Raw genomic sequence first — 144,179 nt, 5'->3', positions numbered from 1 at the left:
TCAAGTTAGGAGAGATGAAGCCACTTGCCCAAGATCACACAGCTATGGCAGTGCCCACACATGAATCCAGGCATTCTAACTCCATATCCAGGATTTTTTACATTGTCCAATGCTACTTTGCATAAGTTTGAAAGACAGTCCTTTGCTTCTTTCAAAACAGGGCTCTTAAACCCAATTTATAAATCTTTTGATGAACTATCTATTAATCAACTATGGGACTAGGTCTTCAGGCTAAAAATGATGTGCAGCACCAAGGCCATAATCTATACAAAATTGGTTGGTAAATCTCAGAATTTTTAGATGTAACTAACCAGTTAATTGCTTTAACTCTGTACTTTCTTTTAAATGTGAGTCACATCTTCCTTATGTTAAAACTTAAAGGCAGTGGCTTTCCCAGCTAGGTATTGAAACATCAAAATGAGATCACATCTGGCATGAATTTTCATCTCTATCCAAGTGATAGTATAAACTTTAGAGGCCCACGTGAAACATGGCTCAAACTGCTACAACTTTTGAAAGCTCTAGTCTCCACTTAGACATTTATAGGAGTCCAATACCTTATCTTATGGGAGAAAAAAATGGAGACCCAAAAAAGGGAAATGACTTGCCCAGTAAGCAGTGAGCAGGACTTAAGCCTGCATCCTCAGATTCCAGAATTGGTATTTGTTCTTCTATGCAAGTTAGGAAGGCCACATATTGCTTGGCATATGATTATTATTTGTTCATATCTAACAACCTATTCCCAATTATTTTCAAGATAAAACTTTGTTTTTGATTGGCATTTCTTGACTTATCCTTTTGTCATTTTTATTTACAATTGACCTAGATCTTGTGTCCCAGGTGTGTACAGAAAATAAAAGTAATGAATATCTTTGAGGTAAATCTACCATGCAAGTCAGCCAATTTTTATTATGTCAGACTATTTGGCTTCTGCGCCTATATTTTCTTCAACACTTCTATAACCTTTGGAGTATAGTTTACTATGCTGATTACTATGTCCAAAAATACTCAAAGTAAATAATACCTTTCAAGTTACTGGACAAATACCCAATTGCCCTTAATACACACCCATCCACTCTGATGAGACAGAACATAGAGGGCCTCCCAGGCTGTGAATCACTGTGGAACCTGGGCCCAATGATTTAATGACAAGTAAAAACTCTTTTTTCCTATAGAAAGTATACTAGCTTAGAAGTCATAAGGTGTTCATCCAAATCCTGGGTCTATTTGGGGAAACCATTTAACCACAGTAGGCTTTAGTTTCCTCATTTGTAAAATGAGAAAAATATTATTTGTCCTACTACCATCAAAAGATTACTGTAAGGACAGCGCCTTGAAAAACTCAAAACACCCTACAAACATGAGTTGGCATTATACCTTTGAACTTATGGGGAAGACTGAGATGGATTTGTTAGAACAGTTTTAGGAAAGAAAGGCAGCGGTTAGAGAACTAGACTCCCAATTGGAAAAACCTGGGTGAACCTACCTATGACACAAACTAGTAAATCATTTAACCTCTCAATGCCCCACTCTACTATCTAAGATTATAAATTACAAAGAAGACACAAATCTACATAAATTTCCTCACTGGGAGTTCCCTCCACAGAGGAAATCACAGGTTCTGTCCTATATATAAATGTATATGTATATATATATATATTATATGTATGTATATGTATATATGCATATACACATATATACACACATGTTGTGTGTGTGTATATATATATATATAAGTACATATTTATGTATTTATATACATATATGTGTGTGTATACATGGTGTGGTGTGTGTTCATCCTTCATTGCCAAAGAAGACCATGCCATCAGAGAAATAATGACATGACTTGCACTTGATTTTGTTTTGAGTGAGGGAGGGCTGTGTGTATGTATACATATATATGTTGTTCAGTTATTTCAGTCATGTCCAATTCTTGGTGACCCCATTTGGGGTTTTCTTAACGAGTTTTTTCTCCAGTTCATTTTATACATAAGGAATTGAGGCAAACAGGGTTAAGTGACTTGCTCAGGGTCACACAGGTACCAAATGTGTCTGAGACCAGATTTGAACTCAGGAAGAAGAGTCTTCTCCTGACTCCAGGCTCAGTGCTGTATCCACTGAGCCACCTAGTTGCCACCTATCAAATATATAGATAGATATCTTTTTATAGAAATAAAGCTCTATGACTTTCAAGTATGAAAAGGAACTACTAGTAGTTTAATACAAGGTTAGTTAATATAGGCTCTTCAGGAAGTAGTTTTAATAATTACACCAAAAGCATGTGTAATTCGCCAATTAGCCATTAATGGATACTTCTAAAATATTTATTGATATTTGAAACCAGCTTATTCTCTTTGGTGTTTTTTACGTATTCCCTGGAATTTTGTCTACAGTATTAGTGTGGTTCAAGGTAACTCAACAAACATTTATTGAGTATTTATTATGTATAAAGTAAGAATCATCTTCTTGTAGTGGATAGAAAACTGGCCTTGAAACAAGAACTGCTGGTTTGAATTCCCACCCCTGACACATATTTTCTGTGTGACCCTGGGAAAGTGACTTAACCTTTCTGTGCTTTAGGTAATTCTTTAAGACTTACCCTCCTAATCAGTACAATATTCATCTCCATGGACCTTTGCCTTCTGACTCCGCAATAAATCTTCAAGAGCCATACAGTTTAAAAAGAAATCTTTGGATTGTGGTGAAAAAATAGAAGAGAAAGTTCTCCAACCCATATGCAATCCCCTCTATAGATTTAAGACTACATGACCTTTGACTCACAAGTGGAAAATGATGGATCATTATTAAGTGTCAGCAAACAATTCAGCATATGAGGAAAGAAGCAAGATTTTAAGCACTCTCATTGGATTTCCAAACACCCCCACCATCAGATGGACCTTAAAACTCTTACAAGATGTTTGAGGGTTTTTTTTAACTTCTTTATTTTTGTTCCTGTTTTTTTCTTTCATCTGGAAGTTTTAAAAGTGAAAAGGTTATGAGAAGAAAGAGATTCTAAGAAAAATACCACAGGCATGTGAAGTAGATCCATTCCTTAAACACCCTTTGGGAGAAAATATAATGTTATGGACATGGGAAAGCAAATGCAAATCTGTCTCTTATCCAACTGCAGGCCATTTATCTTGGGGGGGAACATATTATTCAAAAGCCAGACATTCATCTGGGTATTACATGAGTGGCCCATCTTTTATTCCACTTCCATAAAATGCAACTGATTGGGCATTTCTCTTACTCAGCAACCACATCTTGCATGATCTTTTGAACATTTCCACATTCTGACTAGTCCAGACACACTTCATTTTTCATTGAGTGGGCTCTAGTAGCACATCCCACTAGGGAAAGTTCCCCCAAAGCTCTCTCTCTGCTTAATTTCAAATTGATAAACATAAATCATGCTACAATCAGAAAGTTCAATCTGTTCCCCTCTTCCCCACGGAAAATCTACAGTTTTTAAAGTCTTAAAAGGAGGACGCCACTGGATAAGTTAAAAGGCCAAATAAGATGTTCAGCTCCATGGAAAATTATTACCCATCATCCTTTCCAAGTGTAAAGCCAACATCACATTCTAGCAACTTGATTGAAGGGTAAGTCTACCTTATCTTCAATCAATCCATCAAAAGGCATTTATTAAGTATGAGCACATTATGTGGTAGGCACTATGCTAGGCACCAAGGATACCAACACAAATAGTCAAGAAACATGCCCTACTCTCAGGGAATTTATATTCTATCAGGGAAAACAATGCATTTGTATGTATTTGTGTGTACACATGCATATATATATATATGTATATGTGTGTGCAAATACATACAACATAATATAAAATAAACACCAGGTATTTAAACCTAAGGTAGTTAGGAGGGTACTAGCAATTGGGGCATGAGGGAGATCAGGGAAGGCTTCTTGTGGAAGGTGGTAATTGAGCTGCATCTTGGAAGAAGTTAGAGATTATATCAGCTAGGAAGGGAATGCACTTCAGGCCTGGGGAAAGAGCAAAGGCACAGATACAAGAGATGGAGCACCATGTATGATGAACAGACAAGACCAACTTTCCAGGACTATAGATTACAGGAAGGACAGTAATGTATAAAAGGCTAGAAAATAGAATAATTTTATGTGTATGTGTGTGTGTATGTGTGTGTGTGTGTGTGTGTGTGAGAGAGAGAGAGAGAGAGAGAGAGAGAGAGAGAGAGAGAGAGAGAGAGAGAGAGAGAGAAATGATAGACATCTCTGGGGGGAGAAAAAAACAAAAGAAGAAAATTTACAAGATAATTTTGTTGTGCATTTGAAAGGAATAACTAGTTGTGCACAGTAAATTTTTTGTTCTATGTACAATCCTTTTATTGTACTGTTATAAAAATGCTTGTTTTTATTCCACAAATTAACAGTAAATAATAACATCCTCTAAAAAAGGACTGGAAAAACATGTAGAGGCCATATTGTAAAGAGCTTTCTATACCAAACAGAATTAATATTTTATCCTGCAGGCAATAAGGAGACCCTATAATTTACTGAGAACAGGAATGGTATAATTAGATCTATACGTAAGGACAATTGCTTTGGTTGCTGTGTGGAAGATAGATTGGAGTGGAGAGACACTTGAATCAGGAAGACCAATTAAGAAGCTACTGCAATAGTCCAGGTGAGAAGTGATCAGGGCCTGAGTCAAGGTGGGGGCTGTGTGAGTAGGGAGAAGGAGACAGGTGTGAAAATGTTGTGGAGGTAGAAACAGCAAGATTTGGAAAACAATTGTGCCAGTGGGTAAGGGAGTGAGGAGTCAAGGATTTTGCCAAGGTTACAAAGTGGAGAGACCAGAAAAATAGTGAGAAGTCCAGAAGAGAAAGGTTGGGTTTGTTTGGGATTTTTTGGTGAGGAAAGGGGAAAAGATAATGAGATCTGTTTTCTAGATATAGAGCTTGAAATGTATCTAGGACATTCAATATGAAATATCTGGTAGATAATTAGTCATGCTGAACTGGAAATCAGGTGAGAGATTGGTTCTGGATGTATAGATCTGTGAATCATCTGCTTAGAGATACAAATAATAATTAAACCAGATAGAGTCTTAGGGTACACCTATAGTCAAGGAGTGAAATATGAATAATGAGTCAGCAAAAAATTGAACCAGGGTGGTCCGATAGGTAGGAGAAGAACCAAAAGAAAGCAATGTCACTAAAACCTCAAAAGGAGAGAGGATCCAGGAGTATTCAATAATGTCAGATGCAACAGGGAGGTAAATAAAAAGTGAGAGCAGATTAAAGACCTCCCATGGACCACCAAGCCCTTATCCCAAAATCCTTAAACCTGTAAGGTGAGCAAAAGACCTCACTTGGAATTTTCAAGGGAAGAGAGAGTTGAGGGGAAGGCAAAGGGTATGGGACAGACAGACTTACTGAAATGAGAAAAGCAGTATCTTCACATCACTGGAATACTGAGTCTCTCTCTCTCTCTCTCTCTCTCCTTCTCTCTCCTTCTCTCTCCTTCTCTCTCTCTCTCTCTCTCTCTCTCTCTCTCTCTCTCTCTCTCTCTCTCTCTCTCTCTCTCTCTCCCCTCCCCCTCTCTCCCTCTCCCCACTTCCAGCAGACAGGTCTGGAACTGAACTTTGGAATTTGGTTTCCCCACTTAACAGGGCAGTTGAGGACAACCAGTGAAATTGGTAAGGGAGAGCCCACCATAAGAATGTCAATCCAAAGTTAGAAATTTCCTTTAAAGCCCTTGACCTGAGTTGGTCTTACTTTGTTTGCTTTAGTATTTAGGGACAGTTTATGAGAAGAGGAGCAGGCTGGCTCCACAGGCCCAGAACCATAATAGAACCCCCAAATCTATGAGTTGTAAACTCAGTTCTGCCTGACACAAATATTTTTCCATCATATCAGGGTTTGGGAAGGGGCCAAGAAGATTAAGGGGAAGGGAAAGTTGTGATCTTGGCAATATGTTTTGTTCAGTTAAGAACTTCAACAGTAAATTCAGCTTGGTTGGGGAAGCAGGGAAGCCAAAAATATCAGATTCATTGTTTTGGTACCTAGTGCTTTGCATAGAATTGGTTGAGTTGTCCTGGACGAAGGATGTATTACTAAGTTATTATCCTAATAGTAACAAACATCACTGTACTTATTTAAACTGATCCTTGGAAAACAGGTGTTGGGAGCATACATTAAAGCCTCTTCAGCCTAGTTAGATGTGCCAGGATTTGCTCTGCTGCTACAGCCATCAGGAACCTAGAGTCAGGAGGAGCCAAGATGGCAGAGTAGAAAGATACACATATGCTAGCTCTTATCCCACAACCCATAAAATACCTGTAAAGAAGAACTCTCAACAAATTCTAGAGTAGCAGAAGCCACAGAACAACAGAGTGGAGGAGATTTCTGTTCCAGAGAGACCTGAAAAACCAACGGGAAAGGTCTATTGAGCACTGGACGCAGAGCAGAGCCTAGCCATGCCTTGGCCACGTGTCTCTGAGAGGAGCAGATCCGAGCAGGCTTCAGAGACAGAATCTCCAGCAGCAGCGCAGATCCCTCAACCCACAGGTGCCAAAAGTCAGTGAGAGGGTCTTTTCAGCTGGCCAAGAAGCAAGTAGAGTGTCCCCATAACTCAGGCCCCCTCAGGAGGCAGCAATAGAGGCAGCAGCGACAGGGGCTACCAAAGCAGGCAGTGGCCCATGTCCATTATTGAAGGTCTCTGAGTAAACCCCCTGAGGGAACTGAGCCCCACATGGCAGCCCTGCCCCCACCTGAGCAGCTGAACTTAATCTCACACTGAATAGCAGCCCTGCCTCCACAAAAAGCCCCTAAGGTTTGGGAGCAGCATTTGAATCTCAGCCCCCAAGCACTGGCTGGGTGGAACTGGATGTGAGGTGGGTGTGGAGAGGAAACTCAGAAGTCAAGTAACTGGCTGGGAAAATGCCCAAAAAAGGGAAAAAAAATAAGACCATAGAAGGTTACTTTTTTGGGAAACAGGTGTCTCCCTCCCCCTCCCCCCCTCCTTTGAGGAAGAACAAGGCATAGTGTCAGAGGAAGTCAAGGCCTCTGCCTCCAAAGGGGACTTAAACTTAGCTCAGGCAGTAGAAGACCTTTAAAAACAAGTTAGCAACTTACTAAAGGAAAATGAAAAAAATGCTGAGGAAAATAACAGCTTTAAAAAGAGGCTACCTCAACTGGAAAAAGAGGTCCAAAAAGCCAACAAGGAGAAGGAAGTTTTAAAAAGCAGAATTAGCCAAATGGAGGAGAAGGTTCAAAAGCTCACTGAACAAAATAATTCGTTGAAAGAGAGAATTGAGTTCAGGGAAACAAATGACTATGAGTTAAACCAAGCAGTTAGTAAACAAAACCAAAAATTTGAAAAAATAGAAGATAATGTGAAACAACTCATTGGAAAAACAACTGACCTGGAAAATAGATCCAGGAGAAATCATTTAAAAATTATTGGACTACCTGAAAGTCATGGTCAAAAAAAGAGCCTAGACATTATCTTCCATGATAATGGAAGGAAAACTGCCCTGATGTTATAGAATCAGAGGGCAAATGGATATTGAAAGAATTCATCAGCCACCCCCTAAAAGAAGCCCAAACAAAGAAACTCCTAGAAATATTGTGACCAAATTTCAGAGTTCCCAGATCAAGGAGAAAATACTGCAAGCAGCTGGAAAGAAACAATTTGAGTACTGTGGAAATACAGTCAGAATAACACAGGATCTGGCAGCTTCAGCATTAAGGGATCAAAGGGCTTGTAGTGGGATATTTCAGAAGTCAAAGGAACTGGGATTGAAGCCAAGAATCACCTACCCAGCAAATCTGAATATAATACTTCAAGGGAAAAAATGGTCATTCAGTGAGATAGACAAGTTTCAAAATTTCATGTTGAGGAAAAGACCAGATCTGTATTTAAAAATTTGACTTCCAAAGACACAAATCAAGAGAAGCATGGAAAGGTAAACAGAAAAAGAAAAATCATAAAAGACTCTCTAAAGCTGAACTGTTTACATTACTACATGGAAAGAAACTATTTTTAACTCTTGAATCTTTTCTCGGTATTTGGGTAATTGGAGAGATTGTACATACACACACACACACGCACACACACACATAGAGAGTACAGGGTGTGTTATATCAGAAGAGATGATATCCACACACACACACACACACACACACACACACAAATAAAATAAAATAAAAATTAAGGGATAAAGGAGGAAAATTCTGAGAAGAGAAAGGGAGTAATGGAATGGGGCAGGCTATAACTCATAAAAGATATAAGAAAAATCTTATTCAATGGAGGAGATAAGGGAGAAGGGGAGAGGAATAAAGCTACTGTCCCCACATGTGGCTGAAGGAGGGAATAACTTGCTCACTAAATTTGATATGAAAATTTATATACACCACAGGAAAGTAGGAGAGGAGGCAACAAGTAGAGCAAGGGGAATGTTAGAAGAGAGGGCAAATGGGAGAAGGGAGTCACTAGAAATAAACACTTTCGAGAAGGGACAAGGTCAATTGTAGGGGGGAAAATAGGGGGGTTATATGGTAGGTCAGAGGGCAATATAATTAGTATTACACAACATGATTACTATGGAAGTCTTTTGCAAAACAACACATATTTAGTCTGTATTGAATTGCTTCCCTTCTCAGTGGGGCTGGGGAAGGAGGGGGTGAGGGAGAAAAGCTAGAATTCAAAGTATTAGAAATGAATGTTGAGAATTTTTATTGCATGTAATTGGAAAATAAGAACTACAGGGATAGGGGTATGGAAATTCATCTTGCCCTGCAAGAAAAGAGAGAAGATGGGGATAGGAGAGGGGTGGAGTGTGTTGGAGGGGAGGGTACATTGAGGGAAGGAGTAATCAGAATGCAAGGTATTAGGAAACGGGTGCGGGGGGGTAGGGGAGTGATGGCGAAATGTGTTGGACATGTTACATAGTGAGGTAAAAGCAATTAGTATTAACAAAATAGACTGAATTAATTACTGAGAATAAATCAATGACATCTTTAGTTTGGAGAAAAGAATTTCAGTCTAAATTTCCTAGAGGCAGGTAACCTCAGGTAAAATTTGGCATTGATGGAAAAGTCACGGTTTTAATGGTAAATTTGATTTCTGATTGCCATTTAACCAGGAACTAGAACGTGTATAGAAAGGCATGTAAGCCACTTAAGACTTGCCTCAAAAGATGTTCCTTAGCCAAAGTGAAACTATAATCATATTTGAAACCTGGTTATTGGAACTTGCCATTTTTAGATGCTATGGGACTATTAAGTAAATGTTCTTCTGAGTCTAACTCCAGGTATGGGTAGCAAGAAAGGCGATCTGAGCCTCCAGTACATGATGCCAGTAAGCTGATGAGATGGTGGTATGAACTGCATAGGTGATCTCAAGGGAAGGGTGGAAGAGCAGCTGTTCAGCATGGGCTGAGGTGGGATTCTCCTGACTCAGTTTCCCCACTGACACCTGGTAGACTTCAAGCCTGACAATGCAAGTGGACAATCTATACCTGCCTGGAATTGACATGAAGTTGGTGAGATATTGGTTCCCTGCAACGTCATCACTCTTGGTGGCAATTTCCTATAGTCAAAAGGTTTGTAAGCTTAATACCAGATCTATTCAATTACAGATTATGGATAGGGGAACATCCAAGGTTATCTAAAATTAAGCTATTAGGCATAGGACTTTAGACCAACAACATTAAGTTACAGTCCTTTAATCCTTAGTAATACTGTGTAGACAATTAGGTCAAGAACTTGTGAAGTTAGCAACATAAACATTATTTGTGTCTCAGTTGGTTAATGTTTTTTAAAAAAAAATTCTTTTGTGGTCCATATTGTAAATGCTTTAAAAAGATGTCTCACTTGACCAAAAGTCTGAATTGCTTTATCTGTTATAAATTGTGTTAAAAATAAAATAAATAAATAAAAAGAACCTAGAGTCACCTCCACAACACAGAGAGGCACTGGAAATCAAGAAACACTGGTGAGAAATCAGGTAACAGTAGTTGGAAAAAACAACAAATTTCTATGCCTTGGCTTCCTTGATGGAAAGAAACAAGGCTAGTTCAACTCAAAATAATGCTAAATTTTATGGTAATGAACATGCCTAGAAATCTTTAGGGAGAGTACTTAGATGCATAAGTATAGTTATAGGTGTAGATATGGGTATCTACAAAGCAATAGAGAATAGAGATAAAGGTAGCAAGGGTTAGAAAGACATAGAGGTAAATATCGACTCAATATGGATCTATAGGTGTGAGTATCTGTATAAAGGGAAGGGGGATGGGGAAAGCGGAAGAGGAAAGGGGGAAGGGAAGGGAAAAGCAAGAAGACAGAGAGGAGAAAGAAAGAGAGAAAGCTCATGGTGAAAGATGGTTGCATCTAATCAAATTCTTGCTCAAGGAGACACTCAAGAAAATTATTTCCTCAACTTGTCTTTGCTCAAGTTTCATTGAGGTTATAATGTAAATCTCTTCCCAGCAACCAAATCCTCCTCAGATCAGACAGTCACCTCACTTCTGACAGGTGTAGTGTCACTTCCTCAGAACTGATCCACTCATGGCCAGAGTACCCCCAGAGGGTACATGAGCAGTCATAGGGATTACTCAGGGCATTTTTGTTAGCCTTCATCTCTTTCTTGAGGGCAGCCTGGCTTAAGTAAGCAGGAGCACACCTGGCACACTAGACTAGCTGATGATCACTTATTTAGGTGATGCCATCTCTTTTCAATCCTATAGTACTAGCCATGGGGAAAGAAGGGGAATTCATTCAACTCACTGTTCAATTCTGCAGCACTGGCCAGAGTTCTTCAGACCTGGTCAAGTGACTGTGTAACCTCCTTTAAGCTAGGCACCACTTTTCCCTACTCTTTCTTTCCCACTTAGTTTCTCTTTTCTATCACCAGCCCTTGGCTGTTTCTGACATCATCTGGCTTCAAAACTTTTTTGTATACAGGTCCCATGGAAAACACTTCCTGACCAAGTAAATTAATTTTACCTGACCAGGTAAAGTAATATAGTACTGAGACTCCCAAACAGCTGCCTGCTTGATGTTCAGTGTAATCAGGTCAATTGTCATCCAGCCAACCCCTGGCTTTAATAGCCAAGTTCACACATTTACTCTGCTTAAGGGAACTTTCCAAGGATAGTTAGATCTGAACTTCTCCCCAAATAACCAACACTCTCCAGAAACCACTGACAAAAGAGAATGGTCATTCATCCTCTCCTTGTATATCCCCAACCTCACTCCAATATCACCATCATGGGGGATGGGGGGAGTGAAGAGGAATGTCCTTGTCTTATGAAAGGCAATATCATTGTGACTCTCAAGGATATAATTGCCATGAAATTCTGGAATCCTCTAGGGTTTGGCAAACTCCAGGTCTAAAAAGAGGAATAAGAAACTAACCTTCAAGAAACTTAAAGTCTAGTAGGATTGTGTTCGTCCTTCGTTGCCGAAGAAGACCATGCCATCAGAGAAATGACATGACTTGCACTTGACTTTGTGTTGAGTGAGGGAGGGCTGTGCAGGTCACCAGCCTCACTTCTCCTCCAGAGCCATATAAATTCAGTGATATTCATCAGGATGACTGGAGATGATCCATGATGCACTGGGAGACATTGGACCCTTTAGGTCAAAGTCTTTGCAGGTATTCACTTAGGGTGAGGCAAAGCCCATTCATTGAATAGGCCTATTTAAGAAGTAGCCAGGGCGTGGCCCCTTTAATGAGGCCAAGGAAAAGAAAGACATCAGGGTGGGAGGGAAACAGCAACAGTTACTATTGATGATCAATGTAAAGCAAGGAGGGAAGGGAAGGGGAGGGGAGGGAAGGGATTAAGGGAGGGTTAACACTTCTGATATGAGGGCTCACTGATCCCCTTTCAGGGCTGTTTATCCCTCCTTGGTGTTTTCCTTTCTACTCAACTCTCACCTATGATGCCAAGAAGCTATAGCATGTGCATTGGCCATACTCTGGCCAAACCATCTTGGCAGATGGGCTGAATCATGGGGAGAATAACTGGCAGGCTTCAAATCCATCAGTGCATTTGGGGTATGTCTACCCTATGAAGGTGAAGAATGGGTAGATGAGAACAATCTGCTCCAGTGACCACGAATGCAGTCAAAGCAAGTACTATGGAGTTTGATTAGACATCAAAGATGCCAAGGTTACCCAATGCATCTGGGCCATCACCAGTTATCTTGACTTTTGTCGTGCCACTGGACTTCAATGACTCTGGAAGAGAGAGCAAAGCTGATGACTTTGTACAACTCTGTCTCACTGAAATCCAATTCACATGCAAGTCAATACATTACCCTATGATGTCATTGGTCTGCTTTGAAAATAAAGGATGAACAGTGGTAATAATAGTCTTTGAACACCTTTAGTGAGAGGGAACCCACTACCTCTGGAGGTAACCTAATTGGATAATTGTGATCATTATGAATTTCTTCCTTATATCAAGCCTAAATTTTCTTCTTTGTAATTTCTACCCATTACTTCTATCTCTGCTTTCTGGGATCAAGCAGAACAAGATGAATCCCTCTTCCATGTACGGGTTTGTCAAATATTTAAAGACAGTTATCATACCGCACTTAAGCCACTCCTAGTCCTGCTCCTGGCTTTCTGACTTCAAACCCATGTCTCATTCTGGAATATCATATGTAACAGAGAATCTGGGTACATGCCAGTAGATAGTTTTATCTCCTCTACTAAATCAGAGGGTACGTGCTAATTCCATCTAAGAGTAAAGAGGAAAAATTAATTAGCTCCTAGTTGCTTACCCATCAGCAAATTAACAAACTTGCAGCTTCTCTAATACAATTTTGCTTTCTGGTAGAAGAAATGTTCATTAATTAATATTCCATAAATTGGAAGGTTTTGACACAGATAATTCTAACAAAAATCAGAATGAAGAAAATCTCTTTGTGCTTCCATTTGCATTTTGTTTTGGGGAGGCAGGGTGGAGAAAATGAATAATGTAAACAAGGATGCCTGGGTGGAGGGTGGTGTACATGAATTATGAGAACTAATTGTTCTCTCTTAAATCACATACTTAAACTTTACCTACTAACAACTGGGATGCTAAATATAAATAACTGTTCATGGTACATTAGCATAACCATTGTCCAATAAACAAATAAGTAAACGTACTGCCAGAGTTGCTGAATGATATCTCTCTTGATTTTCTTGCTATAAATTTAACTATCCAAAAATAAAATCAGAAAATAAGAAGAAAGTTGTGGCTAAAAGGAAGGATGGTTCAGAGGTACTGCTTGGAGAGGCCAAAAAAGGAATTGGAAGAATTGATTTTATTTCATCCAAAGGCAACAAGAAATACCATTGCATGGAGCATCTTGTCATCTTATGTGTCCATAATGATGATAGATATTTGCAAAGAGGCCATCATAAAAATAATTTTAGCTTTCAGACACTTTACTTTAGACCAATGCTGATTGCTGGAAAGGAAAAGAATGAGAAATTCTACTTAGAACTCAGTAAAGCTCTTCAAATTAAATCAATCTACACTCTTATGCTCGGTGACTTTAATGTAAAGGGGATGAAATGTTAATTTTTTTAAATATGGAAAAGTATGATTCAAGAGAAAAAGAATGAAAGAGGTCAAAGACATGTGGACCATTCATTATTTCATATTATGAAGAATTTCTTGAGAAGGAAAGTGGCAGTCACTGGAAATGGTGAATACTAAATAGTATTGGAAAGAAAAGCAATCAATGGTATTCTAACAGACAGAAAAATACCTGTAACTGATGTTGGAGTTTACCATGCACTGGCACACTGGCAATCTGTATATAGTAAAACCACCAATTTATCAAGGTAAATAATAGCAAAAAAGAAGAAGAAATAATCATGAGAAAAGGATAAAACATAAAATGGAATTAATTTAATCGTGAGGTAGCTAGGTAAACATCAATTTAAAATCGGAAATGGACATCAGAAATAACATCCACATTATGATAACTTTATACAGACATTTATTAATTATTATTTTATTTATTTATTTATTGTCACAAAAAAAGTGTCCAGAAAGCACCTTAGTCAACAAAAATATGCCAAGCAAAAAGAGATGAAAAAGACAAAAGTGGTTTAGAAATTAAACTCGTACAAAATCCTACAAAGAGGGGTAAGGGATGTTTTTAAATACTATAGTCCAGGGGTAGGGAACCTGTGGCCTCAAGACCACATATGACTCTCTAGGTCCTCAAGTGCAGCCCTTTAACTGAATCCAAACTTCACAGAACAAATCCCCTGAAGAAAAGGATTTGTTCTGTAAAACTTGGACTCAGTCAAAAAGGCACACCCAAGGACCTAGAAGGCCACATGTGGCCTCAAGAACACCCCTAGTATAGTTTCATAAAACAGAAAGAAGTGGCAGAAAGTAAAAAGAATACAAATACAATTTGGAAATGCATCCAAATATGTAATATTATTCCAAGGACAAAAAGGAAAGGAAAGCAAAACTAGAAGGAAAATGGAAAAAATCTATAATGATCACTTTTTTCATATGACAGGTCTCTAAATACTTGAAGATAGTCATAAGGAAAATGGAACCACTATACTCAAACCCTAACATCGCAGTCCCAGATGAATTTATAGTAAAGGTGAAAGTAGCATTGAAGAAAACAGAGATGGGAAAAGCAGAGGGACTGGGCCACGTGTATATAAAGTAGGTCTACACTTAGGAGACATCATTGTCAGAGTAAAGAGGGATTATCGCACAAGGAGAAGATCAAAAGGTTTAGGAAATAAATTCAGATATCATTCATTATAAAAAAAGTCATGATATTCTTACTTTCCACCTGTACAAAATGTGTATGTGTCACCTATATATAGCCAAGGGGATACTCGGGGAAAGTATTCTTACCTTCAGTGGGGATCAATCAGGGTTTTATATATGATATCCAATGATGAGCCATTTTTTTCTCATTATGAAATTGACTGAAAGATATGGAGTGTGTGAGATCCCTCTGTACCTAGTGTTTTTCAGTTATTAAATAGACTGACTAGTAGAGCAAAATGCTGCCTTAAAGATACAGGTTGTCTCTCATCCCTACGTAAATATCATACAAGATTCCTATAAAGACATAAGAATAGAAATAACTGTTCAATAACCATTAATATCAGATGAAGTATACAACAAGGAGACATGTACATTTGTCAAAATTATTCATTACTGTGATGGAGGAAAACCAGCACAGTCCCAATTGATGAGAGTTTTTTGTGCAGATGGTAAAATATTCCAAATGCTCCTGTTTGCAGACAACATTTTACTCTTGCATCAAGTCCTGGAAAAGAGGCATCAAAAACAAGGCCCATGAGCTGCATGTGGCCAACAACACTTTGGAGTATAGCCCAAACCATGAGAAAAGGATAAATATTAATTGGGAAATTTTAAGAAAAATAAATAAAAACAATAAAGCAAAGATAATGTTAATATGTTGTTTTCTAAGTCAATATATGTCCCACAGGGATCCTTATGTGAGGTTTCACGGCCCCCATTTCTATTTAAGTTTGCTACAATTGCCCTAGAGTGCTTCAGAGCCTACTGATAGAGATCTAAAGCCACTCAAAAGAGTTTGGCCTGACCATCCACACAAGAAGGATTAAGTGGATGAACACAATTACCCAGATTATGATGTGCATTTAGATGAAAAATCTATAGTTTCTCGATCAGTAAGTATCTGACAAGGGCAGCTAGATTACTCGGTGGATAAAGCACTGGGCCTGGAGTAAGGGAAGACTTGAATTCAAATATGGCCTCAGACACTCACTAGCTGTGTGACCCTGGGCAAGTCCCTTAATCTCTGTTTGCCTTAATCCACTGGAGAAGGGAATAAATCAATATAGTATCTTTGCCAGGAAAATCCCATGGATAATATGGTCCACAGAGTTGTGAAGAGTCAGACATGAATGAGCAGCAATAACCATAAGAAATATATCTGAGACAGCTAGTACAAATAGATGAGTTAGGCCCAAAGTTGAAAAGGAAAAAGAGAGTAGGCTAGATTACCTCAGGGAATTGCTGAGATTATTTAATGAACTTGAGCTTCTCAAAGAAATAAAGACTCATCTTTCAACATTAGTGTTTTACAAGCAAGCAATGTGATAGCCAGACATGGCGTATAACAGTCTCAGAATATTTAAAGATGAATATCATTCAGAAGACAGTGGGAAAGCATGTGGTGACTACCATTGTGCTGCAACATAGAATCAATGAAGAATTTTGAAGAAAAAGAATAACAAATGTTGTCAAGGAAGCGTAGGATGGAAAGAGTAGTCGAACTCATCAAGGCAAGGGAAGGATAATGAGAGTTGGATTGAGGGTTCCACTGATCCCCTAGCAATATCAAGAGAAATGGGGAAATATTCTTCAGCACTTAGGTAGACCTCCTGTGCTGAATGTGTGGGAGGATATAGTTGCGCAGGAGTAAATGGGTCACAAACCACATCATGGAAAAGACCTCCCAAACTTATGAGATCACAGATCTATATATATGGAAGATGAGATGCTAAATAGAAATAACTGTTAATGATTCATTACAGTCAGCCTGGAAGGGTGAGTAGGGAGCCGACCCTCAGGTCAAGAAGCCTGGGCTCCAGACACAGAATTCATTTCTTACCCAGCTACGCTCCTTTGGACTTAATCATCATGACCCCACTCCTCTGCCTTCCCTCTGCCCCTCCTTTTCAGCTTCAGATTGTGTGTTGTCTTTCCCGGTTATGATATAAGCTCCTTGAGAGGACTGACTGGTTTTTGACTTTCTTTGTATCACCAGTGTTTGACACAGGGCCTGGCACATAGTAGATGCTTAATAAATGCATGTTGACTGACTTGTATTACATGACTTGGACAAGTCATGTAACCTATTGGTACCTCAGTTAGTTCTCTTAAGAGTAAGAGTTACAAAAAAGTTGTCAGTCTACATTTAGCAGAGTTTCCTCATCAGGAATTAGCTACAGCAATGAAATCACAAATCTGGCAAAAAAAAAAAAAAGTTCATTACAGTAGCCTCCCAAGAATCACATCAGTTTGACCAGGACCAGCATTAGACTACGTCCCTGTATGGGGAAAAAATGAAATTTAAAATCAAAGGACTTTCCCCTCTGTTCTTTGCTCCTGGATTTGGCAAAAGGGTCAGACTTTCTACCTTTACTCAGTGGTTGGTCATCCTGGAGAAAGTATGTTATTTCAAATGGAGAGTATTGTCAGGTAAGTGGCAAGGAGAAGAGTCAAAGACCCTGTGAGCAGCTCCTTCACTGACCCTGCAGAGACTCAGAAGCTATGCTCTTTGATAGCAAAGAGGACATAAAATATTCTAATGGAAGTCCAGAATCAACTTCGGACAGTGCTTTTTAAGAAATAGTTTTAAACTATACTAACTGTCAGATTCTGCTTCCACCAGGGATGGAGCTGACACATCCTAGTGATTGGGGTGATTAACAGTGCCCAAGGGAGATCATTTTCCTGGGTGGAAGAGCACTATGCTTCAAATTATGATCTGAGAGGGCAGACAGAATACTGTGCCAGATCAAGCCAGAGTTCACTGGGAAAGGAAGTTCAGAGAGCTCAGCAGGAGATATGAAGATTGTTGCAGCAGTCTGAAGCCAGAGAAGGTCAACACGAAATAGGTCAGTGTGAAGGAAACAGCACAAGATGCTGATGAGACCATGATTTGTTTCAAGACTACCGCTGGCCAAGACAGTATCCGCCCAAGGCAGCAATAGGCTAGCCATACTGCTACCTTCTCTGACTTTCCACTAGTCCTGAACATCTGTCCATAAGTACAGATCATCTTAGGTCATGTCTTTTGTGTCTCCTTTCCAATTTCTCTTAATGTCTAAGAGAGAGTTGTCCTAATAGAAAGGCTAATACAGCAAAAAATAAAACAAATAAAATACCAAAAGAAAGACATTTTTGGTATGGTAGAATTATTGTTAAAATGTTTTCTCCTCTTCTTTTATTGGCTATTGGAAAGAGTGTATGAGTATAAATGAGTATAAACTTAAAAAAATCAAGGATTTTTTTTCTACTCTTTGAGATAGCCAAGTCCTTTGGGACATGGCAAGAAACACTGATGATTTCACCTCAAAGCATGGCAGTAAAACAAGCAAGTTCAAACCTTGCAAATAGACATATAGCCACCATGATTTTTCACACCCAGGTTTTAAACATCGGTTATTCTCAACTCTTCCTCTCTTCCCACACTCAGTCCATTGCCAAGACTTGTCAATTCTCCCTTCACAATGTCACTCACATCTATCCTCTCTACTAACATAGGCACCAGCTCCCACTCTGAGGCCCTGCCTCGATGATGATGAGGGTTCTCTGTAACTGACCTAAATCAGACCCACCACATTGATATTCGCACCCATGTACGCTTTCTCCAAGATCCATACTTCTTTCTTCCTCTTCCTGACAGTACCAAATCAATACTATTATTCCTGGACACGGTACTCCACGCATAATCCAAAATACTCCTCGTTGGCCAATATCTTCCTATCTGTTATCGTCTCTTATTAGAAAGAAACAGGGCAGCTAGGTGGTACAGTAGATAGAACACTGGCCCTAAAGTCAGGACCTGAGGAGGACCTGAGTTCAAATCCAGCCTCAGTAGCTGTGTAACTCTGGGCAAGTCACTTAACCCCAATTGCCTCCCAAAATAAATGTAAGCTCCTTGAGGACAGGGACTATCTTTCTTTTTGTATTCCTAGTGTCTTTCCTTTTGTATCAACAGTACCTGGTACATAGCAAGGATTTGATAAATGATTTTTCCCATTAATTTATCCATTGACCCTTTTATAATAGGCTTCTTATTAGTCATCTTCTTTTGTTCTCTCCTCTTTTCAATCCATCCTCTTCATTGCTGCCAAATTTGTAGTCTCAAGGTACAGATCTAACCATGTCAAATCCTTGCTCTAAAAGCTTCAATGGCTCCCTAATACCTCTTGAATGAAAGAAAACAATCCTTTGTTTGTCATTTAAAGTCCTTCACAATACAAGTCTAACTAACTTTTCAGACATTTCTCACTACTCTTTCAAAATCATTTTTAAGAAAAAGCTAGATTATTAACTATAATTATCATTAATCACTTACTATGTACCCAGCACATCACAGCCAAAATGGCCCACTTGCTGTCCTCTGTTCTGGATTTTCCAACTCCTAAGTGCCTTTGCATGGACTATTTCTCATGCCCAGAGTATTCTCCTTCCTCATCTCTGCTTCTTAAAATACATACTTCCATTTAAGGCTCAATCAGGAACCATCTCTCCTATGAGGTCTTTCCAGATCCTCCCACTTATTAAAACACTCTAAAAATGTAACTTGGTATTTATCTACAGATACACCATATTTCTTCAATAGAAAGTAAGGTCTTCAAAGACAGGGGCTCTTTAATGTTGTCTATGTAGCATCAGAGTCCAAAACAATCCTAACATGTGTCTTGCACATAGTAGGAACTTAAAGGTATTCTAAATAGAACTGAATGATAATTCTGCCCTAGAGCAAAAGGGTTTAAATTGAGACTTGATGTCTAATTAGAGGTTTGGTATGAAGGAAAAGAAGTCAGAAATGACTTGAAAATGAAGAACAGGAGTGATTGGTTGAATGAAAATGCCACTGAACAAGATAGGTGAGCCAGAAGGAGGACCAGGATTCAGGGGAAAGGGCATGAAATCTATCTTATAATACTGAGTCTGGGTTACTGATGAACATCCAGGTGAAATGACTCAGTTGTACCTTTGAAATATTAGTTTGAAATTCAGAAGAGAGGTCAAGACATGAGATTTGCATTTGGGATCCATCTACATCAACAATCAATAAGCATTTATTAAGGACCTACTATGCACTAGACACTATACTAAGCACTGATTAGGGTGGTAGTTTCAGCTCTAGACAGAGATTTGAGATCATTAAAGGACAGGATGTAAACAAGTAAAAGAATAAAATCAAGGGTAAAAATTTCTGGAATACTTACACTAATGGCATGGGTAAAAGAATGTCAGTGAAGGAGACAATAACGTCCTCATCATCCATCAAAGACTGAAGCAAAGATTGTGCTGTGATGAAAGGTTTTGATGTCAAAAGGAGAGGAAGTACAGGATAGATGACTTTTATATTCTCAGCAAAGTATAATATAAAGTCCTCTACTGCAAGTTGGGAGCAGGGAAGGATGGAAGAAGAAGGTAATATAGGAGACCCAAGAAGAGAAAAGAGGATTTCGAATTGCTGACTATTGGGATAGAAAGTCAATCAGCAAAGAATGAAAAGATTGCCATGCAACAATGAAAGCCCAGCTGAGGTTACACTAATAATGATAGTAATATCTAGTATTTACATAGTCCTTTAAGGTTTACAAAGTGATTTATAAATATTATCTAATTTGATCCTCACAGCAACCCTGAGAAGCAAGTGCTATTATTATCCCTATTTTACTGATGTGGAAACTGAGGCAGGCAGAGGTCAAGCGATTTGCCCAGAATCACACAGCCAATAAGTAATTGAGACTGAATTTGAACTCCAGTGAATGCTGACTGCAGACTCAGTGTTCCATCCACTGTACAAACTAGTGAGCCCAGTTGGCATGGTTACAAGACTTTCTCCAGGAGCATTCAACATTAATAGAAATAGACACATCAGTTGTTGGTGACTAACCCAGGCTTGGGATTTGGCAAAGCAAGACTGGTGACAGGACAAAAGTACAAATAATTGGCTTATTAGGGCTAAGCAGAAGACACATTTTCAATGTGATAGTCCTTCAAACCCTTAAAGAGTGGCACTATTCCCCTGCCACAGACCTTTCTCTAGTTTAAACATCCCTAGTTCCTTTAGTTGATGCTCATATGGCATAATATTAAGCTTCTTCACCAATAAAGTTACCCTCCTCTTAATGCTTGCCATCTTATCAATGACCTTCCTAAAATGTGTAGCCCAGAACTGAATAGAGCACTCAAAATGTGATCTGACCCAAAGCACAATGGTATTGTGACATTCCTAATCCTGGACACCACATCTCTATTAATGTACCCTAAGATAGTATTTGCTTTGGGGGCTACCATATCATACTGTTGACTTATATTGAACTTGAAATTCAATAAAACCCCTATATCTTTTTCAAACTGTTGTTCAACCACACTTCCTCCATCTTGTACTTGTCAAGTTGATTTTTACTTCATATTTATCCCTATTAAATTTCATCTTGTTTTATTTGACCCAATATTTCAGCCTGACAAAATCCATTGGATACTGACTCATTCATTGTGTTAGCTATCCCTCCCAAATTTGTCATCTGCAAGAAAAATATGTCTTCTATTCCTTTATCCAAGTCATTGATAAGAATGTCAAACAGCACAAGGACAAACACAAATCCTTAAGGGACTCCAAATCCTTCAGAACTAACATTGACAACACTCCATACTCCAAGAAAACAGTAAGAGGATGAATTTAGACCTATCCTCCAAAAATGCACAGAGTCCAGCCATGAACCCTGAAATCAAAGAGTAGGCTGGAAGAATGAGCAAACACAAAAGAATCCCACCACAAGAAGCTATTTTGGTGACAGGGGTGCTCAAAACACAAATACAAAATATGAAAAAGATTTTGAAACAACTACAAGCAATGTCTCAAAGAAAAACACAGCTTGGAGTAATTAGGGAAAGTTGTATATCTTTAAATGTTTACATCAATAAAATAGAGAAAGCACAGATCAACAAAATGGTTATGCAACTAAAAAGCTAGAAAAAGGACAAGTTAAGAATCCCCGGGGGTGAAGCCAAGATGGCGGAGTAGAAAGACACACATACACATAGTTCCAAACCCACAACCCATAGAACATCTGTAAAAAGGAACTCATGGTGAATTCTGGAGCAGTAGAGGCCACAGAACAGTGGAGCGAAGGAGATTTCTGTTCCAGAGGGACCTACAAACTTCTCGCAAAAGGTCCTTCGCTCCACAGACTGGGCGCCGCAGACTGGGAGCCAAGCACAGCCCTGTCGCGGCTGTGACACCAAGAGGAGCAGATCCGAGCGGGCTTCAGGGACGGGATCTCCAGCGGCCACGCGGGTCCCTCCACCCACAGGTGACGGGGGTCGGTGAGAGGGTCTCTTTGGTGGGTCGAGAGGGGAGTGGGGTGCCCCCATAACTCAGGCCCCCTCGGGAGGCAGCAGCTGAGGCAGCAGCAGACCAGGGCTCCCCAAGCAGGCAGGAGCCCGGATCCATTGTTGAAGGTCTCTGCATAAACCCCCGGAGGGAACTGAGCCCCGTGTGGTGGCTCTGCCCCCACCTGAGCACCTGAACTTAATCTCACACTGAATAGAAGCCCCGCCACCACCCAAAGCCCTGAGTCTGGGAAGCAGCATTTGAATCTCAGACCCCAAGCACTGGCTGGGAGGATCCGGAGGCAAAGTGGGTGTGAAGAGCATATTCAGAGGTCAAGTCACTGGCTGGGAAAATGCCCAGAAAAGGGAAAAGAAATAAGACTATAGAAAGTTACTTTCTTGGTGAACAGGCATTTCCTCCCTTCCTTTCTGATGAGGAAGAACAATGCTTACCATCAGGCAAAGACACAGAAGTCAAGGCTTCTGTATCCCAGCCCACTCAATGGGTTCAGGCCATGGAAGAGCTCAAAAAGAATTTTGAAAATCAACTTAGAGAGGTGGAGGAAAAGCTGGGAAGAGAAATGAGAGACATGCAGTCAAAGCATGAACAGCAGGTCAGCACCCTGCTAAAGGAGACCCAAAAAAATGCTGAAGAAAATAACACCTTGAAAAATAGGCTAACTCAATTGGCAAAAGAGGTTCAAAAAGCCAATGAGGAGAAGAATGCTTTCAAAAGCAGAATTAGCCAAATGGAAAAGGAGATTCAAAAGCTCACTGAAGAAAATAGTTCTTTCAAAATTAGAATGGAACAGATGGAGGCTAATGCCTTTATGAGAAACCAAGAAATCACAAAACAAAACCAAAAGAATGAAAAAATGGAAGATAATGTGAAATATCTCATTGGAAAAACAACTGACCTGGAAAATAGATCCGGGAGAGACAATTTAAAAATTATGGGACTATCTGAAAGCCATGATCAAAAAAAGAGCCTAGACATCATCTTTCATGAAATTATCAAGGAAAACTGCCCTGAAATTCTAGAACCAGAGGGCAAAATAAATATTCAAGGAATCCACAGAACACCACCTGAAAGAGATCCAAAAAGAGAAACTCCTAGGAACATTGTGGCCAAATTCCAGAGTTCCCAGGTCAAGGAGAAAATATTGCAAGCAGCCAGAAAGAAACAATTCAAGTACTGTGGAAATACAATCAGGATAACACAAGATCTAGCAGCTTCTACATTAAGGGATCGAAGGGCATGGAATAGGATATTCCAGAAGTCAAAGGAACTAGGACTAAAACCAAGAATCACTTACCCAGCAAAACTGAGTATAATACTTCAGGGGGAAAAATGGTCTTTCAATGAAATAGAGGACTTTCAAGCATTCTTGATGAAAAGACCAGAGCTGAAAAGAAAAGTTGACTTTCAAACACAAGAATGAAGAGAACCATGAAAAGGTGAACAGCAAAGAGAAGTCATAAGGGACTTACTAAAGTTGAACTGTTTACATTCCTACATGGAAAGTTACATTTGTAACTCTTGAAACTTTTCAGTATCTGGGTAGTTGGTAGGATTACACACACACACATGCACACACGCACACACACATAGAGACAGAGTGCACAGAGTGAATTGAAGAGGATGGGATCATATCTTAAAAAAATGAAATCAAGCAGTGAGAGAGAAATATATTGGGAGGAGAAAGGGAGAAATGGAATGGGGCAAATTATCTCTCATAAAAGAGGCAAGCAAAAGACTTATTACTGGAGGGATAAAGAGGGGAGGTGAGAGAAAAACATGAAGTTTACTCTCATCACATTCCACTAAAGGAAAGAATAAAATGCACACTCATTTTGGTATGAAAACTTATCTTAGAATACAGGAAAGTGGGGGAGAAGGGGATAAGCGGGGGTGGGGGGGATGATGGAAGGGAGGGCATGGGGAGGAGGGAGCAATTTGAGGTCGACACTCATGGGGAGGGACAGGATCAAAAGAGAATAGAAGTAATGGGGGACAGGATAGGATGGAAGGAAATATAGTTAGTCTTATACAACACAACTATTATGGAAGTCATTTGCAAAACTACACAGATTTGGCCTATATTGAATTGCTTGCCTTCCAAAGGAAAGGGGTGGGGAGGGAGGGAGGTAAAGAAGTTGGAACTCAAAGTGTTAGAAACAACTGTCGAGTAATGTTCTTGCCACTAGGAAATAAGAAATACAGGTAAAGAGGTACAGAAAGTTATCTGGCCCTACAGGACAAAAGAGAAGATGGAGACAAGTGCAGAGAGAGATGATAGAAGAGAGAGCAGATTGGTGATAGGGGCAATTAGAATGCTTGGTGTTTGGGAGGGGAGGGGATAAAAGGGGAGAAAATTTGGAACCCAAAATTTTGTTAAAATGAATGTCAAAAAAATAAATAAAGAATCCCCAATTAAATACTAAATTAAAAGTCCTGAAAAATCAAAGGAGAGATTAATAAAATTGAAAGAAAAAAACTATTGAACTAATAAATAAAACTAAAAGCTAGTTTTATGGAAATATCAATAACACATAAATTATGGTCAATTTGACTTTCTAAAAAATGATGAAGAAAACCAAATTACCAGCATCAGAAATGAAAAGGTGAATTCACCACCAATAAAGAGGAAATTAAAGTAATCATTAGGAGTTATTTTGCCCAAATGTATGCTAACAAATCTGGTATTCTAAGTAAAATGGTAAAATATAAATTGACCAGATTAACAGAAGAGGAAAGAAAAACTTAAGTAATTCCATTTTAGAACAATAAATTGAACAAGTCATCAATGAACTCCCTAAGAAAAAAAATTCTGAGGCAGAAGGATTTACAAGTGAATTCTACCAAATATTTAAAGAACAGTACTATATAAACTTTTGGAGAAATAGGTGAAAAAAAGAGTCCTAGCAAATTCCTTTCATAATATAAATATGGTGCTGATACCTAAACCAAGAAGAGCTCAAAAAGAAAAAGAAAATTATAGACAAATTAACCTAATGAATATTGGGGGAGGAGTAAAATATTAGGAAAGAAATTACAGTAATTTATCACCAGAATAATACACTATGACCAGATAAGATTTATACCAGGAAGGTAGAACTAGATCAGTATTAGGAAAACTATCAGCATAATTGATCATATCAATAACAAAACCAATAGAATCATATGATTATCTTGATAGATGCAGAAAAATCTTTGAAGAAAATATAGCATCCATTCATATTAAAAACACTAGTGAACATAGAAATAAATGGAGCTTTCCTTAAAATGGTAAGTAGTACCTGTCTGAAATCATCAGCAAACATCTGTAATGGTGATAAGCTAGAAGCTTTCCCAACAAGAACAGGGGTGAAACAAGGATGCCCATTATCACTATATTGTAATATTCAATATTGTGCTTAAAATGTTAGTTTAATAATTGGAGAAGAAAAGCACAGCTTAGGTACAGATTCAACTAGAATTCCTAAAAGAGACACAGCAAGAGGTTCAAAAAATTGTTTTTACGAATGAAATGAGAATACTAGAGGAAAAATGGAAAAGAAATGAAAACTATGAGAGAAGTGATTAGAAAGGAAATTAATGACTTGACACACAGGTACAAAACCTTGCCCTAGCAATACCTTGAAAATTAGAATGGACTAAAGAGGAACCAGAAACTTCATGAGATAATACAAAATTTTAAAACAAAGTAAAAAAAAACAGAAAACATAGAAGAAACTGTAAAATATTTCATCACAAAAAGAACTGAACTAAAAAACAGATTGAGGAGGAAAAAATTAAGAATCACTGAACTACCTGAAAATCTAAAAAAAAACAAAACAAAACAACCCAGATCTCTCAGAACCTGATGGCAAAGTAAAAATAAAAACCACTGGTTACTCCTAAAAAAATCCTAAAATGTTTCATCTCTGTGTGTGTGTATACATATGACATGGCTAATACACAAATTAAATTTACTTATGTGTATATGTTTATAATGACTATTTTGTTTTTCTTTCCTCTTCAGAGGAGTAAAAGAGAGAAAGGTGGATTTCTGGTGATTGAAAAAATAGAAGAAAATAAAGATAGTCTGACTTGACATGTTCTTAATGAAGCCCTGATGGCTTTTTATGATCCCTCTTTCCTTTTCTATTTGTTTCCTCACCATTTCTTTAAAAATGCCTTCTAAAATTTCTTCAGGAATTAAAGCCAAGCTCACTAGACTGTAATTTGTAGATCTTTTCTTTTTTGAAAATGTGGACATCTGTCCTTCTTTAATCATCAGAAGTGATTTTTCTCAATTGAGTAGCTCAGACTAATTCCAAGTTTTCCTCTTTCTACCACCAAATAAAGTTCCTTCCAAGGCCTCCTCATTATCCAAGGAACACAAATACAAGATATGACTTGCTGGACTGACAATCAAATTTGCGTGTCTTAAGAGAAACATCCAGAATATGGGCCATCTGTAAGATAATATTGGTCTAATTCTAAATGACCTCTAAAGTCCCTTTTATCACCACAATTTTAGAAATCTATGAATAAATCAGCACTAGAAGAGTGCCATACAAGTGGCAATGCCCTTTTAGATATTGCCACTGTGTGATAACTTGAATAAGTTCATTCTGGGTATTTAAATAACTTGAATAAGTTCATTCTGGGTATTTAAAAAAACTAGCTACATGGTGGTTTTTAATATTTGGAGTACTTCCACATAAAGTAATTGATTCAGTTGCTTCTTCTTTATGTATTTATGTGATGAGTATGGGCTAATGGATCAGGGTTCTAAGATTACCAGTGTTTCATCCCATGGTCCACCCTGTCAATAAGATCATAGACAAGCTAGAAAAGAAGTTAAGTTAGCCTCATGATCAGTTCACCCACATTGCATAGATAGTGCCCAAATCTACATCTCCTGGCCATTTTTCTTTAGAACCAGAGTAAATCAGAAGCATTATCAACATATCCCCTTAACCTAGATTCCTAGAATTCATCCTAGCACAGGAGAACCATTTTAGTGACTTCCTGACCTGTGGTTCTGCCAACCAGAAGAATAAAAATTCACCAATCTGTTTGGTTCAGAGTCTAGATTGGTTTTACCCACAGAACAAGGGCGTGGCCACAGGGTTATCCAAACTCTTCTTGAGAATAACTGAGATTCTAGAAGATTTTAAAGGGTTGCAGCCAAAAGATAAATAACCTCTACCAATCCCATAGCTGAGTTGATTAGCTGAAGGGATATAATTATGAAGACTTGACTCCAGACAACACTGAGATGTACCTAGTGGGCATAGCACTTAAAGGGAACCTAGAAAGCAGAATAGAAATAGTAATAAGATTGCTTTTTAAGTTATCTAGGGACCTCAATCAATATTCCAACATGATAGAGTAGAAAGGATGCTGGATTTGGAGTCAGAGGTCTTGCATTCAAAGCTCTACTTTGCTGCTTACTACTTGTATAACCTTGGGCACCTCAGAATTTTTTCTAAGTGTTCTCCCCTTTCCTCTTCCCCTTTTCTTCATACTCTTCCTTCCTCTTCTTTCTACATTTCTTTCTCTTCCTACTCCAAATAGCTTGAAATCAAGTCTTGTCTAAAATAAAATAAAATATTCCTAGAGCTAAGGATTGCTGTGGAGGAGTGAATAGAATTTTGGACTTGAAATCACAAAATCTTGGGTTCAAATCCTGCCTCAGACACTTCCTAGTTACGTGATAAGTCATTGAACACTTCTGAATCTGTTTCTCAGCTATAAAATGAGGTCACTGGACTCAATAAGCTCCAATGTACCTTTGAGCTCAAAATATCAAATCTTATAATTCTTCCCGTTCATAATTCCTTCCCCCTCTCCTCTTTTCCTAGCATGCTTCTCTGCTTCCTCATGCATAAAATGAGGGGGTTGGACTACATGACCTCTAACAGCCCTTCCAGCTTAAAGTCTAGGATTTTACGCAAGATGATGAGCCCAGCTCTTTACTGCTGACATCTAACTAGGAGAGAAATTCAGAAAGGTTGAAGAAAAAGATTCAAGTCTGGATTGTAACAGTGAACACTTATTTTGTATATTTTCAGATTTAAGTAGCCTACATTTTTTCACAGTTTTAGCCACCAACACTCCAGCCTCCTTCTCCTCCTCCTCCCGTCAGACTTCTACCCCTGGAACCCTGAGCTCAGATTGGTAGCCTTTGACCCTACATTACCCAGTCTCAGGCCTGCTATACCTCTTTTCAGCCATCTCTGATCTATCACCATAACTCTGGCCTCACCATTCTCACCCTTACCCCTGCTTTCTAACTCTAGTTCTCCTATATCCATTGCCTTTCCCTATTAGAATGTAAGTTCCTTGAAGGCACAAAATTTCTTGCTTTCTTGTACTCATATCTCTAGAGCTTAACACAGTGCCAAGCATATAGTAAGCACTTATTAAAAGCTTTTTAATTCATTCATAATTTACACAGATTTTTCCTTCAACTGCCACTTCCTTCAGGAAGCCTTCCCTCATTCTCGTAGTAATCAGTGATTTTACTCCATCAGATTTTCTTAGAGCACTTGGTATGGATCTTTCCTTTGCCCTGATATTGTATTTAGTAGGTATGTAACAAATGTCTTGTAATTTACTTGTTGAAGCTCTCATTTGGTCTTCACCAAAGCCCTATGAAATAGGCAGTGCAATTTTTGTTATTACTAATTTACAGATAAGCAAATTAAAGCTCAAACAGACCATTTGACTTAACCAAAATCATATAGTTAATAAGTGAAAAAAGCAATATTTGAACCCAAATCTTGCAATTTTAAGTTAAGTATTATTTCCATAGTCAATTCTACCTTCACAATGTCTCTTGAATATACCTCCTCTCTCCTACACCCATGACTCTGGCCCTCATCACCTCATGCCTAGACTATTGCAATGGTAAATTGATGTCTCCCTGCTTTCTCTCTCCAGTCCATCATCCACTCAGCTAGCAAAATGATCTTTCTAAAGCACTGGGTTTACCACGTCAGCTCCCATTCAATAAATTCTTTTCAGGATTTAAAACCTTTCATAACCTATCTTGCTTCTAACCTTTCTGCCTCCTAAAATCCAATGATACTTGGCTCAGTGCTATTCCCCACAAGACTCTCCATCTCCCAAATACCTTGTGTATTTTCACTGATTGTCTTTCATGGCTAAGATTCTTTCCCTCCTCATCTCTACCTCCTAGATTCATGCTTCAAATCTCAACTAAAATCCCACCTTTTGCAAGAAGTCTTTCTTAGTTTTCCTTAATGCCAATACCTTCATTCCATTAACTACCTCCAATTTATCTTCTCTTGTACATTTATACATTATCCTTGTACATTTTGTACCCTAATCTTGTTTGTATATTTATGTTATGTTTTCTCCTCTATTGGATTTTAAGCTCCAGAAGAGGAGGGATTGTATTAGCTTTTCTTGAAATCCCCAGTGCTTAGCATATAAAATGCTCTTTTGACTTGTTGACTTGACTTGCATTGTACCATGCTGCCTCTCACTGACTTGAAATCCTGCTCCTTGTAGAACAAAAGGGAACACTAGTTTCCTGACTGACACCTCTACTAAAGTAAATTCCTCTTGTATGCTACTCTGGAAGAGTCAGACATCTGAACTTTCCCTCACACCCTTGAGACTACCCTCCAAATAGATTGTCAAGGCCAAGTCAAAGTCAGCTGACTTAAGTCTCATGGGAATTAAACCCCTTGTAACATTTCTGTCATACTCCATCAGGAAGGCTTAGACCATGTTTAAATGTCATGAAGCAAATGGCCAAGAAACCTGAAACCTGAAAATTGGTTTATGTACTCTCCCCAGGGTGTCTTCCATGCCAAACTGAAGACATCATTTGATGAGTTGATCTGGTTGCATTTGTATGCTGAGTATGAGCCAATGGATGAGGGTTCTAACCCTTGCTAGTGTTTCATCCTCTGATGCTAGTTCCTTATCTCAGTGGTTCCTTCACTGTGTTTTATACTGCCCCCATTCCAAACTCTGGTCCTCGAGCCATTTACACCAAGTTAATTCTTTATCCATCTTATCCGTAGTCCATTGGACTGCAAGGTCCTTGAAAGCAAAGACTTGTCTTTGCCTTTCTTTGTACCCACAGGACTTAGCACAATGCCTGACATGTAGCAGGTATGGAATGCTTAACAACTGACTGGACCACCTCCAAGTTGCTGATAAAAATTTGTCTCTTCCTCCACGAAGGCTTTCCAAACTAGTTCTCCCTAATCCAATTCTTCCAGTACTGCCTTGGCTCTTGGATGGACAGTTCCTCATAACTATATGAATTGGCAGTCTTTCTTGAACCTTTCCCTCTTTGTTACCTGTAAACTCTGCAAAGGCCAAAGCTCTACCAATTCTTTCTCCTGTGACAAGAACATGGGCTCTCAATTATGTTGACCATTGAGATGGAGTTTTTTGGTCCCTTTCCTCTCCTATCCAGCTTTGCTCATAACCCTCATGGTCCCAGTGGTTCTGGTAGAAGGCAAAGCTAGCTGGGGAGGCAGTGATGTTAAATAGCATTCATGTGAGAGGGTGTGTCTGTCAGAAGAATTCTTGTTTTTAGTATGGCACAGGTTGGAAGTAAAGCTCTGCGAAAGGTCAGGAGAGGAGGCTTGGAGTTGGTTATACACAAGCCCTCATATGGTTGCTATGGTTACCAGAAAGCTTGGTGGTCTGGCTACCTCCTACTACTAGAACAACATGTCTCTTACAGTAAAGCACAGAGAGAAATTTGTAGGAACTCAAACATCTTGCACCCTGAGAACATAGGATGGGAGGAATTAGACCACCTCAGCGCCACCTGTCACACTACTGTCTATCAAAACACAGGTCAGCGCATTCATATTGGAAAATAAGCATGTAGAAAGGCCATTTACAAATATTCCTTTGGATTGGAATGAGATTAGATATCCAAGTAAGAGGCAGCTTCCAAGGGTTTGTTGGGTTTGTTTGTGGGGAATGGGAGTGATTTCATTTCAGGTTATTTCTACTATCCTATCTAAGCACCATCCTCACATTCTCCATTATCCACAACCTAGACGAATACAATGAGGTTAGTGACGTTGATCTCTTTATTTCCCTAGAGAGTCAATGTGACACATTAGACAGAATAACAGACCTAACTTCAGGAAGACCTGGCTTGTGACGGTGTGTAAACTTATTTAACTTTTCAAAGCCTCAGTTTTCTCATCTGCAGAACAGGGCAAATAATAACATCCATAGTACAGAATTATAACCTTCCAATGGGAGAAGGAATAGAAAATGCCTTGCAAACCTTCAATCATCCTACATCCTTCAATACCCCTAGTTCTTCAATCATCATTCTAATGTCAGCTGTTATTGTTGTTGCTATGACTGAAGATTGAAGCTATGGTTTTCATATTCCAGATCATGATTATTTCATAGCCATTATCACTAGGAATCATGTTAAGAAAAATAAACCATTCTCTCACTCCTGCAATACATGGGGTGTCCCAAAAAATCTTAGTGCAGTTTTAAGCTAAAGCTTGGGACTCCCTGTATAATGGTTCCTGCTGCAGAAATACAGCTAGAATGATGTACCATTTACCAAAAATTGTAGGCTAATAGGTTATTACATAGAAGAAAATTTTCTGGATTGCTGAATTTTATGCATTTAGGAGGCAAATTATATTTTTTATTTTAATAAATTGTAATAGTTTCTTAAATGGTTCGTACATTTGCCTGCCAGAAGACACTGAACGTATTTTAAACTTTCCAAAATGACAGGATCAACATTACCAACAATGCCCTTGGAGATTGTTGAAATGTATAGAACTGTTTGCCCCTACACTAAATAGCCCCACACTGCTGTGCTTTTCTGAGTTCTTACATGTAGTTTTTTGTTATTATTATATCTTCTGTATCCTCCTTTAGTGTCAGCTGTCACTTCCCATTGCTATCAGGCTCCTTGTTTCTAGTGGATCCTTCTTCCCCCTTCTAATTTTCTGTTTCTCATCTGCTAAGGGCTGGGGAATCAGTTAATCAAATGTATTGGAATGATGCATAAGATAAAAATAAATAAATATGTCTTGAGGATCTGGGAAGGTTCAAGTTTATGGACTTTAACAAGGAAAATTTGTGATATCTCCTTTGGCCACATTTTTCTCCATACTTCCTAGTTCTTGGTTGTGCTGCTAATGTTAAGGTTTCTGGTTAAATCACCTCTGCACACATAAGATATTACTTCTTATCATTTGTTGATCTTGAAATTATATGCAGACTTAGAAAAATACAAACAAGAGAGGTTATAGAAAAGCATTTAATGGGAGGAGGGAGAAACAGGCAAAATAAGGCCAGAAACATTTTACTTTTCCTAGATAAGACTTAATGTTTGTCCAGTAACTTGGAAAAGGGAGAAAAAGAAGGAAATAGAGGAAAAGAAAGGAGAGAGGAAAAATGCAGAGAGGAAATGAAGATGAAGGGGAAGATGAAGGTGTAGGAGGAGTGCAGGCAGCATCACCATCCTTACTTATCTTTTATAATTTCCAGAAATGTAAAGTGATCCTTCTTAGCTGAGAGTCAAGTAAGCCAATGTAGACCCACTTTAAGCAAAATGGGTCTATAAGAAACTTTGATTTATCATTTATGATGCATTAATAATGCCCAATGCCCTTCCCATTACTTACCCCCTGCCTCCTGTGCTCACTCTCCCCAAATGCTATACCAACTTGTGGAATTTTCTCATCATCCTTACCCCCACCACACAATTCAATACATCAAGGATCTGTGGTTTCATTGGTGTGAGAACTCCCTCCCTACATGCAGATAGCAACTCATGAAATTCAGCAAATATGTGTTAGAGAATTGTCTGAGACTGAAAGGGGCTAAGTGACTTTCCTTCAGTTACACTTCTAGTCAATATCAGAGATGACATTTGAACCCAAATCATACTGATTCTAAGTTCCACACTCTATCCACTGTGCCAAGCTTTCTTCCCTTTCAACACACACACGCCCCCCCATCAAAATGTACTTACCCTGGGGTCCATTCCTTTGAAGTCTTTCTATTTAATATTTACTGGCTAGCTAATATTTATGCTTCCATTTGCCTGTAAGGCCATTTATAGCAGGGGAGATCACAACCCTTTTTATATCTTCTCTTTCTATGTAATTCTCTTCCATGTCCTTCTACAAATCTACATAATCTGTTTAAATAATAGTGGACTTTCCCCGAATCTTTTATTGTTTAGGCATATTTCATGTAATATGGTGGCTGTCCACATAGTTCAACCTTGTTCTCACTATATGAGTTTCCCCATTCCTTTTCTGGTCATTCATTGTCTTGATAACATCTTATACCATTTCTTGAGTTAAAATCATCTCTAGTAATATGCCACAGCCTACTTACAACCCATTATTTGTCCTTCAGTTGCCCTTTAAGTCATTTGCAATTTTGATCCCTCTCTGATTTTGACTTTCCAATGATGTGAAAGAATATGGCATTACCAAGGTAGAGTAAATGATAAAATAACGTGCTTTGGAGACAAGATGCTTCTTGGGATAATTGAAAATATCACACAATATCCCCACTATAGTCTAGCCTCCTCTTCCAGTGCCATGTTGGATCCAGTTCACTGTCCTTCTGTAGTCCTTGTATGTCATGATGAGAATAATTGTATTCTTCATCTACTTCTTGGTTTGAATAAATATCTAGGCTGATTTCCCCTTGATTGGCCACTGATTTCACAGAGGAGTCTGGGTAGCATTCCAGGCTACCTACAATCAACAAAATACATAGCAAAATAGGACTATTTGGAAAAGCTCATCATCAATGTGGAATCCCCCTTCCTTAGACTTTGTACATCCTCCATGGCATTATAGAATGCCTTTCTGATTAATATTTACTGGCTAGCTAATATTTATGCTTTTGCTTACTTATAAGGTCATTACCATGGATACATCCTACATCACTATAGATCTCAACTTGTCCGCATCTTTTCTTTCTTTGTAATTCTCTTCCCTGTCCTTCTATAAATCTACCAAGTCTTTTTAAATAATGGTGGATTTTCCCCTGGATCTTTTATTATTTAGTAGATATCTCATGCAATATGGTGACTGTCCAAGTAGTAATTTCTTATTCTTACTACATGAATTTCCCAAGTCCTTTTCTGGTCACCCGTAGCCTTGACAACATCTTATTCCAATGCTTGAGTGCAAGTCCTCTCTAGTAATATGCTGATTGGTCACTGATATCGTTGAAGTGGCTGATTAGTATTCCAGAGCTGGCTACTACCAGCGCAACATAGCAACAGGATAAACTAGAAAACTCCATCATCCTTACGGAATCCCTCTTCTACTTAAATATCACCTATCTCTGTGGCACTGGGGAATACCTTTGGAACATATATATATGTATATATATGTGTGTGTGTGTGTGTGTGTGTGTGTGCTTGTATATATGTATGTATTATGTGTATATGTGTGTATATATACATACATATATACATATATGTGTATATATACTATATATTATTGTTTTATTTCTTTGACTCATTCAACAAATATTTATTTAGTATTATGTGCAAGGCATAATAATAAGCACTAGGGATTTTAAAATGATCCTGCCCCTTTAAAAGTTTATATTCTTATATTCTACTTTAATTTGACAATCAGAAGATAACTAGACTCTGCTATTATATCTGTCAAGAAATCTTCTATGATTTTAACCAATGTATGAAGGACATTTTGGGGAGAGTCTTTAAGGTCATAAGTTGTTCTAGTGAGTCTAGTACTTTTTCTAATAAAACAAAAAAAATATTTTTTTATAATTTTCCTCTTCAAAAATCAATCCCTGATGGCCTTTACAGGAACATTACCTCTGGGAAGAATTCCCTCTCTTGGTAAGTATTTGGTCTGGCTCAGATTCTCTTGCTGATTTCATTTCTTTGAGTGCCATTTCCAATTCTTTATGTAATATATCATAAGATCATAGCTTAAGAGCTGGAAAAGACCTTAGAGGTAATCTTGTGTAATCCCCAAACTTTACAGAATAGAAAATCGAGTACCAGAGAGGGTTGGTAATTTGACCTAGGTCATACAAGTGGTGAGTAATATGGACTATTTGTGCCCAACCTGTGACAGAGCCTTCCAAGCTTCTATTAGTCTGCTCAGACACAGTGGAACATGCTGTACCTTGACCCCAAGACAGTGATGTCATTTTAGTCCTCTTCAAGAACAAATAACAACAACCAAGGGTAAGTAATAGAGCCAAGATTCTAAATCAGATCCTGCTACTCCAAGTTCAGCTCTATTTTCCCTTCATTGTGATCAATGTTTCTGGTACAAAGTTAGGCCCAAATGTAGTGACTACTATTGTTGATGATGAAGATTTCACTATAGAAATGGGAGGATGGAGGGATGAGTGAAAATTACTTATTAAACATTTACACCATGTACTAATCTCTGGGTATACAAATAGAAAAGTAAAACAGTCCTTGCTCTCAAGGAACTCTCAAGGAATTATGTAGGACATAATAATTATAAGAGGTTTAGGTGTGAGTCACATGGAAAGGTGCATGGTCTTTAGGGTACCACAGCAACAAATCAGATGGTATCGCATCTTCTTTAATCACATCCATGTCTGATGTTGAACCATTTGACAGTGTAGCTGTTGCGGCTTAAGGAAGAGGAGCTGTAGTACTCGCATAAGCAGCTGCCAAGTCACCTCTCCACAGGAGCTGCTTCCCAAGATGATGACTGGAGAGGCTGAATTGAAAGCAGAACTTCTGATCTGTCTTGAGGGTGCTGCCACTCCAGGAGTTCTTGGGTTTCCATGCCCATCAGCAGCAGTCAATCAGTAGTGTGGTGTTGCTGGTAATGAGGAAAGTTGGCTTTTCTCCATAGTGAATGCTTCCCTCAAAGATGGCAGCAAAGTCTTAACTAGAAATAGAGCCAGTAGTGGGGGAGGGGGAGAAGGTAGGAATTAGGTTAGGGAGTGATATTCCTGCATCCAGGGTCCTGAGCTGTTTCTCTCAGAGTCTGAGGGATGGTAGTGGTTAAGATAATGATGGTGATTGACCTGCCTTCAATTTACTGCCTCTTTTCTCACTCAGGATGCCTTGCTGCTTCAGCTAGAGGATTTTTTCCGCTTTTTATCTATTTTTTGTCCTTTTCCAGTTTTCTCTAGAAATGTTCTTGGGATGATCTGGCCTAGTTGAATTTCATGTCAAGCTAACTACATATTTATTTTCTCTTCCACAACTTTTCTGATATTTTGAGAGGAAATACATTTCTAATCTTCCATCCTGTTCCTCTATGATCTTTTGAAAATTAATTTCTATTCACCTACCTCCCAACATTGTTGTGAATATCAAATGAGGCAATTATTGTAAAGTACTTAGCACAGTCCCTTGCACGTATTAAGCACTGTGTAAGTATTAGCGTTTCTTTTAAACCAATGTTGCTCTTTGTTGCCATGACTTGCCACTTGCAACGGAGAGTAAATATTTTTGGCTCATGTATTTTCTGGATGGTTTTGTTATCCTTGGAGTTGCTATTGTTTTATTTTTGTTGAAATTCTCTAAGAAATGGTAATAGTCAATGCCGTTACTTTTCTATTTATATAATATTGTAAACAATAGGACACTTCCAAGTAGAAGCTGACCTCGTTATACCTGGGTGGTGCTGTGCAGACATTGTCATAGGCTACCTAGGCGGAGTCATATAAACCAAGAGAAATGAGAAACTTGCCTGGCACATAAGTATGTAAGTATACCCACATGTGCATTGTGTATATACATGTACATATGAGTGTATATGTTTACACGTTCAGCTCTGTGTATGTGTAAATGTGCACACAGAGAGAGAGGATCACATTGTCCATGGATTCTCTGGTCTATTTTCTACTAGGATCTATAGCCTATTAAAAAATGATTATTTTGTACTAATAGTGTGCATCTTTCTTTCTAATTTTCAATTCTACAAAAGACAGAGAGCTAAATATGAATCAGATAGTCAAGAATAATTAAGATCAAACTCAGGAAACCTGAGTTTGAATTCTCCCTTGAACACTACTAACTGTGTAATCAAGGAAAAGGTGTCTACAGGGATTTATTCTGTGAAGTTTGCATTCAGGGAAAGGGCCGCACTTGGGGACCTAGAAGGTCCATGTGGTCTCAAGGCTACTGGTTTCCCACCACTCTGATCTTCACTTTCTGCCTCTATAAAAAGAGAATAATAAATACCTACAGTTCTTAGCACTTTGCAAAAAATATCTCCATAGTAACTAATCTTAAGCTGTTAACTTCTTTCTTATATGGTCTTTCTCTAATAGAGGTACTAAAAACTCCATCCTTCACTTTTGTTCTCTCCCTTGTCATCCAGAAATGACTGGATGTTCTTCAGTTCATGGTTCTATTTTTTTCCCAATTTTTTTTGTTGGCTCCTGAGTTGTTGTTTTTCTTATTTTTAGCAGTAAACATTTTCCATTTCTCTCTCTTGACATTTGTCTACTGTGTCCTGCCTGTATCATGATTTACAATTTTTCCAAATGTCTTCAACATCCAGCAATGTCAGTAGGCTTGTGTTTATCTAATGGACTCTCATTTCTCATGCTTTCCTGATACAGAATTGATCTTAAGGACCCAACCAGCCTCATGCTCACAAAGACACTCTCAGAACATGGGTAGCTTATGGAAACAAATAGCTCAGGTACCCTTATCATCCTAAAATTTTCAAAGAAATGCACATCTGTGGCAAGAAAAAGATAGAAAAAGCATATATAGCTTAAAGAAAGTTAAGAAGGGCCTTCTTCACTTTTCTAAAAGACCGAGAGGGCAGAATGCTGCAGCCTGACTCCATGCTCACTCAAGAGAACACCTTACCCAGTATGGCCACTCAGGAGATGCTTTTCATTATAGTCTTCTTCATGCCAATGATAATAACCTAGGATGATTTTCTTTTGCCAAAAGAATGATTCTAGACCTTTGGATTCCATTTCTTAGCCTAGAAAGGCCTCTTCACCTTGGAAGCTGCAGTATTTCTTTCTTTCAGCTCTAGGAAGACAGGAGGCAGAATGCCTGTCTCAAAAAATGACAAATCAGACATGACACACACACACAGACCCATTACTTCTGTCATATTTCTCCTCTTAACTTTTCTAAGCAATTAAGGTTTCCATGAGCCTCCCACTCCTTTTCAAATCCTGCTCTTGAAGCAGTTGTAATTAAGGACTCCTTGATTTCCCAAGGTTTTGTAAAATTACTTTGTCTTGGAAAAGTTCCCCTCTCAAAGTTCACCACACACCTTTTCCTGGCCCGCTCTGAAGTGATGGGCAAGGTCATTTTTTACCAATAGGTTTCCCCAGTAGAGAAACGCTGAATAAAGACATGATATAGAGCTATGGAAAAGGCAATGGAGTTGGAGAAACTGGGTCAAGATCCCAGCTGAATTTACTCCTGGCATGACCTGGGCAAGTGACCTCAGTTTCCTCATCTGTAAAATGAACACATTGGCTAGATAATTTCTGTTATCTCCTAATTTTAAATCTTGATATATGTAAATAAAAATGTAAGAATTTCAATTCAGTATTTGGGGGATTTTGTTTTTTCTCTTTTACAATAGAAACAGTAGATTTAGAACTGGAAGAGAATTTAGAGACCATCTACTTTGTCTAGTCTATTCCCTCATTTTACAGATTTCTTAAGTGCACAAAAACCAGATTCAGCATGATCTCCAAGAAAGAAAGGAAGGAAGAAAGAAAGAGAAAGAAGGAAGGAAGGAAAGAAAGAAAGAAGGAAAGGAAGGAAGGAAACAAAGACACAATGAAAGAAAGAGAAAGAAGGAAGGAAGGAAGAAAGGAAGGAAGGAAGGAAGGAAGGAAGGAAGGAAGGAAGGAAGGAAGGAAGGAAGGAAGGAAGGAAGGAAGGAAGGAAGGAAGGAAGGAAAGAAAGAAAGAAGGAAAGGAAGGAAGGAAACAAAGACACAATGAAAGAAAGAGAAAGAAGGAAGGAAGGAAGGAAGGAAGGAAGGAAGGAAGGAAGGAAGGAAGGAAGGAAGGAAGGAAAGAAAGAAAGAAAGAAGAGGTTTTAAAAAATCAAGTGAATAAACATGCAGTAAGAGAAAAAAGAAGTGGGAAGTAGTGATTCGAAGGTGATTATAGGTATTGAAATAATTAATTGATAACCATAACAGAGAAGTCTTCTGGGTCCTTGGGGTATGTAAAAAAGGCAAGTCAGAGAGACTCTCCAGAACTTGGAGGGGAAAATGAATGCCTACCACTCACTTCTCATGTTACTGGGCACAGACCATATAGACAGAAGAGACCACCACTACCCACCACCCCCAAGAAAATAAACCTTACCAAAGATTATGAAACCTTGGGCAAGAAACTTGAGGCGTCAGTGGGATCCATCAAAAGTGGATTTATAAGATGGAAAAACAAGATTTGAGAAGTGAACCTCAGGGTAAGAGGATGTCTGAAAATGAGATTTGGATTACTAAATCACAGCCTAAAACAATGGAATAATAGGCTACTGACCATGGACAGAGTATACCTAAAAGAGTTTGAGAGAAGGTATTTACCTATGTCTTACTAATATAACCAAAAGGGCTTGAAATTGAAAGAGAAAGAGGAAATTTATTTTTTAAAAACTTCTTATGTATATTGACCAAGTTTCTTCATATATTTTTGTGAAGAAACCAGGAAACAAAACAGGGACACATAGAGAGGATCTGAGTAAAGATTAAACATAGGCAAGAAAAACAGTATTATTGTCCTCAGCGTATATTACTGATAACGTAAAGAGAAATATAAAATGGAATAGGGATTCGGGATTCAGATTAGGGATCATGAGCCTGGCAAACAGGCATGATTTAGTGAAAGGTTTCAAAATTCTGGGTATCATCTGGAATATTCTATGAAAAATAAGCAATAGAGAAGCCTCAGACATTGCTAACTGTGAACCTGGGCAAGTTATTTCATATTTCTGTGCCACAATTACCTTATTGTAAAATAAAGGTAGTAATAGTTCCTATCTCACAGTGTAAAAGTGATATGTGAGTATAACTATCGATATTATTAGCAATATTATTAATAATTTTCTCCTTCAAAAAGTAGAGAAACAAAAATATGGAACTTCTCTTCTGGATCCATTTCTCAGCAATAGGGAAGAATTGGCTAATGGAGTTGAAATGATGGGGAGTCTTGGGGAAAAGTGAACGTGCCATGCATCTTAGAATTTGTAGTAGAGAATGAAAGAAAATCCCAGAATACTCTGACAGATGCCCTGAATTTGGGTGGAATAGACTTCAAAAAGTTCAGAGAAAAAAACAGAATTCCATGGAATAAAATCCTCCAGAGGAAGAAAGCCCAAGTGGGGTAGGAAGTTCTTACGAAAAAGTCCTAAAGACAAAAAAGAGAAAAAACTCTGATGAGAAAAGAAATATGGTACTGAGGGAAGAACGTTAGAGGTGAGTTCAGAAATGGGGAAATAAGCATTTATTAATCACCTACTATGTATCAGGCACTACACTAAGTGCTTTACAAATACTATCTAATTTATCCTGACAACAACCCTGGGAAATAGTTGCTGTAATTCTCCCAATTTTACAGTTGATGAAACTGACAGAGGTAAATGACTTGCCCAGGATCACACAGCTAATAAGTGTCTGAAGCTAGGATTTGAACTCAAGATTTTCTAATGTCAGGTCTGGCACTCTACATACTGTACCATCTCGCTTAGCTGCCTCAGGTCAGAGGGTCTGAGTTCTAGTCCCAGGGCTACCACTTGCTCTCTATATTACTTGGGCACTTAACCTTTCTGGACCTCAATTTGCTCTTTTATAAAATAATGGGATTAGATTAGATTACGTCTAAAGTTCATCCAATCTCTAAATCTTGTGATCTATAGAAAAGAGGAATTGTCTGATGTATATAAATGGAGAACCAAACAACTGACTTAGATTTTTTTTTAAAAGGTGTATACAGAAAATAGGAGAAAGGGCAGGAAACAGAGGATGAATACAAAAGCATGGCATGGTCCTCTAAAAATAAATGTCAGGATTGCTAAAGTTCAGAATGAGCTGAGACTGGCAAAGAAAGTTAAGGACAACAAAATATGGTAGAAGGAGGGGTGAATTACATTAGGGAAAAGAATACAGTGAAAGAAAATATAGGACCACTGCTCTGAAGTGGATATAACAATGATAATTTACAAGGGAGAAGGCACATCGGTTCAATTCTTATCTTGCTATTTTCTGTTCAAATGAGAATGATCTTTGGACTGAAGATGAAGGAAAGGGGAGGAGGAAAGTGAATAAGTATTTATTAAGCACCTATTTTTTTTACCAAGTGCTGTGCTAATATAATCTCATTTGATCCTTAAAATAACCCTGGGAGGTAGGTGCTACTATTATCCCCATTTTATAGTTGAGGAAATTAAGATAGCCAGTGGTTAAGTGACTTGCCTAGGGTCACACAACTTTTAAGTTTTTGAGGTCATATTTGAATTCTCTGTAGGCCATTTAGCCATCCCTGACTGAAAAGGACAGAACAAAAATGCTGAACAGGCAGTTGATGCCCAAGAAAAATTAAAGAGATAGAATGCAGCTACTTTCTCTTGATTAGTTCAAGTCACTTAGCCTAGATGAGCTACAGCCTTAGGTCTGGAAGATCAAGACCATGTAATTATTGAACCAGTCTGTGACATCTGAAAAGCTGAAGAGAATGGGGAGGTAAGATGGAATTGGAAGATGGCAAACACTGTGCCAATTTGAGAAACAGACACAGAGAGAGAAGGAAAAGAGGAGGAGAAACAGCGACAGATCTGCAAGTATAGAACAAGAAGCTGACTTTGAATCCTGAGTAAATTTTAGAAAATAGTGAACATCCAGGACAGGAAGCTATAATCACAAAAAGTCAGCAGGTTTTCATTAACAATTGATTGATCCAGAATAACTTTATTTCCTATTTGGACAGGATCAAACAAATAGTTGAAGGAATGCTACCCTTGGAAGCAGGAAGACCTGGATTCAATTCCTCCCTCTGATATTAATTAACTGTGTGACCAAGGATAGGTAATTTAGCCTCTCTGCACTCATGCATCCCTCTAAAACTATGATTATAAGGAGCTTCTGTATTAGGATCTCTGATAAAATCGAAGATCAATACCCAAACATTTTGAGGGGATATTCAAGACAGCATTTCCTGAGAAAAAGAACTGAGAATCTCAGTGGACTTCAAGTTCAATTTGTATCAACCATATAATCTGGAAGCCATTATAGTTCATGTGATTTTAGGCTACATTATAAAGGCATAGCTTCAGAAATGAGGAAGTGATGTTCACTCCATGCTCTATCCTGGTCCAACTATACCTAATCAAATTAGAAATTCTGAAAACCAAAGGAGAGATTAATAAAATTGAAAGGAAGAAAACTACTGAACCAATAAATAAAATCAAGAGCTAGTTTTATGAAGGGGAACAATAAAATAGATAACATTTTAGTTAATTTTATTTTTTTTTAAGTTGTCATTTAGAAGAAGAAGTAAATCCATTCTGTTTGACCTTAGATGACAGGCGTAATGGGTTTTAAAAGTACATATTTAGTTTTGATAGAAGGAAAAACTCCCTAATAATTAAAATAATCTCTCTAATTAAAACAAATAAAACTATCCGTAAGTGGAATGGGCTGCAGGGGAAGATAGTACACGAGTTTCCCAACATTAGAGGTCTTCTAACAAAAGCTGGATGATTCCTTATCCGATATAGAATAAAATAAATTCTCTCACATATGAGTTGGGTTAAGTGACCACTGAAGGGCCTTCCAAATCTGAAGTTTTGAGGTTCCATGATTTTCAAGAGATAAGAAAGCAAGTTCTTTAATTAGGTGGTTGCCTATGTCTCTTCTCCACAGTCAGGTTTTTGTTTTGTTTTGGGTAGAAGTTCCTATTATCTTTTCTATTCTTTTGGTAAACTTCTTTTGTATCTCCACCTAGTGGTAGGAGAAAGACAATATAGTGATAATATTGATGATAATATTAATAATAATAATCGATCAATAAACATTTATTAAGCTCCTACTGTGTGTTAGGCACTTGTGCTAAGCTAATTAGCACTTTACATTTAAAGTGCATTTTCTATGTTTTCAATTTCATCCTTACAACAACTGTGATAGTTCATACAAGCTCTCCTAGCATATGAAAACATCTGTATCTTTAATACCAACATCTTCCTAAGTATTCAATAAAACAACCTCTGTCCTCAAGATGGGGTCCAGGAGTAGGATGAGGTGGGATGGGGGTAGGGGTAACAAGTATACAGAGATTAGCAAATATAAGCTGCTAACGCTTAAAACTGTACTAAGAGTTTTGGGATACCCTGGACATGCAAAGTAAAATAGAACAATTTCAGGGAAAGGGCATTTTCAGATGGAAGATCAAGAAAAGGCCGCACCTTAAATAGGAAGTAATACCGGAGTTGCACTTTCTCATTCTTTTTCCACAACAGTCTTACAAGTATTTGGAGAGAGCTATTATATCCCTCATAAATCTTCCATTCTACAAGCTAGAAATCCCAAATTTCTTCAACTGGTGGCATTATCTCAAACCCACATCCAAACCAGAGGGAGAAATTGAATTTATTTTTTCATTCATTTATTAATGGTGGAAAGCCTTAGTGTGAAAGCCTTAGGCTGAAATTACTTGCTAAAATTAGGTTTAGTGATTCCAGTCAAAAATGTTCTCTATCTCTGCTTCTGTGTGTGCATCTGTCTCTATGTGTGTGTATCTCTCTGTCTCTCTGTGTGTGTCTGTCTCTCTCTTCCCCTCCCTCCCTTCTTCCCTCCTTCCCTCCGTCCCTCTCTGTCTCTCTCTCCTGACCTCAAGTATCTATATTTTAGATACATTCCTATCTTTCTCAGTTACATTATTGCTATTTGGAGAAGGTCTGATCTCCATTACCAACAACACACAAGCTGAAATCCACACATGCACACATCCATCAAAGAAGCTACTTCAATCCACCTACCAAATTTCTCTACTCCTCTTTGAAATTATGGGTAACAGACCCCATGGTTTGTTTTGGCTTGGTTTTGGCTTGGAGTTTTTGTTGTTGATGATGGCAATTTCTGACAATACTGGAAAGAACAAGAAATAATTATATTTTTTTCTGTTTTATAGTTTGTAAATAATGAGACATACAGTGTCTTGGGCATTATGTTCAGTAGTAGAAGAAGTGAATTCTAATCCTGGATCTGGATTGAACTTAATAATCAAACTGCCATGATTAATATGAGATAGAATCTCATATTAGTGCTTTAAGGTTGTGAAATACTTTACATATCTTCTCTCATTTGATCATAACACCACCACTATGAGATAAGTCACTGTTATTATTACCATTTTACAGATGAGAAAACTGAGGCTGAAGTTAAGTGACTTGTCCAGAATCCTCCAGTTAGTATTTGCAGCTAAATTCTAACTCAGTTCTCCTGATTACTGGTTTAGCACTCTATCTGCTGTGCTGCTTAGCTACTTCTAGAATTAATGTATAGAAACACAGAGCTAGCAGAGAATATATCTAGTCTAGTCCTCTTATTTTAAAGATGAGTAAAGTAAGGCCCAAAGAATTATTTGTTCAAGGTCATAAAGGTAATAATCGGGTTCGACCTCAAGTCCCAGCTTTTACAAGGACACTTGGGTTCTAATCCCAGCTCCGGCACTTACCGAGTGATCATGCTCAAGTCATTTGACCTCTATGGGAATTACTCTCTTCATCTATAAAATGAGTAGGTTGAACAAAAGCTTCTTCCAGTTTTAGAAGGGAGACCTATGTTCTCTTTTGCACACAGAACTCCAGGAAGAAGCTGGGTCATGAAAAGACATTCACTTAAGAAGATAATGTCAGGCAGCACAGAGTCATGGCTGGCAGGAATAATACGGTTAATTGACAGATAGCTGGGTGTGGGTTGCTTCAATGGTCTTGAATATTTAGTTAAATGCATTTCCCTAATGCACAGGGTGGGATACATGTTAATGTGTCTCTCTCTATGGCAACTGATTATTGCTCATGTCTCAGTTATCTCAGAACAGCAGAGCCCAGGGAGTTATCTTCCCTGGTTATCTTTACTGGTAGCAACTGACACAATTACTTTGAATATTGAATAATATGATTTTTAAAGGTGGCATTGGTTGATTTTTTTTCTTTTAAGTAAATAGTCTTTGAAATCCATGCATAAATCATTAGCAAAATAAATGGAGTGGTCAGGAAGGATGTTATTTGGCAACGAAAGAAATGCTAGATTTGGAGCCTGGGTTTGAATTCCAGTCTTTAAACTTGCTTCCTGTGTGGCTGTAATAAAGTCTTCTAAACCTTCTTGTCCTTGGTTTCTTTATCTATAAAATAAGGATAACAAAAACTGTAACATTTACCTCATAGAAATGTTGTAAGGCTAAAATGATATGATGCCATTGATGATATGTTGACCCAGAGAAATCCTAAATTTACATAATAGATTCCTCAGACAAGGCTACCCAAGGTTCAGGATACCCTCTGGGTCAATTTCCATTCAACAGCATAGTTCATGAGCCCCCACCAATGTGTTTATTTTGTTAAGTCAACCAGGGAACAAAATAAGTTCAGAATGAAAGCATTTCATGAGCTAGAATAAAGAAAAGTAGCAAAATGTTTTCCCCATTAAGATGGGACACACTCTCCAACCAATATACATGTATATACAGTAATGGGAGTGGAAGTACAGACAGGGAGCATGTGTGGCCCAGGGACACATATAGGGAACGTTTGTGGCAGGGAAATTGTGGAGGAGCAGTACATAGACCTACTTCTGCTCCCAAGTCTCAAGATGCCACGCCCAGCAGAGAGTAGATCCATTAAGTCAAGACTTGAAAGAGATTTGGCCATATTATCAGAGGAGCTATGCGAGTAACAAATAATGCACCTGATGGGAGCTTTGAGAAGACAATAATATCTATCATTTATATAATGCTTTAAGATTTATGAAGCACATTATAAAAATTATCTCATTTGATCCTCACAACAATCCTGGGAGATAAGTAACTGTTCTTATCACCTCCATTTTAGAGACAAGGAAACTGAGGCAGACAAAGATGAAAGGACTTATCCACACAATAAGTCTGAGGCTGGATTTGAATAGGTCTTTCTGGTTTCAAGTCCAGAGCTGCATCTACTTAGCCATTCATATTTTGGGAATTTCATGAAGACTTGAGAGAGGAAGAAATGGATTTTCATCAAACCAGGTCCAATGAATTACACATTTAGGTGTTTTCTCTATGCAGGTTAACTTTCTCCTGGACCCTATATGCATTTCCCCTAAGAAGTAAAGAATGATTCCTTCTTAAAGAGGGGATTCTTTTAGCTAGCTGGGCTTGGAGGCCCGGCTCTAATGCTACTACCCTTTTAGCTCAGGTTTGATGTTGGGATAAAAAAAGTACTCACTAGTCATTGAACATTTAACAAAGGTTTAGTTTGCCCTAACACAGCAAGAATATGCGACAAGGATGCAAAGAAACTTCATTTCTCTGCATGTGGTACCTTTTATTTACATCTGGAAATATGTCTGGTTCAGCTGCTCAAGTCACCTTCGACACCCACCATGTTTGAGAGGTTCAGACTGCATATGGCTGAGACTTTTTATACCCCTAGGTGCTAGGAAGTCGAGTTAGGGAAGTCAACACCAATCAAGCCCCAGAGACAGCTTTGTACCGGGCCTACCCCATGTTGGATGAGGGGATGGGGAAGGTAGTTTCATATGTAAAGCTAAGACAAGTCAGGTCCAGGGGTCAGTTTTGTCATACCATTCTCTCATCTGTACTAACAGAACTTATGCTCCAAAGAACTTTCTAGGGGCAGCTAGGTGGCACAATGAATAGCGCACTGGCCTTGGAGTCAAGAGGACCTGAGTTCCAATCTAGCCTCAGACACTTGAGATGTACTAGATGTGCAACTTTGGGCAGGTCACTTGACTCCAATTACCTTGCCTTTCCCCCTCCAAAAAAAAAACTGTCTACTGACTCAACCACTAATTAGACAGTATGTCTTGCTTTTTAAATGGCTACCAGGATCAGGCCCTAACCTAGCCCATCAAGATTGACTGGAGCACAGTATCACACTTTATAAATGGGTAATAAAGTATGGACAACTCTTTGCAGTGTTTTGAAACATCTTAATATCACATTGCCTCTGTTCTTTCTTACATTCTGTGATTTGCCAGTATATCAGGTAGAAGGACAATAAGGGTAGTCACTGGGTACCAAAATTAAGTTGGACAGTTGAAGCCAGGTGAGGAATGACCAGCAGGAATATTCTAGTTCCAGAGGGTCATTAACCTCCCTCTCCCTTTTTCCTCCATCTCAGATCCCTGACTTAACCTTGGCTTGGGCATATGCCTCTTCTATCACTTCCACTCAACCAAGTGCTGAGTCAAGCCTGAATTCACAAGAGTACCAAACCCAAAGGGTGAGACAGAAGGTAGGAAATGGAGTCGAAGAGAGCCTCAGAGAGTGTGTGAGGACAAAAAGAATTTCAAAAGAGAATGATTTAAAGAGGAATCATACTTGGTCTGCTTGGCCCTACATCATTGGGGCAGGCAACAAGCTTTTATTAAGCACTTACTGTGTGACAGGCACAGTACTTAAAGGAATACAAAGGAAGGCAAAGACATGGTGCCTGACACCATGGAGATCACATTCTAATGTGGCATTATTTACATACAGAATATATACAAAGTAAATAGGAGGTCATTTCAGAGGGTTGGGGGAAGGGAGAGAAAAACCAATGAAGGCTTCTTGCAGAAGGTAGGGTTTAAGGAAGTCAGGGAAACTGTAAGGTCAAGGTGAGCGGGATGATCATTGCAGGCCAGTTGAAAGATAATTAATTAGTTGGGAGTTGGAGAGTCTTGTTGGAGGAATAACAAAGAGGCTAATGGTGCTAAATCATAGAAAATGTGAAGTGGAGAATTGTGAAAGGTTAAAAGGGGACAGGTTAAAAAGGGGTTTTAAAAATCAGAGTAGTTTCTATTTTATTCTGGAGGCAATAGGGAGCCAGTGAGGTCTATTGAGTAGTGCAGAGGAGGGGCTGCAAGATAGTCAAAATTCCCTTCATTTTAGGAAGATCATTTTGATAGCTGAGTGAAAAATGGAGTGATGTGGGGAGATACTTGAGGGAGGGACAGCAACCAGAAGGCTATTCCAAAAGTCCAGGTGTGAGGTAATAAGGGCCTGCACCAAGATGTTGGGAGCCTGAGGGGAGAAAAGAACACATTTACAAGAGATATTAAGAAAGTAGAAACAGTAAGATTTGGCAATAGATAGCATGTGGTAATTAAATGCAAGTGAGTACTCAAGGATAACACTGAGGTTGAACATGGGTGACTGGGGAGATGGCAATACCTTCAACAGTAATATGGAAGTTTGGAAAAGGACTGCCAGAGAATGGAGAGGGATAATGAATTCTGTTTTGAATACATTGGATTTGAGATGTCTAACGGACATCCAGTTTGAGCTATCCAATAGGCTGTTCATGATGAGAGACTGGATATTCAAAGACAGGAAGGGGCTAGTTAAGTAGATCTGAAAATCATCTTTGAAGAGATGATAATTGAACTCATAAGAGTTGATGAGATAATTAAGTAGATAGTTTAGAGGAAGAAGAGATGGTCAAGACAGAATCTTGGGTGTCCCTTAGGGGGCACTCAAAGTCAGCATGGCCTGGATGAAGATTCAGTAAAGGAAACAGAAAAATCAATGAGACAGGTAGGAGAACCAGGAAAAAACGGCGTCATAAAAACCTAGGGAAAAAAGATAGTATGAGGGATGAAGATGTTCAACAATGCCAAAAAGTTTTAGCAAGATCAAAAAGGATGCAGATCAGGAAAAGGTTAGGAAATTTGGCAATTGAAAGATCATTAGCAATTTTGGGAAGAGCAGTTTCAATTGAGTGATGAGATCAGAAGTCAGAATACAGAAGGCTGAAAAACAAATAAGAGGAAAGGAAGTGGAAATATTGATTGTAAACAGTTTTTTCAAAGAGTTTAATCTCAAAAAGGAGGAGAAATAAAGGATGATAGCGGGGGGGGGGGGGGAGGTGTCGAATTAAGTGAGGGTTTCTTGAGGAATGCGGAGAATTAGGAGTATTTGTAAACAGTAGGGAAGCCAATAGTAGAAAGCGATAGACTAAATATAAGTGAGAGTGGAGATGATAAAGGGGATAATATGGTCTAGGAAAAAAACATGTCTCCTAGTCAAGGATCAAGGGTGCATGTAGCAGAGTTTTCCTTTGCAAGGAGAAGTCATCTTTTCACATGTGACAGAGGTGAAAGAGGAAATAGTGGAGAAGGCCAGCTATATAGTGTGAGATGAAGAGAAAAGGGGGAAAGGGAACTTTTACCAGAAACTTTCATTTTATCCAGTGAAATATGAAGCAAGGTTCTCAGGTAAGATGCGGGTTCCATAAGAGGCTTGAGGATGCATGACCTATTGTAGTAAATAAGACTGCAAATCCATTAGAGAGGTACAGAAAAATTGCCTTGCTGCAGTGAGGCCCCATTTGAGATAATGTAACAAAAATTTTGGTGGAATTAATCGGCATGATTGTGCAACTTTTCCCAACTCTGTCCAGTAGTATATGAGTAGGAATGAAAGTAGCAAATGGTGAGAGTAATCCAAGGTAGGTTTTGGCAAGCAATAATTGATAATGGGATAAGGAGTTAAAAGCAGAAGACAGTTTAGAGTTGAACAGGTTCCTCAAGGAGTCAAGATAGGGACATAAGGAGAGTATAGCCAGGTCAGTGGTGGTAACTTGGAAAAGAATTGAGGCGAGAAGAGATTAAAGTCAAAGTCAGGGTTCTTGTTGTTGAGTCATGTTCAATTTTCCTTGGCCCCATTTGGAGTTTTCTTGGCAAGGACACTATAGAAATTTACCATTTCCTCTCCAGTTCATTTTACAGATGAGAAGACTGATGCAAACAAGGTTAAGTGACTTGCCCAGGGTCACACAGCTAGTAAGTGTCTGAGGTCAGATTTGAACTCAAGAAGAGGCATCTTCCTGATTTCAGGCCCAGCATTCTATCCACTTCACTACCTAGCTGTCCCTCAAAGAACAGGGTTCAAGGGCTACAAAAGAGGGAAATATGAAATGTTTAAAAATTTTTGATCAGATAAAGAAACTTCATAGTTCATGAACGTGAAAGCAAAATGTATTTCAAAGGTATGACTATTTCTGTGTATAACTGAGGTGGAGTAGGAGTCACAGGAACTGAGATTGAGGAATTGGGAAATTAGGGATTTTTATGGAGAATCAACATGGTTGTTGAAGTCCCCTATTATGAGGGGAAAAGTTTAGGTGCAGAGAAACTGTGAGTCAAGCACTGAACTCGTTAAGGAAGGAGAGTGTCCTGGGAAGTCTGTAGATAACAGCTACTAGAATCTTGATTGACTAATAAATTTGGATTGAATGAACCTCAAAAGAGGACAGGTTAATTATAGTAGTAAAGGAAGAGATGATGGGGAGCAAAGAGTGTCCTCACTATGCCAAAGGAGTTGATGTAAATGAAAGTTTAATTCAGTATCTGAGACTAGATTTGAACTCAAGGTTTCCTGACTCCAGGCCCAGTGCTCCAATATACCACCTAAATGCCTCTAGGACCATTTATTTTCATGGGATCGTCCTGCCTAAGATAACTTTCTGTTACAGCGACAGTATGCTAATCACACTAACAGCTGCAAGAAAGTGTAGCAGATAGAACACCTGCCTGGCGTTAGACTGGATTCATTAACTGTCTTCACATCTGGGCTCTCACATACCTTGTCTATGTGACTCGGGGCAAATTATTTAATCTCTTAGCACCCAAGGCAACTAATTCTTTAAGATTTTGCAGCTGCATAGCAGAACAGCGGATAGAGCCCTGGGCTTGGTGTCAGGAAGACTCCTCTTCCTGAGTTCAAATCTGGCCTCAGAAATTTACTAGCTTTGTGACCCTGGACAAATCACTTAACCCAGTTTGCCTCAGTTTTCTCATCTGCAAAATGAGCTGGAGAAAAAAAATAGCAAACCTCTCCAGGATCTTTGCAAAGAAAACCCCAAATGGGGTCATGAAGAGTAAGACACAGCTGAATAACAACAAAGAGCAGACCTGTCAGTATTCTGCATTGGTAAAGGGAGTTTCCTTACTGAGGAATTCCCTCCAACAGAGGTGCTAAATATTACACTCTAGGCTACATATGGCCCCCAACACTCTAGAGCCAAGCCAGATTAAAATGTAATTGGAGAACGCTTAACAAAATAAAAACAAAATAGAATATGTGGTTTTTAAGTCAACATGAGGTCTGAGGGGATCCTTATGTATCATTTAGTGACCCCTATTTCCATTCGAATTTGACACTACTGCCCCACACCAACAAAATCACAGACTTCTGCCAAAATAACACTTAACATAATGCTGTCAATATCAACCTGCTCAGGCAATCTCAAAGGAACCCAGTGCCCAAATTTCAACGCTGTTAAATATAGACAATGTTTTGTTGCAAAGGAACACAAGACTGAAAGTGAAGAAAAAGGAGTCTCTAGCGATGGTTACACTATCAATTAATTACTTGTGTGACGTAAGGGAAGTTATTACAAAGATTTTATTGGCTTCACTTTGGACTATGTGACCTCTGTGTTCCCTTTTAGCTCTGACATCCTGCATTTTAACTGAAGATCAAATAGCTTCAACTTTGAGTGACCTCAACTCTACAGAACATTGTCAAGAAGTAAACGAAAATGTCTAAGTGCTGAAATGATTGCTTAAAAAAAAACACTCTGTACACAATAATAATCTTGACATTATACTGGGCTCCTTACTCTCCCACTTCCCAAATCTTGCTCTATCTCACGTCTCTGACACCTGACCCCTTCTCTCTACTCATACAATGACCACCTTAGTGGTCAATCCCTCTTCACGTGTTACCCAGAATATTGTAACAGCCTTTTGATTAGTCTCCCTGCCTCAAGTCTCACATCATTTCAAGCCTTCCTATATACTGCTGTCAACATGATTTTCTTTAAATGAAATTCTAATTATGTGATTCCTATTCTCAACCAACTCCAGTGGCTTCCTGTTGCTTCTAGGATAAACCATAAAAGTCATCTGTTTAGCTTCTAAAGTCCTACAAAATCTGGCCTTAATCTATATTTCTAGCCTTGTTGTATATTATTCCCCCTCTAGAACCAGCAATCAGGCAAAACTAGCCTTTTATCTATTCTTCATGTAAGACAATCCATATCCTGCCTCCATTTTAACTCTTAGTAGAACTAAAAAGAACCAAGATGCATAGTCAGCATAGAAAACCATTGGGTGGCTTTATAGACAACAGAGATAGTCATGTCTGGACAGAATATTAGCTTTCCTAAATATGACTACAGGTAGGAAGAGACATAATAGCCAAACAATTTGGTGGGGAGAAACAAAATGGAGACAAAAAAACCAGACATAGATCTAGAAAAGCTATCTACAAACATTTAGTGAAGGAGAAAGCAGTCCTACATGCCTCACCAAGTCCTGAGGACATTCAGAGTACAGTAAGTGATTTCTTACTGATGGCCTGAGTCATCAAGAAAAGGTTAAATTGTGTTCAGTATACAGCTATTAATAACATCAGGACAGCGGAGAAAGCGCTGGGCTAGAAAACCAGAAGCTTTGGGTCTCAGCCATAGCTTTGACACTAACTATATGACACTGGGCAAATAATTTCTCTGGGTCTCAGTTTCTTCATCTGTAAAATACGAATAGTCCTGTCCATCTAATAGGATTGTTGTGGCCATCAAATACATATGAAAGTGCTTTAAAATGTAATATATGAAAATGATGAAGAATTTAAGGAACTGAAGAGAGAAATATTCAGTTACCATTTTGTCCCAAGTGCTTTTTTCTCTAATCTGGCTCATCTAAACCCAAATGTGGCCTCCAATCAGTACTATTTTTCAGGATAGACAGATAGACAGACAGACAGACAGACAGACAGACAGACAGACAGACAGATAGATAGATAGATAGATAGATAGATAGATAGATAGATAGATAGATAGATAGATATGGAGAGAGAGGGAGAAAGAGAAGAGATGAGAGAGAGGAAGGTAGAGATAGAGACAGACACAGACAGATACAGACAAATAAATAGATAGATATGAATATGGATATATAGAGAAAAAAAGAGAAAGAAGGGAAAGGGGAGGAGGAGAGAGGGAGGAGAGAGGTTTCCTTCCAAGGAGATCCGATTTTAAAGGTGCAGCCTATATTCAGGACACACAATATTTAGAACAAATGTGGCATCTAGAAAATTCAGCTATGTGGAACACATCATTAACTGACAATAATAGGGATAATGAGGCATGAACACATATTAAAAAACTTCTGTGAGGAGCTGGCCTGTAGCCCATCTCAAATAACATTTTAAGATCACCTTGAAGTTTTTCAAATAGCTAGTCATGTGAAAACTCAGTATGTTCAAAATGAAACTCCTGTTTTTGATTCAAATATCAGCTCTCCTTTCTGACTTTTCTAGTTCTGCAAATGGCACCACCATTCTCCCACTCAGATAGTTACTAAATCTTTGAAGCCTTGTTGACTCCTCATTCTGAGAGGCAGTATGACTTGGTGGATACAGCACCAATCTTGTAGTCATAAAACCTGGATTCAACTCCTGCTCTCAGTGTGAACTGATTGTGTGACCCTGGGCAAGTAGTTTAACCTCTCCATAATCCCAGACAATTATCTAAGACCATAAGTTGCAGAGAAAGTGCCAGTCTTCGAAGATAAAAATTTCTTCATCAAATACCAACAAAATCAGAGAAGCAGTCCTATCCCCTAAAATCCTCAAAGGATAAGTTGATCCTTCAAAGTCCAAACTGCCATGTCAAGTCAATAAGTATTTTTTCAGCACTTATTGCATGTTAGCCACTGGGCTAAGTACTGATACAGAGAAAGATAAAAGACAGTCCCTGCCCCCAAGGAGCTGACAGTCTAATGAAGGAGAACACAGGCAAACAACTATGTAGAAGCAAGATATATACTTGATAAACTGGAAATAATCTCACAGAAGGCACTAAGATTAAGGAACAATGGGGAAAAAATTCTTGCAGAAAGTAAAACTTTCACAGAGACTTGAAGGAAGTGAGTAAAGTTATGAGGCCAAAATGAGGAGGGAGAGAGTTTCAGACATGGGTATCAGGCAGTCAAAATGCCCAGAGGAGTTTATTTGTTCCTGGAGGTGACAGGGAGAGACTGGAGTCTACTGCATTGACAGGGAGCAGGTAATATGATGAGAGCTGCAATTTAGAAAAGTCACTTGGGACACAGAGTAGATGCCAGACTGAAGTAGGGAGAGACTTGAGGTGGATTGTTGTATTAATCCGGGCATGAGGTGATGAAGAACCTACACCATGATTTAAGTTGTGAAAGAGAAAAAGTATTTACAAGAGATGTTACAAAGGTCAGATTTACAGGGCTGGGCAACAGATTGGATATGAGAGAGAGTAAGGAGTCAAGGATGTCACCTAGGTTCAAGCCTGGGTGACTGAAAGGATGGATGTGCCCTTGAGAACGATAGAAAAGTTAGGAAGAGCGGAAGGTTTGGAGGGAAAGATGATAAATTCAACTTTGGAAATGTTAAACTTAAGGTTCCTATGGGATATTGAGTTTAAGCTATCTAAGGAGCAATTGGAAAGCGTTGAGTTTGAAGTCAAGAAGAATTGAGTTTGAATTCTACTTCTAACAATTTGATAATTTTATTAACATGGCAGTCATTTAATTGCTTCAAGCCCCAGTTTGCATATGTGTAAAACTGGGTAATAATCCTGCTTCATAGAGTTGTTATAAGGATCCAATGTGATAGTATGCATGAAGTACATAAAGTACCATAAAAAAAGTCAGCTATTATTAATTATGCCTGACCTGGGAGTTTCAGGTTATTTTAGCTTCTACGTGAAGTTTATCAAGTTAGGAAGATTTAAGTACTGGAGATCAATATTCTCATAAAACAAAAGGAAGAGACCTATGTTCATCATGCACAGTTGCCAATATGTTGCTACATCCATTTTCTCTTAGAATATATTCACGTGTGGCCCCAGAATGTATAAGTTTTTCATTCATTCTCATGATCAAATAGCACAGGACATAAGGAAACGTGGGTTCTAGTCTTGAGGAGACATGACTAAGTCACATGGCTTCTCAGTTTCCTCATCTGTAAAATGTGAGGGTTGGGTTTGATGATATTTAATGATTGTTCCAGTTCTTATGTTCCAAGACTTTATGATTTCTGCACAAATGCTCACTTGCATTTACAAACAGAGTCTTATTCAAATAGGTGACAGCAATGATTCCTATATATTGCATGTCTTCATCTAATAATCCAGTTCAATTCTAATAAAATAGGGGCACATCTTGAAAAAGATAACTTATTCTTCCTCAGCTCCCAGTTCTCAGTTACTTCTTCATCATAGCAGATTATTTCCAAACAGCAAATACATCTCATGCTTGCACACAACTGTTGGGTGTTCTCCTTCATCAGATTGTGAGCTCCTTGAGGGCAGGGATTGTGTTTTGCCTTTCAGCACCCAGCTCTTTGCCTGGCACATGGCAAGCTCTTAATAAACGCTTGTTGACTGGCAACAAGTGTTGTCAATCTAGACCATATATCTTAAGACAGAGTGACCAATAATTTAATGGTGTGATTACATAATAGTAATCCAGAAAAGTTTGTGAAAAGTCCATCTGAATGTGATCTTAATTGTATCCTGTTATTTAGTACAGTTGAAAGGATACTCATCTTGGAGTCAGAGATATATATGGGTCTTAATCCTGGTTTTTCTGTGTGACTTTAGAGAAGTCACTTTACCTTATTGGTTCTCAATTTCTTCATCTATAAAATGATCTAAAGCTCTTTACAAATCTAAATCTATCTTTTTCTGAATCACATTCCTTCATACAATTTGAGCATTAAATGGGACCTCAGAACTCATCTAGCACAATTCCATGCACAAAAAGAATCCTCACTGACATACCCAACAGGGCATCATCCAGAACAGTTATTAAACATACAGCCCAGAGGTCATGAGGAGCACACATTATCCCAAATACAGTCTGAACCAGATCTAAATGTATTTCCTATCTGATCTTAATGCACTGATGTATTAGTAAAAAAAAAAAAAGAAAGAAAGAAAGAAATATGTGAATTTGTATGGTTTTCTAAGCCAATATGGTACCCTTAGGGATCCTTGTGTATGGTCTAGCAGCTCTCATTTCTATTTGAGTTTGATACTACTGATCTAGCACCTGTTTAAAAAACCTCAAAGAAAGAAAAGCAGCCTCTTTCAAGGTGGCCCATTCCATTTCAACACATTTCTCCCTTATAGAGGATGTGAGAGACACACAAAGACAGTGAGACAGAGAAAGAGAGAAACATTAAGACAGCAAACAAATGGAGACAGAGACAAAATTTTAGGAAGAAGAAGAGGTGGAAGGAAAAAAGGGAGGGAGAAGGAGGGAAAGAAGGAAGGAAGAAGCACCAACCCACCAGGAGATGTTTTGTCAAGTTACCTGATCCTTTTCACTGATGAGGGTCCAAGGGCTGTCAAGTCCATGGGATGACCCATGGAGGTTATATGCTGAACCCCACACCTGATGTTTCTTGGGGGAAATTTTTGACCTTTCCATGGTTGTTAGAGAACCACTACCTCTATCCTTCCCAGATTTACCCCCTTTTGGGTGGTAGTTGCTTACTTGTTAGTTGAGGGAATATGGTCAATGTGGCTTTATCAAATTAGAATCTTGTTTCAAGTTTCCAATCATGAGGGAATGCTACCATCCTCCCTGGTCGGCTATAGTTCAATGAACCTTAATCAAATGAACAAGGCATAATGAAATCAGCCACAGGAGCATGACTTAATTGTAAATTGTCTTTATTTATGACACAAAAGTAAAAGGGCTACAATCAAAATATATTAAAACAACAATCAAAAGAAACTTCCAAATGGGCAACATGCCTGTAACAACCCCCATACCCAATTCGGATGCCTAAACTCAGTCTCTCCATTAGCCACTCCTAATGCTAGCAATGGCCAATGGCTCCTCCCCAGCCTCTCATCTGTTTTTCTACTCACAAATTCAAATCAGTGGAGGCAACAGACACCCAGGTCAATCACCTGATCTCTAACTCCACCTCAAGGTTGGTTAATCACTAGACATCTGAATCCATATAAGGATTTCTTCCTTGGAGAGATCATCTGCCAGTTGCTTCACTTTAGCCCTACCTCTATCCTCTCTTGCCTCAATCCCCACCTCATGATCCTACCTATCTAGAGAAACTGTCTCACTATCAGTCTCAGTTTTTTTTTAAATTAACTCCATGTCCCTAAGAAGGCTCTCTCAGGCTCAGTGCCCTTTTCCTTCTCTCTGCCTATCTTTCTACTAGCAAATTTCAAGTGCTAAATGTCTATCTGAACATTATTTCTATCCCAGTGTTTTGGCTCTTTTCAAGTCAGCCAAAGTCAAGAGGGTTGACCCTCCAACAGAAGGTCGATGCCATGTCAGATGGGGCAAAGATCTAACTTCTGCTGCACATCCATACAGGGTGTTTCAAAAGTCTTAGTGAACTTCTAAGCTTTAATCAATTAAAATTTCACTAAAACTTTTGGGACACCCTTTATAGGATTTTCTAGTTTACAAAGTACCTGCACCTCTTAATAACCTCTTGAGGTAAGTAGCACAAACCTTATCTCCATTTACAGACTGGGAACACAGCATGAAGGAGAAATAATGGCAAGGACTTTCTTCAGTTCCATGACTTGTAACTGCTAAACCACTGGTTTTCCTTGAGTACATGAAAATTCATTAATAATTTCTACTTTGTGCCTCATGACAATTGCATGTTGAACACCTACTATATACGAGGCTGCTAGGCACCATACAGGGTACAAAGATCTTGACTCCCTGAAGTCTCTTATATGGTAGTGTTAGCCTAAGCATATGAAGAAACGAATGAAGAAATATGCATGAGATAATTTGACAGTAAGCCAATCATGAAAAAATATAAGAGAATAAATAGTATTAGCTTTACATAATAAAGAAGGTTGCTGTCCCAACAGAGCATTCAACCTCTTCTTTTCTCCATCTTCCTTTCTTTTCCCCCCTCTCCCTTCCCCCATTTACACCCCTACCAACCATTCCAAGATCATCATTGTTCTTCTAGATTTCCTTCCCAGCCATCTTCTTTTCATCCATCTTACTTCTGTGATGATCCAACTGGATGTTCAATCCTCTTATCTTTGGAACTCTGATCATGGCTGGAGAGAAGGTTAGCACAGATTCACATTGCATATTATATATAGCCAGCCCCAGATATACATTTTCAACTATGCTTCCTGACCATCTTCTTTGCCATACAACCTATCCCCAAATATGCCCCTCTCACATTCTATTCCCTATCTCTTGTTCTGGGAACTCCAATTTAATCCAATCCAGTAAATATTACTTAAGTATCTGCTATAGGCCAGGCACTGTGCTAAGCACTAGGGATACAATGAATAATAAAAAGACAACCCCTGTCTTGAAGGAGTTTTCATCTAAAGGAAGACAACACACCAAAAACAAAAAGACAAGAAGGGTGGGGAACAGGATACCAGGAGGTACCTAGAAGGTGCTGGGGAGCATCTTGTCCTGTGAAGTTGAAGCCAGGCAAGGCAGCAGATGTAAAGCAGAGTGAGCTAAGTCCTTCTATAAAGGAAGGTAGTTTAGTACTCCACCCTCCAGCCCTCCAATCAGAGAGAGGAAATTGAGGGAGGTGTTTTCAATCAAGGCTGCAGGTGATGAGTTTAGAAGTGATGAGCTTACCCTGGAAGGTCATCTTGTTAGTGGTGTTGAAACCAGGCAGGGCAGCAAATGCAAAATGGAGAACTATAACCAAATACAAAGTTTACCATTGTTTCTGGAAAATGTGTCATTTAGTCAATTCTTCTGTGGTTCCACTCGCCATTCCAAACAAAATATCTTTCCTGGCTATCACTTCCCTGAATGGGATCACTCAAAGGCTCCTTAAAGGCAGAGACCACTTCATTTTTGTATTTGTATCCACAGGACATAGCATAGTGTATGGCGCTTAGTAAACACTTAATAAATGCTTTCATTCATTCAATTTGACAACATACCTACTATATGCCAAGCACTGCAGTAAAAACAGAGAATAGAAAGGAGGGGAAACAATCCCTGAGAGTTTAATTTGCCTAGATTAAGAAGCAATGTATTTTTGTATGATTTTTCTGTCTCTTGAATTAAAAGCTATTGTTGTTCAGTCACATCCAACTCTTTATGACCCCATTTAGAGTTTTCCTGGGCAAAGATACTGGAATGCTTTGCCATTTCCTTCTCCAGCTCATTTTACAGATGAGGAAACTGAGGCAAACAGGGTGAAGTGACTTGCCCATGGTCACATAGCTAATAAGTGTCTGAGGCCAGATTTTAACTGTCTTCCTGACTCCTGGTGCTCTATCCACTGCATCACCTAGCTGCTCTTGAAAGCTATTGAGCAACATAGAATTCCAGCCTGCTTTTTGTTTTCAAGTGTCTTCATTTCTAAATTTGGTTTTTGATAGTTTGATTGCTGAAGGGTTGAACATCCCTCTTTAATGTTAGCATAGATCACCTCTGATGGAGAATAACTTTGCAAAAGGCACAAATCCCATCCAACTAAGGGGGAAAAGTGAAATCCTAGGGATAGTGAGTGGAGACATTGGGCAATGAATTCATGCCCTCTTTCTGGAAACAATGGTGGCTTTCATTTAATTAACATTCCCAAAATGAGAAGCAGAAAATCGGAAGGATAGAGGAAGGACAGGACAGGGAGGGATAGTAGGAATGTTGAGGCATAACAGAAAAATGGCATGGTCAGGTGGCTGGACCCAGTTAGATATTTTGAGCTTCCATCACCCATCAACAGAGCCCCAGGAAAAACTGGAGGTCCAATATGGTGGGTAGGAAGACAGAAGTGGTACCAGAAGCAGGAAGCATGACAGGAAGATTGAAGTGAATAATGTATTAAAGTACCTTTCAAATCTTGAAGTGCTATATAAAAGCTAGCTATTATAATAATTATTATTATCATCAATCATCATCATCATCATCTCATTCTTCTCAACTTTTGTGATGGAGCTTGGATAGAAACAGTCCAAGGACAAGTCACAATCCCCTTTTCATTCTTTTATATTTAATGATCTTCAGACTATTATGCAAGTGGGTAAAATGACAGCTTTTTTTAGCGATTGAATAGAAGTATTGGGATATAAGCTCATCTTCTGCAGTGCTTAGTGGAAGCATCTTTAGGACCATTCCAGTAACAGACATGATCCTGGGGGCATGTATGTAGGTTATGCCAGCCCCATGTGGTTTTAATATCTTCTACTAGGTCTTTAGATTTTGAAAGCATGATTAAAAGTAGCACAGGCTATTATGTCAGAAAAGCAATTTAGACTTGAGCTACAGGAATAGAGAAGCACCCCTGGTCCCACTGAAGTCTGGACCAGTTAGGAATGACTCCACAGAGGACCCACAAGGTGAATGTAAATGAAGAGTACTATTTAGCCAAATGGGGAAGAGTAAGAAAGGAAAGTCCAAGAAAGACAGAGAGTGAACAAAAGAGCAATGTGATGTGTGTAAAGGAGTGTTTTTGGAAGATTAATCCATCAGTCCTCTACTAAATTCCTCTGTGGTATGGAAGGTGATCCTGGGTTCTCAAGTCTATGCTAGAAACACACAAGACTGGTGCTTTGTTTGAGAGAACACAGGATACAAACTGAAAAGGATTCTATCATCTGAGCACTAGTTTAGCTTAATTCAGAGATGCTCATGTCACCAGGATGCTGGCTGGTAGGGAGGGAATGGTTCCTTGTTTCAGGCACATCAACTCCTGAAATACTGTCTACTAAAGGTGTAAAGGAGTTGTATTGGCTGACAATGGAGCGATATACACAGTAAAGAATGTTGAAGGGTGGATGTAATCCAGCACTGATGAATCAAGTGGATTGGAGTATAGATAGACAGAAGGGGAAGAGGAAAGGGAAGGAGGGAAAAGTTCAGCTGCATTATCACTATAGTCCAAGCATGAAGTAAGGGGGTGCCAATTACTTTACAGATATCTCATTTGATCTTCACAACAACCCTGGAGGTAGGTGCTACTATTATTCCCCATTTTAGAGTTGAGGAAACTGAGGCAGTCAGAGGTGAAGTGATTTGCCCAGGATCACACAATTAGCAAGTGTCTGAGGCCAGATTTGAACACAGGTCTTATTGACTTTGAGCCCTGTACTCTCTCTACTACACCAATGAGTCCCTGAAGTAGGATGGTGGAAGTGAGAATAAAAAGGAAAAAGGAATGAGATACATTGTGTCACCAGACTAAACCACTCTGTGGTACAAATCTAGTTTAATAATTCTGTTACTATGGCAACAGAGAGACTCCAGGAAGAGACATCAACTCCGCTCCCCTACTCAATGCTTCTGCTTCTCCCAGAAAATAGTTGGCTCTACTCTAAGCAAATAGTATTCACCAGGAAGAACTAGGCATAATGTAAGAAGAGCATTTTCTTCTGGGTCAGAGATTTTCAAAGCATCTCTTTTTTCTCTCTGCCTTCATTAAGATTTTTGAAGGAGAGATCTTTGGGGCCAGTTAGCTTGGAAAACAAGGGATAACAGCAGAGGAATCTTAACCCCAGGGACAAATTTTGAGCATGTTCCACACTAATCTAAATATGTCCTCAGGGAGGGGAGAGAATTATCATTCAACATCTGCTGGTGTCTGGGAGCCCTGGTGGAAAAGAGATCCAATTAGGAACCCTGCTAGTTATCTAGTCAAGAGACCTCCATCATACTTTATAACGCTGTCAAAGTGTTTGAATGTGGAGGCAGCTAAGTGGTGCAGGTGATAGAGAAATTTCTCTGGAGTCAGAAAGACTAGAGTTCAAATCCAGCCTGAGACATTTACTTAGCTGTAGAACACTGCCTCAGTTTCCTCATCTGAAAAATGAGCTGGAGAAGGAAATGGCAAGCCATTATCTTTGCCTTCCCCAAAAATAAACAAACAAAAAAGGAAATGAGGTTATGAAGAGTTCAACATAATTGAAACGACTGGACAACAACAATGCGAATGTCTGCTGTGAGGTTTTATAAGGGGTGAACTAGTCTGGAGTATTTTCTTGGTGAAGTACAGCAGTTGCAATAGTAGTAGCAGGAGTAATATTAAAAATCTGAGTTTTTTTGAGCTCTGTGCCTTCCTCCCCAAACGCCACCAATGGTGAGCCCAGTAAAGGATGTGTTAAAAACTCTTTAATTGAGCCTTAGTAAGTTCAGCCTTTCCATAAAGCCCCATGTGCTCCTTATCTTGTCCTTTTATAAGCCTCATAATATTAAGGACATAATAGCATGGTTTCCATACAGTAAGCGCCAATTCAAATGGAGACCCTCTGATGACCAGACCAACGCAGGAACAAAACAGTCTTTCAGAGAAGTTGAAAGAATTCTAGAATTACACATTTTTTTTTCTCTCACATTACAAGTCTGTGTGTGTCTAGCTGCCTCAGAATCAAATATACTCCTTTTTATAACCCAAAACAGCTCAATAGTCCTCTCTACCTAAAAGACTAAGAAACCACTAGTATCCACCTACAGCTGATTACAAAGATATCCTCTTCCTGTCTCATAGATTTCCCGGAAAACACGTCAAAAGTGGAAAGAGAAATGGAGCTAATTCAATTTCCTTCAGATGTTTTTCTAATTTCCCTTGTGCTCCCAATAATGTTAAAGCACAAGTCAGTTTCCATTTCAATGATATCCTCAAGGAATTGTCCATAAGTTTTCATTGTATTAGAATTTTAGGAAATAGGGACTGAATTTGTGATTTCATTTGTATAAGACACTCCCAAGTGAGGAAACATCCTCCGTTAATGCACATTGGCAAATTCTCTACAACAGATGGTCTTAGAGTTGCCTCTGAACACTGAAATTTTAAGTGATTTACCCACATCCAGAGGTGGTATTTGAATTCAGGTCTTCATGGCTTCAAGGCCAGCTCTCAATCCAATATACCAGGCATGCTGCCTTAGAATTTCTGGGTGTAAACTATCATCACTCCAATAAACAGGACAGCAGCTGGGAACTGGAAGTTTGAGGGTTATGTAGAGATTTGTCATTGTAATGCCATCTGTTGAAGTGGGATTTAATCTATGTAAAGTAATTCCTCACCTGCTCACTTCCACAAGTCTTCCCAAATGCTTCAAGATCCAATTCACATGCCCCTTCTTCCATGAGAACTTTCCTCAGTCTTGATCAGGAAATAATCTCTCCTTTAAATTTGTTGTAGCATGTTACCTGACCCTCTGTTTTAATCTGCTTTCCATATCAGATTTGCTGGGGCATATGTCTTTTCTACCTCTTGGATCATAATATCCTTGAAAGCAGAATCTGCATCATAACATTCTTTGTATCTGCAGCACCACAATAAGTGTGCATTGAATTGCACTGAATTGAATTAAGAATTGTCTAGTTTGTCTTGAAAGCTGGAAAAATTTTAGACAAAATCTTCAATAATTGTTTCAGTGGACATGGCATGGAAAATTTCAAGAATATTTACACCAATCACCAAATAGATCTGTTTTCCATTTGCTGCCTCAATATCTGGCTCTCTGAGCCATCTTGAGCAAGTCACATTTCCTTTCCAATTCCCCATCTGTAAAAGAAGGATGATGTGTCAGTGTGTCATATTACAGTGTATCACAAAACCTGAAAAAATGTTTCATGTCCTTTGAAAGACAGGCTCTGATATAAAAGAATTGACCTGGTACTATCCATGAGAGGGGAGCATCAAATGAAAAGAGCAGACTGCTGGCCATGGTGCTGACAAAGCTGGACCTTAGTAACTAACTACAAACGAACACCATACATGGGATGATTTTGCTACCTAGGAAACTACAAACGGACACCATACATGGGATGATTTTGCTACCTAGGAAACAATAACTAGGACTAAGAAAGGTTAAATAGAGGATATGTCTTATCTGGTACCTGATCATCAAAGAAGGACAACAACAGATAGATATTGAGAGAGATTATTACAGGCATCGAGGAGGATGTATGCAAAGGCAACAACATGGGAAATGAAAAGATAAGACTAGGAATTGGAAAGGAATCCAGTTTGATCGAACAGAACAGGTCATTAAAGGAAATAGCATATGATTAAGTTAAAAAGTTAGGTTGCAGTCAGATTTCATAGGTCCTATTGCTAGTAAAAGGGTTTTCTGTTTTTACTGGGCAGCCATTGAAAGTTTTTATATTTTATTGGGCAGTCACTGAAAACTTTTCTAGACACTGAGGAACTTTTGTAAAGTGTAAGGAGCACTAGACTCAAAGGCAAAAGAAATCTAGATTTTAATCCTGGTTCCAGTGGTTGCAAACTATGTGGCCAGGAGAAAGGCACTTATACTCTCTGACCTTCAGTTTTCTGAGATTCCTCAGATAAAAATAACAGTAAGTGGAGTACCTAAATGCTGTGAATAGAAAATGAAACAATGTATGTGTTATGCTTCGTAAACCTTGAAACATTATATAAATACCAATTATTATTATTATGAGTAAAACTGTGCTTTAAGATCTTCTGGCAGGAATATGAAAAATTGAAGAGGGGAGAGACCGAAGGCAGGGAAGTAAGCTAGTGCAACAGTTCAGGTGAGAAGAGACAGGATATGAATCAGGGTGGTATCAGTTGAAGTAGAATGGAGGAAACTGTGCAAAAAATATTGTGGAGACAGAAGTTAAAGGACTTGGCAACTGACTGGACATGGTGGGATCAGAGAGATGAAAGAGTCAAAGATGTCAGTGATATTTTGAGACTGAGTAATTCACTCAAACACTTGAAATTCCCTAAGCAGCAGTCAGATCCCTTCTTTGGCTTTCCTCTCATCCTAAATATAGCTTTAAAAGCCATTTTTGTTGCCTTTAGGATTCATCATCAGCCTGAATTCATTCTGAGCTTTAGTGTTTCTGACATTTCTGTCAATAACTGGGATGAAGGCATAAGGGGCTTACTTATCAAATCTAGAGGTGTCACAAAGCTGAGAGAGAGCAAACATTTTAAACAATAGCATCAGGATCCAGTAAAATTTTTATCAGGCTAGAATAATGAGACACAGCTAACAAAATTAGATTTTAAAGAGATAAAGTCCAATCCTTGGGTTCAAAAACTTAACAGCACAAGTATGAGATGAGGAACATACAGCTAAATGAGGAAATAAGGGATAGACAGTAGTTTCGTGGGGAAATTTCCCAAAGGCTTCTGAGGACCATGGAATCAGCAGTGTTATCCTTGCCCCAAAAAATCTAATCTGATCTAACTTTAATGACCTGCAATTTCATAAGTGTGCACAGTCTCTCTCCTAGAAGAGATTGCAAATTTTCTTTAACTTTCATACATATGTAAAGTCAAAAGAAAATAATAATCATCCTGCAGCCTAGCCTCTCTGAACATAGATAATAATTCTGGTCCTGAAATGATAGTCTGTCACTGGTCCTCAGCTCCCAGTTTTTCTGACTTGGTAGGAGCTCACTGGCATAACTTTTGAGGAATCAGGGTTACTTCCATGCTACAGTGAAGCACCCAAGAAAGACTTTAATGGACATACTTCATTTTAGGATGTTTAAGAGGCATAATGTCCAGAACAAGGAAGGTGATAAACTACTCCAAGTAGATCAAACCCACATTATAATGTTCATCCTGGGCACCACATTTTAAGAAGCACATAGGGAAGGTGGGAAGACTCCAGAGGCAGGTGCCTAGGGTAGTAAGAGTACTGAAGAACATTCTATATAAGGAACAGGTGAAGCAAATGAATAGATTTCACCTGGACACATGTCTAAAAACTTAAAGTATTTAGAAGTATAATTTTGGAAAAGGAAGAACTTGTTCAGGTAGATCCCAAAAGGCAGAAACAGCAATAACACGAAATTGCAAAGAAGCATATTTTGACTTGGAAAAATTTCCTAATGGTTAGAGACATCCAAATATAGAATGGCTACCTAGCTGAAGGAAAGAAACCTTGCAAGCCCTCAACTGAAGGATGGATGGCTGCTTATTGGTAATACTGTGGAGGGTATCCCTGTTCTGGTATGGCTTAGAATAGCTGCTATCTGAGAACTCTTCTGATTTTAAGACTCTAGCATTCTTTGAAAAGCTCTACTGGGTCTGTTTATATCGTGTGGCTAAAGAATTAATGCCTGGTCTTGACTGGTGACATTGATGGTAGTTCTCATTTCTGTCTTTTCTTAGATGTCTCTCTGGGACATATCCAAGTTCATGACTGTTACCTCCAGCTGAGTTGTAGATGGCTACAAGAGAAAAATAAGAGGAGGAGGAAAATAACTAGTGAGCTTCAACCATAAAAATGGTCATAGTGTCACCATCATGTGATGCTTCTTTGTGGAAAGTGAATTCTTAGTCGAAATACCATAATGTCACATCCATTTGTTCTTTGACCCTACTTGGTATGACCTACCCTTGGTTTTAGATCCATTGTTCCCAAACTCAGATTACTCCCACCCAGGATCCAGAATGTTTTATTCTGTAGATTTGGGGCTTTAGACTGGTATGCCAGTTGCCCATTTAATCTCTCATACATAACACTGTACTTGGATGATGCCTTATCCCACTTCTGCTTTTAATCACTCAGCATAAATTACAATCTTTCCTTTTACCATGAGGGATAGAAGACATGACAAGTTACTATTTGCTAAGGTCAAATCCTTATCCATCAGTAAAGCAAATTTTAAAAGGAGAGAGACTTCAACTATCATCTGTGTTTTAGACCAAAAGCACCATTCAGTAGGGGAAGTTGCAATCTGTTAATTACCAAAGACTTACTGGTCTGAGATATGAAAAGTACATCTAACAAGAAAGCATTTGCCTTCCATTCTTCACTAAGTATGCCAAATTATTATGGATATTGCAAAATTAACTTTATGATAAAACCAAATTAGATGTTTATTTCAAATATACAAAATTTTGAAAGGAACTCAAAATGAATTCTCCTCATTGAGTTACTTTATAAAGCTTTAAATATATGTGTATACATATGTACATATATATGGGTATACATAGGGAAAGAGAGAGCACTTAGGAATCATGAAAGAATTACGCAATGTATATGAAACTGAGAGGATATGTTAGCATTATAAAATATGTACATATAATTTTTCAGTAAGAGCCTATGGTTCAGACTTGCTAGTTCCCTAATTTTTCCTATAAGGGGCTTCTCCAAAGGACTTCTATGTCCCTATAAAAATGGATGCTATGGGGACTCACTCATTGAAAGAGTTCTTTTTCAACACAATAAAGAGAATGCTAAACTGCATGTTTCCCAAAGCCATGCACAAACATTCAGCATCCCTGTGCTTGGTAGGTTATGAAGAGAGTACTGGAGAAATCAGAAGCAGTGGAGTGAAGAATGGATGCTAGAAATGGTGGAGAGAAGTAGCAGCGGACAGAGAGAAGGGCCTAATCTGGGCATCTTGGGTTCCTGTACTCTCTAGACCTGACCTTTGTAGAGTTCCATCTGTACTTCAGCAAAGGTGACAGCATAGCTTGGGCTTTTCATTACCATCTTGTTCTATGCCAAAATCCCAGCATTCTCAATAATGATTCCATAGATAATATCCCAACATCCTGCCTGCTGTAATTCATGGCTCACTAGGAAAACTACAGAAAAGTAGCTTCAAAACTTCCTGTGACGGTAGGTATGGGAGGAGGTAGTTTTAGAAAATGTCAAGTGAGGATATTTACTGATTAATTTTTAATTCCATTTTACATACCTGGCAAGCAGCAATGGTCCTTTAGAAAGGGTCCAAGATACAGAATCAGAAGACTTAGGTTCAAATCCAGAGGTGGTCACTCACAACTTATGTGATTTTGGGCAAATCGACTTATCTCTCTGGTCCCCAGTTTCTTCCTCTGGAAAATGAGAGGGTTGCAATTGATAAATGGTCAAAGATTATGAACAGGCAGTTTTCAGATGAAGAAATCAAGGCTATCTATAGTCATATAAATAAAGCTCTAAATCACTATTGATTAGAGAAATACAAATTACAACAAGTCTGAGGTACCACACCTATCAGAGATTGGTTATTATGACAGAAAAGGAAAAATTACAAAATTTGGATGAGGTGTGGGATGCACTAATGCACTATTTGTAGAAATTAGAACTAATCTAACCATGTTAGAGAGCAATTTGGAACTATGCCCAAAGGACGCATCCTTTGATCCAGCAATACCTCTACTAGGTCCATATCCCAAAGAGATCATAAAAAGGGAAAAGGATCCACATGTACAAAAATATTTATAGCAGTTTTTTGTGGTATCAAAGAATTGGAAATTGAGAGGATGCCCATCAATTGGGAAATGACTGAACAAGTGATGTTATATGATTGTAATGTAATACTATTGTGCTATGTGAAATGATGAGAGGAATGGTTTCAAAAAACCTGAGAAAACTTACATGAACCGATGAAGAGTGAAGTGAGCAGAACCAGGAGAACATTATTCACAGTAACAGCAATATTACATGATGACCTGTGAATGACTTACATATTCTCAGTAATGATCCAAGACAATCTTAAAGGACTCATGATGAAAAAATGTTATACGTTTCCAGAGAAAGGACTGATGGATTCAGAATGCAGACCAAAGTATTCAATTTTTCTCTTTCTTTCTTTTTCAGTTTGAGTTTTCTTCCACATGACTAATATGGAAATGTTTTACATGATTTCATGCATAACATATATCAAATTGTTCTCTGTCTTAGGGAAGAGAGAGAGGAAAGAGGAAGGAAAAAATTTACAACTCAAAAAATTTTTAGATGAATGTTAAAAATTATTTTACATGTGATTGGGAAGAAATAAAATATTTTTTAAAAAAAGAAAATTAGAGGGTTAAACAAGATGACCTCTAATATTCCTTCCTAATCTAAGTCCATGTGTCTATGAAGTAAATGTTCTTTTGTATTATTCTAATGTCACATACTTAATTGTGGATGGAAGAGAGTGGGATATTCAGTGGGAAAATGGAGGCTCCATAGCAGTGTTTTGAAGTAGACTGGGAACCCAAACAGGTCCTAGCAACCTGGCCATAACTGTGAAATGCTACATATATGAGACATATTTGTAGGAAATTGTAGAAGTGAAAAATTAGCTCAAAATAGGAAAAAAATCTTGAATAATTTCAAGTCTTTTTGTTTTGCAGGGTATTGAATTCTATAAAAGCATGAATCATGAATATCTATGGATAGGGCCATTTTTCTCTGTATTAGAAAAAGGTCCTCTACCATAAGGAGCACCACATGATTGACAAATAATTCAAGGAGATAATAAGAAAGGGAACAGAGAAGAACCAGCCTTATCCACTGGTTCTTTAGGAAAACCCAGAGTTCATTTACATACAAACAAATTACCTTTTAAACTTCTTCCAGAGTTACCAAATCAAAGATGGCAGGATGTTCTCCTCTGCCTATTCCCCATATTCCAAAGGTACATGTTGTCCTTTGGTGGATTCTTTTCTCCTTCAAGGCATGTTGGTACAGACAGGGCAAGATACAGGAGGATGGTGTTCCAAAGATGATTCTGACTAAGGATATCCAAGCAGAGTCCAAGACTGGTTTTTAAAACACATAATTTGGGCCCTACAAGAAGTATGGCCAATCAAACCTTTCCTTAGGCTTGAACTTATATCACCTTACACTCATAGTATCATTTGTTAAGAAACTTCAGCTAAGGAAAAATCCTTACTGCCATAGTCTTAAGACCTTCTTTTGGCCTTATCTATGATAATCAAACAGATCACTATTCAAAAATATGTTCCCCTACATTGAGTAAGATTATGCCAATTAAGATTACCCTTGGGTAAATAAATATTTGTTATAAGATTAAGCCTGGTGGCCTTGAGACCACCATGACAGTTTCCCCTTAAGGGAGGCTGTAAGATTCTAGAATATGCTCATGGAAAAATATGACAATAATATTTTTTTCAAAGGTTAGTATAGCTGTGTGTCCCAAATAATATTTTGTCTAACACCAGCTTGTTTTTCTCTCTAATAACAAACCTCCAAAATATTTTGCCTTGACCCATGATATTGTAATTGATCAGCTCCAGTGTGGAGGAAGCATCCCAAATCACAATTTAAGAACCCCACTCTCCAAAGGGCACTTTGGAACACACCCTCCCACTGGAACTTGCCCTTGCCATTGAATGAACCCATAACTCTGTGCTCCTCAACACAGTACTGCTCTTATATAAGTCATATCCTATGTTAATATGTATGTCAGAGTTGTAAAATCGGGCCCCCTCCTCCCTCTCTTTTTCCCTCTCTTCCCTATTGATTACAATAAAGTTTGGCATTAAACTTTCTCTGGATGGCCCACACACATCTTGTTAGACATAAATTGGATACCCAGTCAGGGACTTACTCTGTTGATAACTTTGCCTATGCCGGGGGAACATAGTACTATTGACCCAGCTGTAGAAAGCAAGGATCAAAGGGGAATCCTATGGCCTCCCAAGAGACTCCCTTATGCCAGAGAACTGTCACAAAATGGCAACTTTTTTAAAAAATGAAAATACTTCTGGGTTTCACTGTGAGTCATTTCCAAGTCAGTATAAATTAGTTCATTAGATAATTTTCTTCCTAATTCCTAAATGGGATCTGCTGATACAATGAGGATAAGGAAATGTGGTTAGTTTGGGGAGGAGGGGAGAAGGAGAGAATAAGTATTATTAAGCACCCACTACATGCAAGTCATTGTGCTAAGCACTTTACAAATATCTTATTTGATCTGGTAGGTCAGAGACAGATAATTTGGGGCCCTGACTCACTTTGCAGAGGAAGTTTTGGCCCAGGTGCTGCAGTTAGAAGCTTAGAATAGTGAGAGAGGCTAATGGGATCTGTAATAAAGGGAAATAGGAGAGAGTCAAAGCAAAATTCATCTTTTTATCAAATTAATTAAGTCAACTCTGCTCAGGAAAGGAAGAGATCACTCTCTTCATCATCCTCTTTTTTCCTTCATTCCACAACCTCTTGCTTATATAACTCAGAATTCAAACCCATCCTGTGGCTCAGTGGCACTGTGAGCTAAATAGAAGTTTATGGATTTAGATCCTAATTGTGATTCTGAAGAGTCTTTCTATGGGAAAACATGTTCTGAGTTCCAAACAAGTTCACAAATGACCTTTTGGAAGATAATTATTTCACAAGGTAAAGGCTATTTACCGAGGAACATAAAGAAATAGCACGTAATGTTTTTGCATTGCATATTTCCCTGGTAAATAGATCAGAGCTTTCCAAAGGCAGCTGATGGTGCAGTGGATAGAGTACTAGACCTGGAGTCGGGAAGCCCTGAGTTCAAATTTGACCTCCGACATTTATTAGTTACATGAACATGGTCAAGTCACTTACCCTCTGGTTTCTTCAAGTGTAAACGGGGGATGATAATAGTAGCTACTTCTTGCGGTTGTTGTGAAGATCAAATGAGGTAATGTTTGCTTATTTGAATAAAGCACTTAGCACAGGGGCTAGCACATAGTAGGCTCTACTTAAGTACTTATTCCTTTCCCTTCTCAGAATTGGGGAATTTCCGACTGTGCTTTGAAATTCTATTTTCCCACATCATTTGCTTCTCATTACTCCCACATAGGTATTTCAGTTATATTTTGGACACCTGGTACTATCACTCTTCCTTCCCATGCAAAGATTTATTTCCTTTCTCTCTTAGTCACAGTGACTGGTTTCACTTCTGTATGGTTCACCCCCATTTCCAGATAGCAGCAACAACAATAGTTTATGTGTATATGTGATAAATTGTCTTACATAAATGGTTTCATTTATTCTCTAAACAAATCTATGAGGAAGGTAAGGTAAGTATAATCTCCATTTTACAGATGAGGAAACTGAGACTCAGATGTGTCCAAGGTGACCTGACTCGCAAATGGAGGAGCCAGGACTCAGCCCTAGTTGTCGCATTAAATAAGAAGGGTTAGGCAGATGAATTGGCACAGAGGAGAAGGGCAGCAGCTGCTACTGATGGTTCTGATGAGGGCACCAGATTCTCTTCCTATGCCAGGGTTATCTTCGTCCAGAAAATAAAAGCAAGCAGAAGCAAAATTTCTTGGCTGCTGTTACACACTGGCCCATCCTATAGCCATCATAGGGTTTATGGTTGGAGGGGGCCATGGACAGCGGCAAAAGAGACAAGGGGAGACCTCTTCAAGGCAAAGTGATGTCTTCACAGAGGTCTTGTCACTATCCACATAAATCTCAGTATCCTCTTGTGTTGTATATGTGCATGTGTGTGTTTCCCCATGGCATAATAGGGCCATACTACAAATGGGCATGGAGAAGACAGAAGGATTGGGGATGATAAATCTGCACCACAGGAACTACAAGGGCTATGTCCTTGGCCCGATCTTCTGAGACCTTCCCTATTCTCTTGGGGGGCCCTTGGGTTGAAGGTCAAGGGCCTCTGACACTCAAGTCATGGGACCCTGACAAAAATCTTTTCATTTCCTGCCCCCTGCTCTCTCTACTGCACAATGATGATGGCTTTCAGGGCCCCTGGGGAAAATATCTAGAGACACTCTGGCACCTGAGAAAGGAGTATTAATGTGAAGAGGCCGTGCTGCTGATAGAAAGCCAAAAATAGATCCCTACCCAAGTCCATGATAAGCCAATGAGTTTGTTCTAATGTGATCATGCTTCTGATTACACCCTCATGTGCCTGGTCACTTGATATCCCCACTGTAGAGGGCGAAGGATGGTCCCTGTTAAAGGTTCAGAGGTGGGCAAATACAAGAGCAGCTTTCATTAAGCACTCTGCTTCAATCAAAACTGAATTAAAAAAGAGAACTCAACCTCAGAAGGTTGACCTTCTGAGTAGACTTAACTGATGTGATATGAGAAGTACCCCTAAAGACTCTTCATCCCCAAAATATCTCCTCCCACGGGTCTGATGCCTAAAATACCTTTTGGGGGGTTAACCTGTGTTAAAATGCAAATACTCCTGAGGTGGGGGCATATTATACTGTTATTAGTCATTAACACATCAGCATGAATTAGACTGAGACCTTTTTAGGCATAGCTAACCTAGAGTGTTTTTGAGAAGAGGGAGAGAGGGAATTGGGGATTCAGAGCCTAGGTCATTATCCAAAGAGACCTCAGACTATCCATATGAGGATACCAGGGGACTGGGAAAAGGGGGTGTCACAGGGGACTGAAAAGAAAGAAAGGAATGAACCAAAGACAAATTTTCACAATTGTGCCCAGAAATAATCAGGCTTAATTATCTTCTTAGTAAAGAAACACAGATCTCTTTCCATGTCTTTTTCTAAGATCATTGAGCTCATCATTTCTTACAACACAGTACTATTCCATCACAATCATATATCACAACTTGTTCAGCTATTTTAAAAAGGGGGAAAGAAAAAGGAACCCCAGGCAAACCCAGCATCAAAGGACCTTAGAGATCCTCTAGTCAGAGGAACAGAGATTTGGTGACCATTCAGTTCAATCCCCTCTTTTTACACATCAGGAAAGTGACTTGCCTGGTCACACTGCTAGATGAGAAGAGCTGATGAGGTGGGGTATATTATACTGCTATCAGTCATTAGAATAAATTAGACTATCAGAGGCTTTTCTAGCCAAAACTAAGAGTGTTCTTGATAGGAAGGAGAGAGGGGATTGGGGGTTCAGAGCCTGGGTCACCATCCATAGGGACCTCAGACAGTCAAGTTCTTCCACTCTAGAGCCAACAATATTTCCACTGTACCATGCTGCCAATTCTTTCATTTTACAGGTAAGGAAACTGAGTCCCTGAAGGGTTAAGGATCTTTGCCAAGGTAGCACAGGCAGTCAGGAGATAGCTGAGATTCAATCCTAGGTATTCCAACTATAAAATCAGTGACCTCTGTTATGTCCTTACAAGTGAGCATCTTATGACCAAGTCACCTTTAGTTAAGGATAGCTAATATATATTTAAATTTTGCAAACTTTAAGGTTTGTGAAGTACTTTATCTTCCCAATAACTCTGGGAGGTGAGTGTTATTGTCATTCTCATTTGTACAGATAGGGAGAGCAAAGCAGATAGAGGTTACGTAAATTGCTCAAGAACGGAGTATCTGAAGCTGGATTTCAACCCTGGTCTTCCTAAGCCCAGGCCCAGCGCTCTGTCCACTGCACTGTAGCTACTGGTTTACCAAACTCTTCCAGCCAACAGGCTCTTCAACCACTAGAGATAGTCATAATTTTGAAAATTATTTTTTTCTTAAGATCTCCCAGATCAAGTTATAAAAGCTTTGCTAAGCATCATTAACAAGCAGCAGCAGTGCTTTTGTTACGATTATAGAGGCAGTTGGCATAAGGAATAAAAAGCTGACCTCAAGTCGCAAAGACCTGAGTTCAGGTTCTGCCTCTGTCAAATGTTGACTAATTAGCCATATGATGCTGGTGAAGCCACTTGACCTCTCAGTGCCCCAGACTGCTCTGTGGGACTCTCAGTTTCAGAACAGTCACTGATCTGCACCGGCCAAGGGTTTTTCTACTGGGAGAAAAGTATGCCAGTGAAGTCACAAGCCCAGGTCAATAATGGCATTTTAGGGAGGTTGTCTACTGGAAATAAGTCCAGTTAGGATTAAATCCAAACCTGACCATTTGGCAAGAGGATTCCTGATCAAATACAGGCTAGACTACATACTTCCCCCAGTAAAATGCAGACAGGAAGGAAGGAAGGGAGGAAGGAAGGAAGGAAGGAAGGAAGGAAGGAAGGAAGGAAGGAAGGAAGGAAGGAAGGAAATGAGGGACGGAAGGAAGGAAGGAAAGGGGAAGAGGTATAAGATAGAAGTAATGCTTATTGAATTAAAAATCTCTGAGGTCCCTTTCAGCTTTAAAATTCTGTGATGGGTTTGCTAGTCATGTGACCTTCAGCCAATTAGCATGTGTGAACTTGATTTTCCACATTTACAACATGAAGAAAATGCCTGCACTAACTACCCCCACCCTCATCCTGATTGGGTGGAAAGACAATTGTGAAGCCCCCTAAAATGTGAACTATTGTTCTTTTTTTTGGTTCGTAGGGTCATAGATTTAGAGCAGTAAGGGACCTTAGATGTCATCTAGTTCCATCACCTTATTTTATAGATGAGAAAACTGAGACACAGGGAGGCTGAAAGTCTCACCGCAAGTCACACAGCTTATAAATAACAAAGCCAGGATTTTAATTCAGGTCTTGGAGTTTAAAATTGAGTACTCTTTCCATGGCAGTACATTGCCTTTTGGAATCAGGATGACTACTGTCTAAAGTGACCCTTGGATAGTGGAACTCTGGGTATGATGAAGAAGAAAGCATTAGGCATGGGAACAATGCATGTACACCTTTCATTAGGACCACGACTTTAAGCATCTGGGCTCTCTGCTTCAATAACGTCACTTCCAGTTTGCTAGTACCCCCTAACTCTCTCATATCTCACCTAATTCAGCATCAAGAACCCAGTGAGTGCTTAGTTAAAAAAAGTACTTCATGGATGAACATAGCTGACTAACAACATATCCACATGCCTTTGCTCTTGTCTCAGGACGATGATCCAGGCATCAGAGAGGTCTTTCACACCTATGACTGTGCATTTATTATTCCCACTTACACTATTGTTATCAATGTGTTTCTGACAAGTTGTTCAAAAGCTGGACTTTTGTAAACCACATCCTCTTTTCCCAGGTTTGCATATTCATATTAGAGGGGGTGGATCTCTCTTATCTCTTCCAGTTTCTCTGCCTCATATGCCACAATTTATAATACTAATTAGAATTTATATGGCTCTTTAAGGTTTGCAAAACACTTTACAACTATCATCTCATTTTATTCTCACAAGAACAACCCTGGGAGATAGATGCTATTATGGTTCCCATTTTACAGATGAGGAAATCAAGTCACAAAGAATATGTTCAGGGGCACATAGCTAATAAATGTCCAAAGCCAGATTTAAACTTAGGTCTTTTTGGTTCCAAGTCAAACATGCTATCCAGTGAGCTACCTAGCTGACTACACTTCAATGCTTTGAAGAGCTCACTTTTTAAAGTACCCCCTGGGAGAATTCTTTGGTAAAAGGAAGATTCCTTTTAGAATGTATATTTATGTCAATCCCTCTCCAGTTTATCCATTTTTGAGCTTTTCTAAAGCTGATTATGCTTGTGGCAGTACAGTGGAGAGAGCACAGGAAATTTGGGGTGTGGCCCCAGCTCTGCCACTTACTGTGTGACCCTGAGCAAGTCACTGAAATTTTCTGATCATCAATTCCCCTAATATTAAAATAAAGATTAAAAATACTTTGCCTTCCTACTCCACAGTGCTGTTTCTGCTGTTTTGTGAAGCTCTAATGAAGTGATCTGTGTTTAAAACTCTGTTACCATAAAGTAGTACTTTGTGGCAGAGTAAATTTTTATAATTATTGCCATGCTTAGGATTATTACCACTGAATCATAAACAATAGAGTAGAAAAAAGATGCTCCATGGAGAGCATCTCATCCAACTAGTCATTATACAGAAGAGGAAGATGTGTTTTAAAAATAATTTCTTAAGTATTAAAAGTGTTTTAGTTACACAAACTTCCATACTCTACACAGAGATTTACATGCACCTAAAATTATTTGATATTAAGAAATACAGCTCTTAGTTATATAACACATTGCCATTTATGATTTATCTTTTCCCCTGGATTTCTCTCTTGCTGTCATACCACCCAGGGTTCATTCCCCCATCCTCTTCTAGACATAGCACTTTAACACTGGTGCCCATTAGAGCCCCAACCCTGAAAAAGTATCTGCCTGTTCTATGGACTTCTGAAGCCCTGCCTCATTTTTTTGCTTTCTGCATCCCTACAACACCGAACACCATCACATATAGACTCTTCCACACACCCACAGATAGAGGCACAGCATAGCTATCCTCAATGCAGACACCTTTTCCAAAGAGTCCCAAACAACTACAGAGCCTTTAACCCACACAGCTTACCTAGACAGACACCAGCCCCAAGCCAGGTGCCCCAGCGGCACAAGGGAGAATTCTTTTTCCTGTAGCCAAGGTCTGTTTTGCAGCTGCTGACATCACAAAGGTGTCACCTGGCAACCACAGTGGCATGCGGTTCTGCCCTGGCTCCCCTTCACTTACAAACTTAGAGAAAGGGTGAATAATGCTCAAGCAGCCAAGTGGGCCAAGTGCCAGGAGGCTGTGCGAGTGAGCGATCTGAAGAACTCCCAAACAGAGGACTGTGCAGCATCAGGCCTCACATCTCAATGTTCTGTAATGGAAAAATTGCTTATACAAAGGTAGAACGTTATAGTCCTTTCTAGCTCTCTCTCCCCACTCTCCTCCCTCCCGTTACCCTTCTCACCTCACCTTCCTCCCTGCCCCCCCCCACACACACACACACAGACACACACTTGCCTGCATTCTGCTCAGACAGCAAGGTAGGACCAAGGCAGCCACAGCACCTTATTATGTCCCTTGCGACAGGCCGTTGGCCCTGGTGGTTGCTGTTCTCCTGCGGCATGGGACTGGTTGCAGGAGATGAAGTTTGTCCCAAAAATTGTACCTGCAAGTTACTAGAAGTGACTTGTTCTGGCCTGATGGAGTATCCCGTTGATATGCCAATGACCACTCGGCAACTCATCCTGAAAGAAAACAGTATCACCTTCTTGCCAGCCATAAACCTAGGTCTCCTCAATGACCTCGTCTACCTAGACTGTACATTCAACCAAATCGCGGAGATCATGGATTACACCTTCATTGGAGTCTACAAACTCATCTACCTTGACCTCAGTTTCAACAATATCAGCCAGATCTCTCCGTATAGCTTCAGCATGCTCAGCAATCTGGTGATCCTCAATATTTCCAATAACCCCCACCTAACAGAGATCAATAAATATACCTTTGCCAACAACACCGCCCTAAGATACCTGGATCTGAGCAATATGGCTCTGGAATTCCTGGATGCCCACACCCTCAATCACCTGTTTAATCTCAAGACTCTGAACTTGAATGGAAACCCCTGGAACTGTGACTGCGTATTAGTTGACTTGACCATCCACTTATTGGTGACCAAGATGGACTACCCAGGTGAGGGGGATGGGTGGGGCCTGGGAAAGAGGAGGAGAGGAGGCAACAACAAAAGTGGGGGTGGGCCGGGCTGGAGTACGGGGGGCAGAGAGGGAAGGAGAGACAATAAGAATGGAAAGAAATTGCTGGGTATATTTATTTTCAGATATTTCTCGGCTTGTTGAGATGTTATCGGCTATTAAAGGTTTAAACTGCACTAAGACTTTTGGGACACCTTGTCTAGTTTGCAAAGCTCCCCCATGGACTTCTGTTTTGAGACTTTAGGATGTGTGGAGGGGAAGCCCAGAGTGTATTTCTTTTCTCTTCCATCAGAATATAAGCTTTTTGTGAACAGGGACTTTTCCATTGGTTCATGGTGCCTGGTTCATAGCTGTCAATTTTTAAATTCTTATTGACGAACTGATTGATTGAAGTGCATGAAAACCCATGAGAACCTTCACTGAGGGCCCAGTCTGCATGGTAGATAGGAAACAACCCAAATTCACAGGTAGACGAAGGATAACTTTCTTTTAGATTGACTAGAAATTTCCTTAATTTACGTAATTTACTTTTATTCAAGTCAACAAGGAAATACTGAGCATCTGCTAGGTGCCAGGCACTATGACCATTGCTCAGAAACTTGCATTTGCCATATGGCAATGCCACACTTCAGACTGGCTAGCACAAAACTGAATAGAAGAGTCACATTGGGAGGTTGAGTTGAAATGGGAGTTTTCAATCTCCTTGATTTGGGGGTTAGGATTTTCAGGGATATGGAGTCAGGATGCGTGCCACCAAGATATCAACCACCCAAAGAAAAGATGCAATTAGAGGAGTGGATTTGAAAAAAGGGAAGGAGAACAGTTTGGGGGGAGACTGAAAGATGGACTAATAGGTCATCAAAGGAGCAAGAGGCAGGGGAATGTGCTGCAGAGTGGACAAAGGAAAGTTTGGTTGGTGCATTTTGAGGTTTAACTCAATATTAACAAGTAAATGTAAGGAAGAATAAATAGACTAAGCTAAAAATAGGGATGTTATTGTCTGTAAACGTGTCTGACGCTCTCCACTGCAGAGACCAGGGTCTCTATAGGGTAAATCATGACGCCTTAGGTGGAGGTTCTCCAGGCTGATTGTTACTGCCATGGCTCCTTCTCTGCCAAAGTATTCTGGGAGTCCCAAATGAGAAGAAAACAAAATTAGTGGCTTGCATTCAGACGTTCCCTCTTTCCATTCAAGATTCTTCTGTGACATCCCACCATCCCTACCACAAACCTCTTCTATTCTAGGCTTTCACTGTCTCTACAATGATATCGGCAGTATGGGAGAAGGCACATTTAGTTTGCTTGGGTGAACCAGGTGTGCCCAGATGTGATAACAAACCTGGCCCATACTCTTATAGGAACAGGAGGTCAGATTTCAATAAGTATTGTAAGGTTTGAAAAGTGTTTTCCTCCATAACAACCATTTGAGATAGAAAACAAAAATATCTCCATTTTAGAGATGAGAAAACTGAGGGTCAGGAAGATTTTACGATGATCACAGTGTCAGGATTTTCCTAAACGACACATTGCTTCCCAAGTGACAGTAACCCTCGTAAAGCCTATACTTTTCAGCATGGTGTAACGGGAGCTGAACCTGGAGTCAGGAAGGCATAGATTTGAAACCCAGTTCAGATGTTTATCAGTTATATGACCCCAGGCAAGGCACTTAACCACTCTTAGCCTCACTTTCCTCATCTGTAAAAAGGTAGGGGAGGGGGATCATAATAGCACCTACCTCACAGAGTTGTTGTAAGGATAAGATAATTTATTTCAAGTGTTTTTGAAAACCTTAAAAAACATTATACAAATGTTAACTTTTTCATTATTATTTTTCATTGCCTGTTTCCCCCTTCAGACCTCCCCCTAGGCTGCTAAGAAAATACTATCGAAAATATTTGCACCAATCCCCATGAGTATTTAACTAAATAAAGTTTCCAGTAAGCCACATATGTCAATTTGAGGGTATACTGAAATAGTTTGGGACCCTTAGGACAGCTATTAAGGAGACTGAGGAGAGGACAAGTGACCCTCTCAGTAGTTGCAGGTTGTTTTTCTTCAATAGCAAAGAATAAACAGCCCTTAGGAAATGTTTTCCAGACATCTCAGCTGGGATAGTTAAGATGCCACTCAATAGCAGCAATTTCACCAAAGTAATGTGTTTTGCCTTACCTGGTATCAATGCGAATGCTGAGTCACCTTGGGTAAGTCACCTTATTTCCCCATACATTTGTTCTCTTTTAAAGGTCCAATAGATAATAATCACAATGCCTTTTTGTGATTGATAATAAAGCTCTCTGAAGATGATTCAATATAAATCTTATTTGTATATTAAATTTCTTTCTTATAATGCTAAGCTTAAAAATGTGGCAGTGAGAAAAAGAGTTACTCCCTTTTTGATGAGGTAATATCATAGGATTTTAGAACTAGAAAATGGAAGTCATTAGAACTCAAAGGCACCTGAGAAGTCAATTCATTACTGCTGAGGAAACTGAAGTTAAATTAGATTGAGTGACTTGGCCAAGGCCAAAGTAGGTGGCAGATGTAGGATTTTAACCCTCATCCTCAGCCTCCAAATCCATTCCTCCTGCCATTGTACTATCCTGAAACACCCCCATTCTATTCCACACTTGAAGTCAGTCTATCTTGAGATTTAGAACTGGAAAGAATCTTCTAAATCATTTCATACAATTCTCTCATTTTATAGAAGAGGCTGGGAACTCAGAGAAGTAAAGGGGGTAGTGGTCTGACTTTCAGCTGCCACAACTAGTAAGTAGCCAGTCGCTAACAGAAGCTAAAGTTCTCCAATTTTGAATCCAGCATCTTTCTTATACACAGTTACATAAACTAAAGTTATGGATACAGAAGATAGAAGTCGCAGTGGGCTACTCTTTAAACCCAACACTCTTATCTCCACAGAAGCCTCACCTTGCCCATGCTCCCTTCTTCGTTGCACCCATGCATTGACCATTTGGACTGAATTGATTTTGAGTCCTTTTGAAGCAGCAACTAGTTTTGCCGACTATTTCCTCTGAGTAATATAAGTGACATGTGTCATCTGTCCCATTTATAGGCAGGCCAGGTGATCAAGAACATGAATTCATCAGGAGTCGACATATGTGTATTTGTCAAGGACAAGGGAGAAGAAACAACAGAAGCAGCTGAGTGGCGTAGCAGATAGAGTGCTGGGTTTACAGTCAGGAAGCCCTGAGTTCAAATCAAGCCTTCAGACCTTTATAAACTATGTGACTTTGACAGTCACATATTCTCAGTTTCCTCAACTATAAAATGGGAATAATAACAATACCTACCTTCTATGGTTGATGTGAGGATCAAATGAGATAATATTTGTGAAGAGCTTAATGGAGCGCCTGGCACATAGCAATTGCTATGTTGATGTTTAATTATTATTATTGTATAAGAAAAAGATAAAATTTCCCAAATAAGTTGAATTACTGAAAAGTGTTGGGTTGGTGAGACATTCATTCATACCTGCAAACTTTCTTTTTTTCCTCTCTCTCTCTCTCTCTCTCTCTCTCTCTCTCTCTCTCTCTCTCTCTCTCTCTGTCTCTCTCTTTCTCTCTCTTTTCTGGATGAAACTTCACTGTTTTAAGCCATAGAAGGCCTGTAAGATATGTAAATATGACACTTAATTTGCTCCAGTTCACTACTGGCTCCTCCAAAATGGAAGGGAATCTCAAGTCAAGCATGAGCACTCCTTTTACTTTTGAAGGGAATGAAAAGGAATAAGCTTTTGTATAATGCCTACCCTTGGGATAGATGGTGCGGTGAATAGTCCTGGGTCTGGAATCAGCAAGACATAAGTTCAAATCCAGCCTCAAATACTTACTAGCTGTGTGACCCTAGGCAAATCACTTAACTTCATTTGCCTCAGTTTCCCTATCTTTAAAATGAGCTGGAAAAGGAAATGGCAAACCACTCCAGTATCTCTGCCAAGAAAACCCCAAATGGGATCACAAAGAGAGACAACTGAACAAAAACAACACCCTTGAATTAGCAATATTGACATATATTTTATGAGACATACAAACATAAAGTAGCAGAAACGTGCCTGTAACGCTGGAGCCAAAAGACCTGAGGTTCAAATCCCAACTCTCCCACTTTTTATCAGGAATAAGGCCCAAGATAAACTTCCCATCCTTTACCATGTTGCTTAGGACCAGCTGTGCTGTAAAGAACAAAGCCAGATATGGCATTTATCCATTTGCTTTGGTTGGTCCAGGGAAACCTCAACTTTCCAAACAAATCCAATTTAAAAAGTAGTTGTTCACAGCACAAAAGAAACTTGACCTCAAGATTCCTTTGAATAACATGCTTCTCTGACATATGCCAAATGATTCTATTTATAAAAATTCTACGTACATACAACTTCTCAGAGATGAATTTTACTGCACAAAAAGAAGCATATCTATAATATACTAACTACTGCTGGGATGCGGACGTCCTGTCAGAAAATGAGAAAACAGGGCTCTAGCCCTAATCAACACACATGTAGTTTAAAAAAAATAGACCAATAGATTCAGTTTCGTTTTTGGCCTGGGTCAGCACGTAGAAGGAAAATATCCTGGCCCTAACTGTCTTTTTCCAGTCATTGACTCTCTTTGAAAAAGATAAGGTAAATTAATCTCCTCCTGTGATATCTAGTATTTCCTAAGAACATAAGGTCAAATACAGATGGCCCACCATGGTATTCATTATTATGATAAAAATATTTATATTTTCATGGCACTTTACAGACCCCAGCCAGCCCTGTGAGGTTGACTATTCAAGCACATTTCTGCCACCTAAATGCTCTCAAAATCTCAATGATTTTTAGCACAGGTTAATTCCTACAGATCATTAGTGATCATAAATCCTATCTTCTAGAGAAGGCAGTTGAGGCTGAGAAAAAAAGGCAATTTGTCTAATATAATGCAGTTAAGTAGTAACCAAGCTGCTATATCCAACTCTGTTGTGTCCACTAGATATCTAAGGTCAGGGCTGTCTCTTTCCAGTTAAGTACTGTTAAGGCTTATATTTGAGAATTTCTGAGATGAGAGTTTTACAGTCGCTGAAGTCCATCTTAATTTTTGTATAGAATAATTTTCTGCTACAATCACTGAATTGGACCCTTAACTTTTATCTGCATACTTGCACAGAATCAAGTATGATATGGTTTGACTGTAAACCAGATGGCTTCTACTTCTAAATAGCTGTTTGTCCTTAACTTCTCTGGATTTCTTTTTCCTTACTGAGAAAATAACACAGTTGGACTGAAAAATATATCTCTTTGGGTTCCATTCTTGTGAATTATTCTATGATCCTAAAACCCAGACAATAATAGCTAGCATTCATAAAGTACCTTAAGATTGACAAAGTACTTTAAAAATATTTTCTCATTTGATCCTCCCAAAAACCCTGGGATCTGGGTTATATCTATTATTTTTCCTGTTTTACAGTGGAGGAAACTAAAGTTAAGTGACTTGCCCAGGATGGCACAGCTAGTAAGTGGTTGAGGCCAGATTTGAATTCAAGTCTTCCTGACCTAGGCTCAGTCTCTGTGTACTATGAAGTCATCCATAAATCTTGGAAAGACCTTCATCAAGCCATCCTGCCAATGAATCCCTATCTCAGTATTTCTGAGTCCAAATAAGACCATAAGCTGTTATAGCATCATAAACTTAGAACTGGACAGGAGAACCTGAGAGATCACCTATCCCAACTCCCTGAATTCACATACAGAAAACTGAATGGGCATACAAAGGGAGTAACAAAGGAAGGATTTGAGCCCAGGTCATAATTTTAACTTATATGACTAAGTGGGACAATGGCCATAGGAAAAGGAATCCATGAATCCAATTGTCACAAAACTATGTGTATGAACATATCTATCTTTAACCATCTTATAGAGCTGTCTTAAAGTTCTTCATGCCTACCTCTTTGGAATTTCTAGACTTTCTGGTTTTCACCTTTCCAGATTTATTTCACATTACTCCCCTCTACACATTCCACTTTCCAAACAAAGGGATCTATTAGCTATTAGCTGAATTCAACAAACCATTTCCCATCTCCATGTCCTCTATACTTGGAAAACACTCCTTCTTTAAGTCCCACCTCTTGGAATCCTTAACTTCCTTTGATGCTCAAGTGAGTGTCTTCTCCTATATGAAGCCTTTCCTACTCCACTCGGTCCCTTGTGCTCTCATCCCTCTGAAAATATCTGTGCATATTACATCCTCTCAGAAAAATAGAAGATCCTTGAGAACAGGAAGAGACTTTTATTTTTCATCTTTGTATATTTCATGCCTGGGGGCACTAGATGGTGCATTGTATATAGTGCTGGACCTGGAGTCAGGAAAATCGGAGATCAAATCAGTCTCACTCACTAGCTGTGTGACCCTGGACAAGTCACTTTACCCTTTTGGCCTCAGTTCCTCATCTGTAAAATGATCCAGAGAAGGAAATGGCAAACTGCTCTAGTATCGTTGCCAAGGAAACCCCAAATGGGGTCACAAAGAGTCGAACACAAGTAATTGACTAAAAAACAACAGTCCTATTAAGAACCTAAGGTTATAGCTTACTTACAAGATCATAAGTCTCAAGGTGAAAGAGACCTCAAAATAAAATTTAACTTCCTCCATTTAACAGGTGAGGAAACTGAGGCCCAAGGAAGTTAATTGAGTTGCCCAACATGATGAAGGTAAATAAATAACAGAGATGGTATTTGAACCCAGTCAACTGACTCCAAAACCAGTAGTCTTTACACCATACAATGCTGCTTCTGTGTAACTTACCTATAATCATACAACTAATACATATCAGAGCCAGAACTCAAACCCAGGGCCTCTTGACATTATTTCTAGTCCTATTCCTAACTACAAATTAAATCTGAAAATCTCAGTATTAGAATAATTGTGGTCAATATTAGCAATAGTCATCATATCATTATGCCCACCTTGAAAAACCTGAAACAGAATAAGGATGAAGTTGAAATGTACTCTTTTTTCATGGCTGTTTATAGACATGAAAATTGACCTGGAGCAAACATGACACCTGGAAGAACCCATCTGCTCTCTGTGAGTGGCCATCCTTGAGTTGTCTGAATTCACCTGCTTAGCAAGAAAAATATTCCTAAGATTTGGGACCTTATAGTTGGGATACTAAGCAGATCTCATCATCCTTGCTACTCTAGGACTGCTTTAATAGATGGCTGCCTATGGGATGATTTGGAGAATCTTCTAGTTCCATATTCTATGACTTCTTTGAAGACCCCTGATTCCCAAAATCTCTTCCATGTCTTTGGAATTGTGTGACATGGGAGACACTGGCACAGGACTGCTCAGCATGGTGTGTCCACATCAGAGAAGGTGTGCTCTTTGAGCAAAAAATTGAAATAGCTGAAAAGAAACACAAGATGCACAAATTTAGAGAATCCACCCCAAATGTTCATATGCACTATTTGTGCCCAACCTGTGATAGAGCATTCCAAGCTCGTATTGGTCTGATCAGTCATAGCCAAATACAATGAAACTTGAGTCTAGCATAGTGATGTCATTTTGGTCCACTTCAAGAATGAAAGATAACAAGCAACCAGCCAACCATTAGCATTTTATTCTTCAAGATTAAAGGGTTATTCTATCTAAATTCAAATCACCTGGAGGGGATAATTTATGAAAGACAGTATAGGATAATAGAGAGTACTGGATCTGCAGTCCAGAGGACCTGAGATCAAAACCCAGTTCTGCTACTTTAGGCAAGGGACTTACCCTTTCCATGCCTTAGTTTTGTTGACTATAAAATGAGATTAGGCTATCTGACCTCCACAGTTCCTTCCAACCCAACATCTATGATCCTATTATTATTACTTATTAATAAGTCTGTACAAATTATTTCATAAGATTCTTTCAGGGAAGAGACTTTGATGGCAAAGAGGTATGAGGCACAGGATACAATGTGGTAGGGGAAACCTGAATGAGATAATCCATAGAAGCATTCAGGTACTGATCATTTGTGAGGGTGATATGCCAATCAAGTAAAATGAGTACTGAAAGAGGTGGCAGAAAGGGGCAAATGGTGAATTTTGCCTGCCTACCTTTGCCTAGTGACAATCTTGCATGCCAATAATGAAATCCTCCACAATAATGTAGTAATGTTATTAGTAGTAACTGAGAATTTGCTCAAGAGGAAATGTATGAATAGCATAAGAAGGACTGACTTTAGAGCCAGGAAGATTTGGGTTCAAATCCTACCTCTAATACACTCTGGCTATATGATCATGGGCAAGTCACTTAACCTCTCAGTGCCCTGTACTCTGTGGGTTATAACTTCTAGATGAGTTGCTGACCTGCATCAAGGTAGGAAGTTTCTATACAGGAATTCCTCATGTCAGTCACAGGTTTGAACCTGCAGTCAATATTTGTGGTCAATACTTTACCTAGTAGATAACCATGGGGTCATCACTTGACTATGCCAACCTTGAATATGGAATGAAATAGAATAAGAATAAAACTAAAATGTTTCTTTTTTCTCTACTGGGGCCTGAGTCTCTTTGGTGAAGTAAGTTACTCACATTAAGAAATCGCAGTATGGAATCCAAATCCTATTTAAACCAACAAGCATTTCAACTGTGTGGAAAGCACTGTAGTGGGGAATAGGAGTAAAAAGGCAATGTGAAAAATAGTACCTGTCCTCAAGGAGCTTACATTCTACTGGGAGATGAAGCCAATAATTGGATAAATATGTATTCATTCATTTCAAAAAGAAAAAAATAACACCAATACCTAAGGAGAAGAGGAAAAGCTTCATGTATATGAGGCTTGAAGGAAGCTAGGAATTTTAAGAGGGGAGGTTGGAGGGAATGTATTCCAGGAAGGTAAAACACCATGTGAAAAGATATGGAGGAGAGAGATGGAATGCTGAGGTCAGGAAGAGCAAACAGGACAGGGATGTAAAAGTATCTGAAAAGTAAAAAGACATGAACAGAAGCCTAGGAACAGTAAGTAGGGTGAGAGCCATGTCAGCCTTCACATGCCAAGCTGAAGAAACTGTATTTTATCTAAGAGGCAATAGGGAGCCACTATTTGGCCACCATATTTGTGGCCAACCATATTTGGCCACAGAGTAGATACAGTGAAGTGATGGAGAATATAGAATCAAGGAAGGCTCTAGAGTTGTGAATCTTGGTGACTAGAACGATGGTGATCCCCTTAACAGAAATAGGAAGGTTTGGATGAACTTTGAGGGGGAAATATGGAATTAGCTCCATTTTTGGACACATTGAAGCACCTGTGATGTATCCAGTTGGAGCTGTCCTATGGACAGTTGGTCAATCAGTCAATAAACATTTATTAAGGGTCTACTGTGGGTCAGCACTGTGCTAACCAATGGGATACACAAAAGGTAAAAGACTCAAGGGACTTGTGATCTAATATGGGAGGCAACATGCCAAAAAGAAAACTATGTTCAAAGAAGACACAGGAAAAAATGAATACAATCAATAGGGGGAAAGAATTAGAATTAAGGGGGATTGAGAAATGCTTCCTGTGTAAGGCTGGATTTTAGCTAGGACTTGAAGGAAGCCAGGGAAACCAGGAAGCAGAGATGAAGAGGGAAGAAATTCAATGAATGGAGGACAACCAGTGACAATGTTCAATCAGGAGATTAAATGTCTTGTTTGAAAAACAGCAAGGAGGCCAGTGTCACTTCATCTCAGGGTACATGGGGAAGCAGAAGGTGAAAGGAGACTAGAAAGGTGGGGCAGGGGGAGGAGATGATGAAAGACTCTGAATACTAAATAGAGGATTTCATATTTGATCCTAGAGGCAATAGGGAGCTACTGGAGTTCACTGAGTGGAGGAATGACATGAGCAAACTTTGCTTTTGGAGAAAGACCACTTTTGCTGCTAAGTGAATAATAAACTCAAGTTGGGGGAGACTTGTGGCAGAGAAACCAACCAGCAGACTATTGCAATCCAGGTATGAGATGATGAGGACCTAAATCAAGGTAGTAGCTATGTCAGAGGAGAGAGGGAAGCATGTACCATAGATGTTACAAAGATAAAATCAATAGGCTTTGGCAAAAGATTGGATTGGGGGAGGGGTGAGAGAGAGGGTGGAGAATCCGATGACATGTAGGCTGTGAGCATCAGGGACTGGGAGAATGGTGGTGTCCTTAACAGTACTGATAAAGTTTAGAAGAAGTAAGACTTGGGATGTGGAGCTAATGATTTCATTTTTAGTGATGTGGGACTGAATCTTAAGAGAAAAAATAGGACTGAATGCATAGATCAGAAATTAACCAGCTTAAGATTCTCGCTGAATCCATGGTAGCTGACGACATGCTCAAGAGAGAATAAAATGGCATATGAGCTAAGTTGTTTGCTGGGACCACTTTCTTCCAACATAAGTGCAGTGTTTAACAAGCATTATTAAAACTCAGCACTGCCTTATATAACCAGTACAATATTATCATACATCTACTCCTATGGAATTTTGCTTAGAATTGTTCTCCATTTGCTTCATATATTTCTGTCTTGTCTCAAACTCTCTCCCATTTGCATTGTTTGTGTTTAGAGAAAATTTAATGTAGTTTAGTACTTATTGAGTCCCGAGAGCTAATTATCAAAGTTTCATTCTTATTTGGACATGGGGACAAAAATTTCTCATCAAAAGAGTCTTACTTCAGGTGGTTTGTCATATGGTAATGTTAGATTTTATCACAATTCATCCACTCTCTGGACCATTCTTTACCTGAAAAGGATGTGAAAAAGTAAATCAATTTCCAGCACAGCTTCTGAGATGGGGAGAGAGACTGTGAAGGAAGGGTGACATTCAAGTCAACTGATGAATCCTGTCCAAAACTTGACCCTAGGGGGAATGTTGATCACAGAGTTAATTGAACATCACCTAGAGCTTCCCATTCATTGTATCATCTGTAGCAATTACAAGCACCAAAGAATTCAAGAATTAGTTCAGTATTTTGTATTTTTCTGGCTTAGCCAAGACATTTTTCTGATTATATGAAAGAAGAAAATTAGATCATGGAAATTAGAACAGGTTTCACAGTCATATTCTCCAACCAAGTGGAGAATGAATAGGCATTTTGGAGCCTTACAACTGAGTTGAGAAGACAAAAAATAAATTGGGCTTGGTACAGAGTTGAGAGATGAATGAGAGGGCAGGGCATATGGTACAGGATAATTATGGCAGAGAGAAGTATAAATTATGAGATTAAGGAAGGTAGGGTCAGCAGGACACAACCATGATTGGAACACCCTCCGAATAAGTGCTAGCTGAATAGATGTTTTCCATTGTCCTGCCTACACACGGCACTCTTTTAATGGGTACGCATTTCCCCAGAGTCTATTCATGTCATCTATAGCTAGAATTAGAGGTGACACCATAGTTGTTTTGAAGCATTTGACCAACCTCTGTAGTGACGCCAATCCCACTAGATAGAATAAAATACAATAGAAGGGTGCTGATCACACAAAAGTCGGGTTCTTCTTTCCACAATATCCACAGGGCAGAATTTTAGAATTAGAAAAAGCCTTGAAGATAATCTAGCCTTGTACCCTTGTTTTAAATATGAGCAAACTCCAGAGGAGCAGAATGACTTTTCTAAAGTTCTCTCACTTGTTTATAGCAGTAAAAACATATCGTACCCCACTCTCAATGACATCAAATTTATTTGATGAAATTCCCGGAAAAGACTATTTCTGATCTTTCTTTGAAATACAGATAAATCTTAATATAATCCCTCTTGTGAACAAAGACCAACTATTATCCTCTATGTACAATTTTGCCTTTTCCTATAATACCCAAAGGAGAAAAAAGAAATGAAAAGAGAGATGGAGAATAGGAGGGAGCCCTTGTCTCATCATGAAAATAATACAAAGAACCTTGGAACTGGAAGAAATTGGAGAAGTCATCTATTCTAAACCTTGACATGAAATAGGAACACCCCCGCTACAACATTCTCAACATGTAGTCATCCAGTCTCTCCTCTCCTCCTCTACCTTACAAAGAAGCTTATTTCACCATTTATTAGTGAGTTCTTTCTTGAGCAAAAACTTACCATATTTATGACTTCCATCCGCTGGTTTCAATTGTTCATCGTACCTCCACTGTGGCTCAGGAATCCTTTAATCCTTCTTCAATTAACTCTCTTATCACCCTCCCCACAGCAGCTGTACCCACCTTCTCTTCTGTACTCAACTGCACCACCATGTCCTCCAACTCAGAGGAACTCTGCCTTATATTTTACTTAAAAATGGAAGCCATTCATCATGAATTTCCTCTTCTCCCCTATTCGAAGCTTTAAAACATCTCAAAGGCACTCTCCATTCTCTTCTTTGTTCCAGATTCTTACAAAATAGTGGCCTTTCTTCTTGGCAAGGCTAATGCCTTTGTGTTATTAGACCCACACCTATGGAAATGGTGTTTACCCCACTCAAACATCATCCTCTCTTGTCTTTGACCTCTCCTTATCTATTGCTTCCCACTGCCCAACACATGCTTGTTGATATGACTTAACTAATCAACATATCTAGTTCTCTATCACCCTTAAAAAAAAATCACCCTGCCATCCCATTCTACTTATTCAAACTATGCTTCAGAGAGCACAACTTCAATGGGCTGGCCACATTGTTGGAATGCAAAATATACACTTGCCAAAAAGACTATTTTATGGAGAAATCACATGGGGCAGGCCACCCCCTAGTGGTCAGAAGAAGTGATACAATGACACTCTCAAGGTCTCTCTCAAGAACTTTGGATTTGATTATGCAACATGGGAGACACAGGCACAAGACTTCTCAGCGTAGCGTGCCCACATCAGAAAGGCTGATGTGCTCTATGAGCAGAGCAGAATTGAAAAAGTACAAAGGAAATGTAAGATGCACAAATTTGAGATATTCACCCCAAATGTTCACATAGACTATCTATGCCCAATCTGTGGTAGAGCATTCTGAGCTCATATTGGTCTGATCGGCCACAGCCAGACACATTGAAACTTCACTTTATCATGGTGCTGTCATTTTGGTCCTCTTTGAGAACAAAGGACAACAACCAGCCAACTCTTATCTTCTCTCAAAAAGGATCATAGCTCTAGAGCTAGAAGGGGCCTTCAAAGACATCTAGTTCAAATACCTCCCATGACAGAGGAGTATACTAAAGCTAATCTTCACATGGCATAGCTTTCAATTCTTTTACTAAAATGGTCACCTTCCTCTGGATATGCTCCCCAAAATAGTGCTATCTAATCATATATATCCCCCATCCTTTATTTGTCTAGCCAACTCTTTGAATCCAAGCTGAGAGGGTTACATTTATCCCTTTTACAATTCAACTTACTGTTTCAGCCTACTGCTCCTGTTTAAACCTTTCTTGATCCCAACTCTGTCATCTAGTGTATTACCTACTTCTTCCAGCTTTGTGTTATCTGTCATTCAATTCAAACTAACATTTATTAAAAAGAAAACACAGACTTAGGAGGAGAAGTAGAAATGAGCTAGAGTTTAGACTAGAATCTAGTTTAGACTAGAATCAAGTCACTTTAAAAGTGTCCAACAGAATGGTCAAAGGTAGAGACCAACAATGTGCCAATAGAGACCTGAGGCCAGTTAGACCTCAATCATTCATGTCAGAGCTTATTCCCTCGATTCAATTCAATCTACTTTCTCCATCTTGTTCTCAAAGAACCATAAATGAATGAATAATTTTTTTCAAATATTTTGCTGAAATCTCAACATATATGTTACAGCACTATCCTGACCTACCTGAAGAAATATGGCACAGTGGAAAGAGATGGGTTTGAATCTCAGCTGTGACACTTACTAGTTGTGTATGAATATAGGCAACTATAGAGGAGTTATTTACCCTCTCCTGGTCTCAGTATCCTCCTATAAATAATAGAGAAAATAATACTTGCAAGATTTTCAAATAAGGTTGCTCTTAAGAAAAAATTTTGCAAACCTTAAAGCACTAAATAAATGTTAGTCAATAAAATAAGTATTTATTAAACATTTATTATATGTCAGAAAATATGTTAAGCACTGAAGCCCCGAGAAAGATTTCGGGGGGATGGGGGGGGTCTATGAATTTGGATAGCTATAGTCCTTTATTTTCACTCATCTTGAACCAAAATACAGTATTTCCTTTAATTATTTAAGAAATTATTCTGAGAGGATCCTGTAGGTTTAACCAGACTCCCAAAGGGGTTCATGGCATGTTAAAAGGTTAATAACCTTTGGTTTAGAACTATTGAGTGATTGCCATATTAGCCGTGTCAGAAAGGAAAGTGAAGTTAGTGTGGCACAATTTGTTATGATCCCATTGTAGCTCATAGTGAAGTGCCACTCCCTTTTTGGAGTGCTCATTAATCATTTTATACACCCAAGAGTTGTATATCTCTTTTCTGAGATAGTCATCTCTGATCTTCCATTTTCTGTCACCTCTCTGATTCTGCTTGGCAGCGAGATGACACAGCAGATAGAGCGTGGGACCAAAAGTCAGCAAGATTCATCTTCCTGAGTTCAAATTCAGCCTCAGACTCTTACTAGCTGTGTGATCCTGCACTAGTCTCTTAGCCCTGTTTGCCTCAGTTACCTCATCTGTAAAATGAGCTGGAGAAGGAAATGACAAACCATTGCAATATCTCTGCCAAGAAAACTCCAAATTGGGGTCTCCAAGAGTCAGACATGACTGAAAAAATGATTTAACAACATCTCTGGTGCTTCACAGTTCCTCGGAGTTCATCAGCAGTGGTTCAGCAATCACATTGATGCCTTCTTTCAGTTCTCTGTATTGTAATTCACTTGGGCCAGGAGAGCTGAACTCATTTAGAGTGGCTAGGTATTTTCTTACTATCTTCTCCTCTATCTTTGGCTCCAATTCTCTCTTAACCATGTTTGTCCTACCCTTTCCAATTTAAAGATCATTCACCTTGACCGAGAAGATGGAATCAAAATGGTGCTGAGAAGTTTCACTTTCTCCTTGTTTGTTATCCATCTGCCCCAAGAAGCTGACCTGACCCCTCCAGATTCTTCTGCTTGTCCTGAACGTAGCTTTAAGAAGCTATTGACTTTTTCCCAAGCTTCAGCTCATCCTAGGCTTTAGCCCCCTTAATACTATTCTTAAAGTCCTCTACTACTTTTTCAAAAGTTCTTTCTTGGTCACAGGTTCCTTCCTCAACATATTTCTTCCATCCCACTTTTCCTTTTCCTGCCCGTGTCTTTTTGAATATGAGCTTGTCAGAGATGTTCTTTCCTTGACCATATGCTCCTTCCCTAATGCCCACCCTTTCTGTCCAATTCTCTTTTGAATCTTAGATGATCAGAGAAATTCCTATGGAGTGATATTGGTCTCCTCGTGTATCTCCTTCTTTTCTTCTTCATTGGGACTATTCATGATTGCATCCCATTTTTTAAGGACTTCTATTGTTCTCCATCCATTTTCCCTTTGCAGTTATCTGTTTATGATATAATACTTCTTTTTTCTTTGAAATCTGCTCTCCTAAAGATAGAAGGGAATAAATATTTATTAAAGCACCTACTGTGCACCAGCCATGTGTGTGCTAAGCACTTTAAAATATTATCTAATTTTATAATCACAACTACCCTGGGAGATAGATGCTATTGCATATCCCCATTTTACACTAGAGAAAACTGAGGCAGACAGAGAATAAGTGACTTGTCCAGGGTTACAGAGCTAGTAAGTCCTGAGTCCAGGTTTGAACTCTGATCTTCCTGACTTCAAGGCAAGTGTTCTATTCGCTGAACCACTGAAATGCCTAAAGTATACATCCCCCACATTCCCATACTTAATTATCATAAATTTTAGAATGTCATAATCACTTTCTTTCAAGATTTTCCATGGCCACAAGAAATTAAAAAACCCTTAGGGTCAGTTAGGTGGCACAATAGATAGAGTGCTGGACCTAAAGTCAGGAAGACCTGAGCTCAAGTCCAGCCTTAGATAGTTGTAACTTTGTGACCCTGGGCAAGTCACTTAACCTTTCTCAGTTTCCTCAACTGTAAAAAGATGATAATAATAAAACTACCTCTAAAGGTGGTAAGAATCAAATGAAATAATTTTTGTAAAGCATTTAGCACAGTGCCTGGCACATGCTAGATATTTAAAAGCTTGTTCCTTCTCTTAGGAAAATCCCAAAGATTATGTGCTTTTTTATGAAAAGTGTATAAGAAATAGTTAGATTGTGTGATATGGTCCAGGGGAGAAGAAAAACCCTGATTCAAATCCCAACATCTCAGAGTTGGAAGAGACCTCAAGGGCCATCCAGCAAAGCATACCTGAACAAGAATCTCTGCTCTTTGACAGCTAATAGCTCATGTTTATGTAGCATTTAATATGTGCCAAGCACTGTGCTAAGCACTTTACAGTTTAACTCATTTGATCCCCAAAATAATATTGGGAGGTAGGTGCTATTGTTATTCCACTTTATAGAGGGGGAAATAGAGAAGCTAAATGACTTGCCCAAGGTCACACAACTTACTAAGTGTCCGAGGTCAGACTTAAACTCAGGTATTCCTGACTCCAGGCCCAGCTCTCTGTCCTCAAATGATCATCTGCCTTTTGCTTGAAAGCTTTCAGAGAGGTTGAACTATCTCATTCCACTTTTCAATAGCTCTAATTATTAATAGTTTTTCTTTACATTAAAACCAAACCTGCCTCTTTGTGACTTCTACCTGATTATTCTTAGCTCTTCCCTATAGAGCTAAGCTGAACAAGTCAGTCCTTCTTCTAAGGTTCAGCTACCTTGAATGTTATTTTTGACTGCCTAACTCCACTCTAAAACCTCCATTTTGTACTCCACCTACCTTCCATTCCTGCCCCCTCCTATCCTTCCTAGCAGACTTAACATTCACTGGATGTCCAAGTGTTCCATTTTACTCCTGCTAAATGTCATCATTTTCCAAACCTCTTTTTTGTTTTGAATTTCCATTGACCTCTCATCCTTATCAAATTGTTCAGGGTTTGCAGAATTTCTGAGTTGATAGGCATCAAAAATCATCTAGTTGAACCTGTTCCTGATCACAAATCCCCTCTACAGAATACCCATTCATTCTTTGTTTGAATAGCTGTAATAAGGAAGAGCCTAGTCTTCCTGGTTCTTTCCACTGTACCACCTAGCTGCCCTATACAATTAGTTACCCAGATATAACCAGCTTGTTCATTTCCTCTGGTTCAGTTCTAGATTTAGCTCATTATTAATTTGAAGTGCAATGCATACTCAAGATAGAAGAACCAATGCACTGACCCAATGGGCTGCTCATCCAATTGCATGGCATAATCTGGGACAGCCATTTTTCATCCATTTGGTTTTTCTATGTGGATTGTTAGTCTGGATGCTTTTGAATGGTCTTGTATCTCATTTAGGTGGTCCTACAATAATTTCAAGCTTGAGGCAATCAGTACAATGCCATAAGCAAAGAGGCACAAACAGTAGACTTTACCATCTAAAGAGAAGCCCCCTTCCCTCTGGACTCTATACAGGACACCCTTCATGACAGTGGCACCTGCCACACTCTTTTCATATTTGTTTCTTAGTGTCAGGATCTAGTTAAGGTCTAGAACTGGAACAGTCTTTGAGATCATCTAGTACAACCCTGTTAATTTGTGGATGTAGAAACTAAGAACCAGAGGGGATTAGCTAAATTGTGCCCAATCACAGTCAGTTAAGTGTCAGAGCTAGGATTTGAACTCAGGTTCTGTGACCCCAAATTCAGCATTCTATCTACTGTACTACACTGCATCCCTATAGGTGGAGTATCATTTAAGGAAATGGTGTTTATATTAATATTATGTACCTCACAGAGCTGTTATTTGAACCTTAATGTCTCAGAGTCTCAGTTCTCTCTCTCTCTCTCTCTCTCTCTCTCTCTCTCTCTCTCTCTCACACACACACACACACACACACACACACACACACACACATCATTAATTTAGAATAAAGGGTTAAATTCTACTTCTCTAGTATACGCAAGATGTCCTGAACTGAACAATTGGAGGAGACACCAAGAACAAGACATAATCTAGATTGCAGGATAGAAAGGCTCTGTGACCCATAGAGGGCCTGGGTTTGAATCATGGGAGTGCCATAAGAATAAGAATTACAAGGTAGCAACAGAAGAAAGGACTCTTGTTAATGCCTATAAAGAACAAAGATTAAATGAGGAAACTCAAGTTTCTAGCATTAGGTGGGAGGGGAGCCACAGTAAAGATCTTACAAAACAGCTCTAGGAATAAGGGAATTACATCATCACCAGATCAAATGTGTCCAGCCCACAATACTCCTAACTGCAGCTTGAACCAGATTAAAATGTAATTGAGAAATATTTAACAAGTAAATAAAAATTTGGTCAAATACAGAAGTTACATTTTCAAGCTAAGTCAATATACTGCCCACAGGGATCTTTGTGTATAGATTATTGGCTCTCCTTTCTATCTGAGTTTGACACCGCTGATGTAGGTGAAGGTTTCTAGTCTAATTAGGGTAATGTCTGCAGACCACCCCTGTGAATGTAACAAAAAAAGCCCCAGTAATTATACTTTAACTGGCAGTCAGATAAGGGAGCTCAATTGAGTAGGTTCATGCCACTACCTGGCTGGGGAGGCATTACATACAATTCCACTGGCTAGGATTATAGCTGAAAACTAAAAGAGACCTTCATCTCCAAGTAAAATCTTCCACAAATTCCCTGTCCCCCTGTTCAGACTTGTTAACTCTGAACAAATGTTTCTTGGGAGGAAACTGTGGCGTAGATATAGGTATAGCAGTACCATTAACAGGAGTGACTTTCCAGCAAGCTGGGCTCCAGGAACAGAAGGTGATTTTGCAGAATGGTCTTCAGCTTTGACTCTACAGGCTATCTCTTCAAGCACAGCCAGTACCTGTTATCTAACTTAGAAGATTCCAAGGGCTCAAATGGATATCCCGGGGAGAAGGAAATAAATGAAAAGTTTTCTCTCCAGATAAATACAGCAGTATCCCTGTACTAGCTTCAGCCCTGCTAGAAAGTTTAAGAGCAAAGCTCAGCAAAGAGAGAAAAGAAACTATTTTGGCCAAAGTATTCTTAAGAGAGCTGCTACAAGGATCCTTCACATTTTCTACGGAGATAGGAGCACCAAATTGACATCCCTACTTTGTATCCACACCGATTCTATTTCAGTCAAGGTATAATCTTGAATGGTCCTGCTGGTGTGAGGAGGACCTCTAAGAGATTCTTCTCTAACATCTACCCATTCACTATCTTCAGCCTCTCTAAATGCTCAGCTCTCAAAGAAGCATTTTCTCTCTTTTACAAAAATAATAAATGTATTCATTTGTGAGTTTCTCCATCTCATCACTCTATCTTTAATAATAATAAATATGAGGGAAAAGATAGCCTGTCATAAATATATGTAATGCAGCAAAACAAATTTCCCCATTGGCCATGCTGAGAAATCTCTGCCTCTCTCTGAATTTTTAAGTTCATCTCCTCTCTGACAGGAGGTGAGCGACATTTTTCACCTTCAGTTTTCTACTCTCATTGTTTATCATTACACTGATTGGAGTAATAAGTCTTTTAGAGACTTTAAAGACTGCTTTTCTCTATAACATTCTTGCCTCTGTATAAATTTTTCTCCAGATTCTGCTCATTTTGCTCCACATCAGTTCATGGAGGTCTTTCCAGTTTCCTCTGAAATGGTCCATTTTGTCATTTCTTATTTGAAATGATGTCCCGTTATATTCATGTATCATAATGTGTACAGCCATTCCCCAGTTGGATAACACTTAAGTCTCCAATTTTTTGGCTACTAAAAAAAGAGTTGCTATAAGAATTTTGATACAAACAGGTCCTTTTCATCTTTAATTTCTCTGGGGGCATAGGATTAGGAATGGTATAACTGGGGTCAAAGGGTATGTGCAATTTAGTAACTTTGGGGGCATGGCTCAAAATTGCTTTCCAGAATAGCTAGCTAGATCAATTGACAACTTCCGCAGTACTTGTGTTTTCCTGTGGCCCCTCCAATATTTTCCATTTTCCTCTTGTCATCTTTACCAGTCTAATAAATATAAGGCAGAATCTCAAAAATTGCTTTGATTTATATTTTTCTAATTACTAGTTATTTGGAACATTTTCTTTTCATGTGGTTTTCAATAGCTTGGAGTTCTTCATTTGAAAACTATGTGTTCATATGTACCATTTGACCATTTACCTATCGGCAAATGGCTTTTATTTTTGTAAATTTATATCAGTTCTTTATGTGTCTTAGATGTGACAATTTTATCAGACAAACTTGGCTGCAAAGATTTTCCCCCATTTACATATTTCCTTCCTCATTTTAACTACATTAAATCTGGTTGGGGAAAAAGGTTTTAGTTTTACATAATCAAAATTGTCCATTTTATTCTGATAGCCTATCGCTTGTTAAATCATGAACTCTCCCCCTATTCATATACCTGAAAGGTAATTTCTCCTTTGTTCCTCTCATTTGATTACAACATAACCTTTTTTATCTAGGTAATACATTCATTTGGAGCTTATCCTGGTATATGGTATGAAATATTGGTCTAAACCTAATTTCTGGCAGACTGGAGTCCAGTTTTCCTCAAAGATTTTATCAATTGATGAGTCCTTCCCAAAGTTTCTGGGGACTTCAGGTTTATCAAACTCAGAGGGGCATTCTATACTGCTGTGATAGGTTTGAGTTATTGATTCTTCCAACACCCCACATCTTTCTACAACTATGTGCCTTTAGCCATGGCATCAAATGAATGCTCACTGGAGCATTAGAGCTCAGTAAGCTGGATAATCATCACACATTTCCTTCTTTCCTCTTTTCTATTTAATTTCCACTCTCCCACCCCAGTTCCTCCAGTTCAGGGCAAATGTAGCAGGTGAAGTGAATCTTCTTGGATTGTCTTTCACTAACATTTCCTGGACTAATCACTTGTTCAGTTGGTAGGACACATTAGGACCCATTCCAGACCCTCTCCTGACTTCTGCTCCAAATTTCCTCCATTCTGTGCTCCAGGGTCCTGCACAACCCTGACTGTTATTGCCAGTGGGATGACACACTGCTCTGATTCGGACTTTAAAATAAACTTGGTCTTGAACATGGGAACCATCAGCCACATGGGGATAAAAAAAGATTCTGAGCACAAGCAGACAGGCAATACCATTAAATGGTTACTTGATGTCACCTTGATTTTTCATTTATAGAGAAACTCCCTTTTTTCTTTCCTTCTTTTTACTCCAGACAACAGCATGGCCTAAGCCTGGGGACCATGATCCTGCAATGGCTATGCAAATCCACCAATAGTCTGGGTTCAAATTATGGAAGAATCAAGACAATGAAAGCCATGACCAAGTAGCAAAAGGAAATTTTATTAAATGTAATAAATATGAAAGATTAAATGCTCATATTTTCATCAGCTAGGGAAAGCCCCCATAAAGACTCAGCAAAATGGACATGGAAACCTTCTAATATCACTATTGGGATGAAGATTTCCACAAGAATGACTTGGATGATCGGTTTTACGCAGAAAGTCACCCCTGAGTTTGTAACCTAGTGTGTCAGAATGTCTTTACTACTGATAAGGTCACTTATCTGGCAAGGTTCATGCTCCCTGCCTAGGGAAGTGCTGCATGTAATTCCCAAGACTGGAGTCAGACACCATTCACCGTAAACTGTGACAGACCCTTTGCTTACCTTATCTTTATGTAAAGTCTCCTTAAAATTCTGTCTATTAAGGGCACCTCTCCCATGGGTCATTGATTACCCTCTACCTCCTGGTGGTTCTAAGATCATTGTAGCCCAGACTGGGATCCTTTATAGCCTTTTAGGTGCCACTGATCCCAATGTAGGCTTGTCCCACTTCTTGCCTGACCCAGGCATATGAAGTTAAACACTTCCTTGTGAGAGGTAAAAAATGTACCCATAATAAAAGGCCTATTATGATTTTTTAAATGATCTCTGTCATTGACTCTTCTTCAGTCTTAACATGCATGAGAAGATTTGATAGCAAAGGGCTGTATTTATTTTCTACTGATGCTAATACTTTTTATACCAAACAGACACAGCAGCATGATATATTACCTAGCCCTTTATATGAAGATACAGTGAGCTATAAAAGTCTGTGAAAGCCTACTATTACTGTCTTATATTTCCTTCAAGGATATGCTTGATATGTAGGTAAGCTATTCTTATAAAGATTCTAGAGCTGAAAAAATACATATGTGTTACTGATTTTCCCCCAGTTACCTTTCTAAAATAGCATTCTTTCCACTTGTTTTATATCTTCCCCCTCTTTTCAGATATCTTAAAGGTGGATGGCTCAATATTTTCAAAACTGGGTTGTCTCCCGCCCTCCTTTCTTCCATGTCTATTTGGTCTGGTGCTGTTGCTTTTCCCAAGTTCATTGTCTTAAATTCCATTTGCAATTCTCCATATGACACATTGAGGACTGAGATATTAGAGTCCAAATGACTTGTTTCCCTTGCCATAGATGGTGATAGATTGATAGCGATATTGATAATAAAAACACTGATATCACTCATATAGCACCTACTATGTATCAGGTGCTTTAACATGTAAGTGCTATTGAAATGCCAGTTGATCTGTTCCATTTTTACATATTCCATCCAGCTTGCACTATAAATGTACTTGGGATGATCTAGATTAGTTAGGTCTCACATTAAGTTTTATAGAAACTCATCTATCTAAGATAAACTCTAATTTTGTATTATTCCCCAAAATAATCCAATGAGAAGAAAATGTGTTTAGCTCCCCAGCAGAGAAAAAGTCAATAAAAAGACAAAAATTCATCTGCTCCAAATCAAAAAGCAAATCACATGAAGAGGAAACAACTTTCACTGCAGAGAGAATGCTGTCACCCCCTCTAAACTAAGTTCTAGCTATAAGACCTCGGCATCTGCCTGTCATGAATTCAGATCCAGTTGTCAGTCACAAACTCTCAGAAGTCTTGCCCATAATTTCACAATTATATGTGAAAGGCAAAACTGAGATTCCAACTCTCGGGTCTTCCATGAAACCAAGCTTCTTTGCACTGCAGGATAACAATGAGACATCAGTTATAGGTACATAGCATATGGACCAAGCATCCACTGAGACCTGGGTCTCTTCTAATGACACATCTTCTTGGGCTTGGTTTTACAGCCTACATGTCAATTTCTACTCTTCACTGTCTCAAACCCACATCCAGTATGGGATGCACTTTCATTACTATCAACTGACTCACTGTTCACAATGAGGAAAATGGATTATTTCTCCTCCCACTGTCACTTGCAGGCTCCCCCTCTATCACCATCATTTAATTACCTCTCTTTCTTTGAGGTTCATTCAATCCATATTTATTGCTTATCAAGAATCTGATGGCTGTTGTCTACAGAATTTCCAGACCATATTTTTCCTTCCTCAATAAGTTCAGTACCTGACTCACAGTATTTCTCTTTCTGCCTGCCCTCCCATTAGGGGACTTCAACATACATGTTGGTGCTCCCTCCAAATTCCTCAACTTACTCATTCCCCATCACCTACACTTCCACCCCACCACCACAGCTACACACACAGAGGTGGTTGCACTCTTGATCTTGTCTTCACTCACAAGTGTTCCAAATACATGTTCATGAATTCTGAAACTCCCTTAGCTGTTCACAATCTGTTGTCACTCCACCTCTCCTTTTGCCTTGCAACTCCAAAGTTTGTTCTTTATCTTTATCATGACCATCAATTCCTTGACCTCTCAGTTTTTTTCTGAGGACATCATTGCTGTACTGGTCACTCTCTTCTCTTTCCATTTTGACCTCTGTGTGAACGTGTTCAACTCTACACTGATTTCCTAATCATCAAATCCAATGGCCCTTTCTCAATCTTCATTCTCCTTTACCTCTTTCCATTGCCTTTGGCATCCTCTTCTCCTTGAAATTCTCTTGTAAAACCTAGTTTTCCTTCTATTTATCTGACTATTCCTCAGTCTCTTTTTCTGGATCCTAATTCAGATGATGACTACTAATGTTAAATTCCCATGGGTATCTGTTCTAAGCCCTTTTCTCTTTTCCCCCTTTTCTACTACACTTGGTAATCTCATCAGCTACCATGTATTTAATTATCATCTGTATGCTAATGATTCTCAGATCAACCTATCCAGCCCTAACCTCTCTGCCAACTTCATATCTCCACCTGCCTTCCAGATATCTCAAACTGTATGTCCAATAGACATCTTAAACTCAATATGTCCAAAATTTAATTTATCATCTTTTCCCCTAATGCTTCCTCCTCTTCCAAACTTTCCTATTGCTGTCAAGGGCATTACTATCCTCCCATTCTCCAGGCTCACAACCTAGGTGTCAACCACTACTCTTCACTCTTTCTCATTCCCATATACAATCTGTTGTCAAGGTCTATTGATTTCACCTATGTAACATCTCTTGAATATGCCTCTTTCTCTTCTCTGATGCTGGACTATTGTACCCTGGAGTACTGCAGTAACCTGCTGGTTGGTCAACTTGCCAGAAGGCTCTCCCTATGCCAGTCATCCTCCATTCATCTGCCAAGTGATTTTCCTAAACTGTTGGTCTGACCACCTCACAAACACACACACACACACACACACACACACACACACACATCAATAAACCCTAATAACTCCCTATAACCACCAGGATTAAATATAAAAGTCCTGCTTGGCACCCAAAGTGCTTCATAACCTAGCCTCTTACCCTATCTTTCTATTCTTCCACTCTTTCCCACCCTGGTGACACTGGCCTCTTTGCTGTTCCATAAACAAGAAACTCCAGCTCTCACCTCCATGAATTTTCTCTGGCTCTCTAACATGTCTGGAATGCTCTCCCTCCTCATCTCTCCCTCCTGGCTTCCTTGGCTCCTTTCAAGTCCCAACTAAAATACTTCCTTCTATGGAACATGTCATTCCTAATCATTCTTAATTCTAGTGTTTTTCCTTCTCTTAATTATTTCCTATTTATCCTGTATGTAGCTTATTTGTACAGATTTGTTTGCTTGTTAGTTCTCCCATTAAAACTGTTATTTAAATACAAGGATCATCTATCATCTTTTTTTATCTCCATCACTTAGCATTGTAGCTGGCAAATAATAGTTACTTAAGGAATGCTTATTGACTGACTGACTGTGCTGTCCTCTTCTTTAAGTCCCTTGCCCTTTTATCCTATCAAAGATCTTTTCTGGTCAAATGGCAACCTTGAATTACTCTCGCCAATCCCAGCCTTTGGTCTTTTCTCACATGGTGCTAAATGGAAAAACAACCATGAAACTTGGAGAGTGGGTCTACTACAAGTTTACGTTACATAATCTCCACTGGGCCCTCACTGTAGCAAGGCATTCCTTTTACACCTTCCTAATAATTACTATCTCATCATGTTGGCTTTTCCAAACCTCTTCTCTCCTCTAATATACCAGAGCCCTCTCCCCTCCTCCACCCAGACAGCTGAGAACCTTGCCATTTTACTTTAAAAAAAACCTCACTAGAAACTCCATCCCCAGTAGTTATTGTCCTATATCTCTCCTTCCTCTGGTGGATAAACCCCTTTAGAAGACTGTTTATAACTAATATCTGCACTTTCTTTGTTCTTATTCTCTTTTTAACTCTATAATTCAGCTTCCAACCTCATCGTTCAACCAAAACTGCTCTCTCCAAAGTTATTAAACTAAAGTTATCATCTCTTTAATGCTTGATCTCTTAATTAATAAACTCTTAATCTAATGGTCTTTCTTGGTCTCATCCTATTTGACTTCTCTGCAGTCTATGACACTGTTGTCTCCTCCTTGATATTCTCTATAGACTTTCATGTGACATTACTCTCTCCTGGCTCTCTTCCTATCTATCTGACTGTTTCTTCTTTGTCCCCTTTGTTGGATCTTCATCCACTTGACATCCACTAACAGTGGCAGGTCCCCCAAGGCTTTGTCCTGGGTTCCCTTCTGTTTTCATTCTCTGTGTGACTTCACCTGACAATGTCATATCCTTCCATGGTTTCCGTTATTGTCTCTATACAGATGACTCTCAGATCTACCTGTCTAACACTAACTTCTCTCCCCACCTCCTGCCCCATATGTGCCAATTGCCACCTCAAACTGAATGTCCCATAGAAATCTTAAAGTTACCATGTCCACAACTAATCTCCTTATCTCTCCACTTACCCCAGAGTCTTCTCTCTTCCTTACTTCCCTATTTTTTGTCCAGGGTATCCCCAATCTTCCAATCACACAGACTCACAATTCAGGCCTCAATTGTTCTTAATCTTCCCATGGAAAAAGAAGGAAAGGAAAGGAATAAACATTTATAAAGTTCTTACTATGTGCTGGGTACTGCCCTAAGTTTTTTCTACAAATATTATCTCATTTGATCCTCACAACAACCCTTCAAGGCAGATGTTATTATCATCCCCATTTTACAGTCGAGGACACTAAAGCAAACAGAGGTTAAACTACGTGTTCAAAGTCACACAACTAGTATGTATCTGAGGCCAGATCTGAACTTAGGTATTCCTGATGCAGTACTCTATCTACTGTACCACCAGCTGCCCCATACCTAATCTGTTTCCCAGTCCTATCCTCTCTAGTCTCATAATATCTTTCATACATGTCACTTTCTTTCCTCTAACCATACCACCCCCTCATCACCTTATACCTGGACTATTACAGTGTCCTCCTGGCTGGTCTTGCTCCTTCAAGCATCTCCCAATTCTAACGTATTCTCCATTCAGCTGTCAAATTGATCTTCCTAAAATGCAAGTTCAGTTATATCACACACACATACGCGCACACACACACACACACACACACACACACATCATTCAATAAACTCCAGTGGTTCCTATTACCTCCACACCCTACTCTCCTCCACACATTCCAATGACAATATCCTCCTAGCTGGAAAAGTAGTGGCACAGGGCATAAAGCACTGAGTTTGGAGTCAGGAAGACCTGAGTTCAAATCTATCCTCAGATATTTACTAGCTGTAAAAGTCTGGACAAGTCACTTAATTTCTGTTTGCCTCAGTTTCCTCAAATGTAAAATGGGGATAATAATAGGACCTCCCTCCCAGGATTGTTGTGAGGATCAAATAAGATAATATTTGGAAAGAAAACACTTAGCACAGCGCCTGACACATAGTATGCCCCTTATAAATGCTTTTTTCCTCCTTTCTTTTCACACATGACACTCCATCTCCAACTACCAGAATTTTCACTAGTTGTCTCCTGTACCTGGAACACTATCCCTCTTCATCTCCCCCAACTAACTTTCCTGACTTTCTTCAAGTCTCATTTAGAGCACCAGTGCAAGAGTCAGGAGGACTTGAGTTCAAATCTCACCTCAGACACTTGACACTCACTAGCTGTGTGACCTTGGGCAAGTCACCTAACCCCAATTGCCTCATCCTGAGTCAACTCCATTCATCTTGATGAATATCTGGTCACTGGATTCAGATGGCTCTGGAGGAGAAGTGAGGCTGGTGACCTGCAAAGCCCTCCCTCACTCAAAACAAAGTCAAGTGCAAGTCATGTCATTATGTCTCTGATGGCATGGTCTTCTTCAGCAACGAAGGATGAACACACATGATGCTGTAAGAAACTTTCCCCAGTGCCATCCCTCTGAGACAACTCCCACCCAACTGATCTTAGATATATCTCATGCACAATTATTTTTCATATTTTGCATTTTATCTCCCCTGAACTGAGCATTGTGGATGTAGTATGCCATGATTATTAACTTTGTCCTAGCAGATAGAATGTTGGACTTGGTATCAAGAAGAATGAGATGAAGAAGAATTACGACCTGAATGACCATAGGAAAATCATTTACCTTCTCCCAGCCATAGTTTCCTCATTCATAGAATGAAAGGATTGAACTAGATAGTCACCAAGGCTCCTTCTAGCACTCTATGATCCTAAATGATTGAAACACTAAGCTTCGATGTCTATGCTGTCTCAGTGCTACTGTAGAGCATGGTTATCTGGGCATGGTAATCAAGGCACCTAGGTGGCAAAATGGGTACTGTACTGGACCTTGAATCAAGAAGAACTTGGTTCAAATCCAGCTTCATACACTTGCTAGATGGGCAAGCCTACAAAAGTCATTCAACCTCTTCCAGTCTCAGTTTCCTCATCTGTAAAATGGCTATTTTAAAAGCACCTCCTGCCCAAGATGATTGGGAGGATGAAATATTTGTAAGTATTTATAAAGTCCTTTGCAAACCTTAAAGACCTAGCTATTATTATCTATGCTTACACACAAAATTAACAAAATAAAGGAAACATTCCTCAGCTCCCCAGGACACCAACTGGTCAGCTGAGTAGTACTGCCCTCTGTATGAAGAGATAGTCAGAGATTAAGAGCCAGGTGATTTGCTAGGGCATATACAGGGCACCAGCTCCTTCAGGGACTGTTACTCAAATATAGTTTGCAGTCTGTTCATAGATTCATATACCTTTCAAGCTATGAAGGACCTCCAAGATCACCTTGTCCATTTTCCTCATCCTTTCATTAAAAAAATGAGACCCAGATAACTTGAGTGATTTGTCCAGCATCACACAGCTGACAAAGAGAAAAGCCAGGACTTGCACCCAGGCTTTGAGTATACTGTCAGGGCTCTGCTCGTGGGAGAAGGGAAAGGAAAAAACATTTATTATTATTATGATACTGTGTATCAGGCACTGTGCTAATGGCTTTACAAATATCATCTCATTTAATCCTTACAATAACCCTAGAAGGAAGATGCTATTATTATCCCTATTATACAACTGAGGAAACTGAGACAGAGAGTGACTTGCCCACAGTCACACAGTAAGTGCCTGAGGCCACATTTGAACTCATATCTTTCTACCTCCAAATCTAGTATTCTATATATTACATGATCACTGGATCCATGAATCAATGCATCACTGCTTCCAAACTGGAACCAGATTCCTATGAGCCCCATCTTTTTTTCCTATGAAACCATCTTTTAGTAGTGGAGGGAAAAGAGAGCCTCTTTGCAATTTCTGAGTTCCAACAGATTTTCTTCAGGGAAGAAGAGGAGGTCAGAATATCCCTGAGAAGACAGAGGCTTCCCAGTATTTACAGAGGTTGCACCCTTCCTCAGGCTAAGAGGGTGTTTGGGCCAACTGCAGCATGCACTCCCTTGTTAACAATGCACTGCGGCAGGCAGCTTTTCTCCTTGTGAGCAAGCAATGGGCCATGTTTAAAATAGAAAAGGGAGCGTTTTATGTTTCCCCAGGAACCATTTGCAGGCTTTCAGGTTAAACTTTAATGGCGTGTGTAATTGCATCTAGGAGCTTTAACTGGGACAAACAAGAGCCTTGGGCCCAACAAGGAAGGGACAACTGGTGACCAAGAAAGGCAAAAAGAAAAATGGAGAAAGACAGCCACAGAGTCGGGGTTAGTTGTGGCTGTTTCCATGCTGTGCTGGACTTGGAATCGAGGAGACCTCAGTATGAATCCTGCCTCACATGTTTGTTACCTCTGTGAGCCTGAGCACCTCGTCACCTCTCTGAGACTCAGTTTACCTGTCTATAAAATGAGGATAATAATAACACCTACTTCATAGGGTTGCTTTGAGAATCAAATGAGATATTTTGAGCATTTTGCCAACCCTAGAGAGAGAAACCCTAAATTTCAGCTGTTATTTTCAAAAACTTTCATAGAGGCAGCTTAGGGATATAACGCCAGATGTGGGGTCAGGAAAACCTCAGTCCAAATTCATCCACAGACACTTGTAAGTCTGGGCAAGTCTTTTCACCTCTCTGACTCAGTTTCCTCATCTGTGAAAGGGCAATAATAACAATAACATGTACCTCCCAGGTTTGAGCATCAAATGAGAGAATATTTGTATGGCATATTACAGAACTTAAAGCCCTACATGAATACTTAGTATTATTATCATCATCAACATTGTGGTGGTGGTTATTCGTTAAGTACACCCTAGGGATTCAAAGAGGTCTAAGATATGGTTCCTCAGAAAGGGTTATATTGAGAAGTAAGGAAGACAAGTCAGACATCTTTTAAAAATTACAAATCAAGGTACTGTCTGCTTACTTCCAAAAGGTAGGTGCTAGACTAGACAAAGAAAAAGAGAGGGTTATCAGGAGCTGTGCTGGAACCAGCTCAAACCGGCTCTTAGGAGTTGATTGATAAATTTTCGGGGTAAATATTTATACGTCAGAAATCCTCAAATGCTACAAATCGGGCTTGATTTAATGTTTATTGTATAGATTTAAGGAAGTAACAGGAAATATTAATAATTCATATTAGACTTAGAAGCATGTCTTGCTTTTCAGGTTGTTAAACATTTTACTAGTATAATTCTAGTTGAGGTGGTCACTGTAGAGTTCATAGAGAAGGTGATGCTAAACCAAGGACTTTACAGAAGGTTAAGAAAAAAATGGGAAAGCATTCCAGGCTTTGAGAATGGAATGAGCAAGGGAACAGAGCAGGAGGTTGGAGGAGGAGGAGCATAGTAGGAGTTTAGGTAGGATAAGTGATAGATAGTCTTAAAAGATGGTGAAGTGGATAGAGCACTGGACTTGGAATCAGGAGGACTCATCTTTCTGAGTTCAAATCTGGCCTCAGACACTCATTAGGTATGTGACCCTGAACAAGTCACTTAACCCTGTTTGCCTCAATTCCTCATTTATAAAATGAGATGAAGAAGGAAATTCTTCGCCAAGAAAACCCCAAAATGTCAAGAAGAGTCAGATACAACTGAAAATGACCGAACAACAATAAAGAGTCTTAAAAATCAAGCTAAGAAATTGATCTATGGAGTGGTATTAGAGAGTAAATACGGGGGAAAGATATATTCAGGAATGTTAGGTTGACATCAGGGATACCTGAAATCCAGGAAGTATAATAATATAATAATAGATAGTTATAGGGTCCATTTCTGCGTATATACTAAAAAAAAAAATTCAGTCTATGACATCTTTCCATCTCTAGATCCTTGGAAACAAGAAATGAGAAAGAGAAAGGGGGTGGGGGAAAAGGGATAACTTGGAGAAGTCTTCCCAGATGTATGCTGCAAAGCAGAGTTTATAAAATTTGGAAAAACACAAAATACTTAGTGATGCATCCAGAATTAGGTCCCTTCATGGGAGTCTTAGGCTCCTAGCTGGGACTTTTACAAAAGAAACTTCCCGTTTTCTGGGTATCTGCATGTGTCATAAAGTAACTGTGGGTTATTTGCATCTCCTAGGTCTCCTAATGCTTCACTTAATGCTCTGCTTACTAACCAAAGCTAAGGAGTTCTGAATTTTCTGATTGTAGTAGAAAGGTCACTAGACCGGCAATCATGAGACCTGAAGGACCTCAAGTCCTTGCATTATTCCAGTCATTTCAAGGAACTGGGGATGTTTAGCCAAGAGAAGAGAAGATTCAGGAGGAATAGGATAGCTGAGTGCAAGTCCTTGAAAGGCTTTCTTCTGGGAGAAGGATGATTTAAACTTGTTCTCTTTGAGCCCAGGAGGCCGAAGTAGGAATGACTGGTAGAAATTGCAAGAAAGTATAGGTCTGATGTAAGGGGAAGCATCCTAGTTATTAGAGTAGCAGTTCTTAAAGGGTAGTCTGAGACTCCCGGGGATCTCTCAAGACCCTTTCAGGGAGCCTGCAAGGTCAACACTATTTTGACAGTAACACTAAAATGTTATTTGCCTGTTAAAATACTCCTCAATTCCCCAATTACATATCTGTGTGAGACTCGATTTTTTTAATGCCCTTCAAACAAAACATATTGCAATAAATTGAATACAGAAGTGAGTATGAGAATCCAACTTATTTTATTAATCATCTTCTTATTGTCTTCTATTAAGACAGACGTTAAAAAGATTTGCAAAATATGTAAAACAGTGCTAGTCTTCTCATTATTTTTTCTGTTTTGGAAAATTTGTTAACTATGTTCAATTTACTATTATAATTTTAATGAGCATTTTAAATTTTTGTCCATTTTAATTTCTAGTAAATATCAATAGATATAACCCACATAAACAAAAGCTCTGGGGTCCTCAATAATATTTAAAAGCATAAAGGGGTTCTAAGATCAAAAAATTTGAGAACCACTGGATTAGAACTATCCTACAATGGAATGGACTTCCTCAAGAGGGAGAGTTTTCCCTCTATTATATTGTAGTTATTTCTATAGAAGAAATAGAGCATAATGGATAGAGTTGGGCTTGGAGTCCTAGCACTCGCTAAATACATGACCCTGGACAAGTCACTTAACTTTTTGATACCAGAAGCTTCTCTCTTAGATTTCCGTATGCATTGATGGGTAGTGTCTCCCCATATGGAACTCCCTACAATGTAAAATCACAAATCTTTCAGGTATTTGCATACTTGTATGTTTTATCACCTATATTACATTGTAAATCTTTCAAGGTCAGGGAGCTTGTTTCAGAACCTTTGTATCCCCCTCAATGCCTTGTCCAAAACAGACGTTAAATATGTATCTTCTAAATGAATGAAATCAAGCTCCAACTTTCTTATATAACAGCAACTGGTAGAAAGTCTAGTGAAAAGAATCAGAACCTGATTTTCCAGATTAGACAAGTGAATCTCTCTTTGTAATTGCAAGGAAAGTTCTCTTTGGTTTAGCTTACTCTCCCTTACTGAAAGTAAGATGAACAATAATAACAATAATAGCTTTTTCGCATCTATTCACATCTATTCACCATGCTATCTAGTGACATGTCTGAGATCACTCAGCTAGCCAGTAAATGACATTGCTAAATCTTAGGCGTATCCAGGTCTTCCACTCATAATTCGATGGTATGTGTACCATACCACACTGCCTCTCAACTTTGAACAGTGCTGAATATACATAAGATTAGGTGACCTTTGTTTTTGCTCCCCTACTATCTCCATTTCTACGCTTCTCCCAAATCCCCATTGCTTTCAGACCACCTTGGGGCCTCATTGCAGCATTCTACTAGGGCCTCCCCTCCCCCAAAGTGCTCCATGCTCCAAATTTCCATACTTGGCTCCCTACACACGCTTCTTTTCTCAGAGTGCCACTGTACTCAGAAAAGTAATAAGATTAAACTAATAAAGAGATTAAAGTGATATTAATGACAGATTGCCCTTGACCATCCCAGAAGTATCTATTTGTAAAAGAGGGAGTTTGTCCAATAGAAAAAATCTCAAATTAGCAGAACTGTCTTCAATGTAATCAAGTAAAGTAAAATTAAGTATGGGGTGTTAGAGCAATATATTGCTCCGAGCCTCTAGGGCATGGAGAAACCTTGGTCACCGATGCCAGAGAGCTCCCCTAAGCTGTTCCTGCCTTTCCCCATTTCTTCCCATATCTTATTGAATTCTCATGGGTTCCCTAAAATCTCCAAGCTTTTTCACCCCTTTTTCCATTCTGCACCCACACTAGTATCATTACCCCAGATAGTGGGTCACAGAGGAAAAGAGGAAGTGAATTTTCCAGGGTCAGAAGCAGAGAATTCCATTTTTAGGAGGGAAAAAGTTTGTATTTCTGCTACTACCTTTGATTTTGGGAAAACCTGTCTTTATATAGCTACTCTATTACTTTATAGCAGCAACTTACATTCTTATAACACTTTTCTCACAATAGTAACCTTATGAGATATACAGTGTTTACTGTTCCCATTTTACAGTTGAAGAAACTGAGAGTTGGAGAATTCGGGTAACATTTGACCATATTTGTTTGGCTTAATGGTATTTCTCTACTCAAATCCAGTTCCTCCAACTCCAGCTGTAGTGTTCATCTAACGAAGACCCCAAGCTAGAAGGTACTGTAGTGATCAGTCATTTTAGAGAGGCAACGAGGTGGCACAGTGAATAAATTAGTGGATCTGGACTCAGGAACACCTGAGCTCAAATTGCACCTCTAAAACTTGCCAACTGTATGGCCCTGAGTAAGTCATTTAACCTCTGCCTCAGTTTCCTCAACTGTTAAGTGGGGAAAATAATAGTGCCTACTTCACATGGTTATTATGAGGATAAAATAAGATGTTTGTAAAGTGTTTTGCAAACCTTAGAGCAATATATAAGTGCTATCTATTATTATCTTATCCAACCCTCTCATTTTATAGATGGAGAAACTAAGGCCCAAAAAAGATAATGACTTGCCCAAGGTCAAGCTATATGGGATTGTAACTCATGTCTTCTAACTCTGAATTCATTGGTCTTTCCATTCCATTACACTGACTTGTTCTAGTATATCATTGCTTCTTAGATCAAGAAGGAGAAGAGACTCTGAATGTATAACCTATTATAAACATATAACACTTGACCACACTCTCCCAAAATGGAGGAGTCTTTATCTTAGAAAATGTTCTTAACAAGCAGAGATTAGAGGAGAGGACCTCATTTCAGAAAGTGTATCTAAGGTTAGAATGTCTGTTATTAGAATAACATGGCTCTCATGTATGTACTTCAACACTGGAAGATAGGGCATCAGGTCTTGGCATAGGAAAGCATGTCTTATCCCAAGCACATAAGGCTGAGGTAATAGTGCTGGCAATAAAGTCATGCTTCTTCTAATTCCCTTGGAGAAACAGTACTGGACCTACATTCAGGACCAAGTGCTTGGTTCAAATCCCACCCATGCCATTTGCTACCTATGTGACCTGGAAGTTATCAGTGTCGCTGAGGCTCAGTTTCCTCATCTGTAAAATAGGAATAATAAAACCTGCACTGCTGGACTCTCAAAGTTATTGTGGGGTTCAAAGAATTATTGAGGACAAAGCACTTTATAAACTCTCAAGCTTTGCCATACCTCTTACTATGTAGAGGTGCTAGATAAGGGATTTTTTTAACCATATCTGAGATTTCATAGCTGTAAGGAGTTCCAATGACTAATTTCAATTACCAATGAAGATTGGCAACTTGCAAGTGGAGTTGTCTGGGAAACTAAGGGGTTCAATAACTTGCCCAGGATCACAGAGCCAGCATGTGTCAGAACAAGACTTGAACCCAGATCTTCCTAACTCCAAAGTCATCTATTGACTACACCATACTGCCTCTCTCATTACTATAATTGTTATTGCTGACTTCTCTTTTCTTCAACCTTTTATTATGGAATGAGTACTGGTTTGGGGGCTGGGGGTCAGAAAACCTGGGTCTGAACCCTGTCTCTGATACGTAATTGACTGACTGACCTTGGGAAAATCAGTCAGACAATCTGTCTAAGCTTTGGTTTGCTGATCTATAAAATGAGATGATTGGACAGGATTACTATTAAAGTTCCTTCCACCTTGAAATCCTGTGATAGCCATGCTATCCATTATCAGCATTGCTGGTCAATGCTAATGAAATTAGGTGTAAGTTATTTTCAACTGGGCTAAGAATCTTGTATAAACAATGAGATGATACAGGATGTCCCAAAAGCCTTGGTGCAGTTTTAATCCTTAATACCTTAAAATTAATAGCTTAAAACTGCACCACGACTTCTGGAACACCTTGAATATGTAAAGTGTTAGGAATATGGTGTGACATATGAGACAATGTAGGTTTCAAGCCATTAAAGCTTAAAACTACATCAAGACTTTTATGACACTCAGAATATGGAAGATGCTTTGCAAAACAGAGTGCTGTATAAATATTAGTTATTATTATGAAGATCATAGCTTGGATATGTCCCCTAAGTTTGTAGTCACGCCCATTTTCTATCAATAAAATTCAATTCAATCCAACCAACACTGACTTGCTCCTCTATGCAAAACATTTACATATATAATGAGGCAATGTTCATAGAGGTTCATAGAGATCCAGCTTCATAATCAAGACCTGGATTTGTCTGAACCCTGATATACACTGGCTGTGTGACCTTGGGCAGGTCACCTAATCATTTGGCCAAAACATCAGCATAAATAAATGCAATGATCTCACATAGACATATACAATAAACAAGTTTACTTGCCAATGAGACAGCAAGGATGATGGGAACCATATATCAGATAAATGGTATAAAAATGAAAGTGTTCCTATACCTCAGGGCACACTATAATGGTATGTATATATTATATGTATATATATATATAATTAAATATAATATATATCATATATTCCTATACCAATGATATCACAGGTCCAATCTACCCCCTTCCCACCTCAAAAATCTGCAAAGTATTATGATGGTGAGTTGAGAGATGTATATTAAGAGAAATAAGACAGTTTCAGCCCTAAAGGGTTTACAGTCTAGTAAGCATGATATTACAAGTACACAAATCACTCTGATATAAATAGAATAAGTTAAGGAAGAATATGAAAGGTTTACGACAAGTTCTACAGGAGAGTTCAGAGGAGAGAGAAATCATGTGTGGGAGGGGTCAGGGAAAGCTTCATGGTGAGGGGTAGCATTGAAACAGCTGCAGGGAGGGAGGAAGCAGCAAGAGCCTATGTATTGGGTACGAAAAGCTCAGCAAGCATTCAGGGAATCCTGACAATTCCATTTTGGCTGACATGTCGAAAGGGTGTATTGTGAAGGAGGGTGCAAAAGTACATCTCTGGCAGAAACTTTGAATGTCAGTCTTGGTTTGGATTTTATTTGGGAGGCAATGTTGAAGGGGAGAGGGCATTGGAGGTCTTTGGACAGTGGGGTAATGTGATCACAAGCGGGCATTAAGAAGATTAATCTGTCAGGTGGATTGAGTAAAAGAGAAACTGGAGTCACAGTGACCAGATAAGAAGCATCATTAGGCAGTAGATATAGAGCTGGTCTCTGGAATCAGGAAGACTTGGGTTCAAGTCCCACCTTCATTACATGCTAGCAGTATGACCCTCCATAAGTTAATTAACTTCTAACTGACTTAGGCATGTCTTTTAGTCTACAAATTGACAAGCAGGTCCTGATCTTTATTGGCAGGAATTTCTTTACTTCGAGTCCCCTTTTTTCATTAAGGTCTGTCCCCCCCAAAAAAAATTTTAAAGAGATATCACAACACACAAGGAGAGATAATAATGGTAGCTAATGTTTCTAAAAGTTTATCTGCAAACAAGTCATGTCATGAACATTGTCTAGTTTTCTTACAGCAACCCTGTGAAGTAGCTGAGTGCATCATTTGTACAGATGAGGAAACCAAGTTACAGAAGTTAAATAACTTACCTAGCACATGTAGTGTCAGAGGTGAGATTTGGGCCCATATCATCAAGATGATTTGGCCTTCTTCCCTCCAAGGGCCTGAACTAGAGTGTGACCATGGGGATAAAAAAGTCAAATAGGGATTAGAGAATTGTGTCAGAATAAGAATCAGAGGACTTTTTTATTTGATTAGACAAAGACTGGAAATGGAGACACAGATTTATGAATCATTATCAGAAAAGTAATAATTAGCACCATGAAATTGTGAAGACATAGAAAAGAAAAACATGGAGGCCAGAACTTTGGGGAATATGTCAAGGAATGAAATTCAAAACTGTAAGAGGAGGAAGATAAGGCGATAAACAACATCATGGAGGGAAGAGATAATACCAAAGAGTGTCTAATACAGAGTCTAAAGTAAGGAAGAGATCTAAAAGAATAAGGATTGAGAAAGAAGGATTGGATGATGCAACTAAAGAATCATTGGTGACTTCTGAAAGAGCATCTTTAATAGAGTGATAGCATCAGAAGACCCCTCATTTGATTCCATCCCTCCAACTAGCTACTGTCCTATAGCATTCTTCCACTTCCCTGCTAAAAATCCTTGAGAAATCCATTAACACTAGGTGCCTCTAAAACCCTCTGCAATCTGACTTCATCACTTAACTGACACTAATCTTTCTACAGGCACCAATGATCTCTAAGTGCCTGTTCTCATTCCCCATATTTCTCTGCAGTATTCCATATGAAGCATTTTCTTGGCTTGCATTTATTTTTCCACTCACATTTATGACACCTCTCTCTCTGCCTCTCTCTCTCTCTCTCTCTCTCTCTCTCTCTCTCTCTCTCTCTCTCTTTCTCTTTCTCTCTCGCATACACACACACACACACACACACACACACACACACAAACATCTACTTACCAATTTACACTAAATGATTACTAAAGCCATCAGCACATATAAATATGGAAATCTCACATCCGGGCATGTACAATAGAAAAGTTTACTTGCCTGTGGAATATAGCAGGAGTGATGAGAATCATTTATCTGAGAGATGATAATAATCTTAATACAAAGTTTTTAAGGATAGTCCTAGTATGACTAACTGTGACTGTTTTCTGAGGACCAGTCAGTGCAGCAAGGCTCATCAGTGGTCCAGCTACTAGTTGACCAGTTCTTTGAGCATGACCATTCATGAAACTCAGAACTTATTATTTGACATAATTCTAGTTGCCCATTTCATCAATGAAAAAGTCAGCATGGTACTATACTCAGGAAGTCACAAGACAATTCCCAGCTTCATCATTAGTTGTGTGACCTTGGACACTTAGCATCTTTCCTCTGTGGGCTTATTTCCTCATCTGTAAAATAAAGAGTTTGAGCAAAATTATTTCTGTCTTCTCCAGCTCTACAATTCTCAGAGAACTTTTCAGAACAGAAAGAATTTTCAGGTGTTATTTTAGTTAATTCAACAAGACCATCACACCATTAGGTTATTTTCACATATTATTTAGCGAGACAGAAAGATGTGAGCCAAAGTTCCCATTGCTCCTTATGAAAAAATGAAAATCTTTCCTTTCCTTCTCAATCTCCTCTGAGAACAGAGTAATGAGTAATTAATCAGAAAATTCAGCAGAAGTTTCAGATTTAAACAGAAGGAACATCTAAGATTATGGAACAATTTTAATAATTATTTAATCTGTTTAAATTTTTTAATTTATTAATTAAATTATTTAATTTAACAATAACAATTATTAAGGAACAATCCTAAGATTATGAATCATAAGATACCAGGGGGAAAAAGTGCCAAGGAAGTACAAGTGTGGTTTGTGAAATCAACCATAAGGTATAAAAAACCAGGGCAGTCAGTCACCCAGAGCCCTGAGCTTATGTGAAAGGCCATGCTCTTAGGATCTAGGTCAGCTGGGACTCCAAGGCAGCTGGAGGCAAAAACAGGAGCAGCTGCCTCCATTTAATTCAGTTCAACAAGCATTCATTCTTATCATGTATCAGGCGTTAGCGATACAAAGATAAAAAGGAAACAGTTTCTGCCTTCAAGGAGCTTACCTTCTCCTGTGGAAAAACTACATGCACACAGATAAATACCAAAAATACATATATATGCACATACACACATATAAATACATTTACACATGTGCATGCACACATATAGGTACGTATTGTGTATATACACACACAAACACACACATATATGTCAGCTAAGTGGTACAATGGATAGAGTGTCGGGTCTAATGTCAGAAAGACTCATCTTCCTGAGTTCCAATCTATCTTCAAACATTTACTAGCTATGTGACCCTGGGCAAGTTATTTAATCCTGTTTGCCTCAGTTTCCTTATCTATAAAACAAGATAGAGAAGGAAATGGCAAACAACTCCCGTTTTGTTGCAAAAAAAAAAAAACAGCAACGAATGGCGTCATGAAATGTTGGATAGAGGTGAAAAAAGTGACTGAACAACAATACTATGCGTGTGCATGGAAAGAGGGAGATGCATACATGCACACATATGTATGCATAAATATACAGCGTGTCCATGCACACATATGCATGCATACATATATGTAGCATATACATACATATGTGTGCATAAATATATAATATGTGTAATACACATGTGGGTATAAATATACCGTATAATACACATGTGCACATGTGTAAATATGCAGTATATGTGTACACCTGTGTATTATAAATATACAGTATATATACACACATATATGCATAAATATACAGTACACACACACCCATATACAGTTGTCCTTTCCACATAACAGGGATTAGGGGCCATGATTTGGAAAATCCATGTAAAAGTGTTTGGCTCTTCTTTCATATCAGAGAAGAAGTCTGATTTTTTTTCTTTTTCTTTTATGGAAAGTTTACAGCACCTTAATGTAAAATTTGGGTTAAGCGTCTGGTCGTAGATTCTGTGTCATCTGCTGGCCTTTGTGTGTCATCTGCAGCTTCCATAAAACTCCCAAAAAATTCCCATTGGATTTTTTATGCCAACCCACAATATGTTGAAACCAAAATGGGGAAAGCTACAATGTAGAAAAGATAACTGCATATGTATTATAAATAGACCATATGGATGCACACATATACATATGTATGTGTGTTGTGTAAATACACAATATACATACACATATGTATGAATAAATATGCAGTACATATACACATACATGTATAAATACACATTATACTTGCATATATTATGAACAAATATAGAATATATGCCTACATATATGTATGTATAAACATAGTGTATATGTGCACATGTATGTATAAATATATACTATACATACACATATGTATTAATAAATATACAGTATATATTCATACATGCATATACACACATGTATATGTATGTCTAAATATACAGTGTGCATACACACAGAGTATATACTGATTTGGGGACAGAGGATGGGGAAGAGGACTCCAATAAGAGGGAATGAGGAAAGAGCTCCTGTAAATGGGGACACCTGAGCTGACTGACCTCCTTAATGGGAGCTACAGAATCCAAGAGACAGTAGTTCAGATGAAGAACATTACAGTCAGAGAGGAACACCCATGCAAAGGAAGAGAGGCATGAGAGAGATGCTGTATTCCAGAAACGGTAGGTAGGTCAGGTAGGCTGGAACCCAGAGCACCCAAGAGGTAGTAATGTGTAATTGGTCTAAAAAGAGAAGAACTAGATTGTGAAGACCTTCACATGTCAAACAGAGCATCTATGTTTTATCCTAGAAGTGATAAGGAACCACTAGGATTTCATGAAAAGGAGTGATATGGTCAACTTGTGTTTGGGGAGTATCAGTTTGGCATTTATGTGGAGGAAAGATTATCGAGAAAAGAGGCTCGATCTAAGGAAACGGGTTAGGAGGCTGTTGTGGTTGTGGAGAGAGTGAGACAGGAATGGAAGCAAGAGATGTCATGGAGACAATTGAATGGATGAGGGTGGGGTAAGAGGAAAGAGTTGAAGTTGACTCTAAGGTTATGAATTTGAGTAATTAGAAGAATGATGATGTCATTGAAAGAAATAGGGAAGTTAGGAGAAAGGATGCATTTATAGGGAAAGAGAATGCATTCTGGGTCACATGTGTTGAGCTTGACAACCACTTTTTTTCCATTCTGGCTGAGAGGATATAGAGAGGCAGAATGATAACATGATAGACATGATAGGGCCAAGTAAAGGGTTTGGTTTGGTCTTGTTTTTTAAGGACATGAGGATACCTGGGCATATTTGAAAATAGAAAGGAGCCATTTCATTCCAAGCCTCTCATTTTATAGATGAGAAAACTAAGGCTCAGAGATGCTAGGTGAATTATCCTAGATCATGTGGGTAGTGACTGGCAGAGGCAGAATCCCTCTTGCTCCAAATCCAGCAGCCTACCCACTCCATCACAATAAATAAAGAACATTAGGGAAAGAAAGAGATTAATTGAAGGGGCTAGTTCCTAGAAGATTGGGAAGGGAACTGGTCCAAAGGCACTAGCAAAGACAGTAACCATAGGACAATCTCTTTCTCCAAGCCTAAGGCAAGGGAAAAAATGGGAAACTGAGATGAAGAAGATTGGGAATTGAGAGAATATGAAGTACAGAATTAGAAAAAGGAGTTCAAAAAGAGTGACCTTATTTTTTCAGTGAAACATGAAATGAGGAACTCTACTGAGCAGGGAAAAGGGATGTGAAGGGAGTGGTTTGAAGAGAAAAGAGGTTTAGAACAGACACTGTGGGGAGTGTGGTAGTTAACCAGGGAAGAGTAAAGGAGTAATGTGCAGCAGGGAAGGACCCAACTGGGATTAAATAATACAAGTTTGCACTGGTCCCAGTCAGCACAATTGTGTGAGATTCTCCAGAAGCATTCAGTAGCACCAAGCAAGGGCAAAGAAAATGAGGGGAGGAGATGAATTCAGCACTGGAGTTTGAAGAGGGGTGAGTTGTGTTAACAGAAGGAGGAAAGGGAGTAGATGTTAGACGACTATTAACTACCAACTAAAGATTCCGAAGATGGGAAATGATGATTGTGACATGTATAGATTCAGCCTTCCTCTCTTTCTACATAGATTAGGGGTACAATGGCACTCCCCAAAGAGGTAGCATGATATAATAAGAAGCAGGCAAGATTTCAAAACAGAGGACTCAGGTTTGAATTTTGGATTTGCCATCTTAGGACTATGTGACCTTAGGCAAGTCATTCAACCTCAATTTTCTTATTTATAAAATGAGGGCATTGGACTAGATGATCTCTAAAGATTCTTTCGGCATTCAATCTTATTCTAAGACTATATATTACATTTCTGAAACTTCTTTTTCCCCATTGAGGCTATTCTCAGTCTTCATTCTTCATGTCACAGGAGGGGTGAGGGAGAGGGAAAATATTATTTTCCCTAGAGACATTCATTTACTAGGAAAGGGGCCGGGAATCCATAGCCTAGTGAGCCTTGATTTAGGCACCCTGAATTCTAGAACCAGCTCTACTTTCAACTAGGGGAAAATCATTTGGGTAAAACTATTTTAACTCTGTCTTAGTTTATTCATCTGCCAAATAACATGGCTGGACTAGAATACGAGGTCTTAGACTGGAGTCCATGAATTTATTTTCACAATATTTTAATAACTCTTAATATAATTAGTTTCTTTTGTAATCCTATATATTTTATGAATTTAAAAAACATTATCCCAAGAAGGAGTCGATAAGCTTCACCAGACTTCCAAGAGTTCTAAAAGAAAAGTTAAGAACTCTTGGTCTAACAGGGGTTGGGGAACCTGTGGATTCAAGGTCGCATTTGGCCTTCTAGGTCCTTGGGTGTGTTCTTTTGACTGAGTCCAAGTTTTACAGGATAAGTCCTTTTATTAAGGGGATTTGTCCTGTGAAGTTTGGATTCAAAAGGCTACATGTGGCCTTGAAGTCACAGGTTCCCCATCCCTGAGGCTCTCTAAGGTCTATGTAAGGCAGTTAGGTGGCACAGTGAATAGACTGCTGAACCTGGAGTTAACCTGAATTTAAATCTGACCTCAGATACTTACTAACTGTATCATCCTGGATAAGTCATTTGACTCCAGTTGCTTCAATTTCTTCATCTGTAAAATGAGGATAATAATAGCACTTAACCTCCTAGGGCTATTGTGAAGATCAAATAAGATAATATTTGAAGCTCTATGACAATCCTGAAGTGCTATATAAATGGTATCTATTATTATTATTATCATTATAATTACTATTCAATAAGGACCACCAATTGAACTAAGTATTTCCAATGGGAGCCACTTGGTGTCACTGCTACGGGTAAAGCACACAGGTAGAGGAAAAAAAGAAGAGAAAAAGAATGTCAGAAAATAAAGACAATGAAAATGGAGGAGAAAAGGAGGATAATGTGAGTAAAAACACATTGTATAATGCTTTGTAGCTAACAAACCATTTCCTCACAACAATCATTCGAGGTAAAAGTTGCAAGTTTTATTAACTACTAGGTTATAGACAAATAAACTTACTCAAAAAAGTGGTGACCTGTCCATGGTAGCACATCTCTGTGGTGGGCAATCAAGAACTCAGACAAGATCTTCTGATTAAAAGTTCAGTGTTAACCTATGGACAACCTCAGGTGGCACTCAGTAGCATTCATGCCTTAAGTCACTTGGTTTCTCTGACCCTATATGGAACCTCTTTCTTTGATGATCCTTAAGAACAAGATATAGATCCACTTGGCTACAGCTATACTTGAAGACAGGAAATTGATTAGACCAGTGGTTCTCTATCTCTTGGAAGATGAGGACCCTTTTTTAATGTCAAAAATGCTTATAGACTTTATAAAGTAGTTATACTATTAATATATATTGCTTGAAAAAAATAAATGTTAATAAATAAAAGTTCTGTTGTATTCAGAAGTGCTTTTAATGAGTCTATGTTCTATCATCCACAATAGCAATTACAAACTTTTGGAAAAAAGCAATAAATATATTGAAAGAAATTGTTCCTTCTATAGAAGATATGTCTCCTTACCTAAAATGTTGAGTTACTATGCATATTTTGTAGGAGATAATAAAAACCAAAATAACAATTTTTGGTATATCTACGGACACCATTACAATTAACCCAGAACTCAATCACTTGAGGTCTCTATTAGCAGTATGTCTTAATTCTCTCTCTCTCTCTCTCTCTCTCTCTCTCTCTCTCTCTCTCTCTCTCTCTCTCTCTCTCTCTCTCTTTCCCTCTTTCCCTCTTTCTTTCTTTTGTGTTTCTTCCACAGATGATTTAAATGCCACCTGCAAAGAACCTCCAGAGATGGCAGGGTGGCCCTTGAACATGGCAGGGAACCCACTTAGATACAAATGCCTCACCCATCTGGACCGCCGAGACTATGCCTTCCTGCTCCTGGTTGGTTTCTGTATCTTCTTTGGGGGCACAGTGGCAGCCTGGATCACTGGAGTGTGTGCAGTACTCTATGAAAACATCCACCGAAAGGCTGAAGATGAAGATCTAGATGAAGAAATAAAGGTTGATAGGCCCAAAAGGACCCGGGTTTTTAAATGCAATCATGATAGAAATTTTGATGCCATGAACCATCATTTTGTTTAGATGCCATAGACTAATGCCAGATGTGCCTTCCCTGAGGATCCCAGCTCCCTTTATTACTCTTTCTCTCTCCTGTGTCTTCCATCCTGTCCTTGTAGATGAACTAATATTAACAAAATAAACAAGCTTAATGATTGCCATTTCACTGCTCCCTCCCTTTTCTTCTCCATGGGTCCATTTTCACTTGAGTTGTAGAATAAAGAAAGCCAAAAATCGACAAGTCAAGTCAACAAACATTAAACTCTTACAATGTGTTAGGCACTAAGCTAAGCACTGGGGATGCAAGGAATATCAAAAATGGCCTCTGCTCTCAAGGAGCTCATATTCTATTGGGGGAGACAACATGCAAGCAATGCCATCCAAAAAATCTGTAGATATGATAACTTGGAAGTAATAAACAGAGCTAAGACATTAAAATTAAGGGAAAGCAAGAAAGATCCCCTGTAGAAAGTAGGATTTTAGCTGATACATGAAGGAAACCAGGGAAACCAGGAAGCCAAGGGAGGAAGGAGAGAATTTCAGGCACAAGGGGACTGTCAGAGCAAAGGTATGGAGCTGGGAGATGGAGCATGAAATTACCTTGGCAGTTATGTGGAAGATGGATTAACATAGGGAGAGATCCACTAGGAAGCTATTTCAATAGTTCATGTATAAACTCATGAGGGCCAGCACCAAGGTGGTAGATACAAGAGTAGAAAAGTGGGAACCTGCATGCAAATTTGGATACTGTGGCCCCTGTTCATCTCATAAATCCTGTCAACAATATTTGTTCATCCAACACAAATTTGTTAAGTGCCTACTATGTGTGAGGCATTCATTCCAAGGGCGACAGACAGCCTGTGTAAATGCTGTATGGAGAGAATAGCAAGTAAGCCAGTTTTCAGGAATATAGAATAGGTGAAGAAGAATAATTTGCAATAATTCTAGAAAAATAGATTGGGCCCAGACTGTGAGAGGCATAAGAAACCAAACAAATGATTTCTCATTGTCTCCTAGAGTCATGCCTACACCACTATGTACAAGAAAATGTTGCACTTTAATTTTGAATTACTATTTTACATCCATCTACATGAGGAGAAATAAACAACCAAAAATGGACTGGTATCTTCAGTGTTTTATTTCTCTATCCCCACTACACCAAGAATAGTGCTTTGCACAAAAAGATAATAAGAAATATTTATTGGATTAGATTGAAATCAGCAGAAATCCTTGAATTGTTCTTGAACCTTCTTTGAATATTCAAGAGAGATTCCATATCCAGGAGTCACTCTCAAGTCTCTTTAACATGTAGTAAGAGTGCTAAATCCCCAAGAGCTGGAATGAGCTTGAGGAGTTATGCAATCCAGTCTCTCAACTAATGCAGCTGGGAAGCAACCTTTACCCTGACTAGATAGATAGATAGATAGATAGATAGATAGATAGATAGATAGATAGATAGATAGATAGATGGATGGATGGATGGATGGATGGATGGATGGATGGATGGATGGATGGATGGATAGATATAGATAGATAGATAGATAGATAGATAGATAGATAGATAGATAGATAGATAGATAGATAGATGGATAGATGGATAGATGGATGGATGGATGGATGGATGGATGGATGGATGGATGGATGGATAGATAGGTAGATAGATAGATAGATAGATAGATAGATAGATAGATAGATAGATAGATAGATAGATATAGATAGATAGATATATTTATTATTGAGAAGATTTACTGTTGAGAAGATATGTTTTTTTCCTATGGTTACAAGAATCAATCAGGCCAAAAAAAGCTAACAGGTAATATATTTACATTTATTCCTCTCTTAGAATTCCACTCCCATCTAACTTCTTTTACTCCTCTAACCACACTATATTTCTAGATGTTATCATCTCCCTACATAAGAAAAACTGAGGTCAATTTATCCAAAAGAATGGTTATTTCTTGGGGAAATGAACTGAAAAGGGTTTTCCCACTTTGATTTTTTTATTTTTTTTTAAATTAACAAGCATTTATTTTCTCCCCTATATCCCCCACTACTGAAAAAGAAAAAAGAAGAATAAAATCTTCATAACAAATATATATTCAAGCAAAACAAATTTTGAAACTGGTCATATTCAAAAATGTGTGACTCATTCTGCATGCATCACTTTTCTGTCAGAATGTGAGCAGCATGCTCTATCACTGGTATTCTAAAGTTAAAGTTGGTCACTGTACTGAATCAGAGTTCCAAAGACTTTCAAAGTTGTTTGTTTTTGCACTGCTGTATAAATCATCCTCTTAGTTCTGCTTATTTCACTTTTGCATCTGAAAATCATTTCTTTCCTCATTCCTGACCCCACAATAGTATTCCATTCATTATATTGATGTATCATAATTTGTTTAGCCATTCAGCACTTTAGTTTCCCTTTGGGCAGAGGGGAGAATCTACAGAAAGAGTTGCTATAAATAGTTTTATATATATGTCTACTTTTCCTCCTCCTTTGATTTCATGGGGATATAGATATCATGGTGGTATTTTGGGGTCAAAGTTGAATAACATTTGGGGCATATTTCCAAAATTCTTTCCAGAATGGCTGAACCAATTCACAGCCACACTAACAGTATATTAACGCGCCTGTTGTCCTGAAGTTACTCCAATCTGATGGGTATGAAATGAAACCTCAGGATTGTTTTAATTTGTATTTCTAGAGATTTTAAAGACTTTTTTCCTATTTTTATCAATAACTTGTATATCTTCCCTTGAGAACTGGTTATTCATGTCTTTTGATCATTTATCATTTGAGGAGAGGCTCCTACTCTTTTTAAGTTAGTTTCTTATAATAGTGGGGAAATGATTCCTCCATCAAAGAAACTTCCTACAAAGATTTTTTTCCCATTTTTATTTTAACATGGGCCTTATTCTACATTCTTTATCCCAGTAAATTGCCCTTATACCTTGAAATTCTAAATCCAGCCACTTCGACGGGCCACCTAGCTGCTATTATTTCACAGCAAAGATAAAATTCCTTGATCTAAACTCTCTTAAGTCTTAATTGTCATTAAGACTGTAAAAACATTATCTCTTCATTACAAGTTATCATATAGTGAGGAGTGTATATTATTGACGTGTCCAAAAGATTATGGACTAGACGTTACTGGGGTTTAAAAGGAACCCATATGACTTTGGGAAAGCATGGAAGCTGTGCTAAGCCTATGGCAGCAGGAGGATAAAAACATTTTAAAGAGTTGTTTTGCTTATCAGTCAGGGCACATATTTAGGTTATGAATGGATAAATAAACAAATAATTTATTAAGCACTTACTAAATGCCAAGTGCTATGCTAAAAGCTCTGAGGATACAAATACCAAAACAAAAGAAGTAGGCATCTGAAAAGGAATTCAAACCTACGTCTTCCTATCTCCAAATGTCACACCAAGAAGGCTGACAGAGGAAGATGAGAAGGGAGAGGAAAACAAGGAGAAGAAAATTCGTTGTCCTCAACAGGCTTATATTGTAACAGGGGAAACAATGCATAGAGGGTACTGGTAACCAGGGATGAGCACTTTGGTTTGAAAGTTACTGGGACAGCAAGTAGGGCCATTTGCTGTTCAGTTGTTTCTCAGTTGCCTCCAACTCTTCATGACTCCTTGGGATTTTCTTGGCAGAGGTCGTGGAGTAGTTTTCCATTTCTTTCTCCAGGCCATTGCTCAGATGAGGAAACTGAGGCCAACTGGGTTAAGTGACTTACCTAAAGTCACACAGCTAGTCTGAAGCTAGATCTGAACTCAGGTCTTCCTGACTACAAGCCCAGAATTCTATCCACTGCACCATGTAGTTGCCTGAGCAGGGCCATAGGAGAGTAGACTGGCACATCCCTTCAAGTAACAATGGCAGCACTGATATAATCATGCCTCCAGAACTAAAGGGAGGGTGAGGAAAGAGGCACTCAGGGGGTTCAAGAAGGCTATAGGACAGAGGACCAAAGAATAATGAGTAAAGTGAAGTGTGACTGGAGCTTTCTTGAAATAATGCTATAGGAGAAGCAGTTACCAGGCAGGAGATCAGGACTCCGAGATCAAAGTTCCAGGTGATCCAATTAATATTTAAGAAAATAAAATTGGGTAGCTAGGTGGTGCAGTGGATAGAGCACCAGTGCAGGAGTCAGGAGGACCTGAGTTCAAATCTCAGACACTTGACACTCACTAACTGATGTGACCTTGGGCAAGTCACCTAACCCCAATTGCTTCATCCTGAGTCATCTGCAGTCATCCTGGTGAATATCTGGTCACTGGATTCAGATGGCTCTGGAGGAGAAGTGAGGTTGGTGACCTGCATAGCCCTCCCTCACTCAAACCAAAGTCAAGTGCAAGTCATGTCATTATTTCTCTGATGGCATGGTCATCTTCAGCAACAAAGGACAAGCACACACACATAAGAAAATAATGTTAGATATGTGAGTTGGAAGCTGAAGTTCCCAATCAGTAAAGTGAAATTACTGCTACCTGCTCTCCTTTGGTCTTGACAAGTCTGCAAAGGTTATTCATAAAACTTGTCTCCTGACAGAGAAAACATCTTTCATTTCTTTTATATTCTCTTCACACTGTGCTAGTAACATAGGTTCTCAAATACTTCTGGAATTGAATTCTAAACCACTTCTCTCAAATGCCCATCCAATATTTACTATTTATTGACAGAACAACTGACCACACATGAATTCTAAGCAAAGGCATTTAATTTAACAGAATATCAAAGTAAATACAGGAAAAATTTTTCCTATACACAAAGAGGCATACTCTCTCACAGATTCACATTGCCCCAGTGAGAGAGGGGAGAAGAAACACGTACAGCCCAGAAAACTAAGGTTGAATCTCTACTGCAAAACTTCTGCCTCTGAACTTCCTGGCTCTACTCCTGGCTCTGAATCTACCACTAGCTGGTTCTTTGAGGAAATGGTGATACCATATACTTGTATTCTCTCTATGTAGAACTGCAAACTGTTCCTCTACTGAGCTGCTACTGACATCGGCTATTTCTCTTCTGAATTGGAGCTGATAAGAGGTCTCCTACTTGCAGGGGAGTATTAACAACCCTTTCCAGTGTTAGCCCACAGGTTTAGGATTATTTTAGCTCTTTGAGGGGTCAGAACTCCCAATCACAAGAAGAGTCAATGCAAAAAGAATCCCTTAGGTCAAATCAATCTTTTTTTGAAGGACTTTCCTTACCCACAGTGGAAATTCCCTCACGCCAACTTAATATTTTTTCTTAGAGAGTAAATGCCTTTTAAATCCCATCATACCTCTGGCTGCCATCAATAGAACCAAACAGATAGATTGTCCTGGAGATTTTCTTCGCCACACTGGAGGGGCACCAGGGGTGCAGGAACTTTAATCAGGGAAGGTCTCTTGTAGGATTTAGCAACTGAGCTGAGCCAAGAAAATGTAGAGGGTTAGGGGGCATGTACAAGGCATGGAAGACACTACATATGTAAAGTCAGGATCGGGAAATATGATATGTAGAGATCAGCAACATAGTTTGGAAGCTAAAGCTAAATTATGAAGGACTAAGTGCCAGGTTGAGGAGGGAGAGATTGTATTTTATCCTAGGAGCAAGAGAGAGTCACTGAAGGAAAAAACAGGAAAGCCATATGGTCAGATTTATACTTTAGAAATATTAGTCTGGCAGTTGAATGACATGAGACAGGGACTCCAGCTGGACTACTGTGACAGCTCAGGCAAGAGTTGATGAAGGCTAAGAGAGAAGAAGGAAGCTTAGGTATATGAAAGACATGATTCAGAAGCTTCATTTTATTCAATACTTTCAAGCATTTTCCTCATCAAATGTTGTAACAGAATGGGACAGATGTGAATTTCTCTGCCTTCATTTCTTCCCCTCCAATGGTGCTACTCATGAACAGTAAAATACTCCTGAGATAGACAAAAAATAGACTAGAGAAAAAAAAGAAAAAAGGTAATTTAATCCATAAAACATCGATTAATTGCCTGTTTTGTATATGTAGCTTTGGATGATCAATAAAAGTTTAAAGGACACACAGTTCTGACTCTCATAGAGTTTATGGTCCAATAGGAAGATACAATTCCCATACAAATAATGAGAATACAAATAATACTTGATAAGTGCATTAAATACTGAAGGTATAAAGGACCAAAATGCAAACCGAGGTGAAAAATAATTAACAAAAAGACTCAGGAAAGGTTGGTGGAGAAGGCAGCATGTGAGTTGAGCTTTAAAGGTAAGTAGGGGATCGATGGGTAAAGAGGGACAGTAAGGATATTCCAGGTATGGGAAGTAAAGTCAGCAAAGGCACAGAATTAGTTAAGTATCAAGAGTGTTTGTTAATAATAGTGGTCCAAAGGGTAGCTGGGTAGTCTAGTGGATAGAACACAACCCCTGGAGTCGGGAGGACCTGAGTTCAAATCTGGCCTCATACACTTGACACTTGCTGACTGTGGGACACTTAACCCAGATGGACTCACAAAAAAAAAAAAAAATCCCATAGGGATTCAAATTTGGATGAAGCATGGAGGGTACTCAGAGGAGAATAGTAGGAGATAAGAAAGTAAAAGTAGAATCATACCATACTGTAGAGGCCTTGAATGTCAGGCAGAATTTAAACAAATTTACACAAACTACCAAAATTTTTGAGCAGAGAAATAACATGATCACAACTACTTAAACAAAGGATTCAAATAAAGGATAATACAATTCAATGGAGAAGCCACCCCTGACTCATTCAGAAGTGGCTGCATTTAAATTCTTCATTGTCCACAGTAGGACTTCTCTTAGATTCAGCCAAATTTCTTTTAGATTCTGGACTGGCCAGCCCATATTAAACTATATGGGTATTTCATATCTTGCTGATATGAATTCAGATGTGAACACTCCAGAGCATTGCTCTGTCATTCAGCTATACCATTCTGACATCTAGATCTAACATCTTTGACTCTGAGCCCATTGCATCTCACCATCTTTCAAGTTCACCGTCTCTCACTAACTGACCCCACTTACAAGTATGGAAACTGAAGCTGTTTACTGAGATTTGATTAGACCAGGTATACAATTAGTGTCAAAGGCTGGGTTGAAGGCTGTGTCCATCAGAGGTCTTCATGTGTGGCTCCAGTACATGGTTCACCCAAATAGCTATTGTTTACATTTCCAAACTCGTTCTTGGTCAAATGAATTAGTGATACTGCCTTCCTGAAACATTTGGCAAGTTTGAACAGAAAAAAGAGTGGGTAAAGAAGTCATTTACCATTGCCCTTTTTGGGAGATGGAATTATGTGCTCTGGGAAGTCTCTGAGGTGTATGAAGTTCCATGTGCACTATTTTATTGGGTTGATGTTTAGACTGGTGGTATGGTGAGATCCCAGCACTGTGCTTCATTATCCTATCAATCTCACCCCACTTCCCATTTATTGTTGGTAATAATGCCTACCCAATGGAGGCCTGAGATGCATGTCACCTACAGATATATTATACTATGAATTCACTTTCAAGTGTGATTGGGACTAGATGCCTATTGAAGTCTCTTCCAATTCTAAATTCTGGGACATCATAGTTCTTATTCCTGTAGTTGAGTCTGTCACCTTGAGTCCCTTAATTTGAAGAAACTGGGTATTTTTTGCCTAGATAAGAGAAGATTCAAGGGAGACATGGTAGCTGCCTATCTCTATGGAACTTGACTGGTACCTGAACTGGATTTAAGTGAGACAGAGTTACAGAAAGCAGTCAGCCGCACTCTCTCTTCCAGAGTCATTGAAGTCTGGTAGCAGGACAAAAGTCAAAACAACTGGTGATGACTCAGGATGCAATGGATGACCAAGTTCTAAGTGCTCCACAGCATTTGCTTCAGCTACCTTCATGACCATTGGAACAAATTGTTCTCATTTACCCATTCTGCTGAGAGGAAGTCTTCACATGCTTAGACATCCCCATAATTCACCAATGGGTTTGAGGTCTGTCGGTTTCTCTCAACCTGGCTTAGTCTATCTGCTGAGATGGTATTACCAGGAGTGTGACTGCTGTGCATGCTACAGTTTCTTGGAGCCACAGGTGAAAGTGGGGTGAGAAGTGAACATTCAGAAGAGTGTTCAGACTTACTCTTTTTGGGTCAGAGGGGAAAGAGTGAGAGGCAACAGATAGAAGTTGCAAAGGGACAGATTTAGGTTTAATCCCAAGAAGAACTTTCTAACAATTCAAGGTATACAAAGGAAGGATAGACCACCTCAGAGGTGGTAGTTTTCTTTCACACATTTAGCATTTGCCAGGGACAATCTTGTGAAAATTCTTTTAGGATATGGGCTGGATTTAAGGATCTAGCCACTGAGGTTCCTTCCAACTCCTAAATTCTGTGAGCTTATAATTTGTTTTCCAAGACCAATAAGAATGGGAGGGAGGTGATCCTGAACTAGGATTTCATTCTTGTAGAGAGCAGCAAGGGTAGAGACTCTTCCACTGATCCAGATTGGTAATTCCTTTATAATTTATCGTCTTGAGGAGTTTTCTGGGGCACTGAAGAATTCACTGACTTGCTCCCAGCCACACAGTTAGTATATATCAGAGACAGAATTTTGACCCAGATCTTTCCTGATTCCAACACCAGATTTCTGTCCACTATTCCACAATGCCTCTTCTTTTACAGAATCTCACCTAAACCTGCATGAAGTCACTTCAGTCATGTTGAGTACTATTTTTTTAAGAGCTTCCTTACTCATAAAATGGCACACAGTACACATAACTTGAAATTAGTCCTCTTCTACATAGGATTACTTCTAAAATGGGGCATGTGGAGTGTTCAGGAAGAACTAGCACCTCTGATTTGAGAGCTTGCCAACCCCTTTTTAGAGCTGTTCATCCAACTTTGGTATCCACCTTCACCCAACTTTCACCTGTGATCCCAAGAAACTGTAGCAAGCACATCAGCCACATCCCAGCAAAACCATCTCAGCAGATGGACTAAACCAAGTTGAGTGTAATCCATAGGCCTCAAACCCATCATAGAGTTATGGGGATATCTACCCCAAGCATGTGAAGACTCCTGACTCCTCCCTGATAGAATGGGTGAACGAGAACAATTTGTTTCAACAACCACGAAGGGGGCTGAAGTAGGTACTGTGAAACCCTTATAGTTTGGTGAGACATTGAAGATGCCAAGGTCAGCCACTGCATCCCAGGCCATCGCCAGTTGTCTGAACTTTTGTCCTGTCACTGGCCTTCAATGACTCTGGAAGAGAGAGTAAGGCTGACAGCTTTGTACAAGTTGGCCTCACTTAAATCTGATACAGATCTAAGTCAACACATCACCCATGATGTCATTGGTTCTTCTTGGAAACAAATGACCAACAACAAAAAATAACTTCTAAAATAAACTCCTTTACTTTGTTGATAAGAAAATTAAGACTTAGTTATTTACTCAGTAGAACATAGCTAATTAGGGCAATCCCAACGTCTCTTGCCTCACACATCAGAGCTATAACCATAACACTGCCCTGTCCCTGGCACTTAGCTGTTAAGATATTTGACTTTCTCTAACCAAGCCTACCAGGACTCTAATAGAAGCTAAGTCTCCCTCGCAAGACCATTTTGCCTTGTCATTGGCAATAAAAGTTGACATTTATGGTACAAAATATAATTTCCATACATTATTTCACTTGATCTTGCCAATAGCCCTGTGAGATAGGAGCTATAGGGAAGAAAATATTGAATTTGTGACTAATTATGTGATTAACTGGGGTCTCTAAAGCAGGCCTACACAACATGTGGCCCACTAAAAGATTTCAGGCAGACTGCAAAAAAAAAATGTAGAGGATGGAAAACAAAGTAAAGACGTAACGAGTGTTTTGTTCATGCCCTGCTTAACCTGCCTTCCCCTACTCGGTATGGCGTCTGTCATGTAACTTGGCAGGTGGACACATGCTCTTCTGTTTGTCACATGACCCACAGCAACCAACCATCATCAGCCTGTGTCTAGTAATGATGAGGGCTGGAAAGGGGGTGTGAGATCCCCACAAAGACCGGGGTACCAGGGGCAGGTCGTCTGGAGAAGAATTCAGGAACTCAAGCATTGTTGTAGTCAAGGTAAAGATTTAATACACAAGAGTTCTTAGGGAACCTACAACCTTAAAGGGGTACAGGGAAAGTTTATATAGGATATTCTATAGTATCACCTGTGCCAAATATGCTAACTGTTTTGGGGTGGGTTTAGGGAGTGGTTAAGGAGTGGTCAGTTCTTAAAGGAACATGTACTTTTGGTAACTACTGCGCAGGTATTTTACCCAAAATTCATCAGGAAATAACCCAAGGAGGGGCTACCTGGAGGTGTAGTTTTAAGCCTAAAACTTCACTCAGTCAACCAAGAGTCAGGGCTGACCAGGAAAAACCAGGCTTCTCTCGTCAATGTCTTGTTAGACAAGATTAATGTAAGGGAGTATGGGTATGTCCAAGTCTAGAATACGTATGATTGGTCAGTGAGTAGTAAATGTCATTATGACCCAGTGCACAGCCTATTCAGCCAGTACACAGCTGGTTAAGCCTAATGAGTTCTACAGGTGCTTCTGGCTACTATAGCAGGAAGGGAGATAACGGTTGTTGCTAGGGCAGCCTGTGTCCTTGGACTGGGGAGAAACTGCCTGAGATAGTATTTTGAGGGTAGGGAGAAATGTGATTTTTTTAAAGAGAAATGTGATTTTGGAAATGAGGTCCAAGTACATGCAACCAAGCACCCCATCAGTAGAAGAGGAGCAGGAATCATTATCTTTTCACTGTGTTTTTGGTCATTACTGGCCTTGAACAGCAACAGATGGCAGCCACATGCCAAAGCAGCTAACACCCAGTATTCGATGAGGGGCAACAACGAAAGATCTTCTGTGAGTCCACCTTTCAAGTTATAAGAGTGTCTGGCATCTTTCCGAGGCCAGACACTCAGTTCAGTGTTTCTTTGTATGTGAGCAGTTGCTGTGGAGATGTTTTTGGTTCTAACATTAAAGTTTTTGGGGTGACTTTGTAAAATGGGTAATAAAAAGAAGAAGATCGAATCAGAACATAGAGGACAAATAGAGACTTGTTTACTTACATGAGAGATAAAATATTATGCCTTATTTGCTGAAAAGTAATAGCTGTTCTGAAAGAATACAATCTCCCTTGTTGGTTCAAATCAAAATATCCTAACTTAAGCAAATTGGACACCAATGAAAAACAAAATAAAGCATCCAAATTGTTGAAAAGTCTCATTATTAGGTGAGATTCTGTAATGGTTTTTCAAGAATGTAAACTCAGAAAATGAGGCAGCTACTAAGGTTAGTTTTCAGATTTCTAAAGAAATCAATTTCAAACATGATTCCTGAGTACAATAAACTGATTGCTGACAAGAAGTGTAATATATCCCAATAGCTAAATGTAAACAGTAAGAAAACCTGAAAAATGTATTAAAACTTATACCATTTGTCTAAGTAATTTTTAACATTAATGTGATTCCATGATAAAAATCTTAAGTAAAAGTATAATTAATTGATATTAATTGAAATTTCCCTCTCTTAAATATGGTTTATTTGCAAAATAGTTTAATCATTAATTATACATTTACTTGGAAAGTGAGCCACTAAAAACCTATCTGTGACCCAAAGAAGTTTAGCCTACTTTAATTTTGGCCCCTACCTACTGCTATGTTCTGCAGGGTTGCTGGAAAGTAACAAGCTGTGACCCCCCATGATGGTAATGAAGTAGGTAACAAGTGTGTACCTCTTCACCTACCATCCCCCTTTCTCTTCCTGAAGTAGACACCTAAACCCAGCTTGCAAGAGCCATGAAACCAGAAGGTACCCTGTGATATCTGTGCCAAGAATTTTTCCTCTGTCTTTACACTTAAATGCACGATTCAGGTCTGTAGCAAAAAAGATTACCCTGCAGAAATACAGTAAGGGTTATAAATACTTCAGGTCCCCATGGAGCCTTGTAATTTCACAACTACAGCAGCACTGACCTAGAGCAGTGAGAATGTTCTTCCAAATCATTCAGGGAGATGGTAGGGGGCTAGGCTCAGGGAAAGGTGAGGAGGTATTTTGGGATAGTGAGTTGACAGCACAGACTGGACTCAAAAAATATAACAGAAGGTTAGGGTTGGAAGAGATCTGAGGATTTATCGAGTCAAATTAATAGCTGGGGGCAAAAAAAAAAATCCCATCTAAAACATATGAAAAATGGTTACTTTTCCTTTACTTAGAAACTTCTAATGTAAAAGAAAGCACTACCCCAGGGATGGGGAACCTGTGACCTTGAGGTGACCTTCTAGGTCCTTGGGTGCAGCCTTTTGACTGAGTCCAAGTTTTACAGAACAAATCCTTTTATTAAGATAATTTGTTCTGTGAAGGGTCACACATGAGGACCTAGAGGGCCACATGTGGCTTCGACACCATATGTTCTCCACCCCTGCACTACCTCCTTCCTAAGACAACCCATTCTCCTTTGGGGCAAATCATTATAAATGATCTCCAATTAGTACATGTTCCTCATCTAGAGCCCAAATCTGCCTCTTCTCCATTTCTACCCATTGTTCTTATTTCTTTACCATATCAAATCCCTTCAAATTCTTGAAAACAGCTATCAATCCCCAGGTCTCTTTTCTCAAGACTAAGTATTCTCAGTTCCTTCAACTCTCACTTGTCATAAACATGAAGTCCTTCATCATTCTAGCTGCTCTCCTCTGAATACTCTCTAGTTTAGCAAAGTCCTTGTTAAAATGTGATGCCCAGAACAGAAATATTTCAAATATGACTTGACCAAGATGGAATAGTGTGACTACTATCTTCTTTCTTGGCAGCTCTGAATCTCTTAATTCAGCCTAAAATAAGATTATTGAGGGGGAGGGGGACACAAGGCAACCACATGACTTCTGACTCACTGTTGGCTCACAATGAGTTTACACTCCACCCAAACCCTTAAGATCTTTTCTAGACAAAATACCCTCTACCCATGTCTCCTTGATCTATTTTTTTAACTGAAGTTTAAAACTTTCAGTTTATCTTTATCTTATTTTTTATTCATCTTTATTTTACCTTTATTCATTAAGTATGATCTTACTGGATTAACTCAACCTTCCAGTTTGTCAAAATCTTTTTGGATCCCAATTTTGTCTTCCAATTGGTTAACTATCCTTCCTAGCTTTGTGTTTTCTCCAAATTTGACAGATATGCCATCTGTGGATTTTTCAAAATAACTGATAATAATGTTAAAGAGCACAGGATCAGGCATAGATAGCAAGAACCCTCCAATGAAGACTTCTTTCCAACTTCACATTGAATTGTTATTCAGTACTCTTTGGTCCAGTCACTCAACTTGTTTGAAATGCACCTAACTGTCCTATTGTCCAGTTTATTCACTTGTATGTACTCAATGTCTAACACAAAATAAATGCTTAATAACTGCACAGTACATTGAATTGAATCTGTGTTTCAATGCTTTAAAAAGTCCTATGGTTGAAAGTGGCTAGCCAATTAGATCAGTGTGTTGAAAAAAAAATTGTAAAAGAGGTCTTTAGAATTTCTGGAAACTTAGCTGGGCAGTTAGTCTCATGCCCATCATTTTAAATAGTAAGTTTCCTTTAAGAATCCTGCAGAGATGAAGATATTTCAGAACAAGGAAGGTATAAATTATCTCAAAAGAGTTCACAGAGAGTTCAGAGACAAGAATAAAAATCAAAAAACTGGGGGAGGAAACACTAGGGAATTAAAACATGCCTGCTTTGCTGAGTGAAAATGAAGGGTGCCTAGGTAACCAGTCAACCGATCAATAAATATCGAGCACAAATACGTGCTTAGTGCTGTAAAGGGAATGTGACCCCTGTCCACGAGAAGGTTATAGTCTAATGGAAGATGACATATAAAAACGGAAAAATTAATGAACAAAAACTTTTTCTATATGCTGAAACTCAACTAATCAATTAGATGGAATTGTTTTTCCTATCCTCTTTTTGAAGAGAAAAAGACAAATCACAAGAAAACAAGTTCCTTGTACAGGCAATGAGGCATAAAAATCTATCTTGCCCTATAGGAAAGTAGAGGGGAGAGGGGTAGGAGAAGGGGCAGTGATAGAAAGGAGGGCAGATTGAGGAAAGTGGTGGTTGGGGTGCATGCTGTGCTGGGGTGGGGAAAGGAGAGGGATGGGGAAAAAATTTGAAATTCAAAATCTTGTGGAAGTGAATGTTGAACACTGAAAATAAATTTACATAAATAAATATAAATTATTTATATAAAATAAATTTTTATAAATTAAGAAAACAAGAAAACAAAATAATGAACAATTAGGATATGGCATTGAGTATAGTACAAGGTCAGTTAAAAATCTTATACCTTCTTCGGTCCCATGCATGAAAACTCTATGAGCCTAAGGCAAGGTCATGAAGTATTTTTTAAAATCCTTGAATCCTGAACCATCAAATAAAAATTTTGTTTATCCTGAAGGACATTATCCCCATTGTCAGCAGTGAGAGAGCAGTATTGTAGTACTACAGCAAACTAGATATATTTAGGGACATTTAGGGTCTCTCAGAGTGAGAAGTAATGAATACATATAAGGAACACAAGTACCAGGCATGTTATGGCTGGTGAATGTAACGGACCATCACAGGTTCTAAGTCATGGGTCCTTTTCCCAGGAAGTCAGTCTATAGTAGTCTGGGAAAGTACCAAAAAAGCAGTCCAGAAGAGTTTGTCAATTAACCAAGTGAAGTTCTAGAAACTGCCAATGAGCATCAGCTGATGCTGATGCCATCTTACGTGCTCTCAGGAACACCACTGGCCAATGTCCAACATGAATATCAGTTCCTGCAATTGCCCCCACCATCTCTAGTCAGCAAGCACATCCCGCACAATGAACTTGAAAGTTCACAGAGAATAAAGAGACCACGAGATTAGTATAGAATAAAAGTTCTCTCAATTTTTTTTAAAAGGAATAAAACAACTGTGTGCCGGGGCCTCTACCACCAGACTTAATCTGAAGTATTCTGTTCAGTCCCAGACAACATAGTTTAAGGATATTGATAAGATGGAAAGTGTCCAGAGGAAGGCACCTAGAATGGTGACAACCTTCTGTCCATGCTATATGAGACCATTTGGAGGGACAGTTTATCCTGGAGTAGAGATGATTTATAGGGGGAATGTGACTGCCTCCTACAAGTATTTGAAGAGTGGGCATATGCAAAAAATGAATTCAATTCATTTTGTTTGGCCCCCAGAGAACAGAATCAGGTGAAAGGAGCAAAAGTTGTAAAGAGGCAAGTTAGTCTTGGTGTCAGAAAAATCTTCCAAGCAATTAGAGCTACCCAAATGTGAAATGGGATGCCTCAAGAAATAATGTGGACTCCCACTCCTCAGAAGTTTTCAAGCAGAAAGTGGACAATTACTTGTTGTTATACTTGTTATAATGGAGATTCCTTTCATATATGGATTGAACTGGCCACGGAGTTCTCTTCCAAGTCTCAAATTCTGTGATTCTGTGAATTCTTCCCTATGTATCCATCAATACCAGAGGTGATCAAAGAGTAGAAAGCTGTAACTCCAACTTTTATGGGCCAATAGTGATGATTGCTGGAAAAGGGGGTAGAAATTCAAAGAATGGTCTAACCAGAATATAATCAGTTTGATTTGTATGATTTCTCAACTCTTTAGCTGGACTGAGGACTCTGTATCAGCATTAATATTCAGTCCATGACTTCTAGGGTTTACTGAATGTCTACTGATAATCCGTAGCCCATCTTTGGCCTACCTCTGTTGTGTTTAAAGAGGACTAGAATACATACATACGTATACACACACACATATGCATACACATATATACACATATCTGTGTGTTTGTGTGTATATATGTACATGTACATATACATATACATGAAATGTTCTGGCATGAAAGCCTTCCAATTCCTTAAGGTCTGCCACAGGCATGAAAGCACATGACAGGAGGGCAGGGCAGAACTAAGGATATTAACCATAAGTAGTAAAGGATGTAATCCGGGGTTTGTGGCATGGGAAAGAAGGTTTTCCAATTACCTTAGCAGTAGAAAACATAACAACTGAGCTGCTGCTCAAAAATCTCGTTTATTCATCACACCTACATCATACCACACATAATAAGTCTAAGGATAGAATGTGGTCCATACATGTATCTTTGATTTGATGCAGTGAAAAATGCTGTTCAAAAATGTGAACAAACTGGACATTGCAGTCTGAGACAATGTGTTTGGGAAAGCATGGGGCAGTATGCCTCCCAATGGAATGAAAAGTTCCCATTAGACAAGTGGTCCTTTGTAGGGAAGAAAGCAGCCCAATTTTGTGAGAGTGTTCAGTGCCACCAAGGCAGACTCCTGGACCTAAGATGGAAACAGATAAGTAATATCATAAAAGGCTGTCTTCCTTCCAGCTCTGTGACAGTATCCAGACAAGTCCTTTGTCCGGGTGTAGACCCAAATAGCTTCATAGGTATTAAAGAATGCCATGGCTAGTGCCAGGGGGCCAGGTAGAAGATTTTCCACACTTCCTCAGGGCTCCTCACTATTTTTCCATGGCAAAGAAGAGGCTCAATAAAAAGTTAAATCAGCACCACATAAAGACAGGAATGGATGATAGTAGAGAACTGGATATGATTTTTCTTTGTAGATTAAGAGGAAGGAGCTCACATAAGGAAGTCTATGAGGCTTTGAATGCATACATTCTGTTATTAACATTGCTAAATATCCTTGATTACTTCATTTAGAATCTTACTCCAGAAATCTCTAATCCCATTTCCTTTCAGAAATTTTTATGGTATGTTTGAACAAGATAGTAAGATAAACTTCATCCAAAAAAAAGCTTTAATCGTCACAAGAACCTTTAAAGTAGTTGTGGTAATATTAAATTCTGACCACATCAAAAAAGGGAGTCTCTGATCACTAAGATATGGTAGAGGTGATCAGATCATGTCAAACCTACTTCTTTCTCTTTTTGAAGAGGTTTGCAGTATAGAGAGAGTTCAATACATCAAGTGATCCCCAGACCCACCACAATGTATTCTGACCATCTTACTGGAAACCCATCACTCCAACTACCCTTTCCATTTTACCTTATACCCTAAAAACAGTAATCAAATCAGCATTATCATTCCTAGAAAAAAAATGACAATCAATTACCCTATGACTCTGTGACCTTCTAGACCAAAACACCCTTCCCTGATCACCCCTCCCTGATCACCTATTTTTTCCAGTGAATGGATGTCTTAGGGGAACTGAGTCAAATCAGTCTTGGCATTTTTGCTATAAATAAAGCCAAGAGAAAGAAGGGAAGTTGCACCTGTATGTGTTGCCTTCCCCTAAAGGAATGTAAGCTTCCTGAGGACAGAGGCTACATTGTTTTTTGTATTTGTTTCCTCAGCACTTAGCACAGTGTCTGATATATAATAAATAGATTTCATTCATTCAATCATTCATTCATTCATGTCTTAGCATTCACCACCAGTTCAACTCATTCTGTACTTTGGCATTCCTAACACTCTGCTCATAGGACTGAGTCATTCTTGCAGTTGCCTGCTCTTTCTTCCATCTTCTCTACATCTATTTTTCAAGTGAAGTCATTCAATGTGATAAGAGGGTGATACCAGGAGTCAGAAAATCTCCCTGAAAAATATGAAAGGGTGGCCCCAGGAGCAATGGGGACATTCTGAGAAAGGCAGGAAATGAACACTTTTCATCAAGGTATCAATGGCCTAAAGGATGGTATCCCACCATTAAGGTAGTTATAAGTTCATTCTCTCTCAAAAACTTTGGAATTATTTATGAGACATGGGAGACACTGACACAGGACAGCCCAGCATGGCATGCCCTCATCAACAAATTTGCTGCACTCTATGAGCAAAGTAGAACTGAAGCCACTCAAAAGAAATATGAGGTGCACAAATTTAGAGAATCCACCCTAAATCCACCCATGGACTACTTGGGACGAACCTGTGGTAGAGCATTTCAAGCTCATATTGGTCTAATCAGCCATAGTGGGACACACTGTAACTTGACTCTAACATACTGATGCCATTTTGGTCCTCTTTTGAGAACAAAGGATGACACCCATCAACCAACCAAGTTCATTCTGAAATCCAACACCTTTGCCATCAAGGGATGAAGTAGAGTTGGTATATTTTGGAAGTAGCCTGCCAGCTTGCCCATTAAAGCCTCAGCCTGGCTCTCACTAATATCCTGTTGGAGGTATCACCATTAAAAATCCCAAGTGTAGGAGGTCAGGCACTCAAAAAATTTCTGGCTTCAAAGTCATTCTGAAGTTCACTTGCAAGAGCAAGCCAGTCAACAGGGCATCAGTACTCCAGTGATCAGGACAAAAGCTTGCAGCTACTTACAGCAGTTATCCAAAACGAAAGTGGGAGTGAAGTTAAACCTAAAAGAATAGTATCCCACATATGTGCCACTGATGGACTTGGCAGGTTCTTGCATCTGCTAAGCACCACAACAGGATGGCAGACCCTCTAAATCAAATCTAGATGGCAAGGAACACCCTGTCGCAGAGAATGTCATTCCATTCAGCTGATAATAGCTTTTCGGAGAAGCGGTGACATAAGGGCAGGGCGGAACTGAGGATATTAACTATAAGTGTTAGAGGGTGAGGCCAAGGTTAGCAGGCTGGAGAACTGATGGGTCTATAATGAGGAGGGCCCCCAGGGCATTTCTGGAAGCATCTGTTTCTTAATGAAAGTTTCATGGGAATCAAAGGACATTGGAAAGAACCTAGATGAGCAGAGGTCTTTCCCTATGTTTATACTGAGTATGCTCTGCTGATAGGCTGACCCTGAAAAGGGAGCAATTGTGGAATTTCTGTTACTGATTCTCCTAGGCTTTGTAGTTGGGGTCAGCTAAACACTAGAACAAGCCTGTGAGGAGACTAATTTAGATTCAGCCACAGGCTCCATGGCTGAGTAGGCATTCTGGGATTCTGCTTCCTCTCCTAGGAATGTGCTTGGAAGAGTTTCTGAGATAAGATGGAACATGTGGAAGTGAGATGTGTGAGATCATTTCAGCCTCTTCTATTTCTTCCTATACTAGAAGCTTCAAAAATACTAACCATCACTGAGAAGCAGAGTGGAGGCAGGGCTTCTCACTTTTTCCCTCCAAAAAACTCCACAATTGCTATAAGAGAGCTTTACACCAGGGAATGAGAGCTGTAAGGTCAGCACCCCACAACATTTCCCCTTTCCCATTCCTAAGCTCCAAGACTTCCATCAGAGTCACTCTACCTAGGATTAGATCCAGGAGGGCAAATTATTGATTAATTAAATCAAGTTGGTCATTTCTCTGTTAGGTTCAAACTCTTCCCTCCTTTCTTCCAGATACAGCCAAATGCAGTGGGGATGGCAGGAGGTGGGCCCTCAAAGCATCTAGAAGGAGAGCTTTGAGGATATTGCTCCAACCTTTTAAAATTTTCTCTCTAATCCATAACCACCATCAGAGAGGCCCTCAGAAAATTCTGGAAAGTAATATTTGAGCTGTCTCCCTAGTTCCCTTCTGACAAGCACAGAGGATCAAAGCCAAATGAGGTCCTGACCCAATATCCCCGCTCTTCTAGGAAAAGAGATGAAACATATGACCCCCACCTATGACAGGTAGGTCCACTAACCTATGAGTCCAGTGACATATATGAAGGAAGACAGGAGGGAAGGTGACTTCCAATACTGTGGACATGGTAGCTCCCATGATTGTTCTTTCTGAAGAAGCTCTTGGGATATCCTTAAGGACAAGATGGAGACATGTGGACTAGATAATAAGAGAAACAAATTCAGATTTAGTTGAATGATTGAATCCAAAGAGATTAATAAATAGATCAATATCAACCTGAATGAAATCTCCAGTAAAGCACTACAGAGCTCTAGCCTTGACCTTATTCTGTTTGACATATTTAAGAGTGACTTGGAGAAAGACATAGATGACCGGTTCTTCAGCTTTATGAATAACACAAATCTGAGAGGGAAAGCTAATAATGTTGGATGGCACAATCTGGATCTAAAAATATGACAGGCTAGAAATATTGGCCTAGTCTGATAAGAAGAAATGTAACAGGTCCAGGAAGAGAGGTCAGGATGGCTCTTAAGTCCCCTATTTCAGACCTTTCTTCTGCCACTTTCCTTCAGTAATCTTTCCTCTGGAATTTATGAAATTTGATGATTCTCCCCTCTATGTTGTAATCTACTGATTTCCCAGTCATTCTCCCTTCTTTGTCAGTAGCTTCAGCAACAGGCTGATCATCTCTATCCCATTCTTGTCATCATCCTTGGAATTCCAGCATTTATGTTTATGACCCTTCTAATACTTTGTCTTTGTTATTCTTCCATTCCAATGACCTCCATTTCCACCCATTTTAGTCACACAAACCTTGGAATTCACAGTCGCCTGACACTTTCATAATGGTCTATATAGGTCACTTGATGAAGCTCTCCATGGATGGGAAAGGAGTGGTGTTCATGTTCACTCCTTATTGAAATTTCCACACTGTCCTGAATGTCATTCTGCTGCATTTCTCCATGGATCCCTGCTGACTGTAGGAGAATGGAAGCTTCTTAAGGACAGGAAATATTTCACTTTTTGTACACTTAGTCCCTCGTACAATGTCTGGCACATGGCAGGGACTTAATAACGTTTGTTCAGTATTAGAAGAACTTTGGAAAGACAGGCACACTAATGTACTCTTTTTTTTTTAATTGAATTATTTTGTTTGTTTTCAGTGTTCGACAATCACTTCCATATATCTTAGATTTTTCCCCTCCCTCCCCCACTTTCCTCTACATCTCCACTCCTTCCCTGAGGCTGCATACAGTTTTATATAGGTTCTACACATACATTCCTATTAAATACATTTTTCACCTTAGTCATGTTGCATAGAAGAATTAAAATGAATGAGAGAAATCATAAAACAAACCAAAACATAACACAAAAGAAAATGGTTTGTTTCTATTTGCAATCCAATTCTATAGTTCTTTCTCTGAATATGGAAGGCGTTTTACCTCAAGAGTCCATTGGGAATTTTTTAAGTCCTTGCATTGCAATGAAGTACTCAGTCTATCAGAAAAATTCCTTGCACATTGTGGTTGTTGTCTGTGTACAAAGTTCTCCTGGTTCTGCTCCTTTCATTCATTAT

General features: G+C 39.0%; 1 protein-coding gene and 1 long non-coding RNA gene across 10 annotated transcripts; one reads left to right on the top strand and one right to left on the bottom strand.

The window, feature by feature from the left end:
* Positions 1–34,675: 34,675 nt before the first annotated feature.
* LOC140529822 (uncharacterized) lies at positions 34,676–77,450 on the bottom strand. Of its 9 annotated transcripts, XR_011975687.1 has the most exons (14): positions 77,219–77,450; positions 71,040–71,108; positions 69,622–69,794; positions 68,760–68,967; positions 67,988–68,126; positions 63,374–63,857; positions 63,154–63,287; positions 58,307–58,428; positions 57,857–58,103; positions 56,867–56,980; positions 44,101–44,209; positions 42,864–43,066; positions 37,960–38,154; positions 34,676–36,016 (listed from the first exon to the last, which is right to left on the bottom strand). It is a non-coding gene; the product is annotated as an uncharacterized lncRNA (long non-coding RNA). The 9 variants fall into 9 exon arrangements; XR_011975682.1 differs by lacking the exon at positions 63,154–63,287 and having other exon boundaries at positions 34,678–36,016; positions 69,622–69,849; positions 77,219–77,448; XR_011975680.1 differs by lacking the exon at positions 63,154–63,287 and having other exon boundaries at positions 34,678–36,016; positions 68,760–68,971; positions 77,219–77,448.
* On the top strand, positions 77,349–123,175 carry LRRC52 (leucine rich repeat containing 52). Its single transcript, XM_072648764.1, has 2 exons — positions 77,349–78,322; positions 122,710–123,175. The coding sequence occupies exons 1-2, from the start codon at positions 77,704–77,706 to the stop codon at positions 123,036–123,038; spliced, it is 948 nt and encodes a 315-aa protein (XP_072504865.1). The 5' UTR covers positions 77,349–77,703; the 3' UTR covers positions 123,039–123,175.
* Positions 123,176–144,179: the final 21,004 nt, after the last annotated feature.

Source organism: Notamacropus eugenii, chromosome 2 (genome assembly GCF_028372415.1).
Source record: "Notamacropus eugenii isolate mMacEug1 chromosome 2, mMacEug1.pri_v2, whole genome shotgun sequence".
In the NCBI taxonomy this organism is placed as follows: Eukaryota; Metazoa; Chordata; class Mammalia; order Diprotodontia; family Macropodidae; genus Notamacropus; species Notamacropus eugenii.
The sequence above is the reverse complement of the archived record's forward strand: the minus strand, read 5'-3'. Positions and strand labels throughout refer to the sequence as shown.

Excerpts from the sequence above, each read along its gene's own strand:
- LRRC52 (XM_072648764.1), top strand. The coding sequence starts at position 77,704 with ATGTCCCTTGCGACAGGCCGTTGGCCCTGGTGGTTGCTGTTCTCCTGC. Across the intron at positions 78,323-122,709 it reads GACCAAGATGGACTACCCAG|ATGATTTAAATGCCACCTGC; the intron begins GTGAGGGGGATG and ends TTTCTTCCACAG.